This window comes from Lissotriton vulgaris, chromosome 12, assembly GCF_964263255.1.
Source record: "Lissotriton vulgaris chromosome 12, aLisVul1.2, whole genome shotgun sequence".
In the NCBI taxonomy this organism is placed as follows: Eukaryota; Metazoa; Chordata; class Amphibia; order Caudata; family Salamandridae; genus Lissotriton; species Lissotriton vulgaris.
In genome coordinates, this window is record NC_141700.1 from 452,697,507 (window position 1) to 452,841,685 (window position 144,179).

Below are 144,179 nucleotides of genomic sequence, written 5' to 3' on the forward strand. Positions count from 1 at the left end.
ATTCATAAAGGGAAAGGGGTCCCCAGGGTTCCTTTTCCTGTTTGCAAATGGATGACCACCTACTTGAAGTAGGCAGTAAAATGCAAATGTTTTGCAACCGCATTTCGGTTGCAAAACGTTCACACATACCACTGTGAGTGGCTATTAGGAAAGGACGCTTTTAACACACCCCTTCCTAATCCTGAATCGCGAGCCCTTTTTGCGATTCGGTAATTAGGTTACTGATTCGCAAAATAGGGTTGATACATAGAAAAAGTTATTTTTCTGGTGGCATACAGCCCAATTTGGGTAAACATCCCGTTTGTGACCTGAAAGAGAAAATCTATGTACTTATGACTAATGTCTATAGCCTGTTCTGTTGATTAAGATGTAGCAGTGTATAGATGCTGCCATAGGCCATGAGCCCTAAGCCATTGAGGATTTAAATTATAGCTTTAGTGCAGTGGACCTGGCAGAAGTGACTCTTCAATGTTCTTCTATAAAGACTTAAAATAGTTGAAAGTCAGCTGTCTCTAACAGTTTTGCCATATACATTAAATAAGATCTAGGCCTGAACTTTGCAAGATCAGTGTCTTCTTTAACACACAGGTGTAATTGTTCCCTTATTCACTGCGACAAGGACCTTACTGTAGGAAGCTGGCTCTGTATGTGATATTATCACTAGGTGGAAATGCCGTGCACAGAGTCCAGGGATTCCCCAAAGGTGTACAGGGCTCAATGAAAAACCCAAAGTGCTATATTAGTGGTAGTGTGGGTGAGCAGCCTTAGCCTAACACAGAGGAGTGTATGACATTTATTGAACACACATGATCAATAATGGAAACGCGACTCAAGAAGGAGATCCAGACCAATTTTAGAAAATTATACTTTGGTTTTACTTTATTTAAGACCCAGTTCAATATTATCTTGTGGAGGAAAACAATTGTGCTGTGTAACAGGTACATATACCACTTACAGTTCCAGTCCAGTCTTCGGCAGTCTCAGGCCAACACTACGGACACTGTCATTCCTGGAGGCCTGGGGGCACCAAGAGGTATGGGATTCAGTATCTGCCTGGAAGTGGTCGATACCGGCAATGAGATTTACCCTTGTGGTCTGCGGAGAGCAATGAAGCGGGTCTGTTTTCAGTAGACCGCCAATTCAGTTACCGTAGTGGTGGCCAGCGGCTGGTTGCCACCATTCGGATGGTGAATTTCCGCCGTCATCAGACAGTCTCAGAGACTTTGCGATTGTGCAGTCAGTGCAAGAGGGGCAGAAGGAGGCTGACAGGGCCACTTGCAGGAGTGTGCGGGCTCTCAGGCGTAGCTCAGGTTGTGGGCCCCAGAGGATCCCTCGAAGTTGTGGAGGCTTTTCTGTTGCGAGATGTTTTTCTGACCAGGTAGAGTCACGTCGGCATACGGGCCAGTCCTCTACCACTTGGAGTTCTTTGGTAGCAGTGATTTGCGTTGACACAAGGGTCCGTCTTCACCACTGTGGATTTTGTACCGGCAGGCACCGGAGACTAGAGCTTCTAGATCCAAAGGAGGTTTTCGCACTTTGGTGAAGGTTGATAAAGTCTCCGGTGGGTTCCTTGGAGGCCTTGCAGAGTTTCTGGAAGAAGTGCTGGTCAAGTGGTCGAACTAGTTGCAGGTGGCGGGGTTCTTGCCGGGGTTTGTCTGCAGCGGCTCAGTTCCTGGTCCAGCAGCAGTCGTCTTCAATCTTCCTCTTTGTTCTGTCGAATCTGAGGGAACCACCTAAATACTGAATTTAGGAGGTGTTTTTGGAGAGTAGCAGGTAGGGCCAATGGGCACCTCTCCTGGTGGTGACTACACCCTCTATTATGCCACCCGCCTGTGGGAGGGGGCATAGACCTAACCCTGATTGGAGCGGTCCCACCAACTCCAAGATGGCGGGGACTGAAAGTTGTGCTTCACCTCGCTCCCCCACCTTAGGTTTGGGGTTGGGTGGGTACACCTCCTAACTTTTGAATTTTCCTGCCGGTTTTCCCACCCATATTGGGAGTGTAAACCAGGGGCTGCCATCGGCTGCTAGCAGCAGAGGCTGTGGTTCGTATTACAAAGGCAATAGGCCTTTAAGCTTCCCTCTTTGAGCACTGGGCCATCCTGGGGGAGGAGATTTGACACCTCTGCCCAGGATGTGCATTGTTTTTGGCCCCAGAGCGCAGGGGCTCTCTACCCAGGGGTCCAGAAACATGTCTGCTGGTGGCTGGCTGCATTGAGCCTGTCAGAGACCTCACCAGTGTTAGTAGGCTTTCAGGGGGCTCCTCTAGGGTGCCTTCGAAGTACATGTTTTGATAAATCTCACACTGGCATCAGCCTGGATTTATTAAAAGTAGGTGGTTGGTACCAAACATTCTTGGGTTCAGTGAAGCCATCCTGGTGCTGGGGAACTCAAGTTTTCAAGTTCCCATATGGACAAGCCAGTGCAGGGACAATGACATGGTCCTATTGAGGGGGTCCCAAGGGACCCTCGTCAGCCTCCATGCCCTATGTTCCCTGTGTCCACTTACTAGGGATTTGCAGGGGGCAGAAGTTCCAATTGTGGACATGTTTTTAGGGAAAGAACACTGGTACTTGGGGAACGGGGCTACTGCAACAGAACCCCATTTTCTCACACTGACCAAAATAAAGCAACAAAATAATGCCTTCAAGAAGGCTAGTCGGTGTAGTTGGATAGAGCACACCTTCTTTTATTAAAGTTAAATGAGGATATTCTGGTGAATCAGAAATTCTCTCTATTTTGATCAGCACCTTAAGTTGAGATCAAATTATTTGTGAATTAACAATCCTTAAAACAGCGATGTGCCCATGTAATGTCCTTAATCCTCTCCTCTAGGGACATACTGGCAAAATCCCAAGTCATTGCTTAGGTTTCATGACTGTAGTGCTCCAACCTTTTGCTAATGATCACCCAGAGTTCCTAATCTTTAGAGCAGTCATTCTCAAACACTGATCAAACCTTTCTTCAGTCTTCATCAAAGCCTCATTTATCACTGTTGAAAAATTCAAGTTGAGCTTTACAATCTTCTTGCTCATGTTGTTGCCACATGCTATATCCAGGTATATTTTGGTCTGCTTAGAGTGTGTCCCTGCTCTAGCCAACCACTTCTACATAACATATCTTTGAAACGACAGCGAACTTCAAGAAATGAACACATCTCCGGACTGTCCACTCACTTCTAAATGGTATGTTTCCTGATCTCGATAGCAAAATGATGTAATTCTTGTATGCAGCAAATCTGTGCAGGGACTTGGGGCTAACAAGGTCTAGCTCAGAAAAGAATTAGAGAGGAGACAGGAAGGGAGGCGTCACATCAACAATTGCTTTCAACGATGCAACACCATGAAATAAGACGTATTACATGTGTTAGCATTTACTCCATGCCCTTCATTGACTGCTCAAAAGCATTTAGCAAACTATTGCATTACTCATGGATCTAATCAAGTTCCAGATTCTCATGGTGGGTAAATGTCGTTTGGACTTAGCCGCTTGACCTATTGAAGCTCCATGAAGTCCGAAGCTGACTCTGCTGGTAGACAATGTGCACTGAGATGGAGGGATCTGCCCCTAACAACCGTGAGTATAGGGGTTCTGTGTTGTTGGAACTTCATTTATTGTCATAAACGTTAGAATGCTTCCTTGCTGTCTGCATGGACCCCTGAAACCTTTAAATCCAAATATATATATAATATATATATTTAAAATAAAAAAATCATATCTGTACAGCACGAAGTAAAGCCCTACACAATCTATAAATACAATGTTGCCTGATTTTTACGCTGTCCTAAAATAGCCCAGTCCCAAAACTTTATTGCTACGCCCTAAAAGTGAAAACTACCACCTAATGTCTACAAATTAAGAAAAACTCAACCTGACAGGCATAACATTTGGAGGGATGTAAAGCGTCTTGTCTAGAGGCTTTCTATCCCATGATGTCTTTTACTGGCAGCTCGAAGTCTGTTCTTTTTCATTTTGAAAGAGTGAGATCTTTTGTGTGTGTATGTGTGTGTGTGTGTACACCTTTGCTTTTTGTGAAGTACCCTCCATGTGGTAGGTAAACCATTTGATTGCACCTCCATCTAGTTTGTGGGTTGACACCCTACTTGTTATTTCACTATAGAGTGTGAAATATTCTTTAAAATGTCCAGAAGGAGCCTGTATGGCAGGGAAGGCATTAGGCTTATTGGAAAGCTTGAAGCCCTCAGAACAGTTAAAAAAAACAATGGGTCTATAGGGAAGGATGCATTTACACTGTGACTCAGCACAGAGAGAAAATCCAAGAGGTAAGCGAGAAAGAAACACAATTATTTTGTCACTTCAAATTTTACCTTTTCCATTTTACGTATTTCAATGTTTTCAACAGTTTTCATCAGGAGCAGGATTTCTCTTGATGTCAAAGGATCACCATTGCTCAACATCTGGGAAATCATTGGCTTTGAGGGGCTCGGTCTTAAATGTAAATTTCAGCATTTGTAAAGCGGACAGGTAGCTCCAGAGAGGTGTCCCGGCGCTGGGGGCCGTCGGGAAGATTAAGCAAGCTATTGCCCAGAGTCACATGGCGCTGGGCTAACCTGCCGTCTGAGCCGGGGACCAGAGCCGGGGATCAAACCGTGATCCCTGTGGTCCGGTTTCAGGCACCATGGCCTCTGCGCCACACCTCTTCCACACCCTGTATCTCCAACCAGTGGCAGCTGCTGCCACTAAACCTTGGTTGGGCAGCGTGGGGGGGGGCGGCTTTGAATAATAAGAATTAAAAAAATGAACTTACCTGCCGCTCCCGGACACTTCCCCGATTCTTCTTAGCTTCAGCCACCTCAGTGCTCCTCTGCTCCCCTTCCCAACCAATCCAGACGCTGTTCTCATGCAGTAGAGAAGTGCCAGGATTGGTCTGAGCGGGCTGAAGTGCCATTCAGGCAGGGACAGGGAGCCTGTGCCTTTTCGCCCACCCTGCTGTGCAAGACAGCTGAGTTGGAGAAATGCAAGTGCCACTCCAAGTCCCACTCCCTGGGCCTGGCTGCTGCTGGCGCAGAGCATGGTCCGTCCGCCCTAAACTTGGCTGAGTAAGTAAAAAATAAAATGCTTATAAAATAGTGTTATTCTAATTTATTTTTAATTTGCGGCTTTTAAGCAGTGGGGTGACACTCCTCCACCATAACGGAGTAGCCGCCCCTGTCTTCAACCTGTTCAATGTCGTGTTTCACTTGAAACTCCTAGCTAATGGCTATTGGTGAGTGCCAGACATGTTTTCAGTACTGCCAAATGGAGGTTTCGGCCAGATGTGGATTCTTTTCTCACTGTGACAATACAATACAATTGATTTTATGGAGTGCACAGCTACCTTAAAAGGTGTCCCAGTGCTAACTGTAAGAGTGCCCACTGAATTAAGGGCAGAAACCAGCATAGGGGGAGTTTATGGCAGAGTCGAAGAGAAGCGTTTTTGATTCTTTTCCTGAAGACTGTTTCAGATGGGCAACTTCTCAAGGCCCCAGGAAGGGCATTCTACAGTCTGGCTGTCAGATAGGAAAATGAACAACCACCCCTTCTGGATTTGACAATACAAGGGGTTTGAAAAAGCTTAAGATTATTAGAGCGAAGGGATCGCACCTGGGATGAAAGTTTGAACCAGCACCTAAGGTAGAGAGGGGCTCTGGAGTTAAAAATCTTGAATCCAATCAACAGCCAGTGAAGCTTACACAAGTGATTAGAGCTAGAACACCAGGGGGGGGGAGTTTCAGGATCAGACAGGCAACAACATGTTGAATAATCTGAAGACGATGTATAAGCTAGAAAGGGAGTCAGAAATATAGACTATTAGAATAGTCCAGTTTAGAAGTGATCAAGGTATGCACAATGGTTCTGATGGGTACATCTGCCTGTGGATTCCTCACTTTTTGAATTTTCTCCTGCACCAGCATTCCACAGAACCTTTTTTCTTAGCTTTCCCACATCGAAGAAGACGTCACAATTGCACGGCTCTGCTCGCGACTCCGTATAAAGTTACCGGAGTCATAAGAAGACCCCGTCGGGGTACTGACGTCAGTTTCCTTTTTCTGCGCTATCGACGCAGTATGTTTTTTTCTGGGACTCTCCCTTTCATAGATTTACATTGTTTGTTTCAGTAGCTGTGGTGTAGCAATGCGATGGCTATGCAAAAAAAGTCAGGGTTTAAGCCTTGTAGGGAATGTGGGGGGTACTATGTCCATCACAGACCCACCCCACGAAGATTGACTTTGGTGCCTGTTGTCGGATCACGATTTCGAGGGATGTTCATCTTGTCGAAGGATGAATCTGACTGCTCTTAAGGAGAGGGAGGCGAAGTTGTTCATGGGCCCGGCGTGGGAGGAGAAGAGGCCGCAAGAGATCAAAGTCAAAGTCGACGACCCCGCACACCTAACTGACCTCGAATAAGCACAAATAGAAGCGTCGTCAGGGGTCCCGGCATCATTCTTTGAAAGGCTAGTCTTCAAGTCGGCTTCTCCGGTCCAAAGGTGTCATGGTAAAGATGTAATCTCGCCTTCTCCCTCTCCTTCTCTGCAAGCAACTCTGGCCCATTCTCCGGCGCCAAGATATTCGCTGATGCCCAGGGAGGCTTCTCCAGCACCTCCAGTGTCACCTGCTCCGACTCCGGTGTTGCTGTCACAACCTGCCTCACGGCCTCGTTCGCATACAGACCAGGCGGCTCCGGATCCATACCCACCCTGTCCGGGTCCGGGTGCTGATCAGTAGCATTTTTTTAAATACAATGTTTTTCAATGCTGCTAACCCATCCTGCACGCTGGCTGGCCCCATGGCACCACTCTCTTATAATTTGGGCTTCCCCCAGCACTATGCCTAGGCACCTTTCATGCCCTTCATTTCGATGACTCTATCATGGCATTTTCCGGCGCATTCATTTTCGACGCTGATCCTGTAAGTGTCCTTACCGACTTTGTGCGCCATCGATGGCTGCTAACGACTGTATAATTATGTGGCACTGAGTGGTATGTGGAGTGTATGTTGCATTCAATAGAGTGTAAATATGTGGTGTATACTTATGTGGCACTGAGTGGTAATATTTGGAGTGTATGTTGCATTGAGAGCAGTGTAATTATGTAGCATATAAATATGTGGTATTTTTGTGGAGTGTATTTATGTTGCATTCAGTAGAGTGTAAATATGTGGTATATACTTATGTGGCACTGAGTGGTAATATTTGGAGTGTATGTTGCTTTGAGTGCAGTGTAATTATGTAGCATATAATTATGTGGCACTGAGTGGTATGTGGGTGTATTTATGTTGCATTGAGTAGAGTAATTGTGTGGCGTATAACTGTCACACTAAGTATTATTATGTGGAGTGTATTTATGTTGCATTGAGTACAGTGTAAGTACGTGGTGTGTAATTATGTGGTGTGTAATTATGTGGCACTGAGTGGTATTATGTGGAGTGTATTTATGTTGCATTGAGTACAGTGTAATTACGTGGTGTGTAATTATGCAGTACTGAGTGGTATTATGTGGAGTGTATTTATATTGCATTGATTAGAGTGTAATTATGTGGCACTGAGTGGTATTATGTGGCTTTGTGCGCCATCAATTGCTGCTAACGACTGTATAATTATGTGGCACTGAGTGGTATGTGAAGTGTATGTTGCATTCAGTAGAGTGTAATTATGTGGTATGTAATTATGTGGTAACGAGTGGTAACATTTGGAGTGTATGTTGCATTGAGTGCAGTGTAATTATGTAGCATATAATTATGTGGCACTGAGTGGTATTTTGTGGAGTGTATATATGTTGCATTGAATACCAGTGTAATTATGTGGTGTGTAACTGTCGCACGTGGTGGAATTTTTGTGGAGTGTATTTATGTTGTGTTGAGTAGAGTAATTATGTGGTACTGAATGGTATGTGGAGGGTTTTTATGTTGCATTGAGTAGAGTGTAATTGCCCGAGTATTGTAACTTTCATAGATTCCCATGCTTTGTATCATTCCCCCGTCGCCGGAATGGGAGCCTCGGTAAACAAAAAAAATACCATAGCAGTAGGCACAAAAGAGAAAGAAAGGCCTAGGCGTCATCTTATTTTGTAGCATATCCACCTCTTTTTGTAAAAGAGACCAAAAAATTGCAACAACCAATCAGAGTAGCCTCACCCCATAGAACCCTCCTGAGAGAGCCTCAGAGCCTTAAATTTTCTACCGCACGTTGTGCTAAGGGAGTCTCCTCTGAGCTCTGCTCAGTTTTCTTTCTACACTTTAATTTCAACTTTTTTCTTCAGAATGTCAGATAAACAAAATAAGGCTTTGTTCAAGGCTTGTGCTACCTGCTCAAAGAAGAGGCTTTATGTGGAAGACCAGCATAAAGATTGTATTTACTGCTTGTACCCAGACCACAAAGCCACTGATTGCAAGATCTGCAGGACCTTCTCCACTAAAACATTGAGGGACAGAGAGGGAAGACTTCTGACCTGGCTGCAGAAGATGAAGTCTAGGAAGGAGGTCGTTTCCGGGGACCGCGAGGATTCCTCTTCAGCTTCCTCTTCAAGAAGATCTAAAAAGAGGGGTAGTCTTCCCCTTCAACATCAGCTGAACCACCTTCTAAGGCCTCTCAAAAGACCTCTGATAGGTCTAGTAGGTCTAGTACCCGAAAATCTCCTAACCGAGGTGCAAATGAGAAAGAGGGATCGGCGTCTGAGGTGGTTTCTACTCAGAAGGGATCTCAAGGGCCTTCTGTTCTCTCTCCACCACCTGGGAAAACAAAAGGTTTCAAAAACCCGGTTTTCCTGCCTCAAGAATTTAAATCGGAGAAGAAGACCCGCTCGTCGATGGTGGCATCTTCAGGTACGTCGACGATGACTGCTAGAATCCATATAATGCCCATTTCTGCCTCGTTGACAGGACCGTCGACGACAGCCTCGGCGACGACTTCGCCGACGGCCGGAGTTTTTCTCTTTGTCGTCGACGACGATGACGCCAACAGTGGTGTCGACGACTACGAAGAAAACGTAGATGACGACGATAGCGGTGACGACCGCTCCTTTGTTAATGACGACGAGCATCGTCTGCGATTTCTCCTCCATCGACGATGACTCTCTCCGACGACGGTGCTATCGTCGACGACGACTCCATCTCCAGCGAAGTCGACGGTGACCTCGTCGACGGTACAAAAAGTTAAAATTGGTTCAATCGGACTGCTTCCTCTATGATTTCAAAGAACCATTCAGGAAATCCATCCGCTCTATTCCCATCATAGAGCATGTGTGGTCTGAGGGTGTGAAAGTCATGCAGTCTCCAGCTACTGTTATTCCGGTTCTACCGCGGCTGGAGAAGAAGCACAAGGCCCCTGATGGTAGTCCTGCTTGCCTGGTTGGCCAACCGAGGCCGGACTCTGTGATCTCCCAGGCGGCACAGAGGAAATCGAAGAATCCATCGGTGCCTCTGGCTTCTCCACCGTATAAGGAGGGTAGACGCCTTGACAATGTGGGTAAAAGATTCTCTTCAATGTCAAATCTCCTGGTTCATGCCTCCAATCCACTTGCAATTGTGGGACGATATGATCACCAAATGTGGTGCGAAATGTCTCTATTTGTTGACCAGCTACCAGAGAGCGCTAAGGCGGATGCATGGAAAATTTTAGAGGAAGGGGAGCGATCTTCTTCAGAAATAATTGACTTCGCTATGGACATCGCCACAACTGCTTTTCGTGCCTTGGCAGGTTCGGCTGTCCTAAGAAGGCAGTTTGGCTTCGGGCTACCTGGTTTCGCCCTGAGGTGCAGAATAAAATTCTGGATTTGCCCTTTGATGGGGATATGCTTTTTGAAAAGCATATAGATGACGCCTTACAAGATATCAAAAAGGACACTGAGATGGCCAAGTCCTTAGGCACTCTGCAATATCGTAAGGTACCTTTCCGGGGGGCAAAAGGCAAGAATTTTTCCTGCTACAGAGGAGGATAACAACAGCGCTACTCCTCATATTCTCAATTGTCACAAACCTACAAGCCACAATACTCTCAGAGACGGGGCCAATGAGCATCTCTCTCTCGTCCGCCAGCAAGAGGTTGACTGGGTCGCCAGGGGAGAGCTTCATCCAAACTGCAATAGCGGCCTCTTGGCTCTGTCTACTGTTCCTCCCCCTCCGGTAACATCAGTGGGGGGCAGGATTTCTCATTGTCTACGCAGCTGGAGGATCATAACATCAGATCGGTGGGTCCTAAATATCATTCGTTTTGGCCACACTTTGGAATTTCAGTAACTCCCACCTTCCAGAGCTCCTCGCGCCACAGAGCCAAAACATCTACGACTTCTACGTCTCGAAGCCCATCAACTATTCATCAAAGGAGCGATAGAACTTGTACCTCAGTCTCAAAGAGGACAGGGATTCTATTCCGGGTTTTTCCTAGTTCGCAAGACGGAGGAAAAGTGGCATCCAATATTAGACATAAGGGAGCTCAAAACCTATCTCATAAAGCTGTCATTCAGAATGATATCTCTTCAGGATATTTTACCTCTTCTCAATCCAGGGGACTACATGGCAACTCTGGATCTGGAGGACACATATTTCCATGTACCTATCCATCCAGCTCACAGACGATTCTTACGTTTCACAGTAGCCAAGAGCCACTTTCAATTCAAAGTCCTTCCCTTCGGGCTCAGATCCGCCCCACGGATGTTCACAAAACGTTTAGCCCCAGTGGCGGCGTTTCTCAGAAAGCAGTCTCTAGAGGTTTTTCCCTACCTAGACGATTGGTTAGTTAAGGCTCAATCTTTTCAAAGAGCTTCGACCGCTGCATTAGACTTTTCAATCAGCTAGGTCTACGACTCAACAGGGACAAATCTGTTCTTCAACCAGCAATGGTCAGCCAGGTTCCTAGGTTCAATTCTCGATACAAGTTGCTGCAAGACTTTCCCTTCGGAAGTAAGACAGAAAAGACTTATTCTTTCGGCTTGTCTCCTACAAAAGAAACGGTCTCTATTGGTCCGTCTGTACAAGTCACTCCTAGGATCGATTTCATCTTGCATACACTGAATTCCGCACTGCAGACTTCGGATGGGTCCGCTGCAGGAGCAGCTAGAAAAATAATGGTGCCAGGCAGAAGGCACGTTCGACGACAAGATATCAGTGCCACCATTAATGAGGAAAGTGGCCAACTGGTCGACGGTGAAAAACAATATCTCAAAAGGTCTCACCTCCGTCTCCCATGGTTATAACCACGGACGCCTCTCTGGAAGGCTGGGGGGCAGTATTGCAGGATCTTTAAGTGAGCGGTCATTGGACGCCCGAGTAGCGCACTTCCCACATCAATCTTCTGGAACCCAAGGCCATTCAATTAGCTTTGCAAGCTTTCCTTCCAAGAATTCGGAATTCCACGGTGCTGGTCCGTACAGACAACATGACGGCCATGCACTATATAAACAAGCAAGGCGGAACAAGATCTCGACTTCTTTCAAGGGAAGCCCAAAGAATATGGAACTGGGCAATTCTCCACTGGGTTTCTCTTTCAGCAGAACACCTCCCAGGTACGCTCAACACAACAGCAGACTCATTAAGTCGTCTAAAATCAATCTGTCACGAGTGGGAGTTGGATCAAAACACTCTCGACAAGGTCTTCAACTACTGGGGCACTCCAACCATAGACCTGTTTGCGAGTCCAGAAAACAGAAAATGCCAATCCTACACAAGCAGGGATCACCATCGCAATTCTCTGGGGAATGCTCTTTCGATAGCCTGGTCAGGCGCATTTGTTTACGCTTTTCCTCCAATACCATTGATTCCGAGGCTAATCAGGAAACTTAAAGCGGAACCGTGCAGAATAATTTTGATTGCACCAGCGTGGCCCCGCCAGTTCTGGTTCACAGAGCTTTTCCTACTCTCTCAAGATCAGCCAATTCACCTTCGCCCCATCCAGTCTCTATTGACAATGTCTCAGGGCCAAGTGCTGCATCCAGACCGAGCTCTCTCCAATTAACGGCGTGGCTCCTGAGTACCGAGAATTCCAGGATTTGAATATCCCTCAGGAGTGTAAGGACGCACTGTCTCAAGCCCAGGCTCCAAGTACAAATAAGACTTATTGTGCTAAATGGAAACGTTTCTGCCTATGGTGCCAACGAGAGAATCTCCATCCGTACACTTCTGCTCCTCACCAGGTTTTACCTTACATTCTTTCTTTGGCTAAGTCAAGCCTGGCGCATTCCTTCATTTAAGTGCACTTGGCAGCTATCTCCAGATTCAGACGAACAGCTTCAGGTCCTTCTCTTTGGTCTGCAAGGATTATCAAACAATTCCTAAAGGGTCTCTTCAGAGTTTTTCCTCCAGTCCGGCCTTCACCTCCAGTTTGGCAACTCAATTTGGTTCTGGCTCATCTCATGAGACCCCCATTTGAGCCTATTTCCAGAGCGGATCTTAAGTTCTTTTCATGGAAGGTGGCTCTTCTCTTAGCCCTAACGTCGGCTAGACGGATAGGTGAGCTTCAAGCGCTTACTATTATGGAACCATTTTTACAGTTCAAGAAGGACACTCTAATCCTGAGAACAAATCCAAAATTCATTCCGAAGGTCCCTTCGGATTTCCATTTGATCGAACCGGTGGTTTTGAGATCTTTTTTTCCTTCGACCATCGTCTCCAGCAGAAAGGTCTCTACATTCCGTAGTTGTCCAAAGATGTTTGAAATTTTATCTGGAACGAACAAGAAGTTTCAGGAAGTCTTCACAGTTCTTCGTTGCTTACAGTGCACCACGGAAGGGGTTTCCGCTTTCAAAACAGAGCATTTCACGGTGGATTTCCAATGCAATTCACTTTTGTCACCAGGAAGCGGGCAAGCCGCTAGACAGACCTGTTCGAGCTCATTCAACGAGATCAGACTCATCCTCTGCTGGGGTCCCTATCAGAGACATTTGTAGGGCGGCTACGTGGAGTAGTACCCGCACGTTCACAAAGCATTACTGCTTGGACTCTTCCACAAGGAACAAAGATGTAGTCGGACAAGCAGTCCTGAGAAATCTTTTCCAATGAGAGGTGAGCTTTCCCTACTATCCCTCCTTCCTGTGATTGCACATTTTGTATTAGATAATGTTTCCTATTTGTTATAACAAGATATAGTTGCTTCCTATGAAAATAAGTTTACTAAGTTGTGTTGATACTCTTACAACAAAATGTGCTCTTATTGCTTACTGCTAGCTACTCTGATACAAAGCATGGGAATCTATGAAAGTTCCAATACTGGGGCAAGAAAACAAGTTACTTACCTGTAACTTTGGTTCCTCAGTATTATTAACTTTAATAGATCCCCATGCGCCCACCCTCCTCCCCTGGGAAAGCTCAGCCTCTTGCAAATGTGGTTCAGTTACACAACGGCTACGAAAATCTGAGGCTCTCTCAGGAGGGTTCTATGGGGTGAGGCTATTCTGATTGGTTGTTGCAATTTACTGGCCATGTAACGCGGTGCCTCCCGCGTCACCTCCCGCACCCGAGAATTGCAACATGGCGCCCGCGATCGGACACCAGCAAAAGGAGATCGGCGGTCTAGCCGCAAAACACACTGCATTGCCGGATCAGGAAGAGGGGGGGTGAGAGGGAGGAGAAAAGAACGCCACAGAGACGATTGCGTCTCTACACTGGTTGGAGAAGGAGAAAACCGAAGGATTGGAGCTGCGGAGAGAATGAGTCCAGGAGGAGGAGAAACCCGGGGAGCCCATTAAAACACAACCAACCCCCCCCCCCCCCCCCCCCCCCCCCCCCCCAGGTCACGGCACTCTGACTTCTTATACCCTTACATATTTAAACAACGTCTGTCTTTTCCTCCGAGGGCTCGGCCTATTGGCCCCCTTCCCCTACATTCAGTGGGGCAGGAAGAAGAAAACACAAGGACGTCTCCTAGTAAAACAGAGGGAGGCAGAGACTGACCCAAGAATCTAGAGACTAAGGACAAGGAGTCCTCCAATTTATTTGGTTTATTGACTTTCATGGACCGTTTGTTTAATTCATATATATGTTTTCCTTTTTATATCATTAAAAAACCTTATCTAGCCATCCCTGACTCGCTCTTCTATAGTACCACGCGACCACAGGTCTCTTTTACAAAAAGAGGTGGCTATGCTACAAAATGAGATAAGGCCTAGGCCTTTCTTTCTCCTTTGTACCTACTGCTATGGTTTTTTTTTTTGTTTACCGAGGCTCCCATTTCGACGACGGGGGAATGATACAAAGTATTGGAATCTATGAAAGCTACCAATACTGGGGAACCAAAGTTACAGGTAAGTAACTTGTTTTCTTATGTGGCGTGTAATTATGTGGCACTGAGTAGCATCATGTGGAGTGTCTTGTGTTGCATTGAGTAGAGTGTAATGATGTGGCGCGTAATTGTGTGGCACTGAGTGGTATTATGTGAAAACGCCATGGGATGGCGAATAAGAGGTATGCACGGTGCCTCCTTGCCTCGCATGCTGCCTGCGTTGAACGCTTCATGGCTGAGCTTTAACAACATGTGACTGTGAAAGTGAGTCTTAAGTAAACATAAAATTAATATGTGAAGAACGACCGCACAACCCACTGTGCTCACATGCAACTCACATCATAAAGAGCTCTGTAAAATCAAAACATGTTTTCCTCACCTGGTTTGCCTTGAGTGGTGGCAGAAAGTTGAAACAAGCACAAAACAAGTATGGATGCGAAAGTGACAGCGACCGCGCTTGTGATAAGTTGGCCTGATATATGATGTTTCCAATTCTGGAACCACCTTGTATCAGTCCAAATAATCCCTTATGGTGTCTGGTTGTAAGTCAACCTTATAGACACGTTATCCTAGGGGTAGCATGGACTAAGCAGCCTGAAAGGCTAAACTCAAGAGGTCGTGTTAAGCCAGCTGTTTTACCAAACACAATCCTGTAATATCAAATAAAAGGACACCACACAAGTATATTATATACAAATAAATGTATTTATTACTAGAATAATCCCCAGTACTCTTTATGAGCAAAGGGGCACAAGCGTTTAAACAAAAGCACAGTATAACATATGAAAGTTGCACAATTATGGATGAGGGCGGGTGGCAACTCAAACCATATATTAAGAAAGTGGTATAAGAGATACCAATTGAACAGTGGTTAGGCCTAGGGCCTAGGGAATCGCTGGGAGCAGTCGGGACTAGCAATGCTGAAGTCGGGAAAAGCAAGCAGGATTTGGGTGCAGCGCTTAAAGCACACGCATGCACCAATGCAAAGTCAATGGTGCGTAAAAGTTACAAAGTTATAGTTTAAGGATACTTCCGCTCAACCTAGAAGGATAAAACTTTAGACACAGACCCTAGAGGTGTGTACCAGTGTGGGAACACCGGCGTTGCTGAGTTACCTCACCCACAGGAAGCGGGTGCATAGGGTCGAAGTAGTGTCGGGTTTTGTCACGCAGGTTGATGGTGCTTGAAGCTGAAGAGGCTGCAGGGCCTGGGAAGGAGAAGTGTCCGGTGTGATCCAAGGGTGGATCAGAGTTGTAGAGTACCTGAAAGCAGAGGGGACAGAGTCTGGGTCACTCAGCAGTGACCAGGGTGGAACCAGGACGGAACCAGGCAATGTCGGGCGCAATCAGGTGGTTGTCGAGGAGCTTCTCTCCACTGCCACATGGGCTCTAGGGCATTGTGCGACGTCCAGGAGTGGATCACGAGCTGTCCCACGAAGGCTCTCGCCGTCGGCGCTGTCGGCTTCAGGATTGGAGCAAACAACACTTGGCAAGAGCAATCCACGCAGGACTGGAAGATTGCTTCTCACTCGGACCAGGAGGGTCAGAGCGGGTGCTCCTTTTCAGAGGAGCGGGTGCAAGTCTGGAGCAACCAGAATCACAAGTTAGATTTCGTAGTTCGTTGGCTCAGGGGCCACAAGCCAACGGGCAAGTGACCGGGCCAACGCGTTGAGCCAAAAGAAGCAGAAGAGCCCTACGCAGCACTCAGTGAGTGTAGAGGGGTGGGCTTCGGTGCAAAAGTGGCTCAGGGCTGGGGCTTCTCAAACCCCGATGTACAGCTTCGAGGGTCACTCGTGGGCTGCACGGTCAGCATCTCGTGGTCTTTCCAAGATGGCGGGCCCGACGCTTCCGGTCGCCTCCACGGGTCCCAGCTCTGCAGGGACTGTGGATCGGGCTGTTAGAAGGCAGGCTCACTTGGTCTTGTCGGGCTCCGTCGCTCGAGTTCCGTCGGGAACTGCAACAAAGCAAACGTCGAGGTGCTGGATGGTGCCTGTTTGCACAGGGTGGTCACTCCTTGACCACAAGGGAGATTCTTCAGTCTTCTACGTCGAGTAGGATGTCGAAGGGTCCATTTCGTTTCTTGTTTCATCAGGATAATCTGAGTGCGTTGGCACTGCTCCCATTCTTATACCAATCTAGGGGGCTGGATTACCTGCTAGGTCCCCTTCTATGGGTGGGACCCAGGAAGGGGGTGGATACACCCTTTCCCTTTGTCCAGAGTCGCGCTGGGACTGGGGCTGTTGAGCCCCAGAACCGGTTTGACCGGATTATGCAAGGGGAAGCCTTGTGCTCCCCAGGCAGTGTCTGGTTTCTTTCAAACCTCCCTGCTACAATCCACTATTTCCTGTCTGGGGTGGTGTGACACCTCCCTGCGACAGGAAAGCCTTTGTCCAGGCCTCCTCGGCTGAGTTGCGGTCAGCAGCAGGAGGTCAGACTCGTGTCTGTGGCAGAAGCATCCATTTTGTGGATCAGAGGCTCTTTTAAAAATCAACCGCGTTTCAGTAAAGTAGCATGTCTTCTCCCTCTAGAGGGGTGGAATGCTATCCCCGTCGACAGGACTGTCGAGGGGATAGTATTCCAAATCGTATGACACCTTACACAACATGTTTTGATAAAGCCAAACCAAAGTTAACATATAACTGCGAGGATTATAATGCACTTAATAGTATATGGTATGGCATTATCCCGGAACAACTTAGGGAATTGGTCCCGACAGCTGCAGACAGGCTCAGCTCATGCTAGAGCACCATCTCACATAAAACCATCACTCTGCCTCCAGAATTGTTAAGGCCTGCCATAGGAGTGACTTATAGGTTTATATATGTCCAGTTAGGTTTAGATATAGGCATACTATATCTAAGCAAGGGGTGATTACACCACCTTGCCCCAGCTGAGTGATCAGCCAGTTGTGTCAATTTTAGATAGCCAGCCAGGAGTGGCAAAAGATATGCTGCAGCCCCTGGTAGGCCTTCGATGCACCTATGCCCTGGGCACCTATAGTGCTCTGTACAGGGGCTGATAAGGTGACCCAAGCCAATCTAGTTATGCACCTAGGGTACATGGAATCCATTTTACAGAGAGAGCAGGTAGCCTGGGGCCCTGATTAGCAGGGAACCAGGCCAACTAAGTCAAAAACCAGCTAAACACAAGGCAAAAAAACTGGGGTAACCATAGTCAGGTAGCCACCTTCCTACACAACCCCCCCCCCCCCAAACGAAAGGAGATAAGGCTATCCTTGTCCAGGTAAGACTATATTGCCTGAGTGGCCATATAAGGAAGTACATGCACTAGCATGGGTACCCCCTGTCTCATGGTCCACTAAGCAGTCCCTCGCCCTTGGGGTATTAGAGGGTCTCCACCATAGGGAATCACTACCTTGGGTGTGTTTATGCAAAGTCAAAGGCTGGTTGGGATATGGAGTATTGAAGTGACACTCCACTAATTTAGGGCCTAGCTTCCTCCAATTATCTTCCACCATGTGTGCCTTTCTTTTTTCAACTGAGTTGCACTGTGCTCTCAGGGTCAACCTCTGGCTACCTAAAGCTGGAGGCTGGGTCCCTTGTTTTGGGTTACTGGAGGGACAGTTCAGGTTTGGGCCCTTTGGGTCCCAGGTTTGGCTGTGCCCAACAGAATCCATCTGTGGGAGGTCCCTCACTACTTTTAAGGGGGCTCCCTCAGGAGTTTTTAAAGTTTTCACCTTACTAGGGCTACTAGTTTCGGCGCCCCTAATCTGTTGATGGGGGTGCTTTATTTGACAAGGGGCCCTCTGGGTCTCACTGTCCTTCTTGTCCTCTGCAGCCCTGGGCTGACTAAGGCAAGGTAGAGAGGGGCAGGTTACCTGCTCCAGACTGGGTCCCACCTGAGAAGGGTCCACTGCCATCAGAGGCTCTGTCAGGCCAGGTCTAACAACCTCTGGAACAGCTCCTTCATCAGGGGTAAGATCAGTTCCCTCAGGAGGCTGATCCTTTCCTAATGTCTGGTGAGGGGGAGATTTCTCTTCCTCCTCCACGCTCTCTGTTTGTGTGGAGTGACCCATCATTTCAGGCTTCACAACACAGGTATCAGTCTGAGTTTGGGCTGTGGCCATCACAGCCCCACCAACGTTTTCAGGAGGAGACTCAGTGTGGGTATCTGCTGTTAACATAACAGCTTTGCTATTCTTTTCAGGAAGAGCTTCTGCTAAAGATGGGGCTGAGTCTTGCACAGCCCTACCAACCTTTTCAGGAAGGACATCTTGAATTGGGGCTGTAGCCATTACAGCCCCACTAACCTTTCCATTGGCATTTACCATTCTAGAATGGATTTTCTGTTCAACCTCAGCCCAGGCTGAGATTTCAAAATCATTACCAAGTAGGCAGTCTACAGGCAAGTTTGCTGACACTGCCACTCTCTTTGGGCCAGTGACACCTCCCCAGCTGAGACTTACTACTGCCATGGGATGATTGGTCTAGATTCCATCAATGTTTGTCACCTGGTATGTGGCACCAGGTAAAAGTTGCTTAGAGTGGACTATACAGTCAGCCACCATGGTGATGCTAGCCCCTGTGTCTCTAAAGGCCTCAACTTTCAAACCATTGATGATGGGTTCTTGTCTATATTTGCTCAAGGTATTTGGGCAATCAGAGAAATTGGCAAACCCCATGCCAGTCTCATAAACAAGATAATTTGGGGATGGGGACCTGGATAGGCCAGGGTCCACCTGTGCTCCTAAAGTAAACCCACCCAGGTTCCTGGGTGTGCTCCCTGTTCCTGGGGGATTACTGCTGACAGAAACAGGAGGTGTTGGAGCTGGTTTTGGAGGTATATTTTCTTTATTGCCATTCTTTGGACAACAGCTGTCTGATTTCCAATGGCCAGTCTGTTTACAGACATGACAGTATGGCTTTTTCTGGGTAGATGAAGTGTCTTGGGACCCACCCCCATCCTTGGAGTTTTGGGGCCCTGGGGAAGTCTTTTCTTTACTTTTATCCCCACCCTTATCTTGAGGCTTGGTAGACTCCTTCTTCTGGTCATTGCCCTGATTCTTAGGCCTAATCCTGGTTCTGACCCATTTATCTGCCCTCTTTCCTAATTCTTGGGGAGAGGTCAAATCTGAGTCCACCAGGTGCTGGTGTAAGAGCTGGTTCTGACAATTACTTAGGATCTGCTCCCTCATAATCAAATTATACAATCCTGTAAAGTCATGTACTTTGCTGCCATGTAGCCAACCCTCCAGAGCCTTAGTAGCACAATCTACAAAATCAGTCCAGTCCTGTGTATGTGTCTTCTGGGTATCTCTGAACCTTAACCTGTATTGTTCAGTGGTTAAGCCAAACCCATCTATTAGAGCACTCTTCAGGACTTTATAGTTTTTAGCATCCTCATGTATAACAGTGAGGAGCTTATCCCTCCTTTTCTCAGAAAAGGAGTACCGTAAGATTGCTGCCCACTGTTCTTCAGGAACCTGCTGTACCATGCAGGCTCTCTCAAGAGCAGTTATCCACTTGTGGATGTCATCCCCTTCCTTGTAGGGGGGCACAATCTTTGTCAGGTTTCTATTGTCATAGGCCCTGTCTTTCTCTCTAGGAATTATGCTGCCACCAGTGGCATCTAAGCCACACAATTGTTGTTCTCTTGCTAAAGCAAGTTTAGCTTGAGCCAGGGCTACCTCTTCCCTCTCTATCTGGAGTTGGACAGCCCTCATTCTGGCCCTATGCTCTTTTCTCTGGGGGGAAGTCATTCCCCTTTGGGATTCCCTTGAGGCACTAGAAATATGAGAGTGCCTTGAAGGTGATCTCACTCTCCTATTACCTGAGGGAACTAGGTTATAGGGTCTGGGGAGGTGCTGGCCCTCTCCATCCCTATGTAGGTCCAAGTTGGCTCGGCTAAGCCTCCCCACTGGGACCTGGTTATCTTCTTGATCATGATCTGACACATTATCATCTGATTCTGGGTCTACCTCATTATCTGGGGTGTTCTCATTCTCTGGGGGATCTATTCTATCTCCTGCATCTAAGGGAACTGCACTCGCCTTAGCTAAGTCATCCTTGTCCAGGATGGCTATCAGGGAAGGAATGGTGGGGTTGTGACCCCTTTTTAGCCCTCTTGCAATGCATAAGGCACTCAAGTCTTTATGGCTAAGTTTGTCATAGCTGGAAGTTGCCTGGGTAAGGTCAACTGTAACAGGGGCAGAGCCTGAAGCTCCTCCTGTGCCAGACATGACTGCTAGTGAGGTGCAAGTGGTGCACTTACCTACACTAAGTGTTTTCCTACTGTACCTTGCTAGTGAGTTGTAGGCAGGGTGTGCTAATCCCTTTGATCTGCAACTACTAAGATCAGTAGAACTTAAATATGCTAAGCTTTTGTTTATATGTACCTAAGGTACTTGATGTGATCTTTCAATTTGATAAAAAGATTGCAATGGTAAAACAACAGCAAGCTCAAATCCGCACCGCTGCACACCAATGTGAGAAGTTGGCCTGATATATGATGTTTCCAATTTTGGAACCACCTTGTATCAGTCCAAACAATCCCTTATGGTGTCTGGTTGTAAGTCAACCTTATAGACAAGCTATCCTAGGGGTAGCATGGACTACGCAGCCTGAAAGGCTAAACACAAGAGGTCGTGTTAAGCGAGCGGTTTTACCAATCTCAATCCTGTAATATCAAATGAAAGGACACCACACAAGTATATATTATAAAAATATATGTATTTATTACTAGAATAATCCCCAGTACTCTTTATGAGCAAAGGGGCACAAGCGTTTAAACAAAAGCACAGTATAACATATGAAAGTTGCATAATTATGGATGAGGGCGGGTGGCCACTCAAACCATATATTAAGAAAATGGTATAAGAGATACCAATCGAACAGTGGTTAGGCCTAGGGCCTAGGGAATCGCTATGAGCAGTTGGGACTAGCAATGCTGAAGTCGGGAAAAGCCCACGGGATTCGGGTGCAGCGCTTAAAGCACACGCATGCACCAATGCAAAGTCAATGGTGCGTAAATTTTACAAAGTTATAGTTTAAGGATACTTCCGCTCAACCTAGAAGGAAAAAACTTTAGACACAGACCCTAGAGGTGTGTACCAGTGTGGGAACACCGGCGTTGCTGAGTTACCTCACCCACAGGAAGCGGGTGCATAGGGTCGAAGTAGTGTTGGGTTTCGTCACGCAGGTTGATGGTGCTTGAAGCTGAAGAGGCTACAGGCGCTGTGAAGGAGAAGTGTCCAGTGTGATCCAAGGGTGGATCAGAGTTGTAGAGTACCTGAAAGCAGAGGGGACAGAGTCTGGGTCACTCAGCAGTGACCAGGGTGGAACCAGGACGGAACCAGGCAATTTTGGGCGCAATCAGGTGGTTGTCGAGGAGCTTCTCTCCGCTGCCACGTGGGCTCTAGGGCATCTGCGACGTCCAGGAGTGGACCACGAGCTGTCCCACGAAGGCTCTCGCCGTCGGCGCTGTCTGCTTCAGGATTGGAGCAAACAACACTTGGCAAGAGCAATCCACGCAGGACTGGAAGATTGCTTCTCACTCGGACCAGGAGGGCCAGAGCGGGTGCTCCTTTTCAGAGGAGTGGGTGCAAGTCTGGAGCAACCAGAATCGCAAGTTAGATTTCGTAGTTCGTCGGCACAGGGGCCACAAGCCAACGGGCAAGTGACCGGGCCAACGCGTTGAGCCAAAAGAAGCAGAAGGGCCCCACGCAGCACTCGGTGAGTGTAGAGGGCTGAGCTTCAGTGCAAAAGTGGCTCAGGGCTGGGGCTTCTCAAACCCCGATGTACAGCTTCGAGGGTCACTCGTGGGCTGCACGGTCAGCGTCTCGTGGTCTTTCCATGATGGCGAGCCCCACGCTTCTGGTCGCCTCCACTGGTCCCAGCTCTGCAGGGACTGTGGATCGGGCTGTTAGAAGGCAGGCTCACTTGGTCTTGTCGGACTCTGTCGCTCGAGTTCCGGCGGGAACTGCAACAAAGCAAACGTCGAGGTGCTGGATGGTGCCTGTTTGCACAGGGTGGTCACTCCTTGACCACAAGGGAGATTCTTCAGTCTTCTACGTCGAGTAGGATGTTGAAGGGTCCAGAGTTTCGTTTCTTGTGTTTCATCAGGATAATCTGAGTACGTTGGCACTGCTCCCATTCTTATACCAATCTAGGGGGCTGGATTACCTGCTAGGTCCCCTCCTCTGGGTGGGACCCAGGAAGGGGGTGGATACACCCCTTTCCCTTTGTCCAGGGTCGTGCTGGGACTGGGGTTGGTGAGCCCCAGAAGCGGTTTGACCGGATTATGCAAGGGGAAGCCTTATGCTCCCCAGGCAGTGTCTGGTTTCTTTCAAGCCTCCCTGCTACAATCCACTATCTCCTGTCTGGGGTGGTGTGACACCTCCCTGCGACAGGAAAGCCTTTGTCCAGGCCTCCTTGGCTGAGTTGCGGTCAGCAGCAGGAGGTCAGACTCGTTTCTGTGGCAGAAGCATCCATTTTGTGGATCTGAGGTTTTTTTAAAAATCCACCTTGTTTCAGTAAAGTAACATGTCTTCTCCCTCTAGAGGGGTGGAATGCTATCCCCGTCGACAGGACTGTCGAGGGGATAGTATTCCAAATCGTATGACACCTTACACGACATGTTTTGATAAAGCCAAACCAAAGTTAACATATAACCGCGAGGATTATAATGCACTTAATAGTATATGGTATGGCATTATCCCGGAACAGCTTAGGGAATTGGTCCCCCCAGCTGCAGACAGGCTCAGCTCATGCTAGAGCACCATCTCACATAAAACCAAGCACTCTGCCTCCAGGACTGATAAGGCCTGCCATAGCAGTGACTTATATATAGGTTTATATATGTCCAGTTAGGTTTAGATATAGGCATACTATATCTAAGCAAGGGGTGATTACACCACCTTGCCCCAGCTGAGCGATCAGCCAGTTGTGTCAATTTTAGATAGCCAGCCAGGGGTGGCAAAAGATATGCTGCAGCCCCTGGTAGGCCTTGGATGCACCTATGCCCTGGGCACCTATAGTGCTCTGTACAGGGGCTGATAAGGTGACCCAAGCCAATCTAGTTATGCACCTAGGGTACATGGAATCCATTTTACAGAGAGAGCAGATAGCCTGGGGCCCAGATTAGCAGGGAACCAGGCCAACTAAGTCGAAAACCAGCTAAACACAAGTCAAAAAATCTGGGGTAACCATAGTCAGGTAGCCACCTTCCTACAGCGCTATAAATCAGTAACCTGATCCACGACCAGCTGCCAACCTGCATGCTGCTGCTTGCTCCCGAGACTCAAAGGCCATGGGAGTGAATGTTTAGAGGAAATGCCGGACATTTACCAGTCTTTGGCCATTTGCGTGCTTTCATTATTGAAAATTACTCCAGATAATGGCAGACGTAAACCTTCTTCCAGAGTTGGGGAAAAAAGTGGTTGGATGGAAAGTGAACTTGCAAACACTCATATTTTTGCATGAGCATGCTCAGGCACTTTATTATTGTTTTAATATGATGTTTGTTGCAATTACTGCACATTAGCAATTTAAAATGTAACTTGTGTAAGAAATGTACAATAGAAATTTCACTGTTTCAGTAATCTTTGATGCACTTAATCATTGTTTTAATATGATGGTCGTTGCTATTATTACACGGTAGCACTTTGAGATGTACCACGTGTGAATATTTCGCTGTAGAAATGAAAGCGGTATTCTCTTAGAGTATTTTTTCATTATGTATAGGGAAATAATACGTTGTGCGCGCTGTCACTTTAAAATGTAAAATGTGCAATATTATGTTGTAATTATCGATGTTCGGTGGTTTGATTTGATTGGTACATTTTTAAATAGTAAATATGGTACAGTTTTCATATTATGTGATGGGAAGATGCTTTGATTGCAATGATTTTGTTATTAATTAATCCAGTTTTTAACATTGAGATGTGAAGATGCTGTGATTGCAATGATCTTTATTAATCAAGCAATAAAGGTTTTATATATATATATATATATATATATATATATATATATATATATATATATCCTACTGGCGGTCGCCAGTAGGTAGTTATAGTTAGGATTTTTTTCAATGTTAAATCTCAAAATTCTATTTGGAATAACTTTGGCACCAGTTGACGAATCTGCCTGAAAATTTCCTCAAAATGGCCTCGTCGAGTTCCGGTCTTTCCCTGAAAGGTTGGGGGGGATTTGTCAAGAGGGGGGTCCCAAAACGCGTTTTCCCCATGTTAATTTCCATAGGGCGGTCGATTTCACTTTTAGCTTGAACGGCTGAATGGATTTACACCAAACGTGGTAAAATTGTAGGGACTAGTAGCCCGATGTGCCTTTGCTATGTCTCAAGATATGTGCTCCAGTGGATTTTGAGTAATTTAGGTTAAAAAAAATATATATATCTATAGGCGCGCCCCGATACGCGCTCCGGGGAGCGCACCGTGCACGCCACACGACTTGCGCGCAGAAAGCTGATTGGCTCTTGGGTGTCTGTAAACATTCTAAACAGTCTGGAGCGGCCGCCATCTTGTGTCTCGGTAAAATCGAGACACAAGAGGTGGCAAAAACAAAGGGGCAAATGACCATAAGGGGGCAGAGTAGACCCCCTCTGACCCCCTAGGATTGATGTGGGGGCTAAAATAGGGTCCTGTGGAGCATTTAAAAAAAAAAATCGATTTGCGCGTGGGGAGCGCCCGGTACGCGCACCGGGAAGCGCACCGGGGAGCGAAGCACGGGGAAAATCCAGGACCATATTTATGAAGGCCTTGTGCTGCCAGTTTTGCGCCGCCTGTGCGTCACTTTTTGTGACGCACCAGCGGTGTAAAAAAATGGACCTTGTTACGCTATATTTAAAAAGTGACGCATCTACCTAGATGCGTCACTTTTTAAATATAGCGCTATGAGGCGCATTTTTTTACACCGCTGGTGCGATGCGTCACTTTTCTGTGCGCACTCCTTATGACATTCCAGATGTGTCATATTTAATGTATGACGAATCATGTCGCAAGGAGTTACAGATACGTCAGTATTTCTGACATATCTGTAAACATAAAAGTGACGCGAGGCAGGCGCAAGATTTTGACGCAACAGCATCCTAAAAGTGACGCAGTGAAATCTCATAGATTTCACTCATCGGTATTACCAAGCTTTTTGCGGGGGAATGCCCCCTCTGCATACATTATACCTGACGCAGATATAATGTGGCGCAGGGTTTTAAAAAGTGACCCATGTACCTAGATGCGTCACTTTTTAAAAATAGCGTAACGAGGCGCATTTTTTTACACCGCTGGTGCGATGCGTCACTTTTCTGTGCGCACTCCTTACGAAATTCCAGATGTGACATATTTAATGTATGACGAATCATGTCGCAAGGAGTTACAGATACGTCAGTATTTCTGACATAAAAGTAAACATAAAAGTGACGCATTGCTGGAGTGCGTCACAAAAGTGACGCAACTCCAGTAATGCGTCCTTTCACAAGGGGAAAGCACCATCGCACCAGCGGTGTAAAAAAATGCGCCTCGTTGCGCTATATTTAAAAAGTGACGCATCTAGGTAGATGGGTCACTTTTTAAAACCCTACGCCACATTATATCTACGTCAGGTATAATGTATGCAGAGGGGGCGTTCCCCCGCAAAAAGCTTGGTAATAGCGACGCAGTGAAATATATGAGATTTCACTGCGTCACTTTTAGGATGCTGTTGCGTCAAAATCTTGCGCCTGCCTCACAGCAGGTGTAAGACTGACGCAAGACCTTTCACATGGTGCTTTCCCCATGTGAAAGGACGCATTACTGGAGCTGCGTCACTTTTGTGACTCACTCCAGCAATGCATCACTTTTGTGTTTACAGATACGTCAGAAATACGGACGTATCTGTAACTCCTTGCGACATGATTCCTCATACATTAAATATGACACATCTGGAATGTCGTAAGGAGTGCGCACAGAAAAGTGACGCATCGCACCAGCGGTGTAAAAAAATGCGCCTCGTTGCGCTATATTTAAAAAGTGACGCATCTAGGTAGATTGGTCACTTTTTAAAATCCTGCGCCACATTATATCTGCGTCAGGTATAATGTATGCAGAGGGGGTGTTCCCCCGCAAAAAGCTTTGTAATAGCGACGCAGTGAAATCTATGAGATTTCACTGCGTCACTTTTAGGATGCTGTTGCGTCAAAATCTTGCGCCTGCTTCACAGCAGGTGTAAGACTGACACAAGACATTTCACATGGTGCTTTTCCCATGTGAAAGGACGCATTACTGGAGTTGCGTCACTTTTGTGACACACTCCAGCAATGCGTTACTTTTGTGTTTACAGATACGTCAGAAATACTGACGTATCTGTAACTCCTTGCGAATTGATTAGTCATAAATTAAATATGACATATCTGGAATGTCATAAGGAGTGCGCCCAGAAAAGTGACGCATTGCTGTTTTCACGTAGCGATGCGTCACTTTTCAGAAATGAGGCCTCCAGTTTATTCACTGTGTCACCTCTACGACCCTTTCTTGCGTCAATACGTCCCTTTTGCATACATTACACCTGACGTAGGAATAATGTGGCACAGGGGTTTATAAAGTGATGTTTTTACCAAGAAACACCACTTTGTAAATATGAATAAATAAGGTGCATTTTTTATTGGAATGTTGTGTCACAAAAAGTGATGCTTTGGTGGCGTTAAAGTGACGCATGGCTTCATAAATGAGGCCTTCTACCTTCAACTCCAGCAATGCATCTTTTCTTATCCTTCAACACTCCTGTTCTTTTTCAACATTTTCATTGAATATCAACATTCAATCAATCAATCAATCAGTGATACTTATATAGCGCGCTAACTACCCGTAGGGTCTCAAGGCGCTGGGGGGGGGGGGTGCCGCTACTGCTCGAACAGCCAGGTCTTCAGCTTCTTCCTGAAGGCGAGGTGGTCTTGGGTCAGGCACAGGTCGGGAGGGAGGGAGTTCCAGGTCTTGGCGGCCAGGTAGGAGAAGGACCTTCCTCCCGTAGTCGCTCTTCGGATGCGGGGGACGGCGGCGAGGGCGTGGTTGGCTGATCGGAGGTGGCGATTGGGAGCGTAGAAGTTGATTCGGCTGTTGAGGTAGCTCGGACCCTGGTTGTGTAGGGCTTTGTGTGCGTGGGTGAGGAGGCGAAAGGTGATTCTTTTGTTGACGGGGAGCCAGTGGAGGTCTCTCAGATGTCCGGTGATGTGGCTGGTTCGTGGGATGTCGAGGATGAGTCTGGCTGAGGCGTTCTGGATCCGCTGGAGTCTCTTCTGGAGCTTGGCGGTGGTACCGGCGTACAGGGCGTTGCCGTAGTCCAGTCGGCTGGTGACGAGGGCCTGGGTGACGGTCTTCCTGGTCTCGGAGGGGATCCACCAGAAGATCTTTCGTAGCATGCGTAGGATGTTGAAGCACGCCGAGGAGACGTTGTTGACTTGCCTGGTCATGGAGAGGGAGGAGTCCAGGATGAAGCCCAGGTTGCGTGCATGGTCTGTTGGTTTGGGTGCGGTGCCCAGGGCGGGAGGCCACCAGGAGTCGTCCCAGGCGGAGGGTGAAGAGCCCAGGATGAGGACCTCCGTCTTGTCAGAGTTCAGTTTCACTCGGCTACCTCTTTCATCCCTTCGTGCAGGTTGGCTCTGGCGGAGGCGGGGTCGTTGGTCAGGGAGAGGATCAGCTGGGTGTCGTCGGCGTAGGAGATTATGCTGAGGTTGTGTTTGCGTACGATGGCCGCGAGGGGGCTCATGTAGACGTTGAAGAGGGTGGGGCTCAGAGATGACCCTTGAGGGACGCCGCAGATGACTTCGGAGGCCTCTGACTTGTACGGTGGTAGGCGGACTCTCTGTGTTCTTCCGTCGAGGAAGGAGATGATCCATTCCAGCGCCTTGTCCTGGATTCCGACGTTGCTGAGGCGCTGTACTAGGGTGCGGTGGCAGACAGTGTCGAATGCCGCGGAGAGGTCTAGGAGGATGAGGGCCGCTGTTTCTCCATTGTCCATCAGAGCTCGGATGTCATCGGTGGTGGCGATGAGGGCGGTCTCAGTGCTGTGATTGGCTCGGAAGCCTGACTGTGAGGGGTCGAGGGATCCGTTCGTCTCGAGGAAGGCGGCCATCTGCTTGTTGACGGTCTTCTCGATGACTTTGGCTGGAAACGGGAGGAGCGAGATGGGGCGGTAGTTCTTGAGTTCGGTGGGGTCCGCTGTTGGTTTCTTGAGGAGAGCGCTGAGTTCGGCGTGTTTCCAGCTCTCAGGGAATGGCGGTGTCGAAGGAGGTGTTGATGATGTCCCGCAGGTGGGGTGCGATGACAGCGTCGGCCTTGTCGGCGTCGGCCTTGTTGAACATTCCCCATATTCACTCTTCTTCTCATAACTTTCTTTCCTAGCACTCACCTTCTTTCAGTCCTCCTACTTCACTTCTTTTTTCCTCTCATATCTTTCTGTTCTTTCTTACTCATTCTCCTTTCAATTATCAATGCACTCTATTTCACTTACTCTTTTTAATTTTTTTAAGAATATAGCTCTTTGATGAGAATTGGAGGTAGTTCTGAAAAGAACTTTTGGTTTTCTTCTTTTTTCAAAACAGGAACAAAAACAGGGAATGGAAACTGCTCAACAGGAGCAAAATAAAACAAAAAAAATTAGGGGTGGGAAGGGCAGCGATGGTTCTCCAATGCTCGAACCATGAGCTGGACACTTTTCTCCCCATAGGTGAGGAGTTGATTGCAGTATCTGCATCTGAGGACACCATGGTTAAATGCAGGTTGAATGTTTGGCACCTGTTCCTGTGATTTCCCCCTCCCAGAAGAAGTTGCTCCTCCGGTTGACATAGAGGCCCCATCACTGGGAACCTCTTGTGCCAGAGCCCTGACACTTTCCCGGGCAAAATTCTGGGGATGCTTCCTCTCCACATGCCGGATCATTGTGAAGTTCCCAAAAGAGTACTTTTTCAAAGGGTTTCCTCTTGACAGCTCTTCTTTGCAGATCTTGCACTGCACTTTTGGAGCATTTACCTTTTTTAGTCCAGGTGGGATTATAAAAATCAAATGAAATGTTCCTTAACTTTTCGTTGAGGAGGCTGTTCATCGATGAATTCTGGTTCATCCTCACTGCTGGATTGTCTGCTAGCCATTGTAAAACCAACAATTATCCAGGAGCAAAAAGGCAGGTCTTTCAGTCACAAAAGTGAAAGAAGAAGTGAAGGAAATGGGTGGGGATTTCATTCTTTGTAAAAAAAAAACTGTTAGCAACCAATGAAAAGTGTTATTTTAGGGTCACATGACCCGACGCGCTTACGCTGCGCGCTCCGGAGCGCTTCCGGGTGCGTAAACGTGGCGCGAACGTAGGCGCTTCCGGGGCGCATACGTGGCGCGAACGTAGGCGCTTCCGGGTGCGTTTACGCGGCGCGAACGTAGGCGCTTCCGAGGGCGCTTACGTTGCGTGCCGAAGTGACGTCATCAAACTTTTACGGAAATGCATAATCATTTTCCTTATTAAAAAAAACTGATTTTATTTGTATGGTACGAAATGTTTTGCATTATTATTAACTTTTCATTCCTATTTTTTTTCACGAACGAAAGTAGCGCTCTGGGTGCGCTTTCCGGTGAGCTTACCGGTTAGCTTACCGGAAAGCTTACCGGAGCGCGCACCCAGAGCGCAAAAGAAAAAAATTATATAAAAAAAAAAAGAATACTTACACAAAACAGCAAATTGAAAAAAATAAATAAAAAGGTTAGAAACTCGATATAGTTAGGAATTAGCATTTAAAAAACCTTTGAAATTCACTGAAAAAAACATAGGTTTCACATCAGTTATAGTTAGGAATTAGCATTTAAAAAACCTATTAAATTCACTGAAAAAACCATAGGTTTCACACCAGTTATAGTTACCTGGAAATTTTACTGACATAAAACCATTGAAATTCCACGTTATTGTTAGTTGGACTCACTATAACTTGCGCGCCTGCAATGCACTGCTGATGACGTCACATATTACATCACTCATGACATGGTCAGTGACATCACTCATGACATCACTGATAACACCATCCTTGTAACAGAGTGACAGACCTCCTTTCAGTGTAATGTAACTCCTGAAACACATATTCAAAAATAGAAACTAACATTTACAAAAAAGTGGCGATACCTATACCAGTTACAACAACCAATTCAGTAATTCAACCATTTATATACACATCTACTCATTCACCAACAGTTCTATATAGTCATTCATACATATACTCACTTATCATATGTAGTGAGACACCTTTACATCCGTTAACACACCGACAGTCTTCCAAAAGTTACTCACACATATACTCACACATGCAAAAAAACTATTGAACATCCATTTATTTGCATATACAGCTATACACACACTACCACCTTACTTCTAAGGAAACTTACACATACTTACTCTCTTAAACAATCACTTATAGAATCACATACTTATTTAAACAGGAACTCTTACAATCTCTCACTCTCACATTTACTCACTTATATACATCAATATTCCATATACTAGAATAAAACATATGTATACACACTCGTATATAAAACATATTTATTTTTTCAGAAAGACACACATTCACTGGATGGTGTCATCAGTGATGTCATGAGTGATGTCACTGACCATGTCATGAGTGATGTAATATGTGACGTCATCAGCAGTGCATTGCAGGCGCGCAAGTTATAGTGAGTCCAACTAACTATAACGTGGAATTTCAATGGTTTTATGTCAGTAAAATTTCCAGGTAACTATAACTGGTGTGAAACCTATGGTTTTTTCAGTGCATTTAATAGGTTTTTTAAATGCTAATTCCTAACTATAACTGGTGTGAAACCTATGGTTTTTTCAGTGAATATATATATATATATATATATATATATATATATATATATATATATATATATATATCTCTTAGCAAAGGTGTTACTACTGCCAACTTCCAACTGTCTGGGACTGAAGCTGTAGCCAACGACTGACAGCAGATGGTGTAAAGCGGAGGAAACAGCTCTGCCTGGCATGACTTCCAGATCTTATGTGGCATTGGGTCAAGTGGTGAACCCGAGGAGACGCCATTGGCCAGTACGCAAAATTCCTCCAAAGAGGGGATGGGAAAACAGGACAGCTGAGGTCGCCCTTCCTTGTCGTCGGCCCACTCAGAATCCGAAGAATAGAAAGATTCTGAGGAGAAAGGCAGTAACGGGCCAGGCTGACCGGAAGCCAAAAGTCCATTCAAAATTGTCCTGATTTTCTTCTCAAACGCAGAGGCCAGAGAATCGCACAGTTCCTGAGAGGCCGGAATAGCTGGTACTGCGCAGGCTGGGTTAGCTAGATTATTAACCAGCTTAAAAAGAGTCTGCGAGGGGGAGGAGCTTCGCGGGCGACCAAGATGGCCGCGTAAGCCCGGAGCTCCGTGGACCGTCCGATCCACCGCAAATATCCTGCCTGAAATCCTGGTCCACGTTGGTGGCACTGTAATGCTGACGGCCTACTGAGGCGGGGAAGGCAATCGGCTTCCAAATCGGTGACTCCTGAGCAAAGTTACGTCGGGCTGAACTCCGCTCCGTGACGGTGCCATTGTCCATCCGGACTTCGTCACTCCGCCACTTCGCTCGACCTGACTACACGGACCCTGCCTGCCATCTCCTTGGTGCAGACACTGTGCGCTTGCCTTGCCCTCGTCGACCTGATTGTGACTTTTTGATCCGATCGCCTCTCGGCTGTGGACCCTAACCTGCTGCCGCCTGTCCTTTGTTCTTGGGAACCCATCATGGCGGGCAGGGGCGATCCGGACAGGGCATCAAATAAAGGTGGTCGGGGCAAACCGCAGACACAGAACAACCGCATGGAGCGGTATGTGAATCTTAAGTCGCCACCTATGTCGGGAGCCATCTCTAAAGGGGCCCCAGTGTCTGGCCCGCCGGACGGCTCGGATCCTACCCTCGTGGACATCATGGGCGCCATCACCAGCCTCCGTGCCGATGTACAGCAGCAGCATGAGACTCTGTCCCGTAAAGTGGACTCCATGGCCATTGATATTTCCCTAATCAGGACCGACTTGGGCAAGACGAATGACCGTGTGAGAGCGCTTGACATTAAGACCACTAGTCTGACCTCGGATGTCTCTGAATTGCAAACTGAGGTCCGGAACTTGCGATCGACTGCCGATCTTTTCTCAAAGCGGCTGGAGGACTTTGAGGGGCGAGCCAGGCGGCAGAACGTTCGTATAGTGGGGGTTCCGGAAGGGTCCGAGAATGGCGCAGCGGACCTGTTTGTGGAAGAATTGGTCAAAACACATCTGGCGCCCTCTGGACTGAGCAACTTCTTTTCAGTGGAACGTGCCCACCGTGTGCCAGGGGGTCCACCTAAAACGGGGGCGACGCCGCGGCCAATTGTGGCGCGCCTTCTCAATTTCAGAGATCGTGATGCGATCCTCCAGGCGTCCAGGTCCCACGGGCCACTACACTATCAGAATGCGGAGGTGCATTTCTACCCGGATTTCACCAGGCTGGTGCAACGCCAACGGTTGAGCTACGCGGGAGTCAAGAGACGCCTCAGGGACATGGGTCTCAAGTACTCGATGCAATTCCCAGCGAAGCTCCGTGTGGAATTCAAAGGCCGTGCCTACTTTTTTGACTATCCGGAGAATGTGAGCGAGTGGTTGGACACTGTGACACCAGAGCGGGCTGAGCATGAGGAAGATGTCGGAAGCGCCTCGGGCGGAGCGGAGCGGCAAGAATGAACTGGGAGCCGGAGCTACCCCTGCCTCGAATGACCGCCGAGATGGTGTTTTTGGTGTGATTAATCTCTCCTTTGTTTTCATGGTGGGTGGCGGGACGATTTCACGGGGATTCCTTACTCCTCTGGGTCTTCGGTAGAGTAGTTTATGGGGCGACAGGCACACTGCTGGTTGGGGGGGCTTTTTAGTCTAATGCAGGGGTGCAGGGTGGGGGGTTGGTTGGGTACAGTTCTGTTTTGTTTTGTGTTTCTTTTCCCTTCTCTTTTGTGGCAAATGGACAATGGCGATCCTGGACTTTTATTGATGCAAGTGTCTTTGGGGGATGGGTGGGGCGGGCAGTGGAGGGATGAGGGGTAGGGGGTTGAAGATTCTTAGTTGGAATGTTAACGGGTTGGGTGATCGCATCAAGAGAGGGGTGGTTATACAACTGGTTAAACGACATATGCCAGACGTTGTACTTCTTCAGGAGACGCACTTGGTGGGCAACGCCTGTAAAGCCCTGAATCGCAAAGGATACAAAATGGTGGCGCATTCGGGGTTCTCTTCCGGCTCCAGGGGGGCGGGAATTCTTGTGCGTGCATCCCTTCCCCTAGAGATAGCAACCACCGTGATTGATGATAGGGGGAGGTACGCCGCCGTGGCTGGGAGATGGGAAGGGCGTTCCCTTACGTTATTGTCTGTGTACGTCCCCCCAGGGCTTCAGTCTAGTACTTTTCAGGACCTTGGTGGTGCCATTTTGTCTATGCCGGCTGGTCGTTTGATTGTGGGGGGTGACTTTAACTCAGTTTGCTCTGGTCTCCTTGATCGTCAACCACCTCGCGACCTACGTGGGCCCCAATTGTGGCTGCCGTCCTTCCTTGAGTCTACTGGGCTGGTGGATGTGTGGCGGCTTTTGCACCCCACGCTCCGTCAATTTTCCTTTCTGTCGGGCGCGCACGGGAGCCTCTCGCGTATCGATTATGTCCTTACGCTGGCTTCGGACGCGCTTGCCGTATCCGAGGCCCGCTTTCTTGCTCGGGGCGTCTCAGACCACTCCCCGCTATGGGTCTCCTTTGACTTTGGAGTGACTCTGCCGGAGCGCCCGGCTGCAGTCAATCCATGGTATTTCCGCGATTTCAAGACCCGCTCCCTTCTGGCCAAATCTATTGACCTATACTTCGCTGAGAATGTGGGCTCGGTGGAGTCGGCCGTTACACTGTGGGAAGCTTTTAAGACGGTGCTCCGTGGTGAGGCCCAGGCACTAATTGCTGCTACCCGTCGTGACAGAGACTCAGCTATGCTGACTATTGAGCAGGCAGTGCTACGCCTCGAGGCCCAATTGGGATCCGATCCGGACCCCTTGGTCCTCCACAATCTCTCGCTGAAACAAGCGGAGTACCACGCCCTGGCCACTAATGCCGCTCTTGTCCTGGCCAAGGAACAGCAAGGTCGCATCTACGATGTGGGCGACAAGGCCGGGAAGCTGTTGGCTTGGCTCGACAGAAGAGATATGGCCAGTCGGGTGGTGCCGGAGCTTCTTGGTGACGACGGTGCGATCCTCACGGATCCCAGCACCATTGTGGATTCTTTCGCAGACTACTTTCGGGGGGTCTATGAGTCTGCCTCGGACTGCTCGGAGGCGGACTCGACGGCCTTCCTTTCTGATATCGACCTGCCCAGTCTTTCCGTGGAAGAAAGGGAGGACCTGGATAGGGACATCACCGCGGACGAGGTTGATCTGGCGATCCGTTCACTTAATTCCGGCAAGGCCTCCGGGCCTAACGGCATACCAGTAGAACTATATAAAATCCGCTCGGACGCCGTCTCCCCGCATCTCCGTAAGATGTTTCTGGAATCCTTTGAGAGGGGCTCTCTCCCCCTGGACCAACGATTGGCCACCATCGTGGTCATCCACAAGGAGGGCAAACCACGGGACGTTTGTCGTTCTTACCGTCCCATTTCCCTCCTTAATGCGGAGCCCAAGGTCCTTGCCAAACTCTTGGCTAATCGTTTGATTGGGGTCATTGGTGATCTCGTACACCCCGATCAGTCTGGGTTCATCCCCCACCGTAACACTGCCCTGAACTTGCGCCGCCTTCATGGGGTTATGGCCCGGGCCCACACTCTTGAAGAGCCGGCTGTGTTGGCGTCCCTGGATGCCACTATGGCCTTTGACTCGCTTGAATGGCCTTACTTGTGGGCGGTTCTGGCCAAACTCGGGTTTGGACCGGTTTTCGTTAGCTGGGTGAAGCTCCTGTATGCTGACCCGATGGCCAATGTTACAGTCAATGGCCGCCTATCGGCGCCTTTCCCCCTACGACGCGGTACCAGACAGGGTTGCCCCCTGTCCCCCCTATTGTTTGCCTTGGCCCTCGAACCCCTTGCAGCGCTGTTGCGTTCACATCCCGACTTGAAGGGTATCGAATGGGCCCCTGGCTTTGAGGACAGGGTCTCCTTATACGCTGACGACATATTGCTGTACATGTCTTCGCCTTGCAGGTCCCTTATTGTGGCCTGTGACGCCATCAAACTCTTCGGGCGGTACTCTGGCCTGGTTATCAACTGGGCCAAGTCCTCTCTGTATGTCCTCAAAGGAGATACCCCGCGCCTCCCTAGGGGCTGCGGTATTCAGATTGCTTCGCGCGGTTTCAAATACTTGGGTATCTACATATCCGGTAATGCCAAGCTCCGGTATGACCACAACCTGCTCCCTCCTCTTCAGCGATTGCGACGTGATGTTGACAGTTGGCGCCATTTACCACTCTCCCTCCTTGGCCGTGCCGCCCTTTTCAAGATGATGGCTCTGCCCAGATTCCTGTACGCACTACAAAACACGCAAGACCCTGTCCCGGCCCGCTACTTCCGTGAGATCGAAGGCCTTCTTCGTAATCTCCTCTGGGAGGGTCGCCCCCGCGTCGCCCTCCACAAGCTCACGCTCCCTTGGTATGATGGGGGCATTGCCCTCCCCGATGTGCGCCGTTATTATTGGTCGTCGCAGCTAGCTGCCCTGAACCAGGGGTTTTACGGCCCAGTGGTGAACCCCGGATACGCCATGGATAGGTGGTTGACGGGCGGCGGTAATTACTACCGTGCCCTGTATTCCAAATCCTTCGACCGCAAGTTAACGGGTCCCACCCGTACGGCAGTCCGCACCTGGAAGGCGGTTACCAAGGCGCAGGGATGGCAGAATAGGCTCACGAGGCTCACTCCCCTCTTTGACTCCGACATCCTGGGTAGGCTGTGGCACACCAAGGGTTTTGATAAGTGGGACCTCATTGGCATTAGCAGGGTTGAGGACATGCTCTCTAGGGGTTTGATTAAGACCTTCCCCCAGCTACAAGCTGAATACCAGCTGGGCGCGACGGAGTTCTTCCGTTATGCGCAGCTGAGACATGCGCTGCTTTCGGCCTCTCCGCCGGACGGCGTCATTCCCGAAAGTTCCCCGCTGGAAGATAGAGTCCTGGATGGGCATATGCCAGACAGTGCAATTTCCCTCTCGTACAAGAAGTTGATTAATACACGCACAGACCTCCTCCTGGGCTTGAGAGATCAGTGGGGGGCGGATGGCCTTGAATTGGACGACGAGGATTGGCAGAGTGCGGTTTCCTCTCCTAAGGAGGTTGCCATTTCTTCCCGTCTTCGCCTCGTACAGTTTAAGGTCCTGCACCGGGTGTACGTGACAGGGCCCCGATTGATGCGTATGGGTTTCTCACCTGACGGTCTCTGCCGCAGGGGCTGTGGGGCTCCTGCCACTTTCCTACATATCCTCTGGGAATGCCCGGTGATCACCTCCTACTGGAGAAGGGTTCACCGAGTGATGGCGGAGGTTACTGGCGTGGCATCCCAGGCGGAGGCCCGTCGATGCCTCTTGAATGTATGGGAGCCGTCTGACCACAACGTTGCACAGACTAGGTGGGTCACCCTTGGGAACATGGTGGCGAAGAGGGACATAGCCCAGAGATGGGGTGCGACTGAGGCCCCTCTATTGGTGCAGTGGAAGGCCAACATGGACTGGTGTATGTTTAGGGAAAAGACAGTCTATGTGGCCAGAGGAAAACCCCGGACTTGGACGAAAATTTGGGGAGCATGGAACGAATATAGGGGAAATGTGTGTCAACCGCCCGAACCAATTGATCAACATGATATCGCTTTTCCCTGACCTGTGACGCCAACTGAGCATTGATGTTACTTCTATCTCCTGATACCTCCCCCGCCCCCCTCCTTCCCATCCTGCAATCTGCCTTTCTGTAGTGTTTTCTGCCTTATTCCCTACCCATCCCTGACACCCAGCGTCACACTTTCTACACTGCCACTTTCGCGCCCGCGGGCGCCTGTTGTTGTTTTTATATCATAAAATTAACCTTTGATGTTTCTGTCTCGATTGTTTGACACTACTGGTCTCCTCTATTTTTGCTGCCTTGCCTCCGGGATGTCAGGCTGAATAGCTGTGTGTTCTGGTCTCAATAAAGGTTTTCAAAAATTTAAAAAAAAAAAAAAAAGTCTGCGACTTATTAGCAGCCTTACCCAAGATGTCTTCCAGAAACTTTGCTTTGGCCATCCTTAGATGGGCTTTATATTCCTGCAGGACCTATTTATAGGCCACTCTATCTGATTCCCTGTATCCTCTCCTCCAAGCACGCTCTGCCTATTTACAGGGAAGTTTCTGCTGGCTAAGATCGCTAGTAAACCAGGCATTGGCTCTCGTGGGTGTGTCCCTCACCCTCCGTAAGGGGACCAATTCATCTAGTGATGTCAAGATCTGCTGGCAAAGGGCGGCATAGCTCTTATCCACACTGTCCCCCACGGAAAAAGCTCCTGGCAGTAATGTGGGTAGATTCGACCCCCTTAGTAGGCGGGACCATTGCCTGCTGAGTTTCAACCTGCCCAGACCATTTATGCTTAACGGTCCTCCAGGCAAGGAGATGGACATGAGAATCAGTGCGTGATCGGTCCAACATTGATCTATGACCTCATTAACTACAACCAGCTGTTTGTCAGCATATACCAAATCCAGAGTGTGCCCCATAGCGTGAGTAGGTGACAGCACAAGCTGCTCTAGTTGTACATTGCTACACGCTTGGCAAAGTTCTCTATAAGCCAGATCTTGAGGGCCGGTGGGCTATAAATGAAAATCGCTCAACACTATGAATCTAGCATGGAAGTTTGATAGGTCATATATCAAGTCGACCAATTGCTGGGAGGCCAAGGCAGTCAGGGAAGGCGGTCTATAGCAAAGAAGACCTGCTACCAAAGTACCACCCTGGGCCGTTAAAGAGAAGCCGATAAGCTTAAACCCCAACACTTCTTTTACTGCGAGCTGCGAGAGGGAGAGCGAGTCTCTGTAGATAAATCCCACTCCACCACCCCTCCCAGAAGCTCGGGGAGTGTGCCTTATGAGGTAACCCGGTGTCCACTTTAGTCCAGGTCTCGGTTAGAAATAATATATCCAAATTAGAGGATTCGATTAAAAAGGCAATCTCAGCGTGATGCTTAACGAGTGAACATTAAGCAAACCACAGGAAAGAGCACCATGAGAAGATAAAAGCATAGTACGCTGCTTACCTAAATCAGTGTGACAGTTCAAAGCACACAATTCCAGAGAGTATACCAAATGAGGAGAGGCCACCACGGTCGCACCGGGAACAACCGGGACGCACCCACGAGAGCCAATGCCTGGTTTACTAGCGATCTTAGCCAGCAGAAACTTCCCTGTAAACAGGCAGAGCGTGCTTGGAGGAGAGGATACAGGGAATCAGATAGAGTGGCCTATAAATAGGTCCTGCAGGAATATAAAGCCCATCTAAGGATGGCCAAAGCAAAGTTTCTGGAAGACATCTTGGGTAAGGCTGCTAATAAGTCGCAGACTCTTTTTAAGCTGGTTAATAATCTAGCTAACCCAGCCTGCGCAGTACCAGCTATTCCGGCCTCTCAGGAACTGTGCGATTCTCTGGCCGCTGCGCGCACACGCTGCGCGCCTGCTCACCCATTCCTATTAATAGTATGACGCCAAGCTGGGGTCCGTCTAGTAGAGCCTCTGGACCTGAACAAATATGGCGCCTGAAAGTGGCCCAAGCCTCAGTCACCCACCCAAGATGGCAGTCGGAGCGCCACAAGCAGGAACCCCAAATGCGGGTGAAATAACGATTATAGTGCAGGTAAGCCTGACTATACCCCGATTATAGTTGGTTGCAAGCGCCTGATAAGTAGGCAAAGATTAAAGCAGCGCGATCAGAGGCAGCACGATTTTAAAAACAGAGTGCCCAAGTAAACAAAATACAACAATTTAAAATAAGCACAGCAATGCGTGTGATAGCAGAGTAAGGAATATGTATGTTTTAACCTTCATATTAATTGTTACTGTTTGGAAAGGGAGAGGTTGTACCTCTATGGCCTTCATAAAGTTATTCAGTCACCCTTGTTTGCGCAGCACAACTTTCACACTTGCTGGTTCTATTGTGACGCGCAATGGAGCCCTCTGTTTGTATATAGGTGGCGTCATCGAATGCCTGACATTCTTTCCCTGTCAACTGCTCAACTGGCAGTCGCGCTCCTTGCCGGCTGCTGGTTGGCCTTTTGGTAATTTAATAAATACATTTTAATACAATTTAAACCTTTCAGAGTTTTATTCATGACCCTCCGATACTTCAATCTTCATCACTACAGTTGGCAGTTTGTAATCCGAGCATATCTAACAGGCTTCCTTTATTTATCTCACAAATATACACACACATTCCAGTAAAGGAATTATTTGTTTCTGGTTGGAGTAGTCGAGACAACACACTGTGCCACCGAAAAGGACCTCCAGCAAAAAATGACCTGTAGCAGGGCAACAGAAAGTACAGCGTCAGAGTGTTGACGTTTTCTGCCCTGGCACTCGTTCATTGCCTCATTTGTGGTCGAGGACAGAGGATGAGCAAAAGCAGTGTCTTTGGCATGTGTGGCCATCCGCCAGATCAGAACCAATGCTGCGCAGTGAGCTTTAGTGTAAAGATCTGAACGCCTGTGCACGTTGGGGCCCCTCTTCTGTGCAGATGCATGCATCTGCAAGGGTGTGTTCCTGGGTATTGCACTGTACTAACAAGGTCTTGATATGATTTGCGAGGTAGCCCAGTCTCCACTGTACTCACTACAGGGTTTGTCTCTCCACCCTCCAGCCACAAGGAGGCAAGCAATTTATTTATTTTTTATTTATTTATTTATAAAGTTTTATATAGCGCGAACTTGACCCAAGAGGGTATCAGAGCGCCTCACTTTTAGGATCGTTGTGTTACAAGTTACATCAGATACAAGAGCATAGTAAGTTACAGTACACATAAACAAAGTTTCAATAATACATAGGAGGGAGGGAGGAAGGAAGGAGTAATAGCGGGGAGACGAGGAGGAACAATGCCCAATGTCCGACTGGGTAGGTGACGGTTAAGGGGGAAACCAGGGCCAATCTCCTCATTAGCTGTCAAGCAGCTCCACCGGTAATCAGCCATGTTGCTCAGGTCTCAGTGTTCAGGAAAAACAGTTTTTAGTTTATTTGATTTGCAAAGGTTATATAGCGCTATCTTGATCCGGAGGGGAACGTTGCACTAGAAGGTACATCAAAAGGATTATAAAGCGCTGGCTAGACCCGTAGGTATCAGAGCACTATAACAGAGGAACATTGCGTTAAAAATTAAATCAGTTACAATAGCGTAGTAAGGAGCCATAGCAGGGAGACCAGGAAGAACTGTGTCCAATATCCAGAGAGACAAATAGAGAGGGAAAGGGGAGAGGTGAAGTGGGAAGGGAGAGGATGAGGGGGAAGATGGAAAAGAGATAAAGGGAAAGTCAGTCCAAAGACCGAGTGGGTAGGTGACTGCCAGAGAGATAATCCAAAGCCAGTCTCCTCTATAGCTCTCTATGAAGCTCCAACGGGCATCGGTCCGAAAGCTGGGAAGAAAGGCGATGAGGAGAAAGCAGAGCGCCAGAAAGACGATTGGGGGGGGGGGGGGGGGGGGGAGCGAGACAGGGAGAAGGGGAGAAACTGTGGCCAAGGTCCGGCTGGGCAGGTGACGGTCAGGGGATGAACCAAGAACGATCTCATTAGCTGAACAGAGCAGCTCCACCGGGAGTCGGACAAGATGCTCGGACTCCGCTGTCAGGGTAGAGACGAGCAGAGGGAAGGAGGAGAAGGGGAGTGAGAAGGGAGTGGACGAGAGAGAAGATGGAATAAGAGATAAAGGGAAAGTCTACCCGAAGATCAGAAGGGTAGGTGACGGCAAGGGAGGAAATCCAAAGCCAGTCTTCCCTATAGCTAGCTAGGAAGCTCCAACGGGCATCGGTCAGAAAGATGGAAAGAAAGTAGACAAGGAAAAGGCAGAGCAGCATAAATACGCAGAGCGGGGAGGGCGAGACAGGGTGAAGGGGAGAAACTGTGTCCAGTGTCCGGCTGGGCAGGTGACGGTCATGGGATGAACCAAGGCCAAACTCCCCAATTAGCTGAACAGAGCAGCTCCACCGGGCGTTGGACAAAATGCTCGAACTCCGCTGTCCAGATAAGGGTCAAGTGTACTCAGGGAAATGTCCGTATAGTGCGGGGTGGGGGGGTGAGGGGGGAGCCATGGTCCGAGAGAATTCCAGATGTCCTCTTGATGTCAGGCACAGTCCTGGCAGGGTTTTGTAAGTATAAGTAAAAGATCAGCAAGGGGGGAAAAAGTCACCACTGTTGGCCATGTTGGGACCCTTTTCCACTCTGTGAGTGTGCCGAGAATGACAAAGGTTAACAGGGAAGGAAGGGCCCAACTTCCAATAGTTCTTAAGAAGGACACAAGATCTCACCATTGCCCTCCACGGGGGGTGGAAGGGGGTCTGACGAGGTTTCCCCGCACCCATTTGAGTTGTGGTCTGATTTTGAAAACAACAGGCAGTTGTCCGAGATCGGTTTTCAATTGAGCCATGGAGGCCTGCAGGTCTCCTTTAAGTTCAGCGCGGAGTTCTGCTTTTAAGTCCTTCAAAGAGCTGAGCAGGTCTTCCTTGGTCAGCAATACAATTCCACTATCTGGGGAAGCATCCCTCACCCTCCATCTTGTGCCATGCTTTAACAAAGGCATCCAGAAAGGACCCCACTGGCTTAAGCCCTCAAGCTTATACACACAGTCCTAATACCACAGGAGCATTGAGACGCACTATGTTTGCATATGCACTCAACACGCAAACACTATGCCAGCACAGGGTTCTGAGTTTCACATAAGAGCAGAACTTCACCCAAGAATGGCCTAAAGGCCACACTCCGTAGATGAAAAAAAAAGTCTGGTCACACTATGGATTCAGAAAACACGGTACGCTACCACCAACGTGTTGTATGTGCCTAAACTAGAATAGGGATAATAATCCTCTGCCCACTATGAGGGTAAAAGTGCTGCAATCCTCTAAGTGACAGGACAGGCACTGGACCTCCCATTGTTGGGGGCAGACCTCTGCACGTTAGATTTGTGTGACACTAAGACCAAAGTAAGTCAGGGTACCAGAGTCACCAACAGTTGAGCACTCAGGGCAAGGATGCAAGTTCATTCACCAAGAGGACATTCTCATCTCAATTGTGGCCGTAAGGGGATACCTGACACTGTACAGTAGTTTTGTGCTTTAAAATGTCCCTATACACTAAGACAATACTAACACTTGTGGAAGAGTAATTACAGTGAATTTTCTGCCTTTTTCTGCTGTGTTATCAAAATAGGATCAGAACACCATTCTTGAAAATTCCCGGTCTGGGTGCTGAAACACCTTGCTTTGTTTTACTAGACTTCTGTCTTACTTTTTTTGTTGTGGGTTCAGGGCCTGCTTCAAACTGGATTTTAGTGTTAGACGTGGGAGGACACTATTAAATTCCATAGTGCACTTCCTTACACACCCTCAGCTCTCAAAATCCAAATTTATTGTGGCTGAAGCCCTTGGCTATCTTGGAGTAAGTCTGACATCTTTTCTAACACCATCCAGCAGCGGTTGTGACACGGTTGAGTTACGGCATTATATGCGAACAGGTTTCTGTGGTATATCAGCATATATCAATAAACATTTAGAAGTCGGAACATTAAGGGATTTGAATATTGGCCATTTTGAAGGTATACATATTGGAGTACTGTTCCGGTCTTACAACATTGGATGCCTGTGCCACTTAGCAGACGTATCTACATAGAAATACTGTGACTGACTTCTTGACTGTGTGGTGGATACATTTATATTCTACATGGCTGAAATTAGGGAGCTGTGGGTACTATGATGATACCTCAAGCACACTCACCTCAAAATAAATAAAAGGGTGGTCCTAATGAAGGTGGATATAAATTACATATTCCAACGAAACGTCCCTTGACCTGGTTGTGCATTTCCCAACCCACAACACCACAATGGAGAGTTTGTAGTCATATTTTCACCGTTCATACCAGCAGTGTGTGTGTTTGGTTGGGCAGGTTATGCATGAGATGAAAGCATGATAGTGGGTTAGTGTGCATGAGGTGAAAAGGACAGGTGTGGTTGAGTATACAGGGGGTAGGTTTTGTATTCATAGATACATGTTTTTTTACTGTTGTTCTCTTATCCATTGCTTTCTTTTTGTCAGTCTGTTATATTTGTTTCACTATATAAGTCAGAAGGTGAAGACATTGCATGACAGATTCTCTAGTACATACGAGATTTAATACCATGTTTTTAACTATACAATTTTGTAATATCAAATGAAATATGAAAAAAAATTACTTTTGCAAAAGTATATTTACATGTTTTAATAAATAAATAAAAGATATACAAAAGTATGTACCTGCTTAGTATTTTGTTTTTGGTTAGCCCAAGGAGCCTTAGTAGACTCACATAGAAGCAATACAGGTTGTGTGGGAGTTTCTTTAATAATTTCTTTAATTATTTACTGTAGCACTGACACATTCCACATAGGGCCCATTTGCAGTAAAAAATAGGACAGCCAGGGCTTGGAACATTTACCATATTGGTTAAGGAGTGCCCAGGAGTAACCCTCACCCACTAGCTATTGACAACAATAAATGGGGCACCCCAAGGAACCCTCTGAAGAGCAGTTACTGCACCGCAGAAAATCTGAAGACCACTAGACCTGCTGTTGTTACCCCATAGGAGCCCTGAAGGCTAGACCAGTTCCTCTCATACCCAGGACAAGGAAGTGGGCTCCACCGGCCAGTTGGCTAACCTATTGTGTGGCTACAGGGAAACAAGGAGCTGCAGAAGTCCTTTCCCTGATAGGCCTAATTACCAATGGACTCGACTTCGCTGTTGCATCTGCCTGACCGCCTGAGAGCCTCCAAGTACCCTCCCCTGAGGTCCGGGGGCCCTAGAAGTGTACTCCTATGGTTGTTTGTGCACCAGAAGCAAGTTTGGACAATTTTGAAAACTTTTCCACCAGAACTTCAGCTAGACCCACTCGGAAAAGTATCTCCACACCTCCTAAACAACAACAAAGTTAGGCTTGTGAGGAGGTCTGTGCCTAATGATCAATAATAATGTTCCTCAAAATAATTCCCCAAATCCAAACATCTTTTCAGGGCATAATGCGCCATTTTAATTCTTAATCCAGAAATACATTTCAAAAGAAAATCAGCTGGCACGTGTTTCGCTCGGTGGCCAAAAAGTTGCATTCTGCATTAGGACTTAGATAATCCCCCGACCGCTTGGGATCCCTCAGGCGTGCCTGGCCTGAAGGCATAGGCAACATTGATGATGAAGAATGGATAGAAGCAAGTCAAGTCAATAGCACTTTATTTCGATTTAATAAAAATCATAAAAGCGGTCACAGAAGTACACTACACACAAAAACACCAAAAACATTAAAATATTATCATGATTGATACACAGTAAATATACATATAACATATATAAAATACATAAAAGCAAATGTTGTTAATGAGCATATCCAAAAGTTAAAAATGTCAAAATTCATTGGCAGAGGGATATAATCAATTCATTGGCAGGGGGATATAATCAATTCTCCAAGGCTCTAAGTGCCACTCTCTTATTCTTATTGCGTACAGCAGCCACCAGGAAGCTAGCAACCCCAAACATCACTTTCGGAGTGCTTAGCAGTTGTAAAAACATCAGTGCTGGTTTAACTTGAGTAAATCCTGCTTCTCTTAATAGTGGTACTAGATGTTGCTTCCTGATATCAGAAAAATGCTGACAAAACATGATAAAATGCAAAAGGGTTTGGGGAGAGACATTATCACAACTACAGGGAGGTGTAAGGTCTGGTTTCCCCCACACACATGAAATGCCCAAAGTATACTGAACAATATTTAATCTAAATCTAATTAAGAGATGTCGGTGATGTGGTATTGATACAATTCTGAGGTATGGTTCTAGATGTGGAGTAGTTTTTAGAACATAATTGGATCTAACAAGAGGTTTATTAATTTCCACATATTCCCGCTCTTGCTCAACCATCCTCATAAAATTCATCTTTATCCACTTCAGATCACTTTTTTGCAACAGATGCGGGGAATAAAAAAGCTCTGGACGCCCCAGTTTAGCAAAGACATCTCTAATATAGGATAGCCAGGGTATTTTATGTGCTTTTTTAAGTGCCATTACATCTTTTAAAATAGCATGGTTCAATGAAATCTCCTTATTAATCCAAGTTTTAGCCCAACACGTTATAGGGGCTAAGCGTATGAGATCGGAGATATAGCTCAGTCCCAACTCAGTATGTATTGTAAACACAGGCGTGGATTGATGGACAGCTAACAGGATCCTTAAAAACTTGTTCTCTATTTTTTGTAATTTATCCTGTTGCAAATAGCCCCATAGTGAGGCCCCGTACAGCGCTATAGATAGGCATTTGGATTTATAAATAGATAAAAGTGCCTCCATAGGCCTGGATCCCAACCGCCTTGCAAAGTCCATTAGGGCAGAGGATTATCTAGCGACCGCTAGGCATTTCACATTAATTTGAGTGGCCCAGCTTCCCTTTAGATCAAAAATGACACCAAGATACGTAAATACAGGGACAGTGGATAAAGCTACACCATTGCAAGAAAAGGGCAGTGTTTTATATGTTTTTGGGTGTTTTCCAACCACCATGCCATGGGATTTCTTACTATTCACCCTCAGATCTAATGATTCCATAAAGCCACCAAAGGAATCTAAAAGTCTCTGCAGCCCCAGTCCTGTGCGGGCCAACAGTACCGCATCATCAGCATAAAGGAGGACCGGAACTGCAGAGTTGCCCACATGGGCAGTATCCTGGATGGCCATTTCCAGATGTTTATCTAGGGAATTTAATTAGAGGGTAAAAAGCAGAGAGGCCAGGATACACCCCTGCCTTACCCCCCGCTTAGAGTCAAAGTAGCGAGTACACCCCCCTTCCCTATTAACACAGATGCTTGCCTTCAGTCCACAGTGAAGCGTATCTAAAAAATTCACCAAGGATGTATCAATTCCCAGATTCTTCAGAATTTCCCACAGTTTTCCCCTATTTACCAGGTCGAAGGCCGATGACTGTTCCATGAACCCCATATAGAGCATGCCATCCTTCGCCTGAGTATACTTACTGATGAGCATCTGCAAATTGAGGCATTGGTCTAATGTGCCTCTTTTTGCTCGAAACCCATACTGAAGGTTAGAGAGGACCCCTCCATCTTTCAGACAATCCTCCAATTTTGAGAGAATCACTCTGCCCAGGATCTTAACGGCAGAGTCGATCAAGGAAATTGGTCTGTAACAGGAGGGGTCACATCTCAGGCCTTTGAACACCGGTATTATAGTTGATGTTGACCAGGATGGGGGAAACCATTAGTGCTAACTGAGTTAAAGACATTAGTAAGGACCTTAGCCCATAAAGTGGGTTGAGTCCTGTATAAGTCCGCTGGAACCCCATCAGGGCCCCGGGCTTTATTTTTGGATGTATCCACAATTGCCCTTTCAACATCTGCCAATTCAAAATGTAACGGTTGGGAACTATGCATGGGTATGGGATCGGATAGTGTAGTTGTAGTAACGTCCTCGTTGTCATAAATCTTACTAAAGTGAGCTACCCATAGATCATCTGCAATCACACAGTCCAGGGCAGCATTCTCTGTACTGTAGAAGTACGGATGATTAATTATACCCCAGAATTTACCGCTATCCTTCTGGGTATCTATTGAACTTAGATCATTCCATGCTTCAATTTTAATGGCCTTCTTTCTCGCTGCTACAGCTTGTTTATAAGCGCTCCTCAGGGTAATTACAACCTCCCTGTTCCTTGGTTTCTGTTTCAGGGCATGTAATAGTGCTTTATGTGCTTTGGAGCAATTGCCATCAAACCAACGTGGGTGGTTGGATGCTGGAAATTTGGATTTGGTTTTTAAGTCTTGATTAACCTTATTACAGATGGAAATAGAGGCTTCAATGATATTGGTTCCACAAGCCGTAATATCAAGACAGACCGAAAAATCTGCATCTGCCTCGGTAAGTAAGTCTGACATAAATGAGTCAGGAACTATCTTTGCCCAGTTAAGCCTCCTGGACTGATCTTTCAATTTCAGGGTGTTTTTAGTTATACCAGTGATGTTTCGTCTGATTATTACTATCCCTAAATCTAACTCCAGGATAAGGGGGTTATGATCACAATATACTGAGTCCTCAACTTTATATGAGGTAACTACAAGGATCAGGCCTACTGAAACAAATATGTAGTCAATAATTGTACCAGACTCTCTCCCTTTAAATGTTGCTATCCTCTCCTCGCCCTAAACCCATCTACCTCAAAGAGGTTAAAGCTGGCTAGCAGAACCTCCAGGGCTTCCCCCTGATGAGTGTGTTCAAAATGTACGGCGGAGGATCCAACAGGGCCCATCTGCTGGTCCGCCAGACAATCCCATCTGCAAGGGTGAATAATAAAATCTCCCATTAACAGAATTTCGAATGAAGTGCTATGCAGACTTTTATATTCCTCTAAAATACGCTCTACAACGCTGAGATGTTACGTATATCTCTCTCTATGACATTGTAAAAATTGATTAACAAAATGGTGGTATGGTTTGGACCACCCCATTCCACAATCAATAGGTTGTCAGAGGCAAAGTCAAGCTTTTTAAATGATCCTACCAGATCCAATGAGATCAGTAAAAGCAATCTTCCCTTGGGCCGGCCTCCCAAGCCTGGAACAGCCTTCACAAAAAAGGAGGAAAAGCCATCTAAGCAGAAGCTATTATCTAAGTCCCAGGTTTCTTGAAAGGCTATTATATCATGGCCTTGAATGAAATTAATCCATGATGCATCATTACGTTTATTTTTTATACCTGCAGTGTTCCAACTTAAAATCTTTCGTGCGCATCTGCTACCTGGCCTCGATCTGCTGTCCTCATTAGTTAAATCATAATTACTTAGTCAATCATTTGTTTCCATATTTGTCAATGGAGTAAATCTGTTTTCTAGGGGTATGAGTGTCATGCTGACATTGACAGGGGATGATTTTTTACTGTGAGGAACTTTATTCCAACCCCCCTTTCTTAGATCAGTCTGTCTAGCCTGGTAGGAATAGTTGGTTATATGAGGCTTCCCTATAGTACAACCACTAGTGGGACGGAGGGCCAGCCTATTGTGCTGAATTTCGGTTTGGGGTGGATAGAAATAACCCAGTGGTAAAGGTCTAATGCAAGTACCCGTGAGTTCAGACCCATCCCAAAACAATCTATTAGCAACATTGGGGTAGTTAAAGTTAATAACCACACAGTCCCCTGGTAAGCATTTTCGCCGCCTACCTACCCACTCAGCCCGCCTTGCTGAGATGATATTCTTAGAAATATCATCTCCGTCACTACAAAATTGAGAGCACCATGTTTGTGCCCTAGTCAATAGATCATAATCAGTTTCTTTCGTGCCAGGTTTCAGGGGGGGGGAATTCCAGTTAGAACAGCTACTAAGGGTGCCGCATCTGGTGGGAGATGCAGAAAACGGCTCCTATTCTGGGTAGGTTTGCTGAAAGTAGTCGGTAGGAAACTGGTCTTCTGGTCCCCTATGTGAGGTTGTACAATTACAGGCGTACCCGACTGCCCACCTACGATTACCTGTGGCTCTCTGGGCCCAATGTTATCATCACAAATTTGCCCCCCAGGTATTTCATTTGCTACACATGGCCTAGAAAATGTTTTAGGTTTTGCCCCCCCCCGTCCTTCAGGATCGTTGTCCTACAGGGATCTGCTTTGTACTCCTTTATAAAATTGTCAATGTTTTTACATTTGTCCAATAGTTTATGTACACAGGAGTTAAGAGTGTCCACAATATCCTTGGCAATGGCTATGAGAGCCGTCTCCAGACGAGACTCAAACATCCCCTCCACTATATCAGCCAGGTAATTCATGGACCTTGTGTCATTAGTATTCAGTTCAGCTCTGTCAGGCAAATCCGGATCCAGAGTAGATTTATTATTTCTACTGCCCTTCTTTACATGCCTAAGTTTTCCCTTTACCCCCTTGCGATCTTGGGTAGAAGCACTACAGAGTCCCCGAGATGTAGCGGTTCAAGTCAGATTCTGGCTAATGCAACTTAGTCTTGTATCGTTCTTACTACACACGCACGCTGCTACATAAACTGGGGGCAGTAGAGACATCACAAATCGCAAGAGGTTGTGCCAAGAGGCATCCTTTTATCACATCCTTTTGGAATGTTTTGTGATCTACAAATATTGGCAGAAGGGAACAACTGGGGTCCTGGCAGTGAGGGTGCCTATGGATGCTAAATGGTTGCTTTTGATGGTTCAGGGCGAGGAAGGCTGGCCCTGACATATTAAGCTTTGGCTGGCTTTGGCTGGCTTTGGCAGTAGTAGTTGCAACGCCAGCGATTCGGATATAACGCAGCTGTGGGGGGCCTCTCTTCCCCCATCTGTGGCAGAATCTGTGGACTGGTGCCAGAGGGATTAGGAAGTGTTCTACAAAAGCAGAGGGTGCCTTAGAAATTGGGACAAGATATGGACCCCTTGGCAGGATTATAGGGGTACATCGTTAGGGTCATCACTCACCTGTGTGCTGTAACGATTACCATGTACTGTGATGTTGTAGAAAATGGGCGCCTCACACCCCACACTGAATGTATTGCTAGACAGTCCCATAGCCATTCAGGAATTGTGTCTCAACCGCTTTACAGTGTAATACACATGTTGAATTGTGATTTTGTGCTTGCAAAGACGTTTCAGACTTGTATTGTATGATGAGCTTGTTCAAGAAATAGAATTCAATAAAAGAATCTCTGGAGCACCAGTGGGATCAACGGCTTCAGGAATCTGGCCTTCAGTTTCACAATGGTTGCTACAATTTTAGTGACATTGTGCGTGTGGAGATTTTTCTTCTCTACCCCCCCCTCACTTCAAAATAAGGTTCAGCTTACTTTTCTTCAAAAAAAGTTACAAAGTCCTTTCTGAAGTGAATGAATGAATAAATATATTGGTCAGTTACATTTACTGGTCGGTTAATTAAAACTTTTACAATTAAAATCACATACACCATCCCAATCAGCAAAAACCACATTCAAATTCATCAATCCTTAAAAGACTGCTACAACAATCTCATTATCCATATCCACAGTAGTCCTAGTAGGCGATTACAGTACTGTTACTACCTCAAGTGTTAGCAAGTACCCACAAAATCTTAATTTCGAATTGAAAAAAGTAAAAGAGCCATAATTTGCTGCGTGACGTGTGCCTTGAACCAGCTTGAACCATATGCGGTTCAGCACAATAAGGTGCAAGTGAGTCTGATTATAAACATGATCTGTGCAAATGGTCCATTAATCATTATTTGATGGCTTTATAACCATGTTCTGGACATTTCCTAATTAATTGATATTACTGAAAGGCTCACAGATTTAAAGTGCCTGGCAGGTGAACAAAGTGCTAGATTGTAAACTGTAAAGGATCACAGTGTTAAAGTGCTTAATAGGCACCTTTCTGAAGTGGGACTTAATTTTTATTTTTCTCAAAAGCTTTTTGACTTCCACCGGGTCTAATCCACTCTGTATATCCGATCCGGTCTTCATGGCAGTTTGCCTCAAATCACACCCAGTTCCTGATCTATCGACCATCATTGGTCCTTAGTCATTTTTGGCTCCAATTCTACATAAAATGTTAGACATTCTTATCTCAAGTTCCTCTTTTTCCCTTTTTGATTTTTGTCATTTTGCTGTATTTTTCTTTATTACATGTTATGCTATTTTTCTAATCCAGTTTGGGATTCTATGTCAGGACCGGAGGCTTCGGATTATGCAAACACTTTCCATGCTTTATTTGCACAGCAGCCATTTTATAAGCCAAACTTGGACCACTTATCCTAAACACCCTCGGGAGAAAGTGGTCAAACAAAACAAAGAAAGGACAACATATCCCTCAGTCCACAACAACCAATCACAGTCCGGGATCCTCTTCTGGTCCCTCTGCACTGTCAAGTTCCTCCTCTTTCTTTGCTGCTCAGCAGCCCGAGATAAGTGTTTTCTGTTGCTCTTATGTGATTGTCTGTTTTACTTGATATTGGAGGTCGTGGGACTGACATTCGCATCCCATGCCCGTTACTGTCTTCTTTGTGTTTATTTTGTGGCGCTTTGCTTGTTTTGGGCAGTGTTTATTGAACCTTTCAGCGTTAGTGTGCATTGGAATTCTCCTCTGGTTGCTGGCACAGTCCGGGCCGTGGGAGGACGCCGCAGTGCGCTCCCTCTGCTTCTCACTGTGGTTGCTGCGTTGAGTCTGAGCGTAGGCTCCTTGCTAGTAGTGTGAGCGACCCGCGGGTCCAGTTTGCGGGCCTGCTCAGGTCCGCGATTCAGTTATTCGGTGAGGGGCGGTGGGACCCCCGACTGCTAGGGGCACTGCAGCGTCTTTCAGACGCGACGGGTTCCTCTCGCTGGTAGTGTGTCGCGCAGAGTTTTTCAAATTCCATTCCTCGCTTTCCGCTGCCGCCGCCAGCCTGCTTCGCGCCCCTGGAGACAGATGCTCGCTGTTAGGGTCTGTAGCGATTTGCTCACGCCTGCCAGAGTCGGTGTGTTTATGTGTTTGTTGACGCCCGCTGGGTGTATTCTAGTGCTGAGAGCATGGAGGCAAGTTCTACAAGGTGAATTGGGCCTGGAGGGGACACATCCCAGGGTGTTGTTGTGCCATTCTCCCTCACGCTGTTGGTGTCCCTCAGGTCGTGCACTGGCTTGCATTAAATCTATGTTCTACCCTTTGAATTCTCGCTGGTCCTCAGCTTATTGACCTCAGTCAAGCAGACGGCTAGGGGGTGTACACTGGCTGTTCTTCTTCTGGGTTCCTGTCCATCCAGTGTCAGTTGGGTTTCAATATGTCCCAGCAGGGAGATAGTAACTGGGGTGAGGATCCCCTCAATCAGATACCGTTGGATGAAGAGTTCTATGACGCGGTTGATGCTTCTATCTACCGCGCCGTAGAGGAGGCTATGGGCCCTATGGAGGAGCACCTGTGTAGGTGTTTGGAGCAGTTTTGTGCTCGATAGGCGCCTCTTCCGTCATCCGGTCAGCAAGCGGTCCCTTCGGGCGACCCGGTTCCTGCAAAGTGTCCCAAGGTGGACGGCGTGAATCAGGATGCTTTTGAAAGGCTGCGGGATGCGTTTATGGCCTAAAATGCTCTGCAGCGTCCTCCTGTTAACCCCTCTCCGCCGACGCAGCCCACTGATCCACCCAGCCCGGCGCATGACACAGGTGATGATGCCACTGGGGATACGGATGAAGAGCCGTGGCCTTCTAGGCCATGGCGTCCCGCCTCTTCTCCGCCCCCAGCGGACCCTCAGGCTCCCTCAGATATGTTAGACCCGGAACTGGTAGTGCATCCTCGTTCCTCGGAGTGGGCGCCTTCATGCAAGGAGGCCGCTTACGTGGCCAGTAGGATTCTCACCCCTATGGGGAAGGAGGCGCATAGCCGACTTGGCTTCATTCGGAGTTTCCCCGCCCCTCCCTTGACAGGAAAGTCGCACAGACCCCTGAGCTCGACCCCCGGATGGTGACTTTTCTCGCTAAATTTATTAAGGATCCCAAAAAGGGGATAGATTGTTCCTGGAGGGCGTGCCAGGGTAAACTCTTGGACGCCCTTGGGCCCATGACCATGGTTTTGGATATGGCAGAGGACGCTAAGTCGTCAAGTGCCTTGATTTTGCCAGAGGCCCTCTCGGGATGGGCACAGAGGGCGATAGTCTTTTTAGGAAATGCGAACTGCGCGCTTTCAACATAGGTCCGCCGTTCTTTCCTTATAAAGGTGGATCCGAAATTGAGTGACTTAGCAGACTCGGAGGCTGGAGCTGTAGCCCAGGGAGGTTTATTTGGGGAACCCTTCATAAAAGAGCTAGGGAAATCCGTGAACATGTTCACCTCCTTAGATAGGGCCCAGTTGTCCATCAAGTAAGTTTTTCCCTCACGGGTTTTCCGAGACGCCGGTAGAGGCAGGGGCCGCTCGACCGGCTAGGTCCCAATCCAGGCAAGGGCAGTACCAAACGCAGGCGCGGTACTCCAATTTCTACCCGTTCCGCGGCAGGCCTTCCAGAGGCAGAGTTTTCCTCATAGGAGACAACGCCGCTAACACCGGTGAGTGTTGCTTGTTCATTTCTGGTGGGAGTGAGAGGACGTTTGGCCCGCTTTCTGGGGGTGTGGAGGACGATTACTTCCGATGCATCGGTCCTTTAGACGGTAAAGGGTTTTCGAATAGAATTCTACGGAGAGCCTCAGCAGGTCCTTCAGCCCAATCCCCTTCGGTTTTTGCTGTCAGAAGAGGCCTTGATAGGCGTGGAAGTCTCCACTCTCTTAGAGAAGGGCGCTAATTCCCGCACGGTCTTGGATCCTCTCAGTTTTATCAGCAACATGTTTGTGGTCAACAAGGCGGACGGGGGGGCAACGTCCGAATCAAAATCTGCGGAACTTAAACGTTTGGTTGGTTTACCGCCATTTCAAAATGGAGGGGATTCACCTCCTCCGGAACGTGCTCCAGCCAGCGGATTGGATGGTCCGGTTGGATTTAAAGGATGCTTACTTGTCCATCCCTATTTTCGTGCCTCACAGGAAGTTTCTTCAATTCCTTTGGAGGGATCAGGTTTATCATTTCACTACTCTTCCGTTCGGGCTGGCATCCGCCCCGTGGTGCTTCACAAAGGTTCTCAAACCGGTCGTGGAGTACCTCAGGGCATGGGGCACGTCTCTCATCGTGTACCTGGACGATATGCTTTTCTGGCCCAAGACCTGGTTTCTCTTCGGGATCAGTTGCAACAGGCTGTGAATCTGTGAGAGGGATTGTCATCAATGTAAAGAAAAAACCTTTTGGTTCCGGCCCAGCGCATAGCATTCTTGGGTTTCGTGGTCGACTCCACAATGGCAACTCTCAGTCTTCCATCCGGAAAATTGCGAAGATCCGCCACGAGCTCAGACGGACGCTGGCCAAGGGCACGGTCCCCCTGCATCAGATAGCCCGCATCGTGGGCTTACTGTCAGCCTCGATCCAGGCTATCTTTCCTGGGCCCCTTCATTATCAGGCGCTGCAGCGAATCAAGGCCAAGTTCTTGCAGAAAGGTCTCCCATATTCCCATCCGGTGACCCTGTCAGGGGAGGCGGTAGAAGAGATTCGCTGGTGGCTCTCCCACATGGAAGCATGGAACAGGTTGGCGATCTTTGGCTCCGCCCCGGACCTGGTCATAGAGTCCGACGCAAGCAGATCAGGATGGGGCGCTCGATGTGGAGATTTCTCCACAGGGGGTTCGTTGTCTCAACAGGAACAGGTGCTTCACATCAACTGCCCGGAGCTGTTGGCGTGCTCCTTCACTATGCGTTGCTGGACCAAAGACAAGGTTCAGTCTTGCGTCCTCTTGAAGATGGACAACGTTTCAGCGGTCCAGTATATAAATCACATTGGCGGTACTCGTTCAAAGGTGCTTTCAGACCTGGCAGGGAATTTGTGGCAGTTCTGTCTCGACTATCACGTCTCATTGACGGCGGACTATCTTCCGGGTCGTCAGAATTTGGTGGCTGACTGGCACTCACGCATTTCAGAGATTCCAGTCTGTGGAAACTGCATCCGGACGTGTTTTGTCGGGTGCAAGATTTTTGGGGTCCTTTTTTCCGTGGATCTTTTCGCCTCCAGGTTGGACCACCAGCTGCCTCGTTTCTTCAGCTGGAGGCCAGACGCTCTGGCGGCGGCCACGGATGCGTTCTTGCAGGATTGGTCACGGGAGGCGGCTTACGCTTTCTCGCATTTCGCCATGATCACTTGGGTGTCCACCCAGATTCGGCAACAGAAGGCCAGCGTGGTTCTCATTACCCCCAATTTGGAGATCTCAAGTGTGGTTTCCAGTTCTTCTGGAACTTTATTGGGATTTTCCAATCCCACTCCCCCACTTTTCGGAACATATCCTCAATCCGTACGGAGTTCTCCATCAAATGGTTCTCGAAGGGCTCTCTCCACCTCATGACGTGGAGGATTATAGGGGAAGATGGTCGCTCCTGGGCCTTTCACAGTTCGCTGCAAACCTCTTGGCCAAGGCTTGGTCAGACAGCACGGTCAAGCGTTATCGGTCCGCCTGGGCAAGGTGGTCTCGTTGGTGTGTGCGACGGGGTTGTGATCCTGCGGTCGCGGACGCAGTCTAGCTCTTGAACATTTTGGCTCGCCTCACACAGCAAGGGTTGGCTTATCGATCGGTCAACACCTTCCGTTCGGTGATTTCTGCTGGTCATTCCCCGCGGTGGGGCAAGCCGGTGGGGGAGCATCCCTTTGTTTGCAGGCTCTTAAGGGGTTTTCGTCTCTCGCTTCCTCCGGAGCCTAGATACTCGAAACTTTGGGATGTTAATAGAGTGCTTAATCTTTTTCTGTCATGGCAGAACAACGAGCTTCTCTCCCGCAAGGAATTGTCGGCGAAGCTTGCAATGCTTCTTTGTTTGATTTCCTGTCGCAGGATTTCGGACGTACGAGCTATTGACGTCATGGGCAGACTTTTTTCTCCCTCTGGCATGTCTGTTACTATCCGTAGATGGACCAAGTCTCATACTCGGACTACTGAGTACCCAGCGTTCCCGGATTCTCCTAAGCTTTGTGTAGTTCGTTGTTTGAAAGCCTATGAGGAGATGTCCGAGGAACTCCGTCCACCTGGAGAGCGGCAGCTTCTAGTTGCACTCAGGAAGCCCCACAAAGAGGTGTCCTCCCCTACTATTGCACGTTGGGTCATGCAGGAGGCAGGCATTAGCCTGCGGCAGTTTGGGGCTCACTCGACATGGGGTGCGATGGCTTCCAAGGCTTTTTCTCTGGGTGCTCGCTTAGGGGACATAATGAATGCGGCTGACTGGTCCTCGGATTCAACTTTTAAGAGGTTTTACTTTAAACCGGTCATTGATAATGGCCCATTTGGTGGTAAGTAAGCTTTGAACAAGCATAATCATAAGCCTCCGGTCCTGACAATGAAGAAAACATTTCCTAGCTAACGTAACAGAAAGTTTCAATTCTATTAAGGACTCGTAGGCGAGGATTATCCCACCGCAGATCGTCTCAACGATTCCCGCCCTTCGTTGGGAGTAAGTATGAGTTTGATTTCTTGATCTTCTGTTCTTATGGGACGATGTTTGCTTTTATTGTGTTTTATAACGTCTTGAGCAAGTCACAGTCTTGATTGCATTGTTTATGCTGATTTCGCACTGGTTTGCTTTGTATTTTGTGATGCACATGTCTTCCTCCGTACACTGGGTCCTGATGTTTTTCCTTTGATTCCAGGGTCGGATTCCGGAAAGCAGGACACTTGTTTGGGACTATGACGCTTCCCAGCAAAGAAAGAGGAGGAACGGGACAGTGCAGAGGGACTAGAAGAGGATCCCGGACTGTGATTGGTTGTTGTGGACTGAAGGATATGTTGTCCCTTCTTTGTTTTGGTTGACCACTTTCTCCCAAGGGTGTTTGGGATAAGTGGTCCAAGTTTGACTTTTAAGATGGCTGCTGTGCAAATAAAGCATGGAAAGTGGTAGCATAATCCTCGCCTCCGAGTCCTTAATAGAATTGAAACTTTCCGTTACGTTAGCTAGGAAATTTTTCATTATTATTGATTGGTATTTTGATTTCATCACCGTTTTGGTGACATATTGCCCTAAGTTAAGTCCCTCTGCTCTGTGCCATAGCTACCAGGGGATTGAACTAATGTCAATTTAGCGACTTTGAGGGTTCATGCTGACAAGAAGTTTTGTTTTGTTCCCTGACGTCGACAGTTGCTCATCCCAAAAAATAATCCAATTTCTTAAACTCGGTACATACAGAAGCAGTTTTTGTAATGTTATTTGCTTTGTATGTCTTGTTAGCTGGAATGAAGAGTACACCTCCCTTCAGCAGAGTAACTTTGGCTGGCTTTGTGGTTCAGGGAGAGCACCTGACACTATAAAGTTTCCCCTCATTGACCATCATAATTTACCAACCGACATTGTTCATATTCTTCATAAATCCGTTTTTAAAGTACAATAGTGAAGACAAAAATTATCTCATTGTGTCTTTTATTTTCTCAATACACTTATCTTTCTATTTTTCTTTTTTCGTTATTTCATGTTTATCAAAAGACAATTTTCTTTTTTCTCACATTATTTCATATAATTTCTAAAAAATACATACATGGAAAACAATTCATAATCATGAATGCATTTCTATAAAGTTAATACAAAAGTCAGCTAAAGAAAATTTCAAAACCAGTATATACAACAAAGCACCCCTGGATACCATTCAATATCCACATTCATACATCAATCATTCCATATCATCCAATCTCACTCACACTATCTGTACACAGTTGAGTTTTATGGGACAGAAAAGAATCTCTGCCTATAATCCAGTCTCAGTGACTACGCACTACGTCGACGAGGATTTCGGTGGGTTTGAAGTTGTAAAAAACCACCTTCCTCAGGACCTTTTCAAATGTGACCTTTCATTTCCCAGGGGACCTACAAATATATAAAAAATGTCACCACCATTGTACTCAACAAATAAGATTACAAAGACTAAATACTACTTCATTATAGACCTCAGCACGGACATTCATATGTGACTGTAAACCATGTATCCTTGCTCAAAACACAATCATTCTTAAAAAGAACTTATGGAAAATTTAGGTATAGAAAAATAATCCAAACATAACAGTCCAAGTTAGCAATCTATAGAGATCAGTCAAAAGAGGGAAAGAAAATATTATATTGTAACTATCCAGGGTCAGCCGACCTCAATAGTTTAGACACCATCACCAACACCGTGAGAAATAAGTAGCACGTGATACTTAAATGGGCACCTTCTACCCCCTAGGTATTACTACCTTTATATCTACTTACATCCTGTCAAGGGGGAAATTTTATCTCAACTAGTTTCCTTGTCGTAGGGTAGCCTCAAGGTGCCATTTCGAATATCATCCGATATCCGGAAAAAACTTGTCTAAAATGCCTGTAACCATAAATTTTAAATTGTCTATAAGTCTATGGCCATCTAATATAGTACGACCATAGACTAGCTTGGCAATAGTATCTTACCCAATTGGCAGTAGAAATACGCTCTCCCTAATAGTAATTCCTCTCATGTATAGTTATGGATGGCCGAAACATCGAATATAGACTAGGGAAGGAATGAGACAAAGCCCATAGTTAACCGACTAGTAACAGTGTATTTTATAGGAATAAAAAGTCACATTCTAACAGTTACTGACCTTGTTTGTAGTTTCGCATAGTGTTTTGCTATATGTCTTTTCGTTCTCACATGTGGCTCGGCAATAACTCAAAGCCTATAGGAAATATCAACAGAAATTACTATAAGCGTAGCATTCCTAATACTGAGCAAAAGTAACATCCCCTACTCCTTGAAAGTGTATTATTTTTTTATTTATCAACAAAGAAGAGACTTGTCTGACTAACTATATTGAGTACCCGGAGAAACTAGGTTGCCTAAAGTCCTGCAAGTCAACGACCTATAGGACTTAAAAGTGTCCCTAAAGGCAAAAGTAAACTCTCATTTTGATTTAAAAGACAACCTTCTCTCGCACATCTGAACTACCCAACTGCCTAGCAGCGGTATTGTCTTACCCAAAATTCCTTATATATGGTTTTCCAAGGTGGACGAATGTTTCCTCAAGGCACAGAAAATATTATGTTAAGAAAATCTTTCTCCTATGTATCAAGCGTAAGCTGCTCTTTTACTAGTACGATCTTGCAAACATCATGATCCTAGGACAGTATAAACAAGTGCTGATTTTAAAATCTTAGGCAAAAGACAACCTTCTACCGTCTCCCCTCAATTCTGCATCAATTCCGTAATATGTTGCCACAGACAACCGGATACCATCGATAACTCCCTCGTCGTCTTACCTTGAGTAACGATCCTCGCTGCTGTTGTGTCAGTCGCCCAATGACACGCAAACAATTGACGTTGAAAGTAATCGGCACTCGAACGTTATTTAAATAGTGCCGCGGCCGATTAAAGGGCACGCGAAAAAGTACGCTAACAGGTGCTCTAGTAGTCGTGATAAAAAGGGGACTAACTTAAGTCGCCATATTAGAGCTGCAAACTATGTGGTTCTCCACGTGAGTCAAAAACGCTCACATTGCTAACACTAGTAGTCTCCATAGAAAGAGGACTCTCACTAACAAATGCTCTAGTAGTCTCCATAGAAAGGGGACTAACTTAAGTCGCCATATTAGAGCTGTAAACTATGTAGTTCCCCATGTGTAGGCCTGTATAAGTGTCAAAACGCTAACTATGGTAACACTAATAGTCTCCACAGAAAAACTTTAGACGCCATAATAGGCTATCCATTCCATAGTGTCCCACATATATTTCTATGAATCTTAAGCACTCACCCAAAGATAAGTCGGGAGAGGCCGATCCACAGTAAAATCTATCTCAGGCATCAGGGCCACAAACAGCGCCCCCATCATCAGTGAGCAACGCAAAGCACCCTAGCAACACTGGCTATTGTGACTCAATGTAATCGCCTTCTAGTGATTATGCGCAAAGCTCCAAATCCTCTGTTGCAACCTACACCCCTGACCTTACTATAAAACGATGTTCCCTGTCTCATGTCATACATGGTATAACCTTAGCCCACATGTATCTAATGATAGCCCAATGACTCCTTCACAATCAGTATACATGATTCATATATCTGATGTATCAATTGGAAACTCCCATTCTCAACTGAAGAACTCACTGAGTTTTGGTCACATACCACGAGATTTCCTCATTCAGGCCTTTCCGGACACTGTCAAGATGAAAAATCCAGAAGGTTTCGCGCTTCTTGCGCGTCACCTCTATGGATTGTCCCATTCTGTATTGGACTTTCTCTAAAATAGACCATTTCAATTTTGCCTCTGTGTGATTAAGCTCAAAGAAGTGTTGCACCAGTGGGACAGTCATCTTCTTGGTCCTGATAGCTGATTTATGTTCACTAAAGCGTAAACTAAATTCCCTGCCTGTTTCCCCCACATATGCAAGACCGCAGGGGAAAAAAAGTATATACACAATATTGCTACTCCTGCAATTAGTGAGTTGACGTAATTCGATCTTAATATTGTTATAGCTCAACTCTTCAGTTACTAGAGCCGCCTCGCAGGCGTGACAGGAGCCTCATCTGCGGTTGCCCAAAATCCTTGGTAAACCAGTGATGGACTTTTGTGTATCAGGGTTTTGTACTTTGTTGCGTGTATGCACCAATAGGTTTCTGAGGTTCCGATTCCTCTGGTAGGCCACCAAAGGAAGTGGCATTTGCGATACATTTTCGTCCGTATTAAGAATCCTCCAATTCTTATTGATCAGATTTTTAATCTTAAAATTAAGGGTTGAATGGTTAATAACACATGTTATACGATTATGTGGTACGTGTTTGGTTCCCTGCTATAACGCCTCCCTGTCGTAATACTTTGCTCTCTTATAAGCATGGCGTATTAAGCGATGTGGGTACCCTCTACTCAGTAAGCTTTTTCTCAAAGCATCTCCATGTACATGGAAGGATTGTATATCTGTACAAATACGCCGAATGTGTAAAAATTCCCCAAAGGGGATTGAGTCTTTCTGACAATTGGGGTGGTAACTGTCAAATTGTAAAATAGTGTTCTTGGCAGTCGGCTTTTTATAAAGACTTACCTGTAAGTGGCCACTTGTACCATCAATAGTAATGTCTAGAAGTTTCACCCTGCAAGAGCTCCAATTTGCAGTAAACTTGAGATTGTCATTACTGGCATTAAGCCATAGGATAAATTCCGGCAAAATCTCGACTTCACCTCTCCATATAAAGAAAATATCATCGATGAAGCGTCTCCATAAAAACATATTTTCAAAAAACGGAGCCGCTTCATTATAGATGTTTTTCAATTCCCACTCCCCCATATAGGCATTAGCCACACTGAGGGCACAAGAAGCGCCCATCGATGTACCTTTTTTTGTTTATATAGGCAACCGTTAAAGTCAAAAAAATTGTTAAGGAGGACAACCTCAAGACATTGTAATATAAAGTTGTCCGGTCTGCCATCAGGAAAACTATGTAAAAGGGCAGCAACCGAGTGTAACGCCTGACATTGAGGAATGTTAGTGTACAACGCCTCAATGTCAAGCGTTACCAAGGTGTCCCTCTCTGCATCAAACGGAACCCCCTCAATCTTAATAATAATCTCTCCAGTGTCACGTATAAATGATTCATATTTCTCTGTCAGGGGACCTAAAAAAACATCAACGTACTTAGAGAGTGGTTCAGTACTAGACCCTATTGTAGATATAATTGGACGCATAGGAGGGTTGGTCTCACTTTTGTGCCTTTTTGGAAGGCCATATAGAGCAGAGGTAGTGGGACATGCTTTATTTAAAAATGTATATTCTTCCTCACAAATATGGCCCTCCACTAAGGCCTCATGAGACATTTCCTGTATGTGTGTATTAAGTCTAACCAGTTCTCTAGGTTGCTCTGTTCTGTAGTGTTCTTTAACTGATAACATATCTAACATTTTCTGATCATACTGGTCCTTGTTAAAAATGTCAATCACCCCGCCCTTATCGCAGGGTTTTATTACCAAGTTAGTGTCATTATTGATCTCTCCCAAAGCCATATTTTCTATTTTGGATAAATTAAAATGTGGTTTATTCGGATACTTAACAATCCGAGCAATGTCTTTTAAGACATTTTGTTCGAATATATTGACTTCGGGTCCTACCATTTCTAACGTAGGAGTAAACGTAGAAGGGGGTTTACAATGTGACATGTTATTATCAACTTCTTGGGGGGGTCTTTCCATGAAAAATTTGTTAAGTCTAACCTTTCTAAAAAAGGTAAATAAATCCTCATGTAACTTAAACTTATTCAGTTGGGTGCAAGGCACAAAAGACAAACCACGACTCAGTATTGTTGTTTCCTCTGACTTAAGAACCCTTGTAGGCAAATTGTAAATGGGCAGAGCCACTTTCTCTTTTACCTGAGTGGCGATATTAACATTATCTACCACCAATATTGCTGGTTGTGAGTTTTCACATATTGTTGAGGTTGAGGGCTCATCTGATGTTGCCCACCTCTGTCTTGCTGCCACCGAACACTCCTGCCCCTGTATTGGCCCGTGGTATAAAAAATAATGTCTGTGAAACGGTTGTTGTGTTGATTTTCCTCTAAATGGTCTAGAGTTATATTGACCATTACCTAGTTCTTAGTGATTTTCACCCTCAGACTCTGAGGAACCAGTGTCCGAAAAATTTGTAAAATGCCTCTGTTGGTATTTGTTATAATTCGGGGCATAGCTGTTATAGCTGTTATAACCACCCTCCTGATAGTAATTAGGGTTGAGGTAAGGATACAATTTTTCCTTTGTAAACCATCTTATATCCTTCCTTAATTTTTCAGATTTTTTATTTGTCAATTATGTCTCAAAATCTTTCATTTCTGCCTGAGTTTTTTCTAGTTTAATCCTTGCCTCTTCTACTTAAGGGAGAGCACCTGGCCACATATGACGACATTGTAGCTTGATCAATATTAGGAGGATAGGTTTATCAATACAACTCCTACCAACACTCCACCGAAGCAGTTGGATAGTTTTCAGTACTGGTACATTTGTTTTTTTTAAAGATGTTCAATACGTGTTGCAGTCTAATGTCGTGTTTCCATGTGCATATAAAAAGCAAACTGTACAGGGATGTCTTGTCAATGTGTCAATTCTGCAGGGAGCACAATTTACTAGTACAATATAATATACAAGGAAACCGAGAGATGGATGCAAAGTGAAATGAATTTCATCACCATTTAGAACGTTGTTTTTTTAAGAAATATATTTTTACTGAAACAAGGCATCAAAAACAAAATAAAGGCACAACAGTGGGGAGACACTTCCCCATAATGCATATCATCTCATCAGGAGAAAACGGAGAAAAGGGGGGGGGAGGGGAGAGAAAGCGGAAAACATAATACACCAATAAAAACAATCAAGGAGAGGTAGGAAAATCAATGGGAGAAGCAACAGGAGGCACACATATGTCTCCCCTGTATCGATTCCACAGCCCCCGCACGGATGCCCACCTACGGGGGCGGCCCTGAGCCACATGAACAGTTCTTTCGCGGAACATACACCAATCCATATTCTCTTTCCATTCTTCGATGGCCGTTGACCCCTCTGACCCCCACCGCTGTGCTATATTCCTTTTTGCTATCATATTATCTAAAGTTACCAAGGCAATCTGCGCCACATTAAGATCAGTGGGCTCCCAAATATTAAGGAGGCACCTCCTTGCCTCCGTTAGAACAGCCATCCCCAACACCTCTAGCATGACATCGTGAATCCCCCTCCAGTATTCAGCTACAGAGCAACACTCCCAAATAATATGGAGGAACGTACCCACAAGACCACACCCCCGTCTACACAAATCCGTGTCCGACATTCCCATCCGAACCAGGCGGGGTCCAGTGACATAAACCCTATGCAATATTTTCAACTGAACAAGTCGAAGGCGTGCTGGGATTGCGTCAACCTTCGGCGATGATACAGCCGCTTGTCAGTCCTCATCATCCAATTCAACTCCATCTTGCAACCATTTATCATTTAATGCAACCAGGAGATCCGCCCTATGATTGATCAATTTCTTATAAATAAGAGAAATTGTTTTTTCGGGCAGACGGCCATCTAAAATCCTATCTTCCAGAGGTGACGCCTCGGACAAGTCCGATGCCTCCAGTAGGGCCGTCGTCAATGCATGTCTGACCTGCGCATTGTGGTAAATATTTGATTTACCGTCCTAATTTCTATGCAGGTAAGTACTTAATCAATAATAACTCAATCGGAAAGAAAGAGGCAGAGTCCGTGGTGTTAGAGTTCTTAGGGGTTTTATTCCTTAAAAAGGAATGGTACCAGACCGGATATCATGTTCCTACCACCACTGGGGTGTAGGAAGGGATAGAGCAATATTTTATTGACAATACATAGCTTATATACTTAAGTCACATTATAGAAACCAATACAGTAGGCGTAACAGCTGAGAGAAATAAGATAAAACACACACGTGGTAGTGATACGTAATTAGAAGGCGTGAACATAGAGGTGTGCGCTAGAAACGTCACAGGTAGGTGTCACAAGGGGGTGGCAATAAAGCAGAATCTTGTAATGTCAGCAGGAATCTGAGGCCTGGATGCGCGCGCAGCTGCATGACGTGTGATTGACGTGAAACCGGAGGGTGCAGGGGACTTGACATTTACACTGGTGGAAAGAGACAGAAGTCTGGCATGTCAGATCAACTCGTACTCTATCATATCTGGTATCTGATGTTTAGGAACTATATTATCTAAAAGGAAAAGGTCTCTGGGGCAGAAGCTATTCTATACTGACTGTGAGTGTGTGTATAAGCGTCTAAGTGTCTGCATGAGAGGCGAGGGGCATGGGCCTACCATGGTAACAGAGGCTATGAATTACTTGCACGGAGACAGTGAGGCCGGGCCCTTTGCTCTGCAGCTGGGGGGATGTTTACTTAAACTAGTAGGCAGGAATGCATTTTCGAGGAGCGGAACAGATAATTCGAAGGTTGAATTCAGTCTTTGAAGGCAGCAGGCTGAGCTAAGCGCCGTTAGCCGCACAGGGAGTAAGGCAGAGGTCACGAGTACAGAGACAGCCTGGGCTGAGGCTTTCGGAGTCAGAAGGCAGGAAAAAGGCTCGATGGCAGAATTCAGAGCCTACTTCGCCAGAGCTGAAAAACGTGTAAAGTACACCACAAAAAGACGTCGGCATAGCATACTTGGAAACTGAATATTCAACCCATTCAGGGTGGGTCTGAAAGAGGACATGTTAACGTTGGACGCAAATGTATTTGCGTCTTCATAGCTGGCACAGGAGGGAAGTTACATGCACTTTAAGCTAGTACATGGAGACGGTGGGGTACACGTTAGGGAACATTACTTGACCATAACATTTATATTTCCTCATTCCCTCCTTGTTCCCTACGGACCCTTCATGATATATCGATCCTCATGAATCGATCAGTCTGTTCTTGTAACATCATTTGCTCTTCTTTCTTCCTTTCACGTTTTGAGAGAAAACTGGAATGTTCAATGCACGATGTGGCACACAGTCCACAAATCGCTGGCCCACACTGTAGGCACAGGCAGCAACTGAATACTATGACAAGGGCAATGCCTAGGAAGGATAGGATCTTCCATCCCCAAGCGGTCAACGTTGTCCAGAACCAACCGGACCAAGTCCAGGTGCCTGGATTCTGATGTATAAAACTTGCAATTTTATGAAGACGTGTAATAGCTTGGTATACCGTCGGCGCGTTTTCTGGAATGAAAACACAGCAACTTGACCCGATGACCTTACAAGCTCCGCCTCTATCTGCCAAGATGACGTCAATAACAAGACGATTCTGAAGAACAACAACCCGCATGGCGGACTGCTCCTCTGTTAAGTTACCTAGGGCGGAGGCCGTTTCATTCACTACTGCTTCGAGTGTTCTAGTTAATCTACGTATTAGTTTACTATTTTGGACAGGGCCGGTGAAGAAAAAGAATCCTTTATTGAAATCTGTGTATTGCTCCCATACCGTTTCAGTATAGTCGACAATCGGGAGATCTCTTCTGAGTCTATTCTTCACTAGATTCATATTTCTGTGATAATCAGGAGGGGCTAGGAAAACAGGTGGCAGAAGGAATGCAATGTAACAGGTACCATCCCAATCTGGAGGTAAGCATATGTATGCGGTATGGCCACAAACAAAGTAGGAATGACGGGTAGCTCTAAAGGAAGACTTGCCTAGATCACTGAATTCGACCACAGTAGTACATTTACTATGACCTAAGTGTACTGAACCCTTCTTACTGACGCATAATTCACCAGTGACTGGTAATACTGACATAGCAGGGAGAACTGGTGCAGCTTCGGATTCGACAGTAAGAATCATAAGGTTAATTGTATAATTACCTAATCCGTAAACTTCATTTTCTAGATCAGTTCCTATTCTAATGGGAAGTCCCTTCTTGTCAGGGTAACAGGCATTAAGTTCAAGTTTCCCCAAACCCAGCTCCCTTTAAAAACCGCGACATCAGGATCTAAGGAATTAATTATTCTAAACCATGCCCCACAGGAGCCATTGTGAGTGAACGGGTACGGAAAGAGAGGCAGAACTCCCTTGTATTTCTGATAGGGAGGGAGTCGGCCACATATCCAGCAATTTGTAGCATTGTTAGTCTGATGGGAGTGATTTAACATACTAATGAATGTGTTGTTGCGCAGCGCGAGTCTGTAAGGTAGTTCGTGGGGAGGTAATTCACTAAAAGAATGTTCGGCAGTGACATTGTAAGCAGATTGTTCACGCTTGAAGATAGGGTAATATATGGGAAGCAATATACTCGCTACAATAATCAGAAGACTTAGAAAAAACATAATCAATAATGTCACTATACAGTGACTGCGGAGTGATTTACAATATGTACGTTTCTTCAGTTGTCTCTCTCTCTCTCTATCTCGATCTAGGGGATACATGTCAGAAAACTATTTAACCGATTCACCTAGGGGAGGACTTAAACAATTAAACTGTCTGACTTGCTAGATCGAAGTTTCATTCGATACTTCTCTTGGGGAGTTTTCTCTTGTTTGGTAACTTTAAAGTCTTTAGTATCGAGGCAGTCCTTTGAGGGGGTGGACGAGTCAGTTTCTGGCAACAGTTCATTACATTTTTTAATATGACTCGTGTGGATCCACCCCTTTCGGCCTTCCACCTTGATTGCGGTCCTCGTGGTAAGAAGGACGATCTTCGGCTCCTTCCAGCGGGGCTCCAGCGGGCTTTTCCTGTCGAAGTTACGGATTAGGACTGTGTCCCCGGGACGGACATCGTGTGGCTTTACATCAGTGTTGTCGGGAAAGGCTGCAGCAACCTGTGAACGACATGATTGGAGTGCAGACATCAAGGAGGCAAGGTAATCTGTCAGCATATTAGAATCAACATCGGTTATTTTCTTAGGCATGGGCGTCCCCCACATATTCGGTGGTCTGCCAAAGACCACTTCATACGGGGATAGTCCTGATCTCGAATGGGGGACCATTCTCATATAGAACAGTGCAACTGGCAGGGCGACTATCCAGTCGACCCCTTTCTCTTTACAGATCTTTGCAAGGCGTGTTTTCAGTGTCTGGTTATGCCTCTCTACAAGGCCAGCGGCTTCGGGATGTCGGACGCAGTGGAATTTCCACTGATATCCCAGCAGAAGGGAAACCTGTTTCATGAGCTCGGATGAGAATGGCTGTCCGTTATCTGAGTACACGACACGAGGCAAGCCGTACCGTGGGAAGAATTCTCGAACCAGCTGCCTGGCAGTGGTCGGAGCAGTGTAATCTGGGACTGGATATGCTTCGGTCCAACGGGAAAGTGCACAAACAACTACGAGGACGTACTTAAATCCTCGACAACGGTCCATCTGTATATAATCCATCTGGAGGACTTCAAAAGGGTGATCAGGAGGATGGAATCCACCTTGCTCTACAGGGACGCTTTTACCTGGATTGAACTGACAACAGATCATGCAAGTACGCACTTTCTGTTTTGCTGCTGCTCGTAAGTGTTTGTTGTACCAGAGATTCTGTAAACTGTCTAACATAGCTTTTTCTCCTAGATGTGCTGGACTATGTGCTGTATTTATTATGACTTGAACCATAGAGTCGGGGAGAAACCATGTAGAGTTTCCCTTCGTCATCCAACCTTGATCTGTCTGGATCCCTCCTAGTTCAGTCCATTTCTTAATTTCATCTGGAGTAGCATGTGTCTGAATAACGATTACATCTAGTGTGGGATCCCTGACTGTCATACAATGTGTCGGTACTATTGTCTTTGTCATATCAGTTGTCTGGGTGTGAGTCAATGCTGTATGTTTTGCTGTTTGATCTGCCAGGTCGTTACCCTGGGAAATGGAATCTGTAACTTTAGTAAGTGCTTTGCACTTCATGATGGATATGCCTGAAGGCAGATGTATTGCCTCTAATAGTGCTTGAATGAGGGGACCGTGTTGGATCTTGGCACCGTGAGAGGTCAGGAAACCTCGTTCTTGCCATAACACTCCGAAGTCGTGTACAACTCCGAAAGCATAACGTGAATCTGTGTATATGTTAACATTTCTGTTCTTGGCTAGTATACAGGCTCGAGTCAGAGCGATGAGCTCTGCTGCTTGAGCGGACAGTGTATCAATACGATATGTTTCTTTAACTTCAGTTTCAGTGGTCACTGCATAGGCGGCCACTAATTCTCCTGTGTTTGTTCTCATACATGAACCATCCACATAAAGTGTCAGGTCTGGATTTGTCAGTGGAACATCTGTTAAGTCTCGTCGGGGCTTTGTTACTGCATTAATGATCTCTATACAATCATGCGGGGCTGAATTAGTCATAATCGAAGGTAACAATGTTGCGGGATTCAGGATGTTACAGCGTCTGATTTCTATGTGTGGTTGGAATAGTGTCAGTTCATAACCTGTCAGTCGTGCTATAGTCAAGTGTTGGGTCTGAGTTCGGTTTAGAAGAACCTCTACAGAATGTGGAACTTGTACTGTTAATTGATGTCCTAAAACAATTGAGTCGCTCTGTCTAATTGCTAGGGCTGTTGCTGCTACTGACTTTAAGCACGCAGGGAGCGCCTGGGCTACTGAATCCAATGTACTTGAAAAATAAGCGCAAGGCTTATGTGAACCTGCTTGATCTTGAGTGAGGACAGACAACGCTGTACCATCATGTTCTGTAACAAAAAGTGTAAAAGGTTTACTGTAACATGGTGTCGCTAAAACTGGTGCTTGGCATAAAGCTTTCTTTAATTCTTCAAAGGCCTGTGTATGTTCCTGAGTCCAAGGAAGGACAGTCGAAGTCGCTGCCTCCTGTGTTGTCAACTGAATGAGTGGTTTAGCTAGAAATGCATACTGAGGAATCCATTGTCTGCAGTACGAGGTGAGGCCTATAAAGGCCCGCACTTCCTTTTGTGTCTGGGGTTGTGGCATATTTACAATTAACTGGATACGGTCAGGAGTGAGCTGTCTCCCCACTTTGGACAGCAAGTGACCCAAGTACACAACTTGCTGAACACAGAATTGTAGCTCCGAAGGAGACACCTTGTGTCCCTTGTCGGCCAGAAAATGTAAAACTGTCAGTGATGCTTGTTCACATTCGGGTTCACTTCGTGCGGTGATCCACAGATCATCGACGTATTGCATTAAGGCGGTGTTAACTGGCATTTGAATACAATCAAGTTGTCTTTTCAGTGCTTGGCTATAGATGCTGGGGCTTTCTGTGAATCCTTGAGGTGCGCGTGAAAATTTGAAACTTCGTCCATTTAAACTGAATCCGAAGAGATATCGGCTCTCTGGGTCAATAGGCACACTGAAGAAGGCGTTCTTGAGGTCAATTACAGTAAAGAACGTTGCTTCTGAATCAATAGCAGTCAATAGGGATGAGATGTCGGGAACCACAGGGTACTGTGGTACAATGCATTTATTCAGTTCTCGCAAATCAATCACCAGCCGATATACTGGCGGTGCATTGGGATCAGTACGTTTAAGAATCGGAATGATAGGGGAATTACAGATATTGGAGTCGGTCTCTACGACCACTCCTTGGGCAATGAGCTCTTCAATGATTTCCAGTAAAGCCACTACAGCATCGGGTGGTAACTTGTATTGTCTGATTCGGGGTAAAACAACACCTGGTTTGAGTGTAACACGATATGGTGTAATGTGCAAGCAGCCTACATCGGTTGGGCCTCGTGCCCACAAGTGATCCGGTACATTTTTTAATCTGGCATCAAACTCTCGTAATACATAGTGACCCTTAAAGTCACGTAGGAAAAGTCTAACTCCTTCCGGAGAACAACATATCACAGCTCCTAGAGCCTTCAATGTTTTGATGCCTAACAGATTTTCTGGACATGATTTCGTAAGTAACAAGTCTGTAACACGTGAAAATGGACCCACAGCCAGGGGGACTGGTTTCGATACCTCATTTACGATAGGTTGTCCTGAAAAACCAAGGGAAACATTCTGTGAGCCTGAGAGGGGTGCCCCTGGGACTTCATCATGGCTGATTGTTGTGCGACTTGCCCCTGTGTCAATTAAAAACTTTCTGTCTTTTCCCAATACTTGACTGTGTACATAAGGACCCTCTTGATCTACAGGAATCTCAATAAGAGGCAAGCCACCCTCCCTCTCTAGGCTGTTTCATGTGTATCGTGGATAATCGGGGTAATCAGATTGGGCATACTGGTACATCTGTTGTGAGACTTGCTGAGTCGCGGCAATGGGCTGTGGCTGTGACGGTGGTACCGCTACTGTCTGTGCTGTATGTGGTGAAACATGCATAGGCTGTGTATTCTGCATGGGCTGTATATTCTGTGAAGTCTGCTGCTGGACCTGGTCTTGTCTAGGCGGACGCGGTCTTTCTTTAGTGTTACCTGTTGATATATTATGTTTCAGGACTGGGCATTCATGTACGTAGTGACCTGGCTGCTTGCAATAGTTGCATGTCCCCTTAACGGGAGCTGCTGAATTCTGGGTCTGGGTCGTACCCTTTCTCTGGCCGTCGGCTGGAACTGCAGCATTCTATCGTCTTTGCCGGGTACTGGATCGTATCTGCAAACTGGAAGCTGTTCTTTGAGTATGTCGAGACGGGGTGATTGGAGCGTAGGGTGGTTCTGCATGTCCCTAAGGTGTAATCTGTGTGTTGCTGGCGGGGTCTGGTAACCCCCGGTTGCACCTCCTGAGGCAGAGGCTTGGGCATTATCCCTCTGTGGAGTCTGTATATGTACTTGAACCTGTCTCTTAGTAGGATCAGGCAGAAACGGATTTGGTATCTTAACCTTAGGTGTGAGAAGCGGTGGTGGGGGTGGAGGGACGACAGGCTGTCGGACGGGGGAACTTTGTTGCGGTAATGGCGGGATATGGTCTGGAGGCGGGTTGCCACCTCCGTCCCCGTCACCGTCAGTAGGCGGGGCGTGTGAGTTGGTGTAAGCGGGTGCTACATCGTCTAGATAGGAATTCAGAAATATGTCTTTAGTAGTTCTGTGATTTACTTTAGTTAGAACCAATGGTGGCGGCAGATTTTTCGGTATTTCTGAAGTGGTTTCAGGCGAACCCTCGGCCACAAGATACATGCCATTTACAAGATTGTTTCGTGCGCGGTCTACTTGTTCTGCTTTTACTCGGATTCCTTCATTAACTAATTTGTTCTCTCGGGCTTTATCTGACTCTTCTCTATGTCTATCTTCTCTACGGAGTGCTTTTTCAGCACGTTTATGTTATTCTTTACGCCAAAATTCTATGGCGTCCTTCTGATATTGTCTGGCTTTCTTTTTCCATAGTGCTTCTTCTACCTTCCTGATGCACTCGGCATCCCATGTTCCGGTAACAGGCCATCTGTGTGTCTCGTCTAGATGCTTATTATAATCGGCCCATAAATCTAGATACAATATGGCATCTAAGCCATGCTTATGATACATGAAATTTCCAGGAGTGTCCCTAGGGGGGATAGGAATTTCTTCCTCTAGTATCCCTTTCCTAGTTCCTATCTGCTTTAACTTATTGAAAAACGGCATCTTGTTTACTTTAATACTGTATACTCAATCCTTGCTATTTAATTCTGAACACCGCTAGTTACACAAGAACACAATAATGCACATTGAAAACAGTCACTCATACCACGACATTTATCACATGAAAGACATTTGAAACATATATGACTACCCCCTCTATACTGGATGTACTGCTAAACAGCACAGATACACTGTGTAAAAACAGTGCAAGAGCTGGAATAACGGATATACTGCTAAACAGTACAGATACACTGTCTAAAACAGTGCAGACCGCGTTTGTGTACCCAAACCCGTCTTTACCGGATACATGCTAATGCACCCGTCTAGATACGTTCCAGCAATGGTACTCACCGGGAAGCACGGAATCGGAAGGCCTCGGAAAACTCGACTGGACTGGACCGGACTGGACTCGACTCGACACGTGGATACTTCGGAAACTGGTGGGCCTCTTGACACCTCGGACCTTGCTTCTTTCGGCTAGGCTCTGGTCGGGATCCTCCGCACTCCTCACCGCCTCGTCTGGGTGCTGATCGCAGTCTTCGTCACCTCCGTGGGCCAGAGGGAGATACAGGAAATCCTGCCAGTACGCGTAGTTCCGTCTAACTGATGGCAGGGGACAGAGCTTGCAACGCACCAACCGGCGCGTGGGGTGGGGGAGGGGTCCCTGTTCGGGCGCCAAAATAATGTGGTAAATATTTGATTTACCGTCCTAATTTCTATGCAGGTAAGTACTTAATCAATAATAACTCAATCGGAAAGAAAGAGGCAGAGTCCGTGGTGTTAGAGTTCTTAGGGGTTTTATTCCTTAAAAAGGAATGGTACCAGACCGGATATCATGTTCCTACCACCACTGGGGTGTAGGAAGGGATAGAGCAATATTTTATTGACAATACATAGCTTATATACTTAAGTCACATTATAGAAACCAATACAGTAGGCGTAACAGCTGAGAGAAACAAGATAAAACACACACGTGGTAGTGATACGTAATTAGAAGGCGTGAACATAGAGGTGTGTGCTAGAAACGTCACAGGTAGGTGTCACAAGGGGGTGGCAATAAAGCAGAATCTTGTAATGTCAGCAGAAATCTGAGGCCTGGATGCGCGCGCAGCTGCATGACGTGTGATTGACGTGAAACCGGAGGGTGCAGGGGACTTGACATTTACACTGGTGGAAAGAGACAGAAGTCTGGCATGTCAGATCAACTCGTACTCTATCATATCTGGTATCTGATGTTTAGGAACTATATTATCTAAAAGGAAAAGGTCTCTGGGGCAGAAGCTATTCTATACTGACTGTGAGTGTGTGTATAAGCGTCTAAGTGTCTGCATGAGAGGCGAGGGGCATGGGCCTACCATGGTAACAGAGGCTATGAATTACTTGCACGGAGACAGTGAGGCCGGGCCCTTTGCTCTGCAGCTGGGGGGATGTTTACTTAAACTAGTAGGCAGGAATGCATTTTCGAGGAGCGGAACAGATAATTCGAAGGTTGAATTCAGTCTTGGCAGGCAGCAGGCTGAGCTAAGCGCCGTTAGCCGCACAGGGAGTAAGGCAGAGGTCACGAGTACAGAGACAGCCTGGGCTGAGGCTTTCGGAGTCAGAAGGCAGGAAAAAGGCTTGATGGCAGAATTCAGGGCCTACTTCGCCAGAGCTGAAAAATGTGTAAAGTACACCACAAAAAGACGTTGGCATAGCCTACTTAGAAACGGAATATTCAACCCATTCAGGGTGGGTCTGAAAGAGGACATGTTAACGTTGGACGCAAATGTATTTGCGTCTTCATAGCTGGCACAGGAGGGAAGTTACATGCACTTTAAGCTAGTACATGGAGACGGTGGGGTACACGTTAGGGAACATTACTTGACCATAAAATTTATATTTCCTCAGCATAGCGAAAGTACTCAGTACTACCCAATTTGAATTCAGTTTGCAATTCCGGAAACGCTTTGAGCCTACCCATAGCCCAGACATCGCCGATAGTCGAGAGCCCAATCAAGTCCCACCTGTCAAAACCCTTCGGATTCCAGAGTTTGCATAACATGTCAGAATCAAACAGGGGGGGGTAGCCTGCGTCAAACGACCCTTCCATCCCAAATAGCTAGTAGCGTCACGCCAGATCTGCACCGCATGCTTAGTCAGCCCGTTAGCACTTTTCCGTCCTTCCTAGTATACAATGCTCTGTTATAATTGCCTCCAGGAAGAAGCCATCTATCCATAGCATACCCAGGGTCAGAAGGGGGCCCATAAGTGCCAAGGTCAATTGCTGCCAATTGAGAGGCCCAATAGTAGCGCCGTATATCAGGGAGCGCAATCCCGCCGTCATACCACGGAAGTGTCAATTTGGCTAATGCGATCCGGGGTCTACCTTTCCACAATAGACTGCGTTGTAACCCTTCCACTTCCCGAAAATAACTAGCGGGTACTACATCTAAAGTGTTTTGTAGAGCGTATAGAAAACGAGGCAGAGACATCATTTTAAAGAGGGTTGCACGCCCCAACAAAGAGAGAGGAAGCTTCTTCCAGCCCGCGACAAGGGGGGAGGAGATTCCTTTCGTAATGAGCCATAGGGTCCAATGAAACAAATATCCCTAAATATTTGAAACCATCAGTAGCTATTTGAATCGGACAATTTCGTGGGGGGAGCGGAGCATCCCCACTAAGAACGAACACAAGCGATTTGCCCCAATTTATAGATAGTCCCAAATTCCGGCCCAAGGAGGTCAACACATCGCAAACCGCATCCAGGGATTTCATAGGTGAAGCCAAATAAAGTAAAATATCGTCCGCATACAGAGAGATCCTGTCTTCCCACTGCGGTGAACACCGGAGACCTCGAGCCGAGGGCTCCCAGCGGATCCATGCAGCCAGCGGCTCCAGAGCCAAGGAGAACAAAAGGGGAGAGAGGGGACACCCCTGCCTGGTGCCACGGCCAAGACTAAGTGGAAATGATACTATTCACTACCACCTGGGCAAGGGGTTCCGTATACGGCAATTGGACCCAACGGACAACATCTGGGCCAAAACCAAATTTTGCTAAAACAGCCCACAAATAAGGCCACTCTACAGTATCAAAGGCCATCGTTTCATCGAGCGATGCAATGACGGTGGCTCCCATCAGGGTATGGGCTCTAGCAATCACACCATGCAATCTACGCAAATTGAGGGCCATGTTCCTGTGACGGATGAAACCCGATTGGTCAGGATGGATCAGCCCGCTGATCACCTTTGTCAATCTAATAGAAAGAATCTTTGCAAGGATCTTGGGTTCCGCATTCAATAGTGAAATAGGCCTATAGGAAGCGCAACTCGATTTTGGTTTGCCGTCTGTATAACTACTATAGAAGCTACTCTCTGATCGTAGGGCAATGTCCCCCTTTCCCGGGCTTCAATAAACATGCGCCTCAAGTAGGGGGCAATCTTATCAGGCCGAAGCTTGTACAATTCGATTGGGATCCCATTAGGTCCCAACGCCTTACCAGAATTCAGGGAGCGCACCGCTTGTGCTACTTCATCCACAGTGAAGTCGCTGTCCATATACTCACGGTCCTCTGCGGCCAAACACGGAAGCTGCAAATCTCGCACATCAATTGTGAGTCTTTCTCCGGAAGATCCGAAACCGAGGTGTATACCGTGCGAAAATAATCTGCAAAACTATCCACAATATTCTGGGGGTCTGTGAGGCATGTTGCGTCCTCTGTCACAATCTCTGTGACCACACGATCCGCCCTATCCTTCTTGTCTAGCCAAGCAATAAGTTTCCCTGTTTTAACACCGACGTCATACAACTGGCCCTGCTGTTCTCTACTCAAGGCTTTCGCGCTGCCTGTGACCAGCGTTCTATATTCGTGCTGCTTGAGATTGAGGACATGCAGTCACCTCCCGCTCCAGCTCCACCTCCTGGCCACCTATCTCAGCCTCCAACTCTACCACTTCATTATTGCGGTCTCTTTTAGCTCCTGCGATCAATGAAAGAGCCTGACCCCGTAGAACCGTCTTAAAAGCTTCCCAGAGTGTAATCGCCGAGGACACCGATCGTTCATTTTCTAGGAAATAGTGGTCTAATGCCTTAATCAGGTCTCCCCTAATTTTGAGATTGCGCAGATGCCAGGGATTATTTGGGGCCCCCCTACCCTTAGACCCCGAGGAAACACCGATGCGGAACCAGAGCCGCGAATGATCCGATATACCTCTAGCAAGATGTGTCGCCTCCACCACGGAAGAAGCATGAGCCGCAGGAACAAGACAGTAATCCAATCTGGACAAACTACCATGTGCCCCAAAATGAAAGGTATACTGCTTTTGGTCTGGATGGAGCAACCTCCAGCTGTCAACCAAACCCATCACCTCAAGGAAATCGGCCAGCCATCTCTGAGTGCGTCCCATCTCCCGCGGATGATGCCTATCCATAACTCCTGAGACCACTGCGTTAAGGTCCCCCCCAGTATCAATAGACCACGCGGGAGAGCCAGCAAAGCTTTTCTCAGATCAGCAAGCGTAAGAGTGGGAACACAAACCGACAACAAGGAGAGAACATGACCCTCCCATCGGCCCGTCACGCCAACATACCTGCCCCTGTCATCCTCCAGTACGGAATCAATAACCAAAGGAAGCGCCTTCCGGGCTAGGATTCCCACCCTTCTGGAGCCTGAAGTAAAGCCCGCATGTGCCACCAATCTGTATCCCATTCTATGCAGTGCCTTACATGTGTTCCCAATTAGATGAGTTTCTTGTAAGAGAGCCACGTCGGGGGCGTGATGTTTCATATATTGAAGAACCACACTACGCTTGATTTTATCCCCTAACCCATTCACATTCCAACTCAACACTTTCAGGTCCCTACCCCCCATCAGTCAGTCAAAACTCTTTATTTCGATTAATTAAAATCATAAAAGAAGCAGCAATACATACATTCATTTGTGCATAAAACCTGTAAAATATATACAGATAAATAAATATATATACATTTGCGGACAGTCATATATGTACACTATTTACAATTCATGATTTATGCAAAACAGTACATGACCTATTGGACGACATTGTGCACTATGGTAAAAAAGAGTACACAAAACATAATTTCATTTTACAGAATAAAAAGAACAAAAGGTGCCCCCCCCCCCTCTCAGACTGCTGTACTTAATGCATATCGATACCTTTTTTATTATTTACTCTAGCTGCGGCCACTAAAAAACTGGCTACGCTAAAAATAATACGCACGCTACTCAGCTGTTGCAGATGTGAAAGTGCAGGTCTGACCTGCAGAAACTCCGCTTCACGTAGTATTGGACAAAAGAATCTTTTACGTGCTGTAGAAAATTTTTCGCAAAACATAATTAGGTGGAGGGTGTCCTGTATGGATAAATTATCACAGGAACATGGTGGGGAGTCCTCTGGTTTACCCTATTGTGGGAAAGTTCCTAAGGTAAAGTGAATTAAATTGAACCTAAATCTTGTCAGCAAAAAGCGATGGAAAGGCTTGGTGACAATCTTCAGGTAGGGTTCAATGGCTGGGGAGGTCTGTACGACATAAATACTTCTAATTCCTAATTTTTTAAGCTCTGTGTCTTCCCTATCTGCCTCCAACATGGTCCGGAAATGATGTTTAATCCACACCAAGTCCTCTTTCCTTATTCTCTCCGGGGCTGTATATAGTTCAGGGCGTCCCAGTCTAACACACGCCGCTCTAACGTATGCCAGCCATGGGATACTATCTGCCCTATCGAGGGCCAAGCGATCTTTAAGGATAATGTGGTTGAGGGTGATTTCCTCATTGAGCCACGTCTTGACCCAACAGATCAGTGGGGCTGCTTTTAGGTGGTCTGCTATATAGCCCAAGCCTAATTCAGAATGTACAGACAAAGTCGGAGACGACTGCGGTACCGCCAGCAATGATCTAAGGAACCTGTTTTCAACTATTTGTATTTTGTCCACAGGCGCATAGCCCCAAATCGATGCCCCATAAGAGGCAATCGCACAGCACTTAGACTTGTATATTTTAAGCATAGCCTCCATGGGCCTAGATCCCAGCCTTTTGGCGAAGCTAAGGAGGTCTGCTGTTGATCTTGCTACAGCACTGCTTTTATGCTTCTGCTGAGGTCCCCAGTTACCCTTCTCATCGAAGAGTACTCCCAAGTAAGTGAACACCGGAACCCTAGAGACCTCCGCACCCAGGCATCTGAATGTTTTAACCTTGGGGATCCTCCTACGGGCCCCGACAATCATTACATGGGATTTATTGCTAATTACTTTTAGCTCTAGGGACTCCATGAATGTACCAAAGTTGTCCAGCATCCTCTGTAGGCCCAGACCTGTGCGTGCAATAAGTACAGCGTCATCCCCGTACAGGAGGACCGGGATACCCGATCCCCCTGCATGCGGAATATCCGCACTTGCCCCTGCTAGAGATTTTTCCAAGCCATTGATGTAGATCGTAAACAGTAGGGGGGGCAGAATGCAGCCTTGTCTGACCCTCCGCCTGGAACTGAATTTGTCCGTACATCTGCCTTCCTGAGTGACCCTAACGGCCACCACTAGATCTTGGTGGAGGTCGCTAAGGAAGTACACCAAGGGTGCATCTACTCCCATATCCAACAAAATACGGCATAGTTTAGAGCAGTTCACCAGATCGAAGGCTGATGATAGATCCATGAACACAAGGTATAAAAAGCCCTCTTTTGCTATGGTGTACTTATTAATCAAAAGATGTAAATTTAGGCATTGGTCCATGGTGCTTCTATGTTGCCTAAAGTCATACTGGAGGTTCGAGAGGACCCCCCTGCCATTCATCCAATCTCCCAGTTTCTGCAAAATGACTCTGCCCATGATCTTGACGGCAGAGTCCTGCAGGGATTTTGGCCTATAGCAGGCGGGGTCCCCTCTGCTCCCCTTTTTGAAAATGGGCACAATAATAGACGAGGCCCAAGAAGTAGGGAAACCCACTAAAGATGCAGCATTGAACACATTGGCTAAAATCTTTGCCCAGAAGTTAGGGTACATAATGTAAAGGTCCGCAGGAACCCCATCGGGTCCTGGGGTCTTATTTTTTGATGTGTCTCTAATGGCTCTTTCCACTTCAACCGGGTCAAATTTAATAGGGGTTATGGGACAGCCAGGAATGGCTATTCCCGGAGTTGTCTCCTGATGCTCCTTATCTCCATAAATGCTCTTAAAGTGCTTGAGCCAAATATCGTCTGGTATTACACATTCCGTATCCAAATTATCACCTTCTGAAAAGAATGGTTGATTTATTGTGGCCCAGAACTTTCGGCTATCCCTTAGTACATCAATAGACCGCAAATTATCCCAGGCCTCTTCTTTTATTTCATGTTTCCGCCTATTGATTGCTTCTTTATATTCTTTACGGAGGGAGGACACTATAGCCCTGTCCCTCGGGGTCCTCTTCAGAGCATTAAGAAGAGCCTCATGGGCCCTTGAGCATAAGGAATCAAACCATCTCTGTGCCTTCCTGGGATGGGGCCTACTCCCCTTATGTAGGTTTACAGCAACTTGCTTACAAATTGCAGTAAAGGAGGTTATTGTTCCTAGTCCCACAGCCTGCTCATCCAAACAGATGTCAATGTTCGTTTCTGCCTTAGTGACCAGATCATCAAAAAAGGCCTCCGGTACTACCGCCTCCCACTTTAGCCGTCTTGCTATCTCTATTCTTTGATCAGTGCTGGCAGTCTTAAGCCCCAGATCTACTTCCAATACAAGGGGGTTATGATCACTGAATATTGACGTCACCACTTTATAGATCAGGGTCTTGGTCAGAACTAAGGAGATAGGAAGATGTAGTCAATAATAGATTTAGCTCCTCGTCCTATAAAGGTAGGGATACTCTCACTACCACTTTCCTAGCCTGGTTCAAGTAAATTCAGATTGGAGAGTAGTTCCTCCAAATCCTCACCCTGTTTACCGTGTTCAAAATGGGGTATCCTCCCAAACATATGTCCATCAAGACCATCCCCGTAACAATTCCACGAGCAGGGGTGTATGTTAAAATCTCCCATTAAAAATATCTCTGACACAAGAGTTATTACACTTGTAGACTGACAGAAATTGTTCTAATACATTAAAATGCTCCTTCTGTATGGAGCCTTCCATGGCATTATATAGGTTAATCAACAAATAATACTTATCGGAGACACACCATTCTAATATGAGGAAATTATCCGACACCCCATTAAGTTTTCTGAATATTCCAGCTAGGTTTAAAGAGATAAGGAAGAGTAAACCCCCCTTTGGCCTCCCACAGTCCCACGAAACGCTGGGGTGGTGAAACTATGATAGCCGTCCAAGACAAAGCTAGACTCTGGATCCCAGGATTCCTGGAAAGCCAGGGTATCGAATTGTTTTATGAATTGCAACCAGATGGGTCAGTATTTTTGGGTTTAATTCCTGCCACATTCCAGCTTAGAATTTTACATGGGTCTGGCCGTTTTTTTTTCTATATGATTAACCCCACCTAACCAAGGTCCCTGGCTTGAAATTTCAGGTCCCAGTCAATCATTGCACTCCATTTGGAACAGGGGGGAAAATCGGTTACAAAGCTCTACCTCCCCCCTGGGTTGATGATGTACCGGGGATGCTGATGGAATAATTATAGGTACAGAATCCCCTCCATGTGCACATCCCTGTGCAATTCTTGTCTGTGCACTCATCATGGCCTGGTATGATGGTGTACGTTTATTATTGGGGCGGGTATGAGACCTAGTAGATGGCTGCGAGTTTCTATAGGCCCTCACTGGGGGTAAAAAATCCCCAAGGGGAGTGGTCTTATGCCTTGATTATCTAGATCTGAACCATCCCAAAATAGTCTATCAGCCATGTACCTATTATTAAAATTCACCACCACACAATCCCCCGGGATGTTCTTGGGGGGCGCCCAACCCAGCGGACCCTCCTTGCCATAATGACAGTACTTGCGACATCGCCTCCACCCGAGCTAGACTGCTCACACCACTATCTAGCTAGGTTCATCAGATCAGCGGTTGTTTCACTGCGGCCCCCTCTAACAGGGGGCACCCCAGTGAAAACCGCCACCAGAGGAGCTGCTTCAGGGGGTAACTCCAGGGTGTCGCTTGGCTCCTTATAACATTTACTTCAGGCGTGTCACTTCCGGCTTCGCCCCTTACGGTAGGCTGTCCTACAGTATCTGCAGACCCGCCAAGCCGCGAGGACGGCAAGATCTAGAATTGATGTTCCCACTATCAGCTCTTGGGCAGTTATCAGTTGGGACCGCTGGCTGACTAAAACCCTCATTTGACACCCTATGTTGTTTCATCAGTTCATCAATTTTCTCACATTTAGACAGAAGCCCTGCCACACAGGTATTCAAAATGTCTACAATGTCCTTAGCGACGGACACAAGTGCTGGTTCCAGACGTGAAACAAATAGGTCCTCTATTATTTTTCCAATTTGGCCCTTGAGTCGCTGGTCTATTCGATTAGTCTGTGTCGAGTCTTTTCTCAACCTGCTCGATGTGCTTAGGAACTTCCGCTTCTTATGTGGTTTCTGTTGAGTGACAGCGGGCGTTGTAGGCAAAGGGTGAGGTGAGGCCTCCTGGGGAGTAGTTAAAACGGTATGAGATGGGGTCGCTTCCCGATTAGTGATCACAATATCAGGTACCAACGGTATCACCCTACTATGCTCTAAAAGTGGGGACTGTATCAATCTCCCCAGAGTTCAAGCCCAGCTCTTTCTCCGCATTCGCAATCTCTTTTGTCAATACCCCCACTGCAGAGGTTAGATACGAAACGATGGATTCAGACTTTTTGGGGTGTTTCGCTTTGGACCCCCCGTCATCCCTGGCACATACCTGTTTCTTCTTGCCCATTGTAGATGTTAGTGAGGTGGCCCAGCCCTGCCTCCTCCTGCCCTGGACGGCCACAGACGGCCCGCCCTTTGCCTGCGCAGAGACCGGCGCCGCCCGCGCGCGTCCCGCGGGGCGGGATGCGTTCTGTGCAGTTATAGCGCCTACGGGCGCAGCAGGAGCGTCACGGGAGCGCCGGTGTGCCTGGCTGCTGGGGGATGTAGTCCGGTCTCTGGCCGTTCCCCTCACGGCGATGTGGCGTGGTCGCTGGCCGTTCCCCTCACGGCAGGTAAGGCTGCTGGCAAGTGCCCCCACTCCCGCTCGGCGCTCTGCGCATTTATAGCGCCTACGGGCGCAGCAGGAGCGTCACGGGAGCGCCGGTGTGCCGGGGCTGCTGGGGGATTTAGTCCGGTCGCTGGCTGTTCCCCTCTCGGCGATGTGGCGTGGTCGCTGGCCGTTCCCCTCACGGCAAGTAAGGCTGCTGGCAAGTACCCCCACTCCCGCTCGGCGATCTGCGCAGTTATAGCGCCTACGGGCGCAGTAGGAGCTTCACGGGTGTGCCGGGGCTGCTGGGGGATGTAGTCCGGTCGCTGGACGTTCCCCTCACGGCGATGTGGCGTGGCCGCTGGCCGTTCCCCTCACGGCAGGTAAGGCTGCTGGCAAGTGCCCCCCATCACATGAGATGCTAACGGAGAGGCTGTCACCCACCCACTGATACATAGTCATGCCGCCTTCCGATCCGATGCCCTGACAACAACAAATAAAATGAAAACACAACAAATAACCCCCCCCCCCTCAAACAAACCCGACTGATTACCCCCCTCCCTGCACCCCTGCTCACGGTGTACATCTGCCCCAAACTCGCAGTGTGCCTGTCGCCCCATGGTCTAACTACCTATCTATCGAAAAGAAAACTCTGATTCCCGCGTAACCCCTAAAATATCGTTGGAGCTATTAAAACCATTACTACAAATAACATTTCCACAAACACTTCTCAGCCTTGGCCCACCCCCCAAATCGGCCCAACCCCACCTTGAACAATGTCAATTTTCAGCACCACTCTGTCGTCGCTGCTCATCCCAGGAGGAAAGACTCTCAAGCCAGTCCGAGGCAATTACGGGATTATCGAAGAAAAACGCCTTACCCTCATGTTCAACATGCAACTTGGCCGGGTACATCATGGCGTACTTCAGTCCTTTATCACAGAGTTTCTTTTTGACACCCATAAAAGACTGCCGTTGTTTCTGTACCGCCTGCGTAAAATCCGGTAAGAAACTGAGGGTGGAGTTGTCATACTTCAAGGGGCCCCCAGCTCTGGAGGCCTGCAGGATAGCGTCTCTGTCCTGAAATTAAGCACCCTCGCAATCATCGGCCGGGGCGGTGCTCCAGGTCGCGGCCTACCTCCCGGAATCCTGTGTGCTCTTTCCACTGTAAAAAAGTTCCCCAGCCCTTTGGGTTTCAAGTGATTGAGCATGATGTCTTCAACGAAGAGGTCCGCAGCCTGTCCTTCGGCTTTCTCGGGTACCCCAATAATGCGCAGGTTGTTTCTACGCACCCATCCTTCATACTCATCCAACTTATGACCTGCAGCTGCGTTGGAGGCTTTGAGAGCACGCACGTCTTGCTGCAATTGCGCCACATCCTATGGAGGACTGGATGTCTTGATGTCCAGTGACTTTACCTTCTCACTAGTTTTAGTGAGGTCCGCCCGAATTAAGTTAACCTCTATAGTGACCGTGTCCAATTTATGATCTAGGGACTCCATCTTTCGACCAAGAGAGGTTTTCACTCCGTCGATCGCGATCATCACATCTTGCAGCGTGAGTTCCGATGAGGCAGCAGACGCGTCGATAATTCCATCTTGCGGCTTCCCAGTTCCGGAAGGCGACTCTCAGGGTTGCGAGTAGCGATCCAGTTTGTTGGCTTGCGTGTACCTAGCCCCTCTAGCCGTCTTTGACTGTTGTTTCTCCGGCTCAGTTCTAGTCACCATGTTGAAGATCAGGGAAGAGCTGTTCCAGTAGTGGCCGCAAGCCTGCGACCACGACAATAGCAACTAGCAGAGCCCTGTGGGCGACACCGCAATCACCCCCATCCGGTCAGTGCAGCAACCGACCCTCAAGCCGACCAGCGATCCAAGGGGACGGTCAGTCTCCAGGTCCTACTACACGCCCGATGACAATGATTATCTAACCGGCTCCAGTATAGTGGCAAGGAATTAGGCCTCTGCCTCACCAGTGATACTGCTGAGTCAACACTGTCGTCTGCAGCACAGGGGTCCCATGCCGATCGAATGCCCCTTCATTTCTGCTCGTGCTAGCCTTCTCCGGCACCACTTCCACCACTCCGGCCAGGGCGTCACACCTCAGGGCAGTCCAACTCGCCCCAAGCTCAGTCTAAACAAACCGGGGCCCCCCCGGCGCAGTGCAGCACTTCCCAGGGACCACTGCAGGATGGCACAGGCCTGCAAATATAGTGAACACGACCGTGTAGACCCTCTGTTAGCGCTGCAGCCCACCTCACAGTGCAGGGGTTCCCCGGTCCAATGCAGTGCACCTCAATCTGTGTGAAACCCCCCTACTTGGTGCTGCACCGATCTCAAAACTGGAGAAAATGTCATCAATGCCCCAAGGGTCTCCCTCACCAGGCCTATACTATCCCATTTAGTATATACAGTGGTTTTGTCGGGTATGTGAGCTGATTACTTCAAAAATGCATATCCATATATTTCAAAATCGTTTCTTAGTTAAACATAAATTATTTTCTGGTTACTTTGTGCAGTCATTAAATGACAGAACAAAAAGCAAATCCCATACCAAGGAAATCGGAGTAACAATAAACTTTTTAATCTCTGAATTCGTTTCATTCATGAATATTTTGTTTATAATACAGATAAATCAATCAAAACAATCCATCATTACTTAGTAACAAACGGCGCATATAAATAACGTGCGTGCAATGTGACCTATTGTGCACTCATGAAAAGGTGAATTATATAACAAGTGAGTGAAGGGAAGGGAGATATTGTGATATTTTCTATACACACACTTCACAGGTCAGTTTTCCTATTTAATTGTAAATCATTCAGTATGCCCTTTCACTTGGCCTTAGTAACTGAATGTTCTATACTGATCCGTTGATGGAGATGTCGTCGTTTCGACCCTGGGACGCCTTAATTCTGGGTCTAGGGCGGGTCGTTTTCAGGGCTAAGTGGGTGGCGGTAGACTGTTCAAATGCACGCCCAGCGGTGAAGACTACACAGGGATTCGCCTTTTTTAAACGTCGGGAATCAAACCTTTTAAGATGCCGGATGTCTCATGTTGAGGTGTGATTACTCCGAACACCCACTGGGTTCCTATTCAGGAAGGGCCCATAGGCGCTAACTCACCACTTACTTAGTCCTGAAGAAGACGATACCTCCATCAACGGATCAGTATAGAACATTCAGTTACTAAGGCCAAGTGAAAGGGCATATTGAATGATTTACAATTAAATAGAAAAATTGACCTGTGAAGTGTGTATAGAAAACATCACAATATCCCCCTTCCCCTTCCCTTCACTCACTTGTTATATAATTCACCTTTTCACAAGTGCACTATAGGTCACATTGCACGCACGTTATTTATATGCGCCGTTTGTTACTAAGTAATGATGGATTGTTTTGATTGATTTATCTGTATTATAAACAAAATATTCATGAATGAAACTAATTCAGAGATTAAAAAGTTTATTGTTACTCTGATTTCCTTGGTATGGGATTTGCTTTTTGTTCTGTCATTTAATGACTGCACAAAGTAACCTGAAAATAATTTATGTTTAACTAAGAAACTATTTTGAAATATATGGATATGCATTTTTGAAGTAATCCGCTCACATACCCGACAGAACCACTGTATCTACTAAATTGTTCTGCCCAGGTTCTGAGGGATACTGGGTTACCCCATAGCGATCAGACGAGACCAGACGATGTGGGGGCTGCCAGATACTTCCTGCAGACCTCCAGCGTTCCCTGCAGCAAGCCACGCGCGCCCTTCCACGGGCCACGCACCTCACACTACGGGGGTCAGCGGGGGGCACCTCTTGAAGTGCAATGCGAGAGGCCGGAGGGTCCGCGGGGCCGAGCCGGCGACTTCTGGTTTCGGCCCCGATGTTTTTAATTTCGGCCGGGGTCTACTGACAACTCGAGACCCCGGCTTCAGCACTAGCAGGCCGCAAACCGTCCGGCCCTCGATCTAAGGCGGTGCGCGGTCGTCTCGGACGCCGCTTCCGCTCCGCTGCCAGGATTAACGGTCCTGCAACAGGATCAATGACAGGATAGTGCCAAGGGGCGGCGAGGGTCACGGGAGCCCTCGGCTTACGCGCCCATATTGGACGCGTCCGTAGCTCCTCCTCCATTTAGAATGTTGTTGATCATCCCTGTCTGAAGCCTGACACGTGACAAAACTTGAGCTAATTTGGGCCTGTTTATTTTTGGGGGTCATCACACTCTGCACTTTTTGTACTTTATGTACCACACTGAGACCGAGCTCTTCGAAACATTCCATTACTGTTGGATAATTTACTAATGGTCAAGCAATAGCGGATTATAATTAGGGCTCCCGGTTTTCTGTTTCAACAGATTTTTACATATAAATACAGACAGAAAACAAGTTTTCCTTTATCTAGATTTATATATAAAAACGTGAAAATACTAATACATTTTGTCATTGACTATCTGGTGTCTCCCCTCCTTAGAGGGTTAAGAGGTGTCAGACCGGGCTGAGACAGCTTTCCGGGCACACACTTAGCCTCACCCTAATACTTCACAGGCCTTTGAAAGACCGTGTAGTTGTTAATTAAGCTTTGATGTTCGTTCACCCTTAGCCTCTGCCGATTGCACTAGCACCTGTCTTTTCCTCGCAGACTGGGTTTTACAAGGGCAGCTTGCGATGCGCGCACATGCAGGTGGTAGGTTAAAAAGGACTGGTGCAGTATATGAAACCAGCCAGTTTACAGTCCACACCCACGCAAGGTCTCGGTCTCTTGCTTCCTGCCCAGACAAGACAAGGAAGGTGTTCGCTTCTGCTCTGCCGCTGGCAGCTGCCCCCCTCTTTCTTACTCTTATTGCCTCTGTCTGTCTAACTCCTCCTCACTTAGCGAAAACCGTGACGCAAGAAATGGTTCTCACCCTCTTTTTCTTCCTGACGTTCATTGTTCCCCCGTGAAATGGATGCAAAAAAGAAAATCACTTTTGATGGAAATGCCGTTTTGACATTTTTCTATTCCAAAGTGCAGCCACGGAAATAAAAGGTTCAAAATATGAAAAATCAATAACTAAGTAAAGCAAGACGGAGTGTTCTTAAAGAGGCCAGATTGGTTTTATTCAAACCCCAAAAACATTAGTGTCACTTTGCCGAGTTTGCCAGTGAAGCGCTGTTTTTCCCCGGTGGGGAAGTGCGTCAAACCTGGAGGTACAGCAATAGCTGGTTGATTGGTGGATTGGAAAACAAAATGTTACGGCGGCTTTTTGTTCATGAATTTGGTCTTTTAAACAATACTGCTTACGTTTTGTAAGCATATAAGCAATGGACATTGAAATGGGTCCTTTCTGGGCCCTGTAGTTTTCTGGCATAAGCACTCACTGATTTCTGAAGAGTGAGTGTAAAAGCGTTAAGTTCACCATGTTGTTCCTGCTTATATTTCCTTATTTAATCCTTCATTCCCTATGAATGTTTGATTTTTCCGGGGTGTTGTTACTATTTCCTTTAGGGAGCATATTGCTCATGCCTAGTGCGTAATTTGAATTGAGTCGCATCCAGGTGTTTATAGCAGATCAAATTGGATTGTAGTTGAAGGTAGTGTGAATTTCTCTCAGTGGGGCAGTATGGTGTTCAGTGAGAGAGTGGATGTGGCACTCTACCTATGACAGAAACTGCAAGGCTCTGAGACAAATGGCTTGTGATAGCACTTTTAAGCATATTTGGCACATTCTGCAAATGGCAAAGTTTTCAGATGAATGTATAGTGTTGACCAATAAAAAAAAAAGCATGTGTGCATTGTCAATTTAAATAAATGTGGAAATATACTAGCTGTAGCGTTGTCTTTTTCTTGTGGCAAAAATAAATGTTGATAAATACAGAAAAAATGCCCAAAAGATAAATATGGATAAATACAGACGGAAATGGCAAAAAAATAAATGCCATAAAACCGGGAGCCCTAATTATAATGTGCAGTTGCTCCTATTTATGTTTGTGGACAATGTACAATATATCCTAGAAGAACCTGCTAGTACCTAAAACACAATTCACAGACTCTCAAATCTGATGTTTCCGTGATAAAAGATTTTAATTGGTGCTAACATCCCATATCTAGATCCGGAATAATGTGTAGAGGAGAGGTAATGTCATATTCCTCGATCCATTCACTTTAGCTCCAAACATTGGAGACTCTGTGAGGGAGGATGAGGGATTGAGAATATGGTCACTTGCACTGGAAACTTCAATCAACTAAAACAAGCATTTGTAATGCAATAGGTCTCGTATTACTGACATTTTAAGCTACTGGTGTTGCAAATGATCATGTGAAAAAATATACCATCAGTAGCATGAGAATAAAAATAAAATTCACGAAGCATGAAAAGGGTGCACTAACACAGACTGTTTACTAGATGTCCCTGTAGAGATGTAAAGGGACCTCTACTAGCAACATAAGGTACTGCGCCCTTAGTTTTTGTAAGTAATAATAAATAACTGCTGAACTTCGAGAGTGCTTATAAACAGTTTAAACTCCGGTTTTAAAATGACTGCAGAACTCCCTTCCCCCCCCCGCTACAACACGCATGATGCGAAGATCTTTTATTTTTTTTTAACAACAGTAAATATGCTGGGCTAGTGGGCTATAGTTTCCTTTCCATGGGTGTTGCCGTCTGATAATACAGAGTGGACTGAGAGTAACTGCCTCAACACAACAGGAACAGCTCACGACTGTGCACAAACAAACCTGCACATGTATGTAAAAAGTTTGGTGTGGCTCTCTTTGGGTTTCATTCTTGTAAGGTTCATATGCGTGAATTGGGTAGCTGTTATTGATAATAGTTCCAAGGCACGGAGTTGGTTAGTGCTCAGCATTGAATACAAATGTATTGTACACCTCTTACATCGTATGGAGCACAAAGAAATAAATGTACAGCATTTTCATGTGCAGCACAGATTGCCAAACATTACAAAACGATTAGTACATAGCACGATGCATGGTTGGTTCTTATCAAATACCACGTAGAACAGTGTCCCAAAGATGAACCACTGGACGTTGCATACAATGAAAATAACCACAAGGCATTAATCACTTAACACAGACGATATCAGAAAAACGGATCATGGCCTAGACCTCACTTAAGCCTTCCACACCACTCACATTCCTGGTTTTTAAGCACATCTAAGAACTCAAAGAAGCATCGCAGCACTCAATGGCATTGTGTTGCATATTTCGAAATCCTTGGTGCAAAGTGAGTGTTGTGAAGTGGGAATGGACCCCATTGTAGAAGTGAACGCAATCCCTCACCTGATAAAGCCATAACAAGTTGCCTTACCAAGGGTTTGTTGAATACAAACAGTGGCACACGTTGCGGTTGGCAAAATTGCTTGATTTTTCAATGCATAATACTGTCAATAACTGTAAAAATAGTCTTACGCTGATTTCAAAGGGTGATGCTCTCGCTACAGCTGAGAAGCAGCCACTTGTTTTTAGGACCTTGGCAGAAGGAGAGCGAGCCAGCTAGCAGCCACTGGTTGATAGTCATTGTGAAGAGTGGCACTGCCTGTCTGGGGCTCCCAGATCTATCCCTGAAAGAGGAGGTGTGAGAAGTGAGCCTGCATTTGATTCCTTCCCACAGCGCAGGGCTGTAAAAAAAAAAAGTCAGTTGTGTTTATTGTTGATTGGCAGAGTAGCTCTGTTTAGGTCGAGCCTAGCGCAGCGCGCATGCGCTGCCCTAGCAGAGGGCCTCTAGGAATCACTCCAGTCTTCCCAGAGATTTCTCCATGTGGGTTGGATTCTCCCCACACATTCTATTGGCCTATGACTTTCCCTCCAACCACACGAGCAAATCTACACATGCATATTTGTTTGTGCTAAAATGCTGTTCACAAATATTTTCTAGGAGTACTATTTCTTTCCCTACTGCTGTAAATTCTTGTGAATTCATGAGTAATTTGGCTGCACTTAATGCATTGTGGGAGTATGTGGTTTTTGAGACCCAAAACTAATTTTGCTTTTGCCAATGTTTGTTATAATGGTGAGAGACCAGCAGCTCCGACACCAATAAGGTTTTACAAAAACCAAGCCAAAATAAGTCACACATTGACAAAACTAAAAAGCTGACCACCAATTTCAGACCTACTGGCGTTGCCAATGCTTATTTATTTTTATATTTCCCATCTTATTGTAACTGGTTACACTGATTTTCCATTACGAATATTTTTGGGAAATACTAGCATGCATAAACACATTTTACTAAATGATGCTGCAAAGAAAAGGTACCTGAAATGTTAAAAGTAGTTTAGCAAAATGCTTTTTTCCTACTACTATGAGACTATGTATAATGCTCTCAGAATGCCCTCTGATTAGGTGCAAATATTTGCAGAAGCTTCAAAGCAAGATTGTCAATTCTTTGCTTTCAAAACAAAATACTCATAAAAAATGGCGTCTGTCTCTGAGTGCGGTTCTTTTTCCTGTGGTGCTGTCCGCCGATGCTTGAGCTGGATATTTCCTTCCCGGTCCGGATGGAATTGGGATTGAAAGTGTTAGGTGGGATCCTGGTTCAAATGTTTGGGGTTCCCCAAGTAGATCTGTTTGTGGTTCGGGGGTCACGTTGTGGACCCAATTTTGCATTGGGTCTGACGTGCATGGTTTGGGTGGTAGCTGCCCTGTCCTTTCTTGGGGAGGGGGGCGAGGGGGGCTTCATGTGTGCCTTTCCTCCAATTGTGTTGCTTTGTGGGTTCTGATTTGGTTTATCCGGGACAAAGCTTCTGTGGGTTTGGTAGTTCCAGGCTTTGGTGGGGGGCCTTGGTTCCCTGTGTTGTTGCGGTTAGCAGTGTTACCTTGTTGGAGGATTCCCCTGTGTCCATGTCCACTGTGATATCCCCGTCTGTCTCGCGGAGGTCTAGCCTGATTACACTTGGCGGGCTGGCTGTTGGGTGGCTGGACCTTGTGTTTTTGGTTTGTTATCCTGAGATTGCTCTCTTGATTCTGTATTTCTGGTCACCGCCTTGGAGATCTTCTTCTGCCGGGAGTTGAGTTTCTTTTCGGAAATGGTGTTCTGAGAAACGTCAGTTGGCTTTTCCTATGTACTGGATTGATTTCTTGAACTTTCTTCTAGACTGTTTTGTTGGGGCTTGGCAGTTTCCCTGTTGTTGCTCGGTGGGCTGCTCTTGGGCTTCCAGGGATCCTGAGTGTGTGGCATTCTGCCATTGGTGGCTGGTCTCTTGTGGAGTTGTTTTCCAAGAACCCAGTGGTGAGGTCACAGTCTTCTTGTTGGGATGTGCCATTGGGGTTGCTGCCCTTGCAATTGGCACCTTTGAGCCTTTAGTGGAGGTTTTTCTTCCATTTCTCCCCCTCATGGTGATTTTTTTGGTGGGTCGATGGAATGAGTACCATTGAGTTGGATCTCAATTCCCACCTGTTATTCTGTGCCAGAATACCCTTCTGGATGAACGTGCTCTTTAACACACCATATAAATATTGGCCTCCTTGCTGTGCTGTGAACTTTTGTTGTCACCCTGCCTGTATAGGGTGATTCTGGGGCTGGTTCCTCCTTTTCCTTAGGTGCATTCCACTTTCTTTGTTCTGTGGAGTTGGTTTTGATTAGATTTTGTTCTGGCCCTCTGCCTGAGGTTGAGGTTTTTATGCACAGTTTGGATGTGGGTTGTTGGGTGTCTGTCTTCAGCTCATCCTTTCGTGCTTTGGGTTCACTTGCTGTTCCTTTTGGTTTGGCTGGAAAGGGTCTGAGGCCTTCTGTGCCTACTCTCAGTTTATGGTTGTTGTGGGCTGTTGTTGCAGCTTTTAGTCCATAGGTGTGTATGTGCTTGACTCAATTCGGGGTGGTTCTATGTGTGGGATGCCTGCTTCTTGAGTGAGTTTGTGGGATGCTTCCACAGTAGGTATCAGCAGGACCCCGCTTGGAGTTCCCCACGCACCTTTCTGTCGCTTACAGGTTGAAGGAAGTGACCCACTTAGGGGCCACCCGGGTCACCACTGACCACCTCTCAGACTTCCGTTCCAAATGAAGAGTCGAAGAGACAGTGGAGAATATATACCAATAGCTGTTTATTCATATACGCTCAGAGCCGGTCCCTGTCTGCAGTCTCAAGAGAGAGTGCTACAGAGGGAACTAAAGAACAGTAAGCATAGAGATACATTATGTACATTTGATGGTTAGACAAGAACACGCTCACAGTGGAATTTTCCAGGCAGATGTAACCAGATAGTAAAAGACAAAAAAAAAGGTTTTCGGTCTCCTATCTTGCACAACCCAGCACAGTCCAAGATTGTTTCACCCTGGGCTGCGATCAAACCACCAGACAGGTGAGAGAGGACCTTTATCAAGTGGGAAAGCTATGCGCTAGAACTAACAGTCTTTTTTGCAGAAACAAAACTTAGCGAAGGGCATTTTTCAGAACTAAGAAAGATTAGTTTCAATCAGCATACAAAAATGGAGTCTAAGAAGAAAATGGTGCAGCAAATGCTAACTAAAACATGGCATTACGTGAGCATCCACAGGCCTAATCTAACAAGATTAGTGGTGGGCGGTGTGGTTTTCTGCATGTTTTGGTGCTGCTGTGCTGTGTTCTGTTCACCATTACTTCTGTGCATCTCTGTAGCGTTTGTGATGCTTTTCTGTTGTCTGTACCGGTATTGTATGAAGCCGGTTGTTGCTTGGTATATGCTCATTTATGTAAGGACTGTGATGGGGAGGTCGGACGAGGAGATAAAGACCGGTTACTTATCGGAAAAGTTAATAACTCCGAGTCTATGAATTCCCTGTCACAGTCCTGGTTCCCATCCCTCACTCCTGGTGTTCGGTTACAATGGATTTGGAGTTCAGGATTTCTGGTTGTGAGGTCAGAGGTTCTATATTCCACAGGAGGTGGATGTGTCCTAGAGGGAAGAGATGGGAACTGTATATGTTTTTTGGGTTTGCCTGACTAAGGCTGCAAGGAGGAGCTGACTCTCCTATACGTAAGGACTGTGACTGAGAGGTCATAGACCTAGAGTAATTAACTTTACTGGTAAGTAACCAGGCATTCTTGTTCACTCTCATTTTCTCTTACTCACTCACTGTCATGTATCCGTATTCACACTCACTGCCATTCACTCTCACGTACTCATGTTCACACAAACAGCCATCCATGCACACATGCAGAATTTCAGATTTTTTTTCTTTTGTCTTCAACTGCCTGCGCAGGTCCACTTCAGTTGCCTGTGCTAGGTAGACAATCAGGCAGGAACCAGATCATTTGTGCATTGAGCACTGATGTAGGAAAAGGAAAGCTGGAGTCCAGGCAATAATGCTTAGGCCCCAGCTATTTGTTTCTTCTCACCCTCTCTAACATGTCACTACAGGGTGGTGTGTGTTCAATGAGGCTCCTGTTTATCCCACCCCCTTGTAATGAGGTGGAAGAGGAGGAGGTCACAACGAGTGGCAATGAGTAGAGGAGGGCTCAGGTCTAAAACACACATGGCTACCTGTCCCTGTGACGCTGCTGCTTGACACTAATGGAACGGCCATGAGGCATGGTAGGTCCCTAAGGCAAGGGCTGGGATTTGCCAGCCTTCGACAGTCTGTCTGATGCGCCTGCACTAGCCACCAGGCAGACTGCCTCTGACTGAGGGGGTCAGACTTTTTTTATTTTTATAATAGGTTATTATTCACAATTGGTATAATAAAACAAAAATGCTGAAACAAGGTCAGCTGAACCTCGACGTCCATAAGGGTGAGCCCCCAATGATTCTGTAAACACATGATGAAGTCCTTAATGTTTAAAAATGGCTTCTGTCTTGAACTCCTATTTTCACTTTAGTATAACCCTGGATGGAGTATGTGGAGTGACACTCCGCGGAGTTCCACGGAGTAAAAGGTAAAAAAAACACTTACCTTGTGGAAATGTCCCTTTTTAGTGCAGGGTTCACCCCTACCTTTGCCCACGGGTCCTTCAGACCAACAAAATGGAGATTGACACTGAAGCTGAAATTCAAAATAACAAGTTTATTCACTCATGAGTGAGACCACGTCCATGCAACTCTCTCAAGTGTTTCAGGAGGTAGGGACTTGAATACACAGACCTTGGGCCTTTTATACTGAGTTTGTTGCGGAGTAAGCATGTAGACCCAAATAGAAGGTACAAGCATTACGTAGAATGAGCAATTACTGATGAGACCATAGAAGCAGCTATCAACACTTTGTAAAGGACTAGGAATGCGGAAATACCACTGAGACCAGAGAAGCAGCTGCAGCACTGTCCGAAGGGTTAAGAATGAGGAATTAGCAACGGAACCAGAGAAGGAGCTAACAGCACAGCCTAGACGACTTAGAATGGGGAAATACTGACGGGACCAGAAAAGCAGCTGCAGCACTGGTTTGAGGACGTAGAATGAAGAATTACCACTGGGATCAGAGAAGCAGCTAGCAGCACTGTCTTGAGGACTAAGACTGATAAATTACCACTGGGAACAGACACAGCTGCAGCACTTCCTTGAGGACTTAGAATGAGGAATTATCGCTGAGACCAGATAAGCAGGTAGCTGCACTGTTTAGAGGACTTAAAATGTGGGAATTACCGACGGGATCAAAAAAGCAGCTGCAGCACTGTCTAGATGACATAGAATGAGGAATTACGAATAAGACTAGAGAAGCAGCTAGCAGTACTCTATAGAGGACTTAGAATGAGGAATTACCGACGGGACCGAGAAGCAGCTAGCGTCACTGCCTAGAGGACTAAGAATGAGGAATTGCCACTGGGACCAGAGAGGCATCTGCAGCACTGCCTAGAGGTCTACGAATGACAAATTGCGCACCGAAGGCCGTGGACAACCTTACTACAAATCCATCGTACCTTGCTGCTCTACCACATTGCTGAGAAAGTAAGCAACCCTGAAAATAGGGATGACCTTTCCAGACTGATGCAGCAAGAACATACCATGCATCTACACAAAACACATGCAGCAAAGTAAGTGCAGCATACTGTTAATGTAGACTGCATGTTCTGAGCCATTCCTGCGCTTCTCTAATGCAAAGATGGCCTTTGAACCTGAAGCATAAAAATTGAAATCCGATCCATACATAAATTATCTTCAGATATGCAGCAATCAATTACTGAGTTTCCTGTGAAATAGAGACACTTTTTAGGTCGAGCCTATAACAGCGCATGCGCCGCTTGCTCGACTTTTAGTAAAGGGGTAAAAAAAAGTACTACTTACCTGAGGCTTTTGCTGGCCTGAAGCTTGCGTGCACGCAGGCAGCCGCCATCTGTCTCCTCCGTCACGGGTCATTAAGTTGCTTGTTTTTATTTCCCGTGCTTTCCCCTTTGCCTCAGTCCGATCACTTTTACTTTCGCTTTCGTGGCTTGGCTTGTTTTTTTTTCTTTTGTTTTCAGCACTCAGCATCTCTCCCTTGATTTTTAGATTATCAGCATTATTCCAGCTGTCTCCCCGATGTTCTTCTCTTCCTCTCTGCGCTTCTAGTTGCTCTCTTTCACCCGTGTGCTTCTCCCCACCCCCTTTTGTGATGGTCTCGCTCTGATGTACTTCTTCTCCGAATCGTTTTCTCAAACAAATGCTTCTACTTCCAGCTCAGGTTTATCTCTCTCTCTCCTTTTTGCTTTTCTCCATCCTCCACCCATGCCCTCGCAGCAGAGCTGGGTACCAAGGCATTGCACCGCAGCTTCCCTGCTTTATTCAACCACGCTTCCAGGTACACCGATAGTGTACACCGATTATGAGGCAATGCGTACGGGTGGCAGAGAACAAAAGGCAGAGCCTCTAGGCCCTGTATGTACCACAAGCTTAGTGGTTTAATCTTTGATAGCCCAGGTGTGAAAAGATATGACCCAATGACTGGTCAAAATGTGGCAACAATAACCGCAGCTTCTTATCCTCCCTGCCAAGTTATGCCATGTCGCGTGATCCTGGGCGAATCAAACTGTGCACCCATGTGAAAGTTGCTTTGTCAGTCCAAAAAAACTGCAACATTTATGACCTGCTATTAAAGGCTGTGTGAGCGCTCTTTGTTATTCCAGTGCACGTCACAGACAGCCAAACGTGAACCTGCACGTTTTACACTTCTCCCAGCACGCGGCTGAACCTCCAGTGGTCACATCTCTATTAACTATCCACAATACAGCGCACAGACTTCTCTCTGATGGCACTCACCAGTTCCCTCACTTCAGTATCACCTCAAAGCCAAGATAGTACGCAAAGGCGGTATATTGAGACAACCCAATGCCGTTATTTTTCTGGTAATGTTCCCATGATATGGAACACACTCCCTACGGACCTCAGATGCAACCCCTCCTTCCCCTGCTTCAAAAAAGACCTGAAACTCCTTCTCCTCAACCAATACTTCTCTGACCAAGGCAACCAACCTGGGCATCAATAGACTAATGGACCCCCCTCACCTGCTGACTTTCAATGATGGGGGTTATCTGACTGTTGCAACCACCTATGTTTTCACTCCTTCACTGTATATTAAACTGTGATGTCTTTGCTTATATATTTATACATCCTCATGTCCTGTGATGTAGTGCAACTTTTTCTTTTGTGTTTGTAGAGCTCTCTTTTACCCACGGGTCTAGCTAGCTTTATATAAAACATCATAAATAAATAAAATTCACAGGAATAGCTACCGGCAAACATGGGCAGATGGATATCACTTAGTCAGCAGAGTGGAAGGGGAAACAGAACTTCTTACATCAGTAGGAAAGGGTAGACAGTTACATTCTCAAACAGGTGCATTCTACTAGCTACAGGCCTTTCCGAGGTCATACATTGCTCTGGCTCAGCACTGAAGGAGTTAGCTAAAGCTGATGACACAAGCAAAATTGAAAGGCAAGCAGCAGTGAAGACGGAAGAATTACATAGCTGATGCTAACAAATTATTTTTGATTTCCACAGATGGCCCTTTTATCTTTAGCTGAAGACATTTCTATGATTTGGAAGGAACATGGAAGATATCATGGACATCAATCATCATTAATTCACTAATTTCTTGGTCTGTTACTAGTCGAGCTTTTACATTTTGGACATTTATTTTAGATGGTAGACAAGTAGTATAAGTAGAAATACAGAGAGAACAAAACATCTGTCTGGTCAACTACAGAGACATCAGTTGCACGTTTTCCCTTACTACCAGCATAATGATTGAACAATTACAAATCTTGATGGTAGGTTGGGGGAGCTAAAAACACAGGTGGTAGAAGGAAGACTATGTAACAGGTAACATACCAGCCTGGATGTAGGAAGTAGTGTGCCTTAGTTCCACAAAAAAAGTGTGACGTAATGCAAGGAAGCTGCTTCTGCCTCTTGTAGACTTCTGCAACACTGCAGTACAGTTCTTGTGGCCCACTGGCACATCGCCTGTTCTTTGTACACAAAGAGGGCCTGTGGTCATGGCAACAGAGATAACAAGGGGTCCATTTCCTTTAGCCAACCTAGAATTTGAATACACATAGTGTGTTGCTACACTTCTTTTACTATATTCTTCTATTTCTAAAGCAGTCCCTTTTGCTTGTGGGTCCCCATCTTCGTTGGGGTAACAGATTTTGTTGATAAGAGGCATGTAGAAGTTTGAACCAAGCTGGGCATGAGCCATTGTGAGAGAATGGCCGCGGTGACAAAGGAATTCTTTTTATGTTATGATGTAGAGGAATCGTGCCACAAACCCAACAGTTAGTTGCATTGCTTAGCTGGTGTGTCTGATGCAACATTTGAAGAACTTAATTGTTTCTCATATTTTGCCGGTATCCCTGTTCATGTTGCGGCAAATCAAAATGATGATGCTCTTTTGCAGCAAGTGATGTAACAGTAATGTTGGGTAAGGAGGCTTCAGGCATTACTTCCTCCACTTCCCACATTACAGTAGCAATGATGCCAACAGTCAAAGTTAGACCAAAAATGCAGATTGTTCAGCCGTTGCACAATGTCGCAGCGATCTCCTCCTTCTTCTTAGGCGAGCTCATTTTCATCGGCAAACAACAAAACAGATGGTGCCCTAAGGTCCTTGGCAGGCGTTGGTTTCTTCACTAACTTCACTAACATTGAGACGAGTAGTCACTAAAAGGCTACCCCCTTTGAAGTACGTCTTTAACTACCCAGGACAGTGGCTCAAACTGTCTTTTTCTGCGATGAAATGCCTTTCTTCCTGGATCGAAGCAGATATCTAGATGTACCAGGGATCGTGTGGTCGGGGAAGACTTCCTCAGGTCCTTCAGGTGACTTGGCTTGTCCTTTCTCTGTTGCCAAAATGTCTCAGCGATCTGTCAACGCAGCTGGGCTCATGAAGGAATGCTGCATGGAATCGCCAGGCCGCAGATCGCGGCCTTCACCCTGTACCTGTCTGGAAAAACATCTGATAGAGACTACTAGCTGCAGATTCCTTACTGTAGAATGATCCCCAGGCGTGAGACTGGACCCAGAAAACTCTTTGCCACAGCATCCCCGTGTGCCGGCATCACGCGACACCGCCCAGGCGGCGTCCGCGTATGTGACGTCAGCGAGGTCACATAAGTCCCACCCCGGCGCGCCTACATCAGTTTTTTTCCTTTTCCACATGCAACATGGATCCGGTCTCTGTTTGGGCCTTTTTTCTTCCTCATTGTGATATATTTTGGTGGAAGAGTGTGCGAATGCCTTCGGGCTTCACGCCTTGCACATCGTGTGGGAGTCTTATGTCGGCGACGGACCCTCACCTCATCTGCATGCGGTGTTAGGGGAAGGTCACTGCATCACTGATTGTGAGGCGTGCCAACAGTTAAAACCGAAGTCGCAGCGGGAGCGCCGGATGAAACTGCTCTTGGCACATCTCTCAAGGTCGGCTTCATCCCCTCGATCAGCCTCAGCAGACTGTTTCAGAAGCGGTTGTCGTCTGCGCCCTCATCCCTCTCCGATGTCGCGAGAGCGTCACTCCCCGCTTGGTAATTGTTGCAGCTTGTCCCCGGGGGCTGGTGTTGGGCCTGCCGGGAGCGTGGGCTCTCCGCGGGGGATGCGGCACCGTGTGTCGTCCTCCTATCCGCTGTTTCCCGGTTAAGGGGCGTCGAGACTCCAGATGGAGACATATGCGGCGGCTTTGCAGGCCTCACTGGCGTCTCCTCCTCCTTCCCCTCCTGGGACGTCAGCGGATCCCTTGCATTGCGCGGGGCCCTCCGCGGCGTCGCCAGCGGCTCCGGTTTTAGCTCCGACTGGCTCGGCTCCAGGCTTGGAGGATGTGGTGCTGTTGGGGTGCGGCCCTTTGGGGGTCCCTCCTTCGGACCACTGCGCCTCTGCCTTGCCGCAAACTCCAGCGGGAGTCCCAGTGGTGTCGCTGGAGGTCGAAAGGGCTCGGGTCGCATCCCTGAGCCCCACTTTGCCCTCTGGACAGGCGGCGGCCTTGTCCCCGGCTGAGCTGACGCCGCCACAGCACCTGCGCCTCCTAGCCTGGGGAGCGCCACAGGGGTCGGTGGACCCCCCTCGTCCCGCTCTGGGTCGAGGCTGGACAGGGACCCCTCATCCCCCTCCAGGCCCCTCTTGTCCCTCCACGCAGGCGGCTGCCTCGTCGGAGGGCGAGTCGGAGGTTAAATCGGCCCTGGCGGCGCTGCATGGGTCGGCGTGCCACCTCCGTCACATTCTGGGCCGTGGCTGGCGAAGGGCTTCGTGTCACTCCCCTGGTCCATCTTGTCCCTCCACGCAGGCGGTTACCTCATTGGAGGTCGAGTCTGTGTCGTTCCGGTGCCGCCCCTTGGCCTCTTCCCCGGCGCTGTGTGACTTGGTGGAGCCCTATCTGGTGTCTCCTTCGGCGCCGGATGGTGATGACGTCCTGCCTCAGGTGGCAGACTCTACGGCGCCAGACAGGCATTGAGTCATGGATTCGTCTTCGGACGCTCCCTCTTTTCCAGAGGTTGGGTGCCTACTGGTGTCATCCTCCCTGGAGACAGGCCGCCGTGTGGTGAGTTTTTCACCAGCGTCATTGAAGGGCGGCTCCCGCCATTCCAGAGGCCGAGGTGTTTGCCGAAGGAGCAACAGGTCTCCTTCGGTTCCTTTGCCCACCCCCCCTTGGCTTCGAGGACGGCCGCCTTAGTTTACAGCCGTCGCCCACGGAGGAGCTGCTTTCTCCACTGCGGGGCCCTACGGAGGCGGGTGCGGCCTTCGCTCACGCAGTATCCATGGCTGTGGGTATTCTGCGCATGGGTGACCCGGTAGCTAATTTTCTGGCAGACCATCTTTTGGAGGTTCTCCACCAGGGCACTGGTGGGAGGGAACTATTGCTCCCCTTTGAGGGTTTGCTCCTTTCTTCTCTGATGGGAGCTTGGAGGCGCGCCCGCCTTAGGGGATCCGGTGCCTCATAACTGGCATCTTCCGGCGCCACTTGCCCCGGCGTGTCTTTCCCCCACCCCTCTGCCTCCAGTCCACTTTTAAGGACTGCTTTTCCCTCCCTGCCTCCGCTGTTGTCTACACCGTCCCGGGAGGCCCGCTGGCTGGACTCTTAGGGGCGCAACATGTTCGCCTCGACCAGCGCTGCTCTGCAGGCCCTTAACACCTTGTGTGTTGGCTAGGGCCACCTCTTGTTTGTGGGACTCGTCTTGAGTCCTTGGGATCCGCTGCCTCACAAGAGTCTGTTCAGGTGGACTTATGGAATCATGCTTTGGATGGCTAAGAGATAGCGACGTTTATGCTCCGCTCTGGACATCTCGGAGGTGCTAGGCCGGGCCATGGCTTCGGGACTGCGTGTTACCTGCGAATGTTCAGTAGCAACTGCTTGATTTTCCACACAATGGCACCCTATTATTCCATGTCCCGGCGGACTCTGCCATCCAGAGGTTCTTGGAAGGGCCTCCTCCTCCTCCTCCTCCTCCTCCTCCCCCCCCCATCTCCTCCTCCCCCCCCCCCCTCCTCAGTGACTGCTGAGTTGATCTGGTTCTGGACCTTCTTTTGGGCCGGTTGCCCTTGCTGTGAGGCGTGTTTTATGGTCACTCGAGTCCTCTTTGCTGGGACTGTGGCCTTGTTGGCTGCTGGATGGCCCTTTGTTGACTGTATGTTTCTGCTTGAGTTATCTGCACAGAATTGGCCCTGAGATTAGGCCTTCTGTTTTTCTCTTGAGCTGCTTGACCAGCCTTCTACAGGGTTTTCCCCGTGGCTCTTTAGTTTTTTCCTCTCTTGCGGAAGTTCCTTTCAAAGAGTTGCCATGTCTTGGGAGTTAACTTACCCTCTGTGGGGTAGTGGTAGCTGTTATATAGCTTTCGCTCTTCTAGGGAGTTCTGGTCGCCTTCGGGCCTCTGCTCTCCATGGCGTTTATTTATGTTGCTGATGCTTCTATAGGTCGTGAGCGCGGACCCCTCATGGTAGTGTGTCGGGGCATTTCCTCGCCTTCATCCTCCTGTCCTGGAGGCTGGGGTGGTTCTGTGTTTCTCCCTTTGTCTGGCGTAGCCTGCCCGGTCTTCCTGGGGCCCCGGGATGTTATTCCTGCTTCCGGCGGATTATTGCTGCGGGCGCCGCTCTGTCTGGTCGGTTGCCTTCCGTCTATGTTGGGCTCGCCTTCTTTTCCCTCATTTCCTTGGGCCCTCTAGGCTTTTCTTCTTCCTCTTCCTTGTCCTCGAATTGGATGGGAGCTCTGTTGCCTTATAGGGGCGTGGGGTGCTTCGGCCTCCCTGGCCTTGCTTTGGTTTCTTATGAGGGTGAACTTGCTTCTTCTGAATTCTTCTAAATTCTCTCTCTTCTTCCCACATCCCTCTTGGGTTCGGTGGTGTTCTGCCTGGGAGGACGGGGTTCCTCGCCCTGTCCATGGGACTAGTCCCCTGTGGGGCTTTCTGTTGTGTTCAGGCTGCTGGGGTCCTTCTGCAGACCCTCCTTCCCCGTGGGTATGGCTAGGTTATCTATTCTACGTTAAGGAATCTGCGGCTCGTAGTCTCTATCAGATGTATGAGTTATTTACCTTCGGTAATGATGTATCTGGTAGAGTCGATTCTAGCTGCAGATTCCTTAACGTCTCGCCCTTCCTCCCCGTTCTGCGAGGACCCTTTGGCTTGCCCTTCTGCCCTCGTCTCCCGGTGGATGACTATGATGAGTGAGTGCATTCTTTCACTCTTTGACTAGACGTTGGCTTGCTTTTTGTTCCTTTTTGTTCCTTCCTCTTCTTGGCTCTGTAGAGGCTGGATCTATATGTACTCCTGTGCTCCTCTGCTCTGGTTGCTCCAGGATTGAGGCTGGCCTTCCTCCGTCCCTCCTTTCCTTCCCTCTTCTTTCTGAATGTCCTGGCCCCTCTGCTACCCTCGGGGTTCGGTCATTTGGCAGTGCTCTGCTCTGGCTCCCTTGAGGAAGGTTGTCTCACTCTGTGCTGGGGTTGCCTTGGCGTTCTGTCGTCCTCTGTTTGTCTTGGAACTGGCTCCCCTTCATGGGTCTTAGTCGGGGTTGTAGTCCTGCTACATGTTGTCAGGCCATTTTGCATATGTTCCTTGTCTTAAGGGGGTACTGTTTTCATGACTGGCAGGGTGGCTGATCGGGGCTGTGCTCTGTTATTTCTTCTTTCCCAGCTTTTGGGTACTGCAGTGTTGGCACTGCTCCTTATGGTTTTCTTCGTCACCATTCCCTTTTCTTTTCCATTTTTCTGCTGTTTCCCACAATGTTCCCATGCTTCCACAGTTTCTCTGCTGGCTCCGTGTTGTGGCGCGGAAAAGTTCTCCGAAGAAAACTGACGTAGGTGCGCCGGGGTGGGACTTATGTGACCTCGCTGAAGTCACGTACGCGGACGACGCCTGGGCTTAGTCACATGATGCCTTCCCCACAGTGCGCGGGGATGCTGTGGCAAAGAGTTTTCTGGGTCCAGTCTCACGCCTGGGGATAATTCTACTTTAAGGAATCTGCGGCTAGAATCGTCTCTACCAGATACATCATTACCGACTAAGGTAAGTAACTCGTACTTCCGAACCTGTTGATAAATAGAAGACAAACTGTCAGTCAACTGTGACAAATAGTCATTATCAATGCATAGGGTACATCATGTATAGGGCGTGGCTTAGGAATCCCCCAAATATTCATTGGCTTTCCAAAAACCACCTCATACGGTGTAAGAACAGGTCGTGTATGTGGTATCAATCTAATTAATAGCAATGCCAAGGGCAGTGCATTAGGCAATTTTTAAAGATGTGGAACCCTGTATCTTGGCCAATTTTAAGGTAGACTTGTAGCGTTCTACTAGCCCTGCTGATTGTGGGTAAAAAGCAGCATGAAACTTCTGCTTAATTCCTAACCCTTTCACGAGATACTCCACAACTTGCCCAATGAAATGAGGTCTGTTGTTCATTTGCAGGGCCTCAAAAGGTGCAGTTGGTGTCGCAATCCCCCCTATTGGAGTTTGCGTTCACTTTCCAGGATTATACTGGAGACAAATCAGACAGGACTGGACTAGTTTCTTAGCTGTACCGACAATCTCTGGATGATCCCAAACTTGCATAAGTTGCTTTGCTATTGAGGATGCTCCAACATGTGCCGGCCCATGTGCCAAGTGAATCATATGGTGTAAATAGGCTGCGGGTAACTTCCATTTTGTCATTTCTTTATTCCTCCAACATCCCTCATCATCCAATACTCCCTCCTAATTCATAAACAGAGGCAGATTGTTGCATGTCCAGGACCTCTTGCCTGCCATCATGCCAACGTTCAGCCTGTGATGTAACTACATACATAGATGTGGCACTTCTTTGCATTGCAGTCTCACGAGCTGTGTAGTCTGCAATGGCATTGCCTGCTCCTATTTTGTAAGTCACTTTCTAATATGCACTACACTTAACAATTGCCACTTTCTTAGGATATGTCAAGGCAGTAAGGAGATTAATTTCCCATGCACTATTTGTGTCCCATGTGAAGTGAGAAAGGCTCTTTCTTTCTAAAGCTGAGCAAAGCTATGTACCACACCGAAGGCGTCCTTAGTGTAGTCTGGAGTTACTAATATTGGTGCAGAACAAAAAGTGAGACATAACTGTTGAAAAGCATTCTGACATTCAGTAGTACATGGGAAAGGCATCGGAGTGTCTTTAGTCAAAAAGGGCAACAAAAGTTTAATAATGTGTGAAAAACTAGAGATCCACTGCCTACAAAAAAAGGTAAGACCAATCAGTGCACAGACATCTTTCTGAGTCTGGGGTACAGGAGTGTCTAAAATGATCTGAATGCGGCCTGGTGTGAGTGCATGTCCCCCCTTAGACAGGAGGTGACCTAAATTGGTAACCTGCTATCTACAAAATTGTAATTTCTTTCTAGAGACTTTGTGATGATGGGAGACAAGAAATAGGCACAATAACAGTGTTCCTTCTTCACACTAGGTAAGGACGCCAGAGCGGCATCCTCCTTGATAAGACAGGATCTCTCAACCATTGAATAATTGTTATTTAAAATAACACGCGCACCTTCCGGAGAACAATGTATTGTGGCACAAAAATATTTAAGTATATTGATACCCACAATATTGTCAGGTATGGTAGGGGAAAACAAAAAATGGACATGCTGCAGTGAATTTGTCAAGTCTGAATTCAAGTGGCTCTGAAAGTGGGCTAGGTGTAGGTGTCCCATCGAATCCTATCAATGTTATCATTGTGCCAGACAGGAGAGCCCTAAGAACCAATTTTTTAGACAGAGCTTTACGAGTAGCTCCGGTATCAACCAGAAACCGATCAGTAGAGCCCAAAATATTTGCATTAGCATAAGGACCTTTCTGATCTACTGGGACCTAAACCGGTTCCTTACCCCATCCTAGGCATCACTATGCATAATCTGAATCTGCTAGAGCATCCGCAGAATAATCAGACATTTGATATTGATTTAGTTTATCAAAAGTATTAGAATAATTTGGTCCTTGTTCAACTGCTTCAAATCTGGGTGAGCTCCTGTACCTCCCCTGTTTCCTGAATTCCCTGGGCGTTTTCTCTCACTACCCCTTCCCCGGTGGTGTGCTAATTTTGCAAAAGAGGGCACTCAGAACGCCAATGGCCAGTCTCTTTACAATAAGCACACTGATCAGGGGACAAATTTGCTCAAGAGAAATGGGGTACACCAGGGGTATATACTGCACGTCCGCCTCTACCACTACCTCTGAATGGTGGACCATAGACTTCAGCCAACATAACGTTCGTCTTTAAATCCTTAACCTTCTTATCCTCTTTGCCGTTTGCTTCCAATTCCTGATGCTCATAAAGCAGGACAATAGTCAAAAGGGAGATTGGGGCAGACGTAGTCCATGAACTCTTGCTGGACTTTAGGCGACTAGCTATTTCTGGCAACTTGTTGGCGACAAATTTGTCGACAAACAGATTCTTATCCTTGTCGTCTGTCAATAACTGCCCACTAAAATCATGGAATGTCTCTTCAAATCGGGTAAGGAAATCAGAAACGGACTCATCCGTTTTCTGTTGACAAGACGCTAACGTTGTCCAATCTATTTTCTTAGGGGGCATAAGAGTTTTTAACTTGGTTACAATAGCTTTGGAAAGATCTAATCTGTTGTGGTTTCTGCGCAGGCTCTCTAGCCACATCTATTTCCTCTAAATGCACCCAAGTATCACCATAAGCTGCAATATCACCTACCGTCCGAATTGTTCTCCACATATCAGGGGTAATAAAAAGTCCAAAAAACGTATCGATATCTGGCAGGGTCATATTGCAGGAGCTAATAGCTCCTTGCACTTCTTCATAAAAAGCGGCCACATTTTTCCTCGGATCGGGCAAAGCTGCTTTAAGAGCCATAACATCTGCTCTACTCCAAGGGGTTTAGACCCAATTATAAATAAAATATCCCTGTGCATCATTTGAAGTTTTATCGTCATCTGTGCCTGCACCCTTCGGCGGGACATACAGAGGTGCAGCTTCTTGCATTGGTTTCATAACAGCTTCACTTATTCTATATTTGTTCGCATCTACAGAAGCATTTACTTCCCTTGTTTGAGATGTTTCTACAGTGTTATTTTTTCTAGCTAACTCTTTCTCTTTTTGTAAACGCAATGTTTCCTCTCGTAATTTGACCACTCGCCTAATCATATCAGGTAAGTTTGAAAAAAGGAAAGTCCCATCTACTTCCTGTTTATAATCAATACTGATATCATCTGGTTCTGTTTCATTAGAATGAGGCCGCCAACCATATATTACCTCCCAAGAGAATTTTTCACAAAAATATAACTGTTGACGTTTTCCCAAGTCTGAACTGTAACTGTGAGGACCGTCGATGTAGTAGTCCGACACGCTTCCTCTCTGGCAACGCCCCGTAATTTATCTTTGTCTTCCTTGGTCAAAGTAGAGCGAGTGCTTATCTATATCCTTCTCATCTGAGGACAAATGCTCCTTGTCAGAAACCTCAGTCTCAGGGGCACTAGGGAATGTATACAGGGGTGGAGGTCTATCTAACGAGATGGAATATCTTAAGGTGTATTAAGTATAGGATAAATAGGGCGCCTAATAGGGTACTGGCCAGTTACCTCTAAACGACTCTCCCTATCTTCTTTTTCGTTTATTTCCTTCATCTCCTTATTTTTCAATTCCAATGCTTTTTGATAGATTGTTTTACGCTGCTCTTTTTCTGCTATAGCTTCTTCTTTCCTCACTCTTTCTCCCACATTCGTACGCAAACACATCTTGTTGAGTTTTCTTCTTAAATAAACACTGCTCTAAATATTGAATCTTTTTAAAGTCAAATAACCCATTAACAAGCCATCGTAAATCAGGATCCTTTTTCGTGTATTTGCTCCACAGTGTACTGGACAATATAGAAGAAATACCGTATTTAACCCCTTGGCTGCTGGCCTGATTCCCCTGCTGAGCTGGGGGAGTGGGGGGCGCGCACAGCGCCCCGGTGCTCATGACGAGCTCAGCTAGTCATGACCCACGGTTCTCGTGTGCTCATGACAAGCTGAGCTCGTCATGGCCACACCCGTTTCAATAGAATGCTCAGCACAGCAGGGGAATTATCCCCGCACCTGAGCGTTCTAACGGCCGTGACGAGCTCAGCTCGTCATGAGCACACGAGAACCGTGGCTCATGACGAGCTGAGCTCGTCATGAGCATGGGAGGGGTTAATGTACATATGCCTATTAGATCTCCCCTCTGGGGGAGCCGGCTGACTTCTTTCTAAATCCATTTTGGTACCTCCAAGACCGCAACACAACCGCCGAAGTGCGCTAGGAGCAGGCATGCTACCAAATTATAGTAAAATATTACTTATCCCAGATTTATCAAAGTAGAGCAAAATCTCCACATTACCTGCCTTTAACCCCTTCACTGCGGCAGCTATTCCGCCGCAGTGCTAAGGGGGTGGGGGGCCGCGCGACGGTCCCGTGCTCGTGACGGAACCGCTCCGTCACGGCACGCGGGTGAGCTGTGCTTGTGACGGAACGGTTCTGTCACGGTCCCGCCCGCTCAATAGACCGCGCTGCGCAGGCGCGGAATTCGCGCCGTGCAGGCGCGGCGAGCGTGCCGTGCTTGAACCGTTCTGTCACCAGCACAGCACACCAGAGGCTCGTGACGGAACGGTTCCGTCACGAGCATGGGAGGGGTTTACTATTGCAATAGGTAAACAAACAAACAAAACCAGAATCTTAGCCAAGCAAATCAAGAGTGCCGCTTCAACGACCTTACCAAACAAAAGCCTTCAACCTCCAACTGCCAATCTGGAAATCTGGAGATTTCCTTTGGCGCACTTCAAAACGTGCGCCAAAGGAAATCTCAGTTGAAACCGGCCACCACCTGGAGGGTCAAATCAAGAAAAACGGAAAAACACTTCGGTCTGCAAAGACAAGGGTCTCCTCATGTAGGACTTCTCATCAGCAAGATTCCATTCTTCCATCAAAAGCTCTCCTTTCGGGCGACCGTGTCTTCGATGAGCCCCGCGAGTCGGGCGCCAAACTGTGGAAATGGCCTTTTTAGGGGCACACCGGTGCAGGGTTCACCCTTATCTTTGTCCACGGGTCCTTCAGACCAACAAAATAGAGATTGACACTGAAGCTGAAATTCAAAATAACAAGTTTATTCACTCATGCAGACCACGTCCATGCAACACTCTCAAGTGTTCCAGGAGGTAGTGACTTGAATACACAGACCATGGGCCTTTTATACTGAGTTTGTTGCAGAGTAAGCATGTAGACTCAAATAGAAGGTACAAGCATTCGCAGGAATAGCTACCGATAAATATGGGCATATGGATATCACTTAGTCAGCAGAGTAAGAGGGGAAACAGAACTGCTTACATCAGTAGGAAATGGTAGATAGTTTCTCAAACAGGTGCATTCTAGCAGCTACATGCCTTTCTGAGCTCATACATTGCTCTGGCTTGGTACTGAAGGAGTTAACTAAAGCTGATGACACAAGCAGAATTGAAAGGCAAGCAGCAGTGAAGACAGAAGAATTAAATAGCTGACAAAATGGATGCCACAAACAAGATGGCTTCAGCTCATGGTAACAGAAATAATTTTTGATTTCCACAACCTTGTCTTCTGTCTGCGGGCTGTCCTTCTCCTCACTGCGGTGTCTCTCTTACTCTGTGGCGCAGATTAATCAATAAACTGCTGGTGCAGGGATCACCACTTTGCCACGGGTTCGTATCAAGTAAGGAGGAAACACTGGAGCGGAGTAAAACCATGGGTAGTTTATTCAGTCATTCATGAATGGGTCTCCATCCGACCGGTACCATCAAGATACCGAGGATAACACACTGAACTATGATTACATGGGTTTATATAGTGAAAACCACAGACAAGAAACGTCCAGAGGTAAATAAGGCTCTGGGAAGAACACACAAATTAGACAATCAGTAATAATCAACAACCTTGGTGCCTTGTGTAACTGTTGCATCTTGAGGCTGCATAACAAGATAGGCTTATCTGAACAAACTTTATCTAAGGCTTTACTATTGTTTCAAATACACACAAAACCCACAGTGCATAAATCAGATGTTCTTTTGTGCTGAATTTGCATGTTTACGCAGCCTACAATGTCTCAACTTAGAATTGTGACCTAATGTTTATATAGGTGTGGTGTAAAGGATAGATTCAGGCTGAAAACAGGTCAAAGATGAGCATGGATGAAGCACAGCTAAATTAGAAAATGAGAGATTCAGTTTTTAAGGTTTCACAGTTCTTCCTTTTTCAGCTGTGCTGAATACACTTTAAGGGGTACATATATTAATTGTGTACATTAATATTCATTAGTTCATGAATTTCGGTGTGAAGAATCATTTGTCTATTCAATTCATGAACATTGGCTGGGGAGGGTTTAATACTACTACAGATACTACTACAGATATTTATACAAGTGGTGCATATCATAGGGGCACATTGTATGCAGCAGCAACAGGTGAGAAAGCTGGCTCCTATGATTACTATTTCCATTAATAAATTCCTACCCCAGGTGGAGATAAGTCCCTGTAACAATTCAGACCTGGACCAGGTTCCTTGGTCTTAATGTATTTCTGCAGCTATTTTGTGTAATTTTGAAATGGCGTTATAGACAGAAGGGGCGTGGTCCTGTATGAACACACAGGAGTTACTACTGATGATGCGGTATGCTCCACCACGATCGGCGGGCACTACATCAAGCACCATTCTATTCTGAAGAGTTACTATCCATGTAATTTGGAGCTCTTCTGTAATATTTCCTAGAGTCATTGCTGTCTGATTAGTTATGCTTCTACTACCCGTGTTAGGCGTCTAATCGTTCTACTATTTAGGGCTGCACCAACAAAGAAAAAGAGTCCTAAATTAAAACCAATGTATTGCTGTAAAGCTGTATCAGTCTGATCTACTTCATCACTATTTATGGTTCTTTTGAATCTATTTAAAGAGATGTTATTAAACAATGTCTGGTCTTTGTGATAGGAGGCAGGTGCTAAGAACACAGGGGGAAGCAAAAAGAACACATAGCAAATCCCAAAACAACTGACTGGTAATTGGTAGTTACCCTTATTTCCACAAATAAAGTAATTATTGTGGAAAAAAAGAAAATTTGCAGTTGTTTGTCCCACTAATATTTAAAACAGTGGTACAGTCACTTTTCCCACAGGAATACTGCCAATACTGCTCAGATCTGCTTGGGCTCTGCTTACAGGATAACAGGAGGCCCATTACCATTAGCTGTTCGGGTGTTGGGGAAGACATAGCTGGTGGAGGAATTTCCTCTGCGATATTCCTCCATTTCCCATACAGTTCCTTTGGCTTGGGGATCTCCTTCTTCATCCCCTGTTGAGCTGGGCATTGAGTCTACCCACATCAGCAAAAACCTTGTGACTTATTTCAGTGGCCCACAATAATGCGAACTAGGCTGTACAGGAACCATTATGTTAGAATGGCAAGGGAATCAAAGGCGTTCCTCCCTTCTTCTGGTGATCTGCCATCATTCCACACACCCAGCAGTTGGTAGTGTTCGTAGCATTGTGGGAATGATGTAATAAAAGTGTTCCGTGGGGAGTAGTAGCGGGTTATAAGTTTCGGTCCGGAATCACTTTCTCCATTGTCCAAAATACTGCTGCCAAGATTATCAAGAGTATAATCAATCAATCAAAGTACTTTATTCGGTTAAAATTAATAACCATAAAAGCATACAGCATAAAATTTCATATACGACATAATTTTACACATAATTTCCTATCCAAATCAGGTTTCCTTGTGAACAAGCAATAAGAAGCCGATCCAACAAAAGTGATTTAATGATTTAAAAACAATAAAAAGTATAAAAAGCATGTAAAGCTTTGTTTAGTCTATAAAGAAAAGAACACTTGGCAACATCAGTTAAAATTCGAGTTCATTGGATTTGGCATCACCATAAAGTACTTCATACGGGAAAAGGTGTCTGTGCTTTATGGACGGTGATTGGGACGATATCCTTATCCTATCAGTTCAACATGTGTAAGCCATAGAGTAAGTTATAACGGTTAAAGGTAGGTATCCTATAACTGCTCGGTACGGGACCTCTCCCACCCTTTAAGTAATTTTCCTCTACACTCCATCTTGAGGGTGGTGGATAAGCGATTCTGGGATAAAAATCGCACAGTTCCCTTGTTGCTATTGGCCCGTCTCCTGTTTGTGGCTGCCACCTACGAAGAAATGGGACGACCTGGTTATCCCTGAAATTCTTGGGACGGGATCCTACCCACTCCCGAAAGGACACACACAAAAGGTGCGGCCTCTGGAGGTAGGTTTATACAATTAATTTTCCTTTGCATGTTACCCTGATTAGCAAAAGACCCCTCAGAAAACGTGGCTACGTCAGTCAGACCTGCTCTAGGCGCAGAACTCAGTACTTTTGGTGATTCTTTGGGTACTTCCTTGGCTTTTGAAGCTAATAATCTAGTAGCGACTGGTCGGTATTGGGCCATTTTGCTAGGCATATTGGAAGCAGCTAAGTTTTGAGTTTGCTTGTGCCCAGACATTCTATTTGTAAGCATGTTTGCCTTGATGGATTCTTCTATCATCGTGACCTTTTCCCCTATTCTATCCATCCTTACTATCAACGGAGATATTAAGGTTTTAACCAGTTCTTCAAGCTGGGCCAATAGTTTGGATGGTAAAATAGATACAGGAGTCTCCAATGTTGGACATGGCTTAGATATTTCTGGAGTGGTGGCAATGACCAATGGGGGACTTGAGTTTATTTTCTGTTGTTTCGCTAGCCTCCCTATGTCTTCCGCACCTTTACGCTTTCTGTTGGCAAGAGGGACCTGAGGGAGTACTATCGGTTGATTTGTTAACTTTATCTGTTATTGGGAGGTGGGTTTTCAGAGGACTTTTATTTAATTGAGGTGATGCACTAAGCTGGGGGCTTCTATTCTCCATGGGGCTTGCCGGAGCACCAGATTGCACCTTTTCCTGTTCTATTGAGGTGTACCTGCTGTTACAGATTTCATTTAGTTCCCTCATTAAGGAGGAGTTAGCTAAATCTGTTGACATCATGGGGGATCGTATATTGGGTGAAATTTCTGTGGCAAGACTATGTTCTACTCTCTATTGCCGATGATACCCTGGTTAGATAGTGGTCCAAAGTCCCCTTAATTGAACCGTTCTGAGACAAAATTTGTTTGGCGGCCCCTTTAGAAGACATGGTGCAGCTGACTATGAAGCAATACACAGTGAAATAGTCAGGTGGGTATCTTAATTACCAGTATTTTGTCCCTTTACATAGACCAAAAGAGTTCGTAAGTAGTCTCTAGGTGCGTATACCTTGGGTCTTATCCTCTGTTCCGCAAAACCAAGAGAGGTTGCCCGACCCGACGTCCTCTGACCTCTGATGGCCGCAGATGGCCCGCCTTTTGCCCGGGCTTAGCCCGGCGCCGCCCGCGTGGCTGGAAGAGCTGGTCAATTGTATCTGCTCCCGGTGAGTGATTCCAGGTGAGGGTGGGAGGGGCGGCAGTCCGTGGCGGCCCCCGCAGCAACCTTGGAGCAATGGGCGCTCTCTCCTGCCCAGCGATGCTTCTCCTGCGGAGCGGGAGACGCGAGAAGTCTTTAAACCCCCCAGCAAGTGATTCCAGGTGAGGGTGGTAGGGGCGGCAGTCCGTGCGAAGCCCCCGCAGCAACATTGGAGCAATGGGCGCTCTCTCCTGCCCAGCGATGCGTCTCCCGCGGAGCGGGAGATGCGAGAAGTGTTTAAACCCCCCATCATGTGATTCCAGGTGAGGGTGGGAGGGGAGGCAGTCCGTGTGCGGCCCCCGCAGCAACCTTGGAGCAATGGGCGCTCTCTCCTGCCCAGCGATGCGTCTCCCACGGAGCGGGAGATGCGAGAAGTCTTTAAACCCCCCAGCAAGTGAATCCAGGTGAGGGTGGGAGGGTCGGCAGTCCGTGCGCGGCCCCCTCAGCAACTTTGGTGCAATGGGCGCTCTCTCCTGCCCATGATGCGTCTCCCGCGGAGCGGGAAATGCGAGAAGTCTTTAAACCCCCCCAGCAAGTGATTCCAGGTGAGGGTGGGAGGGGCGGCAGTCCGTGCGCGGCCCCCGCAGCAACCTTGGAGCAATGGGCGCTCTCTCCTGCCCAGTATCATCAAAATCACCATACATAGAGATTTGTCTTTGTTTTGAAACTGCAACTTGGATCCCAGTCTCTGCATGTCTCCTTCTCGGTATCGATACACCACAGGTCGGAAAGAGATCCAGGTAACACTGAGCACGTATCACAACCCCCTCTGAACCTAGTTCAGCCGATTCTGTGATCCCACCATGTCGCAGCTGAACCGTTCCACTAATTGAAATCAGCCCTCCGGTATCTCCATCTGCTCCTTCCCTTCCTTGGTCGTAGTTTGTACCTTTTTTTTAACTTTATTTTCAAGTTTATAAAGTACAATACAAAGAACCCCCCCCAAAAAGGCATCATAAATACATTTGTATACAGATCGACTGACTCATTATGGCACATCTCGGACAAGATCCACAGCTCGAGATAGACGTTCATGAGATACAGTGAAACAGACCGGGCTTACCTCCGTGTACCATTTGAGCGACCCCTCAATTGTCCCTTCACCCCCTCCTCCTCAGGCCCTGAATCTTGCGCTGAAAATAGTTCTCCGCTAGTCCCCTCGGAGTCGCTATGTGACAACTGTCCCTCCGTAGCCAATCCTGTCATGCACATGGTGCGCCATGCCAGCAAGTCCTCCTGCAGCTCCTCATGCCTCCTAGTGTTCTGCATGTGTGTTTCCTCTGCAAGGGTCCATTCCTTTACATCCTTAAGCCATGCGCCAATCTCTGGTGCCCTCTGTCCCATCCACGTGATAGCAACCCTGCGCCTAGCCAGCACTAACATCAGTTGCAGTAATTTACATGAAAGTTTCAGTTTCCTAGGCTTAGGGACCAAGGCCAGCAAACAATGCAAGGGTGTTAGCCGGATCCGAAGGCCAGTGGTGGCAGTTATGACACACCACCCCACTCAGAAGCCCCCCACTAACGGGCACTCCCAGGCCAGATGCAGGAATCCCGCCCCCTCCGCCCTACATCTGAGGCAGTTGTCCCTTCTATCTTCCGAGTAGCGGCACACCATCTTCGGAGTGAGGTAAGAGCGGTGAAGGAAGTTAAAATGGATGAGCTTAAAGCGTGCATTACAAGACACCCGCCGAGTCAAGGCCCCTATGCTCTTCCGCTGTTTCTGGTCCAGTGGCGATCCCAGGTCCGCTTCTCATGCCGCCCACGTCGGCGGTACCGGCGGGGCGGAGTCACGCTTCATAGCCGCGTAGAGCAAGAATATCAGCCTGCTGCCCCTACCGCAGGACAGAAGGATATGTAAGGTATGTGTCATCGGGGGTATCTCCGGACACTGAGGCCATACCGAGCGCACCATGTCACGCAATCCCTGGTAATGTATGTACTGTTCCCCACTAAGGCCAAAGGTCTCTTCCGCCTGCTCGTACGTCAAGAAGCTCTCCGAGGGGTACAGACCAGCCAGGACCTCACAGCCCCCCTCTCTCCATTCACAGAAGGACATATATTGTTCTATTTCTACCATAGGTGCCAGTATCCAGATCAGTAGATCTCTGTGGAATGGCGCCGAGCGTAGGATTCTTTCTACGAAGCGTTGCCATACTGACACTGTGTGCCTCACCACGTAGGGTAACGCGGCTCCGGCCCCCTTCCCGCGCATTAACGGCCTCTGAAGCTCCTGCACCGTCACTCTCCCTGCTAATAATCACATTTCCCAAACATCCGCATCTGCAAACCATCTGGTAGCTGGTACTAGCTGCGCTGCATAGTAATATAGATCGAAACGCGGGGCATCTAATCCCCCTCCTCGAAGTAGCGCACGACGGTGCTGAGTGCCACTCTACTGCGCCGACCCGCCCAGAGCAGGGATGTGAGCAGTGTGTTAAGGGTCTGAAAAATCCTAGGCGGAAGAGGCCACAACGTGTTCTGAAGAACATACAGCGTCCTTGGCAACATCACCATGTTAGCGACGGCCAGTCGCCCCATTAGGGACAGTGGCAGGGTGTTCCAAAAAGACACGGATTGCTGGAGGGGCTTAACCACCTGGTCTATGTTTCGGGCCAGTGATTGCGCCTCTGTAAAGGCCACATGAATGCCTAAATATCGAAAACTGTCCTGTTCCCAACGCAGCCCGAGCTCCGGCAAGTCCTCAAGGGGCACTTAGTCAAAACCCGATAGTGGGAAAATCAGGTACTTACTACGGTTAAGCCGTAAGCCCATATACCTTGCCAAAGCGATCCAGGTGGTGCAGCATTAACGGGAGAGCCTCCCTTGGGGCTTTCAAGTAAAACAAGGCGTTGTTCGCATAAAGCGACAGAACATTGCACGTGTCTCCAACCTGGATGCCCCAGGGCTTCAACTCAGATCGAATCTTGACGGCAATAGGCTCAATCGCTAGGGCAAAAAGAAGTAGCGAGAGAGGGCACCCTTGACTCGTGCCCCATCCTAGCTGCCACTCCTCTGATCTTGCGGCTCCCAAACGCACCTGGCGCAAGGGGAACTGTATGAAATACGAATCCAAAGGTAGAAGTTGTCCTCAAGCCCATCGCCCGGAAGACCTCCTGCAAGTAGCCCCAGTCGACCGTGTCAAATGCCTTGGCAAGATCTATGGAGACCAAGACCGTCCGTTCTTCCCTACCCGTACCTCATGTTGGATGTGATTCAAGCGTCTCAGGTTCATGGCCGTGTTGCGCCCGGGAATGAATCCGCACTGGCCTTGGTGTACCAGATGCCCCATATGGGTTGCTAACCGGGTGGCCAATAGTTTAGTCAAAATGTTTCCGTCTGTGTTTATCATGGTAATGGGACGATACGATGAAGGGTCATGTTCGTCCCCCCCTGGTTTGAAGATCATGCAGATTTCCCCCCGAGCCATGCTCCGAGTAAACCATGTCCCCGTTCAGGTCCCGCAGGGCTACGATATGCTCAGGGTTCTGTTCCCTCCGAAGAATCCAAGCCAGGAGCCGCCCTGACTTATCGCCCTCCCTGTGGAGCCGCTGTCTATATTGGCCCACGGTATATTTGTCGAGTCTATCAAGGATGTCATGTAGCCGAGCTCTGGCAGCCTGTTCCTCCGCCCTCTGTAGAGCACTAGGGTCCGCCAAGTGTTGGACATGCAGGAGAATATCCTCCGCCATCTTAAGGTCCTGGGGGAGCTGTTTCCGGACTCCATAGGTGAGTCCCATACAAGCGCCCCTCACCCCCACCTTCAGGGCCTCCCACTTGTTGGCCAAGGATATACCTCCCTCTCCCCAATTGAGGTCCATGTAGTCCCCAAGGGCCTTTTCCACATGCGCTTTCCCCACCTGGTCTCGGAGGATATCCACCGGAAGCCTTCATGTCCGAGGATGGACAACCGGGGATCCCCACTGAACCATGCAAGCTTCTGGAGAATGGTCTGATAAGAAACGAGCCTTGTGTGCAACAACCACAGACATGTTAAGCTCCACATTCGCCACCAAGACCCTATCTAGGCGACTGTATGTGTTGTGGGTGGGGGAGAAGCAGGTATATACTTTCTGTGTTGGGTTCTTCAAACGCCAACTATCCACCGCCCCTCTGTTTTCAATGACCTCCCTGAGCTGTACAGTCATACGGGGCTTTGTGCCCTTAAGGTGTGGAGACCTATCCAGGTCTGGGTCGAGAACGCAGTTAAAGTCCCCAAACCAAAGGACCGGAGTCCCCAGGTCATGGATCAAGACATCCTGTAAGGCCTGAAAGCAGGTCGGGTCATCAGTATTGGGTGCAAAAGAATTTAAAATGACAATCTTCCTGCCATCCAGTTTAGCCCTGAGAAGTAGGTATCTACCATGAATGTCCGCCTCCACGTACTGAATACCGAACGGTACCCCAGGTGCCTCCCAGATCAGAACCCCTCTGGCATATGTAGAGAAGGATGCATGGAATAGCTGACCCCGCCACTTCTTTCCCAACTTCTGTGCCCCCTCATCTACAAGGTGGGTCGCCTGGAGACACGCAATGGAGACTTCATGTCTCCGAAGAAAGGAAAGGACTCTATACCTCTTAGAACACATGCCTAGCCCCCTCACATTCTAACTCATAAACTTATACCCCATGCTTTCCAATGTGATCTACTCCGCCATATCGTTCTGTTCACAGCGTAGTTCCCCTCCAGTGCCCGAAATGTAATACAAACAATGCCTGAAACATTCCCTGTCAACATCCCCTTCCAACAGTCCCCCCTCCCCAACCCATGAGCAATATACTAGCAACAACAAAACCTGCCAATATGCCCTTCCACCGCTGGTGCCAGGACGTGCACAGCCTCCCCATTCGCCCAACAAGGCTAACCCACTCAAAACAAGAGAACCCCCCCCACCCTGACTCCCCGCAAGGCCCACTATCACAATATTAATACAGGGCTCCAACCGTCCTTCCCAAATACACTGAGAGAAGAAGGCTCCTCCATATATTATTCAGCACTTACACTCCCCACTAGGGAAGATCCATCCAGGCCAAAAAGCATGTCATACATCATACAGGCAAATACACGCAGCCACTCAGACTCTTCAAGATGGAACCGCCGACTCAGGAGTCCCGGTCCCCGCTGTCTCAGGGAGTAGGCAAAATGTCCTCCACCGTGACCTGCAGGGTGTCCGGAACCAATATTCCATTAGACACGGGAGGCTTCGATGACGCCGACAAATCCCCATTATCCGGCGGTTCCAGGCGTAAAGCCCCATTTTCCCCCAGTGTAACACAGCGTCTCTCCTCACTCTCAGCTGAATCGGAGGGGCGTCTCCGTCTGCTGGCACATTTCCTCGGTGGTCGGGATCCCCAAGTCTTGCGGGGCCCCCCTCGTTTGCCCGGCGGGAGGGCATCCCCCCGATCTCCAACCACTCCAAGACATCTTCCGGGGAATCAAAGAAATGCACCTTCCCCTGTGACAGTACCTTAAGTTTGGCTGGGTAGAGCAGCATATATTGTAGGTGCATCTCCCGGAGTTTCTGTTTGACTTCCGCTGCTCCTGGACCTGCTGGGTGTAGTCTGGGTAGATGGAGATCCTGCTATTCTCAAAGGTGAGGTTCGCCGACTCCCTCGCGGCCCTGTCCCTGTCGCGGTAGTTGAGGATTTTGGAGATGAGGGCTTGCGGAGGAGCCTCCGGCCTCAGCGGCAAAATCAGCGCCCTGTGAGCCCGCTCAATCACGAAGACCTCCGATAGACCCCTCGGGCATAGTTCTGTACGAATCCAGTTCTCCAGGAAGCGCTCTGCGTTTCCGGCCTCCGCCCGTTCCGGGACGCCAAGGACCCTGATGTTACTGCGGCGCGCCCTTCCTTCCGCGTCCTCTGCTCTCCGCTCCAGGGCCCCCGTCGTGGCCGTGAGTTGTGAGACTGTCTTTTTGAGGGACGCCACTTCTCCCTGCAACTGTACTATGTTCCCCTCTGCATCGGAGACATTATCTGCCACTTTACGTAGGTTTTACGTAGGTCGGTCCGCAGCAAATTCACATCAATAGACACTGTTTCTATTTGTCGTTCCAATGCTGAGTGTGAGCCTTGGATCGCCTTCAACAGCTCCGCTCGGGAGGGTTCCCCGGTAGCTTCTGACCCGACTGGCGCGTTATCCGCTGCGAGGGTAGCCGTTGGGTGGTATATTGCGTTATTGTATTTGGCTGGGAGGAACGGGACATCCTATCTTTACGCATTGTAGGTGCCCCCTGCGCTCTCCCTCAGGGGCAGTGGGGTCTCCGATGTTTATTATCCGGTCTTCTCTCAGACTACCTCCCAGCACAAGTCCCAGTGAGGCTCTCCGCGAACCTGACCCAAAACAAGTCACTGCGACCCTCCTAGGGGTCTGTAGTCGTCAGAAGCTGCTCAGTATCCTAGGGGTGCCTCCCCCTGTCTCACCAGCAGGCCACCGCTCCCGCACTAGAGGACCGAGATATATGTCCCCACTGGTTCTCCGACCTTCGATCACATCACTCCCTGTGGGCAGACGCGCCTTCAGGCCCTAGATGGGATGCAGGATTCCCACCAATCTTCTGGGTCTCGCAGTGTATCCCCACCGTGACGGGCCTTTCCGGCAGCAGGAGAGCCCCCTCAGCTTGTAGTGTAGTTCCTATATTCCCAATAGGCTCTGTGCATTGGAATAACATAAACAATAGTTTAGACGTAGGACTGAAGTCGACTAGGTCTCTATTGAATATGTTAGACTTAATTGTGAATGCCAGCTAGCTCAGAGGACACTAGAAACTTTCTTGAATACACAAGAATGGATTAGTTTCTGACAACCATATAACATGACAACTTTGTTCCCCAAGAATATGGAATATATCTCCAGAGTCGCGGAAACAATAGATGGCTATTTCACTCAGTCAATTGTGCTGCTTTGTTTCACTAGAAGTGCAGAGAAATAGAGAGATGGGCGTTTTCAATGAAAAGGTTATTTATTGAGCAGTCTTCTTTCTCATGCAAGAGAAGTGAATTGCTACAATCGTAATACTTGCTATGAAGTAAAGTGCGTACAGTAAAAAGAGTATTACGTTACACACTCCAGAAGTTCTGGGACAAATCAATACTGAAGCAGGGGGAATTCCCATACTGCTGAAGGCTGGTTGTCTTCAAGAACTCGTTTTACTCTGGGAGCTTAGTGGAAGTAGCCATGCCGTATTTGGACTGCATTGGCTGTGTCTAAATATGGTTATGATTCGTATGCCTATATAAGGATATGATAAGTTATATCTATATAAGGGCATGAATCGGGGAAAATTACACTAGAGCCCTAGATACGTTACAACAAGCTAAGGTCCTCCGAAGCGCCCTCAGCGCAGCACGTAGGCGGTGATCCAGAGCCAGCCCTGCACCATCCGCTTCTGTACTGCGCCTGGACCAATCGTGTTTTCAGTTATTGCAGCCCAGAGAAAACACACCTGACTTGCTTGGGCTCCCTGGTCCCCGGATCGTCATCCTCCATACAGGCCGTCACTCCCTCCTGTCTTAAGGCCTCATGAGCTCCAGGTTAGAGACCGGGTCCAGGGGCACAGTCGCTCCGCTTACCGCCTTAGCGCTGGCGGGGCAACAGTCAGTGCGGGCCTCCGGAGCCCCAACCAGGCTCTCCCGCAGTTCTACGCAAACTGGGGCCCTGGCTGACAGAGGGCCCCGCTTTCGAAGTGGCGCTTTCCTGGACCCAAGGCCCCAGATGTATGTAGGGCCTCCAATCACTGGGCTCCGTCGCCTCCCGCAAGCAGGCCCGAGACCCCGGCCTCTCGTAGATGCGGGTCCGCTCTCCCTCAGCTCAGGCCAGCAGCTCTGCTCCCCTCGTAGCTGCCCGTCATAAGTCCCCTCCGGACGTGTCCCCAGTCATCAGGGGGTCGTGTAGTGCTCGATTGTAAAGGGAAGAAGCCTGTGAAGGATAAAGAAACAGGATTTCTGGGCCAAACTAACGGGAGCCAGAGGAGCTCACGTCCTGTCGGCCATGCTGCTTGGCCACGCCCCCTAGATCGTACCTTGATGCCGATGGCACAGTTTGATCTGGGAAAAGAGTGTCTTTGTTCAGAGGAGCAACGCTTTTCTGAGTCTGCAAAATGTCCTTTAGATCATTCCTGCCTTCTGGCTGGATAACAGTTTTTGGGATCCTTTTGCAGTGCCATGCAAGGATCCAGTGACGTCTGTTGGTGACACTGACAGCAGTTTGGGTTGCCAGCAGTACTTGCTCGACGTTCTTCCAGCGAGGCTCTAGATTCTTAGAACGCTGGAAGTTCTTGAGGAGGACAAAGTTGCCGGGTTGGAGACCATGAGCCGAACCCTCTGATTTGTCTGGAATAGCTTCACGCACCTGCTGATGAATCAGAAACCGTTTTTCAGTCAAGTTTCTAAAATAATTACTCAAAACAGGGTACTGTATTTCTTTAATCATATTTGGTCTTCGGGGTCCCCATATATTCATAGGTCAACCAAAGGCGATCTCATAGGGAGAAAGTCCAATCTTTATCTGTGGGATGGAACAAACAGATAGCAAAGCAAGTGGCAAAGCATCTGGCCATTTAAGGCCTGTTGCTGTTTGAATTTTTACCAACTTGATTTTCAGGGTGGCATTATATCTTTCTACCAAACCAGCTGCATGGGGATAATTCATAGCATGAAACTTCTGCTTCACCCCTAAACCCTTTATCAGGTATTCGATTATCTGGCCACTGAAGTGGGACCTTTCTTGTGGGCACTACATTTGACAATGACTACACTCTTTGGCAATGTCAAGTCAGTAGGAAGACTATTTACCAATTCACCATGTTGTATTTTAGAGCCATGGGAGGTTAGGAATCCCTGTTCCTTCCAGAGTTTGCCAAAATTGTGTGCCACGCCAAATGCATACTGACAATCTGTATAAATATGCTCTCTTAATCCTTCACTAAGTTCACAAGCCCTCAAAAGTGCAACAAATTCAGTGGCTTGGGTAGATTTTTGTGTGATACGGGCTGTTTCCACCACAGTCTGTAATGTAGTAATAGCATAGGATGCAGAGGTAGTGCCATCAGATAATCCCTTAGTCGGTTTTTCTGTTAGGAAAATGCAATCATGCAAATCATGCAAATCATGCGCTTGTTCAGCTGGCAAAGGTAGCAATGTAGCTGGGTTCAATGTTAAGCATCTCTTGAGTGTAATGTGAGGTGCCAAAAGCGTATGTTCGAATCCTGTATGTGCTGAGTCTTAGTCTGATTCAGGAGTGCATCCACAGAATGGGGTACCACCATAACCATAAGCATGCTGCTCAACACTATCCCCTCAGATTGGCGTATAGAAATCGGTGTGGCATCAACTTCTCTGAGACAACCTGGAAGTCCTCTGGCCACTGGGTCTAATACTGCTGAGAAATAAGCACAGGGACGATGCTTATTACCAAATGGCTGTGTCAAAACTGACAAAGCACGTACTTCTCTCTTGTGTACATATAATATGAAAGGCTTTGCACAATTGGATGTGCCTAACACTGGAGCAGAACAAAGGGATGCGCGAAGCTGCTAATATGTTTCCTGACATTCAGATGTCCATGGTAGAGGAGAGGGAGTCTTTGGTAACAAGGGAGAAAAGAGGTTTAATAATAAGGGAGAAGTTCGGGATCCAATGTCTACAGTAGGAAGTAATACCAATAAGTGCCCTGACTTCTTTTTGTGTACTTGGAAAAGGAATTTTTAGGATAGTTTGAATCATGTCTTTATTCAGAGTGCAACCTTCCTTAGGCAAGAGGTGACCTAAATAAGTGACGTCAGGTCGACAATATTGCAAGTTATTCTTAGAGACTTTGTCCCTTGACAGCAAGATGCTGTAAAAGAGAGAGAGTGGCCTCTTTACCATGCTCAACTGTGTCTGCAGCTAGCAAAATGTCACATACTCCAGATAGGTAACAATGTATAGTAGCATGGAAATATTTCAAAAGATCAAGTCCCATCAGATTATCTGGAGCATGTGGGGGTAGTAAAAAGGGGGCTGTAGTGATGAAATACTCAACCTGCAAGGGTAGTTTTTGGGACACTGGGCTAGGAATTAGGGTTCCATCAAACCCCATGATGTGATCACTTGGCCTGACAAGGGTGTCCCAGGGACCAGTTTCTGAGATATTGCACTACATGTTGACCCTGTATCCACTAAAAACTTCTGTTCCTGCCCAAGTATGGTTGCTGTTACATAGGGCCCTGACTGATCTACAGGTATCTCAACTGGGTCCTCCTTGTCCTACGCTGTCCTAGGCAAAATGGGTTTCCACAGCTTCCTCGGATTCCCAATCCTCCATAGAATATTGATTATTTTGCTGATCAAAATAATTTCCTGTCCTATTCCTTTCTGGAGCTTGACTGTTGTCGGGGAGCTGAAGTCCCTTGATTATTATTCACCTGTCCCCTTCCTCTTCCACCAGCAGCTAAAACAGGGCATTTAAAATGCCAATGTCCTTTATCTTTGCAATAAGCACATTGATCTAGCCCTAGTGGAGTTTGTATACGCTGTGCCCCCGTCTGGAGGCATTTGTCTATAATATTGACCATAATTTTGGCCATGGCCTTGACCTTCGGGTCTATAAACCTGAATCATCATCGCCTTAGCTTTCAATTCTTTTCATTTTCCTTCTTTTCGTTCTTGCTCAGTGTTAACCTGATTCTGGTAATACTGAGTCATATCTAATATAGCTTTTGGCGTCACTGAAGCCAATGTGCTCTCAGAGTTCTTTAGGCAAACTGATATTTCAGGAAGCAAATTTCCCACAAATCTATGTACAAATAAATGTGCACCTATAGGTGTAGATGTATCTTGTCCACTAAAATCATTGAACACTTCCTCAAAGTGAGTAAAGAAATCCGGGACGGTTTCTCCATGTTTTTGTTTACAAGCAGTAAGGAGTGCCCAATCTATTTTCCTAGCTGGAACCATCGTTTTTATATAAGTAAGTATGTTACCAGGAAGATCCAGTATAAGCTGACTAGGTTTCTGACCAGTTTTCCTATCCCTATCAGCTGCTATAATGGAAGTCCAATCTCCTCCCAAATCAACAGCACAAGCCTTTTTTTCTGAGTAAGTTGCCACATATCAGGTGGTAGGATCATACCAAAAAACATATTGATATCCGCTAAAGTCAATACAAGAATCAATAGCTGCCTGTACATCATCATAAAATCCTCTAGTACTTTTCCGTATGTCTGGTAAAGTGGCTTTTAAAGTGAGTACATCTGTCGTTTTCCAGGGCGTATATATTCAATTATACAAAAAATGGGCTCTAGCATTAGCACTAATTGGGTCACCTTCGTCTGCATTCTCTTTTCCAGGAAGGAACTGTGGCGCAGCTTCCCTCATAGGTCTTATTCAGGGAGAGGAAGAGAGTTCATTACGGTATCCAATTATCGTTGCTATGGCAGTATTAATTCAATCTACAGGGAAGGCCACTATCTGACACTGTCTATTAATTGCTCTAACATCATCCGGGCCATTTCGTCCTGTAGTTATCTCCCGTTGAACCATAAGTTGATGAGAAAGCTTATTTATAAGGCAAAGAAGCTCACCTTCAGAAAAATTCAGAATCTGGTTTATCTTGTCTTTTACTTCCATTTCTAAATCATAAATCACTTAACCTATTTAATACCATCAATCTTATCGCATCCTGATGAAACTGAGGTACAGTAGAGCGAAGAACTCGAGGGGTTAGAACAGATGCAAGTACAGAATCGTTAGACATTTCAAATGCAGTGGCCTGAGGCAGAGGTGCAGAGGCTTGGGATTTGGGAGCAGTAGTCTGGGTTGGAGGGGGTAAGGACTGTACCGGTACTGGTTGGAAAATAGGGGGCTGAACAACCGCAGGCAAAGGAGATGGAACCAGTGGTACAAGGGGGGCGATATTTAGGGGTCCAGAGGGAAGAGGTGTTAAAGGTACATATGGGGGTGGGGGTCATTCTATCAACAACCCACCAATATCTGAATCTACATCTTCTTGGTGGACCTGAACTGCTACAGTTGGCCTAACTATATATTCATTAGATATTAATAATTTATGCTCCCTATATAAACATAATTTTTTCTCCTGAACTTCCTTATCCTTCAATTCCTTATACTTCTGATACTCTGTTTTTCTTTCCCGTTTCCTTTGTACCTTCTGCCTTATGCTGCCGCTCCCTTACTTCTTTCCTCCACATACGCAAATTGTCCAACAAGGCCGGCCTAACTTTCTTCAAAAACAATTGTTTCTCTAAATACTCGAGTTTGTGAGGGTCCATAGTTCCTTCTAATGGCCATCTCAGCTGGGGATCCCCTTTTGTATATTTGTTCCACAATGTATTATACATGATGGGAAAAATACCATATTTAATGTACATCTCAAAATTTGGCGTGCCTTCTGGTGGCGCCGGCTGACTTGCTTCCAAAATGCTCTGCTTATCCCAGCAGCAACAACAACAAAACTTCCAAACGGTGCTAAACACGGGCATGTTATATAAGAAAAAAAAACCTAATAAACAGAGAGAAATAAAAAATATTCTCACATTTACCTGTAAGAAAAAATGTTAATCAAAACAAATAGCAAGTCTCAAAACAAAACTAAGATCTCAAAATACCAAACAGGACATAGGTTTCAAAATTCAAAACAGAGTCCGAACGGATTACCGAATTCCAAACAGATTACAAATCAAATACCAAGTCAAGACGAATACCAAGTCAAGCAAAGATCAAACAGATTCAAACCAAATGAACAAATGAACCGGTTCTACATAGTTTTACCTCATGTGTAGTCTTTGCCTCCCACCTGTCGATCCTCCCTGATCCAAAAATGACCGTCCCAAGGCCCCAGTCAAGGCTAGCAGCTGCCAGGAAGATCAGAGTTGGAGAGATGAAAAATCACCTTGGACCACGAGCAACACTAATCTAATCAGGTGGTGTGCTCCTCAGCGAAGTTCGTCTTACCAACCTGATCTCCACCCCTGGTCCCACTGCAAGCCCTTGATGGTGACCCACGTACGGGTGCCAATTTGTGGAGCAGAGCAATCTATAACCTGCTGGTGCAGGGATCACCAATTCGCCACGGGTTCTTATCAAGTAAGGAGAAAACCACACTGGAGTGGAATCAAACCATGGGTATTTTATTCAATCATTCATGAATGGGTCTCCATCCGACCAGTACCATCAAGATACCAAGGATAGAACACACTGAACTATGATTTCATGGGTTTATATAGTGAAAACCACAGACAAGAAACGCCTAGAGGTAAATAAGGCACTGGGAAGAACACACAAATGAGACCATTGGTAAGAATCAACAACCTTGGTGCCTTGTGTAACTGTTGCGTCTTGAGGCTGCATAACAAGCTAGGCTTATCTGAACAAACTTTATCTAAGGCTTTACTATTGTATAAAATACAAACGAAACCCACAGTGCAGACATCAGCTGTTCTTTTGTGCTGACTTTGCATGTTTACGCAGCCTACAATGTCTCAACTTAGATTTGTGACCTAATGTTTATTCCGGTGTGGTGTCAAGGATAGATTCAGGCTGAAAACAGGTCAAAGGTGACCATGGATAAAGCACAGCTATATTAGAAAACGAGAGATTCTGTTTTTAAGGTTTCCCAGCTCTCCTCCTCGCAGTCTTCCTTCTCCCAAAATGTTTTGCGTGTTGCATGAAATGTGCTGCTTTTGCCTCAACTTCGCGTTCCCAGCGGAGCGCGGAGTTGGTAATACTCCGCCAACTCAGCTGGTGGGGCGTAGTATGCCGCCTGGGGTTACTTTAGTACCCTAGATTGAATCACTACGTTGACATCTGCTAAATCGATTTTATACACAGACTTTTTCCCATCCCTGACGCCCAGCAACACTGCCATGGAAGAACCAAGTGGTATCAGTCTATCATGTGTCTGGAATGCATAGCTAATGGGTATTTAATGAGACCCATGTTGATTGCTGCTCAATTTTCACCTAGACACAGCAAAAAAAATCCCATCTTTTTATATTTCATGCACTGCAAAGTCATGCGTGTCATGGTTTTTGCCTTTTAAAACTGCCTTAGGGAGGGATCAATGAAATGCGTGGGTTGATTGCCTAGACTCTGGTTTGGCTCACCAGTTGCCCAGCCCGTACCAGCGAGACCCGTTGCTTGCCCTCCTAGTCTACTGCCTGTGTCCCAATGACAGTCATGTATAATAGTGCAGTGGTAGGGAAAGCTCACACAATGAACCCAAAGCTTTTCACATTGTGGCTCAAATGTGAGATGACCATCTACTATCTTGATATGGAAACCCGTGCTGAACACTCACTCTGAAGTTACAGGCACCATCTCCACCCTCGTAAGAATTTTAAGAATGTATTTGATTATCTTTTTTCTTTTTAAACTTTGGATAACAGAGCGCTTTTCACTGAACAAACAAGCATTGGCAAAGTCAGTAGGTCAAAGTGCTTGTTAATGCTTTGAAATGCGTTAATTAAGAAGTGGAATTTATGTTTGAATTAGTGTAGCTTAAAGAAGTAGAAGCTAGTACAACCTGCCATTTAAGTATGTGAAATAGTACTACTTGCCATACTCTCAAACGCCTTTGTGAATTTGCTCAAAATGTAAAAATTCCAATTATTAAAAGGGCAAGGGGCCATGTTCTAGTTCTAACTAAATGAGTATTCATATTAGAGTTGTTTGTGGACCAATTCACAAAGGCATTTAACAGTTTGACTAAGTTCTACAAGAATACTACTTCCTGTAGTATAAATGGATTTAGTCGGTTTTCACAAAAAAACATAAAAGCTCAATCACTTTCACAGACATGTACAATAATTTACTATCATTCTCAGTAACATATAAAAAACCTGTGGGTTAAGATCAAAACAATTTGAGAAATGGACTAGTCCTGACACATCTCCTCTGGATAAGATCCACAGTAATTAGCCAGTTAATATCGTATACACTAATATTTGGTCAATAAATTGGTGCAACATTAACCATTCCTAACACTGTGGAATCATATTGGTTAGCCCATTCTGTTAAAATTGTTAATGCTATATAAAACATTTTAAATCTAATATTTCATTGAGTAGGTGAAATATAAAATTGCGCACATTTTATTACAAGAGAAAGTCATTTTCATTATTTTATGGTGAGTTTAATCTTCCTGATTCTTAATCTCCAGGCATACAGCAGATACTTAGGGTGAAGATTAGCCACTCTGAGCGATCACTTCTGAGGATTCGAATTTATTTTAAACGATTCATTGATAAAATATGGCATATTTGAATTGGCCAACTCTTTCTGATCTCAGTCTACTCGAGGCAGAAAAACAAAAAGTGTTCTACGTTTTCATGATTAGCCATGTATATAGAGCAAGTTGATGAAATATTGCAGGCCTTCCATTTAATACAAAATCCATTTACTGGCAAAATACCATATCTGAATTTTAAAAACAAGGATTTCGCTAACGGGGGTTCTAAGTTATTCCTCTTGATACATGTTGTCTTTAAAATCCAACCTCTTGTTAAGTCCCCGATGTTACCCCCTTTTGAACCATAACTCATGAATATAATTCCCATATCTCTTTTTTAGATTAGTCAAGGATTTTATCTTAATGCTCTCAGGATTGGTCCAGAGCTCACTCATGCCCAGTCTGTGCATCCAGGTCTTTATATACTTTAACCACAGGATATTCCCTTTGGTATCTAATGCCATCACATCAAGCAGTGATTGTCTATGGGGAAGTAGTGAGTTTTTTTTACCATGCTCGGACCCAGAAGGCAAGGGGCCTAAGGCAATCACATGTGCTAGATTATTTAGCCCCAAATCCAAGCGAATGGGAATCAAGGGGGCATTTCCGTGAAGTTCCAGAGCTGATCTCATAAAAACATTCTTCGCTTTTTCGGTGGTCCCTACATTGCTTTGACCCAATAGCTCCACGCTATAGACTGCGGCACCAACGCCCTTCGCTTGATAAACTTTGATAGCTTGGGCAACTGGCCTATAAATTGACAGTTTTTTTTATTTTTTATTAATGCTGAACTTGCATGTTGAAGAGATAATTGGCGCTTTGCAACTTGTGTCCAATGATAGTTAGTTTGTCAGCCTTACCCCCAAATATTCAAACTGTTTCACCTGCTCTAATGGGGTAGCATCCATTTTGACCGTGCCCCTAAATGTCTTGTGTGGATTAAATGCCATGAATGTAGTCTTCATGACGTTACTTTCCAACCCATAATCCCTGCAAAATGCTAGAAAACAGCTAGCTGGGGGTGGGGGGGGGGGGGGGGGGGCAGATTGCCTCTGTTGTCAAGTAGTGTTTCAATTCATCCGTTTCTGAACTCATTATTACCTTTGGGAATTGTCCCTATAAACAAGAATGATGAAAAAACAAAGTATAAGCAATGGAACTTACGGAAATCACTGGCAAAGTGAATTATTAGTCTGTCAGCCTCAATCAATCAATCAATCAAAGACATTTATAGAGCGCACTACTTACCCATAGGGTCTCAAGGCGCTTGGTGGGGGGGGGGCGCTACTGCTCGAATAGCCAGGTCTTCAGCTTCTTCCTGAAGGAGAGGTGGTCTTGGGTCAGGCGCAGGTCGGGAGGGAGGGAGTTCCAGGTCTTGGCGGCCAGGTAGGAGAAGGACCTTCCTCCTGTTGTCGCTCTTCGGATGCGGGGGACGGCGGCAAAGGCGTTGCTGGCTGATCGGAGGTGGCGTTTCGGATCGTAGAAGTTGATACGGTTGTTGAGGTAGCTCGGGCCTTGCTCGTGTAAGGCTTTGTGTGCGTGGGTGAGGAGACGGAAGGTGATTCTTTTGTTGACGGGGAGCCAGTGCAGGTCTCTCAGATGTCCGGAGATGTGGCTGTAGCGTGGGATGTCGAGGATGAGTCTGGCTGAGGCGTTCTGGATCCGCTGGAGTCTCTTCTGGAGCTTGGCGGTGGTTCCGGCGTAGAGGGCGTTGCCGTAGTCCAGTCGGCTGGTGACGAGGGCCTGGGTGACGGTTTTCCTGGTCTCGGTGGGGATCCACCGGAAGATCTTCCGTAGCATGCGCAGGATGTTGAAGCACGACGAGGAGACGGCGTTGACTTGTCTGGTCATGGAGAGCGAGGAGTCCAGGATGAAGCCCAGGTTGCGTGCGTGGTCTGTCGGTTTGGGTGCGGTGCCCAGGGCGGGGGGCCACCAGGAGTCGTCCCAGGCGGAGGGCGAGGAGCCTTAGTAGTTTAGTACTTTTAAAGCAGAAGTGCACATGTGATCAGGCAAAATGCCTTCACTTGCAATTCACGGGGGCAAGCAATCAAGTAATTCCAGTGGGGTTGGTGGATAGGAATGAAAGTTGATGTGTAAGTATGTATGGTGGATATGTTTGCCAGGTATTCTAGGGCGGTTAGGTATGGTAGGATAGGTAGGCACTGTAGGATAGATAATGTATGCTATCTTATGCATTGTTGGTATTGGAGGCAGTAAGACTGGTGGATTAGGTAAAGTAGATTACATTTGATAGGTAGGTTTGGTAGGTAGCTATGGTATGATTGGCAGCAAATACATTTGTGTCTGTTATTTAAAGGTTTGTACTAATAAAGCATTTTCTATAGTACTTGCTTAAGAATCTTAGTATTTCTAATTAAAATCACAATCACCTACTATTAATTCAATTCAATTCAAAGAAGTCTTTATTTCGATAAACATATCATAAAAGACTATACATGTTAAAAAAACTATACATATTAAAAAAGTCATAAACAATACATTATCAGTGACAGGGCATCGCTCCCAGAGAGTTAAGCCTTCAAGTTAATCCATACAATGATTAATAAGTTATTGGTAAAACAAGATATAAAATCCTATCCAATAAGTTAAGTATATAAAAAGATCCTGAGGTCAGGAAACGATTGGCATCACAGAATTAATTATACACAGAAGTTAGATAAAACAGTTTTAGTTCTGGCGTAGCTTTCTCCTCCGGATTTCCCACATCCAGTGTAAATATTTTGCGACCGCAATTACAGTACATTCTGAGCAGTCAGTTTGGAGAATCCTTAATGCCTCTGCCCCAGTGGTAATACCCTTCAGCAAACAAATGGGCTTCAGCCACTTGTGCCGGGGATGTTTATACTCTGGGCAGATAAACAAGATATGGGCTATACTTTCCGGCTGAGACAGACAAAATGGACAGGATATATTATTCTTAGCTTGCCATTTGCCGGTAAAGGAATTGACAGGAAGGGTGCCCACCCTATATTGGTGGTACCGTTTTCAGTCTTCGGGAAGTGTAATAATGTCCCAATAGCCCTCATAGACAGATTCTTGTTTAATCTCAAGGAAGTTTCTTGTGAGTGATGGGCCAATACAAGTTCTAAAATTTCGCATTTACACCATTGACCAATATAACTCCCTGAAAGCCTTTCCAGGCGGAAAAGAATTAACAATAGGGTTCTCCCACAATAAGCTCAGACCCATGGCGGTGTGAACAGCCTTAACCTCTTTCAGCCATGAAATTCTATTGGCCGGATCTGCGTCTCGGACTTCGAGGAGTGCCTGCGCGTACTGGGAGAGTTCCTACTATTATTAATAAGGCACAAACATTTTGATGTGTACATGAGTGGTTTATTATATTTGATGTTCTACGTTTGTGCTTGATGTTTTTTGTTCACAGTATGAAATATAAAAAAAATCCAGTCTTGCAGCAGAAGAAAAAAAATGGTATATTAGAATTGCTTGAAATTTCTTTCCAGTAATAATAGTTATTAAAAAGGACCTCTTTGCTAAACAGAGTGCATTGGCAGATTAAAGATGTATCCTCAGAGCAGAGTATTATGAAATGGAGACAGAAGATCAAGTTTGTATTGAAAGTGCTGGTCTTAAAAGGCATACAAGCAAAATATTGCATAGAAGACAATTCTAACACGGGCACGTATTTTTGTTGCATATTTAATAAAGACTACACGCACATCGTTGTTTAGTGGACAAAAAACCTGTACGTTTAGCATGTTGTCATGACAAAAAGTAAATCAAATACATGTTCACAGAGGATCATTGAATAACAAACAATGTGCCTTTATTTTATGACCGGCTTTGTCAGCCAAACAGGAAGCAGCAAAGCAAAAAAATGGCCATTAAAATGTTATGGTACTAGAAATATAATTCTTCTAGGAATGCAAGCTGGCTCCAATTAAAAGCTACATGTCATGTGGCATTTGTCGTTTAACGATAGGACAACTTGAGCCCATTACCAAAAACCTGATGGAATACAAATGGTGCAATGTAACCATCTCAGAATGCTATGGCCTTGGCGTACAGCCCATACAAGCAATGGCAAACACATGAAGACCTATAGCTGAAAGGGCTGACCCAAAGGCTGCCCTCTCTGTACGTCTTACTCACAGAGCCCTCTACAGCAAGACCCTTGCCTACTTAGCTAACATATGATATCTGGTGTTCAGCGCCAGGCGAGGAGCTTTGGCATCACCAGATTAGAGGCTAAGCACTGCAGGAAAGAGTACAACCATAAAATAAGCTTTCTCAGCCCATGCTGTAAGGATCTGAAACAACATCCCTCTATTATCAAAACAGCACCAACCCATCTACAGTTCAAGAAGAAATTGACCGCTCACCCTTCAATGAACACTTCCTCAGATAGGGACAATTCTCACATGTTTCCCTAGCTCTACCTCGGTGCTGTCCCTTGTACAGCACTTTGTTGCTAGCCAGCTAGGTTTGACATTTTAGAAATACCGGTGCATACATGTATTTGTTTGATGTATTGACAAGACCTCTCACAAAAGGCAGCAAAAGATGTAAAGATCCACATGTTTAGTTGGAGTTGTCAGACAATAGAAAGCAGCAAACCCTAACAACACGATGAGATGAAGATGCAGCCTTGAAACTAAGCACACACCAGCTATCAGCAGCCAGAACAAACAAAACAGTAAAAAGAACATTTGCTGCTAAACAAAGAAGCTACAGTTGTGCCAGGGCAATATTTGTGAGTTTAAAAAATCTAAATATTATAAATTGCATGTGCATTTCCTGTTCTGTAGTCCTGCAGGACGTTCTCCCTCAGATTCTAGTTGGGTTGTTACGGGGTATTGCAGTTTGTTATTTTGCTCTTGACAGGGCATATAATGTTCTGTTGAAGACTTTTTAAGCTCACACTGCCTAGAATTCTAAGTGCCATATAAAAACTAAAGCAGCTTTAGTGACGACGCATCCTGTCTTTCAGCAAACGGGCATGTTGCAGATATGACCACATAAATATGCATCTTAGATAGAAAACATGCAAGTCTCTACTTCAACACATCTGCTTTACATGAACATAGGTAGTAAATCTGACCAGTTTTCAGAACTATTTGCAGCTGGGCATTGCAGGATAAAGTAAGGCGAGAAAGAATTGTCCTTTCAGTCAAGTATGACACAAGGCTCTTCAGTTAGATGTGTTTATGGTATGGCTTGACAGCGCCGCTGTCAACATACAATTATGTGAAAATCACCAGGAGTGGGGCTTTTGCTCCAACCACGTTTGGAGCCAGGCGTACATGTTTTGACTTGGCAGAAGCTTATGAAGACATTCATTTTACATCTGTTTAACTCTATCTTCTCCAACGAGTAGCTCGTGAGCTACTGGTAGTTCTCCAGCTACCTGCGAGTAGCTGTCCTATGTGCAGTCCAGCGTACTAAGTTAGATGCTGTTGCATGAATGAATTAACATATGTTTACCAAAATTGAAAAGGGTGTATTGAAGATGAAATGGCCTGTGTATGGAGAAACAGGGTTGAACTTCCATAGTATATTTAAAGATGAATCGCATCGCCGAAGGTGTCAGGGGGCACTTGCAAGGGCCACAGTGACCAGAAGGAAGCCCACCCGCAGCCCCTCCTCTTCCTGCTTTGGGGCCATTAACAACTCCTCGCGCCTCCCGCTCCGCGTGAGACGCTTCGCCGAAGATGTCAGGGAGCACTTGCAAGGACCACAGTGACCAGAAGGAAGCTGGCCAGGAATCCCACCCGCAGCCCCTCCTCTTCCTGCTCCGGGGTATATATTCATCACCCATAGCCCGCTCCACGGGATGCGCGCAGGCGAAGCCCGGGCAAAGGGCGAGCTGTCTGTGGCCGTCAGGGGCCGAGGGAGGCCGGGCTTGGCCCCACCTCGTGGTTTTGGTAACTGGCATTAGAGTAAGTGGACTAACGGCGACCAAGAAAGAAGAAAGAACAGAGGGGAGGCAGACTGTACCGTGACATTGGGACCTGTAAAACGCAAGTTGACTGAGAGGGACGGTGTTGGGGGGTTGGTTTGTGTTTTCTTTCTATTCTGTTGGATTGTATTCTGGTAAGGGGAGGAGAATCTATTTGAGAATTTGGGTTTTGCAAAATCAGGCTCATCCTGGGTATATTGTATTGATTTCTCCCAGTATGGCCAGTAAAGTGAAAACCCGCTCTACCAAAGCAAAGCTGAATTCCCCTCCCACTCCCCGGGTGGTTTCACATGACAAAAGTATACCCCCCTTTTTATCGCACAGCCTACAGCAATTGATCCTATGTTGCGGAAAGCCATTGGGGCAGTATCGAGCGAAATCGAGCGCACTGAAAGACGCTTGTCACTAACGCCAATAACCGACCTACCCACTCTGCCCCGGGAATTAGAGAATGAGGTTATGGTCATCTCCCCACTCATCTCTTTAGAGTCTTCTGATCAGGACATCCCTTGTGTGCAGCTGGGTACCAGTGTAGATAGGGTGCAATCTTTGCCCGGCAAAAAAGCTGTAATTAGCAGGAAAAGAAGAGTTTGCCCAAGGAAGCCAGGATTTAAGAAAACTAAAATAAGCTTCCCCTCAACTGAACCAGGAAGTTTGCTGAGAGAGGCTAGGGCCGAGCAGGTGCCTCAGTTGTTAGCCGCCCGAGCTGGATGGCTCAAATAGTTTTAGACTTACAAAATCATTTAGAATCATTCATCGCAAGTCAGATAAAGCCATTAGCTAGTAGGCTGGATAAAATTATAAATGAACTAAAGAATAGTGGGTAGGGCGCAGGGTATATCCTTGGATACAGGTACCACAAATAACCCGACCATTATTGATCCAGCCAAGATCAACAGACGGTTATGCAATCCAGCAGGATGTCCAGTGAGCATCCCATGGTTATACAGGTCCCTAGTCTATCAGGCATTCCCCTGCACTCGGATAGGGGCATGGTTTCTGGAGAGGGGGTTTTACGGGCAGGGGCAGGACTTTCCGTGCCATCAACAGAACGGCAAAGTAATCATCCCTCCACACCTGAAGTATTAGCGGTAAATCAGACTGGTCTTGTGTCCAATATATTAACTACTGAAACTCTACCCATCATAAATTTACCACCTGAGGCGTGCCCCTACGTAGTAGTACTCGCGGGGGTTCCAGATTTAAAGATAGAGCAGAGAGTCACACACTGAATTGAGAAATAAGACCACACGTTGGCTGAATCAGAACAGGCCTCTCGCAGGTAACAAAAACAGGGAAATTCTCCACGTTAGTAGGGTGAGCTGGATAGGCACCAGGTGTAAAGATATAGTGGGGAATTGAATAATTGTGAATTTCAGGGATGTAAGTGTAGTGCAGCACATTTTAACCTGTGGGACGGGTAATCAGGCTAGTAGTATAAGATCCTTGCCATTAGGATACTTCTATCCTAGACAAACTGTCCCCTATGATTCGGCCAACCTCTTTGGGAGATCTAGGGAAGGACCAAATATAAATAAGGCTCGAAGCCACACTTTGTGTGGCCCTGTGGCAAGAGATTGGGAATTATCTAAATGGACCAACAGATTTAGTCCTTTGACGTCCCTAGAGGAAAATGATTGACTGATAAGGTTCCCCCTCATAGCTGAGAAGCCAGCAATAAGAGAAGGTGGGAACATGAACCCGCAGGGACTGCGAGGTGCGGGGCTGCGGGTTCCCCAAAAGGTTGCCCTCATAAATCCTTCTCTATAGAAGAGGTTCATACACTAATAGGACCTAATGGGGTGAAATCGGTCCGTACGCTAGAATATAAGATTGGGCCTGCATCGGGAGGCACCAGCTGTGAGGAGGAGTTAAGGGATGATTTATCCCTGCTCTCACTACAGTGTCGAGGTGCTCAAGTAATGCCTTTAAGAGTTGCCGACGGGTCTGTCACTGAAAGCCTAAGTGCCCATGGACCAGCCTGTGATCAGTCACTAGAAGGGGGGCTAAAAATAATCTCGTGGAACATAGCCGGTTTAGCGAGTAAATTTGATAATATTGAATGGTGGCAATACATAATCAAGTTCCAGATAATTAGTCTACAAGAGACCTGGGTGGTTGATAGTAGTCTCTTCCATATGATAGGGTACAAATGTTTTTTTGTGCCCGCCCAGAAATCGAGATCAGGAAGAGCAATGGGAGGACTATCTGTATATGTAGATTTAAATCTGAAAGGAACATGGACCTGTCCATCCTGGATATCTCATAATCTTCAGGCATTGGGGTTTAGGGGTAGCGGGCTAAGGCTGATCCTGTTCAATGTATACAATGCATGAGCCCTCAGAGAAAATAATCCTACATTCCAGGAATTAGACCATAGACTTAACCAGGAGATAGCCGAAAAAAAGGGGCCTTGGAACCAACTGTTCTAGTCATGGGTGATCTTAGCTGCCACTTATGTCCAACGTTGTTCCCCCTGAATGCAGAATAGTCCCGCTGTCCAGTTGAGAAAGGCCCTCATTTTGAACACACAACTGAGGGAATGGCCTTTAGTGAACTCCTAAAAACCCATGTCCTTGAACATACCATTGATATGGTAAGACTGGAGCAAGACGGAACCCTCGTCCCAACTTTTAAAGGGAGAGGGTGTTTGTCATTTATTGACTATACCTTAGCGTCCAGGTTATTAAAAACCTGGATTAGATCGGTGGGGATTGATTGGAGCCCATTTAGTGACCACAACCCTCTGGTTTTAGAGCTCATGCACTTGGGTCGACCTAAGATAAGTCCCGTGGCTGGTACCTCTGTGAGGGTAACGGACCAGGGAAGACGGCTCAGGTGGTCAAAAATTGATAGTGAGGCATTCTATAAATCACTAATGGTCACTGGGAAAGTACCTATTCTCGAGTGCCTAGATCTCGCGGTTGAGGGGCCATTGTTGGTTAGGGTGTTTGGGCTAGTAACTAGTTTGGTAGAGAGGCTTATGAAGTCAAGTGTCCCTATGAGAAATATTACCCACCCGAGATGGTTTGACAGGGAATGTTCGCGTGCCCTGAAGGAGTTAAAAATGTGTTTAAAAAACCATCCTAGGGACAAACAAAGAGTAGTGCAGTGCAGACAGGCATATAAGAGTGCAGTAAAGAAGAGGAAATTATCACTCCAAGTAGACTCATGGGCTGAATTAAGGGAGGCCGCAGATAGATGGGACATGACAGAATTCTGGAGAATATTTAGCAAACCGTGTTTCCAGGACAGTAATGCCCCTGAGATTGGTGCAAATATCCTCCCGGAACAATGGCTCACACACTTTAAGGGCTTGTATAAGTACAGACAGGACACTGCCCTGGAGGGGGATGGGTCGGCCAGCAGGGCCAAGTAGTAGAATTCTCCTTAGAGGAAATTACTGTGGGAATTCAGGGCTTGACAAGAAACAAAGCCCCCGGCCCTGACGGCACACCACCCGACCTGTACTTGAGTAATGTAGATCTATGGGCCCCAATCCTCACTAGAGTGTTAAATGCGGCTATTAGGTGGGGACTACCCCGCTCTTGGTCCTCGGCAACAATTGCCCCCTAGTGCTATCGGCCTATCTCATTGATAGATGTTTCCGCCAAAGTTCTGGGTCGGGCAATTCTTAATCGTCTTACTGAGTGGACCGAAGAACATAACATCATCTCGGACATTCATTATGGCTTCAGGACAGGGAGGTCCACAAGTGATCAATGCCTGAACCTTTATTTGCTGGTGGCAAAATACACCAAAACCAGCAATGAAGCGATCTATCTTGGGTTTATGGACCTGGCAGCCGCTTTTGACCATGTCAATAGGGAAAGCTCTGGTCCTTGATGAGTAATCTGGGAATCGACCCGGGCCTTATCAACATTCTTAGAGAATTACATCGGGATACCACCGCCACGGTCCGCTATAACACGGAGGGGGAGAATACAGAACCCTTTCCGTGTACTAGCGGGGTGAGGCAGGGTTGTATTCTTGCCCCCTTTTTGTTCTCGCTCTACATTAACAATTTAGAGCAGGCTTTGATTGCTCTGAAGACAGATTGCCCGAAAGTAGGAACGCGTCATATTCCGGTGCTCTTGTACGCGGATGATGCGGTCCTACTGGCCCGTACCCCCGAAGAGTTTACAAAGCCTAATTGACGGATTCGTCAAATTTATGGAAACACTAGATCTCTCTGTGAACCTAAGTAAGTCCTATGTAATGTTGGCTGGCACAAAACCATGCAAAAGGGTCTCTTATAGAATAGGGAACCACATATTAGAAAGGTGCAGTCTTTTTCCTATGTTGGCTTGTTTTTTGATGGGTTATTAAAGTTTGATTTCCTGGTGGAGGAACGATGTAGCAAATTGGTATCTTCAAATGGTGCTATAGCAGGCTATGGGCGTAGGCTGGGTCGCTGGTCCCCTGAACAAGTTATGAACTTGTACAGTTCTATATGCTGCTCCAAAGCTACGTATGGTTCTGAAGTGTGGGGTTTTGCAAATGTTGACCAATTGCAGCGGGAGGAAAACAAATATTTGCGATCGATCCTAAAAATACCTCAGAGTACCCCAGCTGTAATTGCTCACAGGGAACTAGGGAGGCCATACATTGAGGACCTGGTTAAGCTCAGACCGATCATGGCATGGATAAAAATCTGGGCAAATCCTGAGGCAGTCTTGAGCAGACAAATTTTAAGAGACTGCTTGGATAGGGACAAAGGCCTGGAAATACCGTGGTTGAAATATGTGAAGATTACCTTGGAAGACCTAGATCAGAAGGATCTTTTCATAAACCCCACAGCAATCTCACTACAGGACAAACCTAAAATAAAGTGATCATTCTTGGATTGGAGAACCACACGTAGAGCAGCAATTGAAGGGACCAAACACTCAGTAAGTGCCCATGGCCTTGTTAAGAGTACTGAGGGTATGGAACCGTACCTTTACCTCATGTATAATGCCCAGGGTAGGTTTTTAATGTCCCGTTTTAGGCTTAATCTTTTCCCTAATTTACTGGCTGGTCCACCAGGTTTTTCATTATCAGTTGTGCAGAAGGGTGCCTGCGGCTGCGACAATAGGTCTCCGCAGGACACCCTTCATTTTGTACTTTTGTGTTCTTTTTATGCAACCCCTAGGCGTAGATTTTTGGTAGACCTTTTAAAACAGCCAAGTTGACACATGCTAAAGCCGCTTTATTCTTCTTAGAAAGGGAGAATGATTCCCGCACATTGTGCTGTATAATAAATTTTATTAACGTTTCTTTAAGATTAAGGAAAACAAGAGGGTAGGCCTGACTGTGGATTTTGTAAAGTTTTTTAAATTATTTGTGTAAATATCAGTCGGGGTCCAGATGAACATTTAATCTTATTTTAAATTGTATATATATGTGCTTTTATGGTGTTTTTTAATCACCTAATAAAGACCTTCTGAATTTGAGTGATAAATCATGTAGAACAGAGGAGGCTTAATTACTTGTATTATAACCTTAGAGCCAGGGGCATTGCAGCTAGGGCTGGTATGTATTACCCATGTAGAGGCATTCCAAGTTGATAAACTTCTTTTGCATTACTACTGGCTTCCAGGGCTGGACTCCCAGGCATTTCCCCGGTGGGCTGGAGGGGTTGGGGCGGTTCTGTGGCTGTGGGGGCTGCTTTTCTTACAGGGGGAGGGTTTGCAGTATCCCCCCCACCACCACCATGGGGAGGGCCGGTCGAGCAGCAGCCAGGGCTGGTTGCTGTTCCCGTGTCTGTCCCTGCTGGCAACCCTGCCCAATGCAGTGACACGAAAACTGCTTACAATCTAACATGAGGTGGCCACTAATGTAATCTTCTTTTATGGAGTCACTACAAAACACAAATAATAGTAGTAGATCAGCATGACTTTTATTGAACATAAGTAGCTCTTATTACAGAAAAGGATGGAGCCCCCTGGTCTGATTGCATTTAAGCACCCTGTCGCTCTATTTTGAATCCACGATATAGGTCCTCAAAATGTAATTGACCATAAAGACACCATAATGAAAGCAATGTCTAATTTAAATACGCTTGCAGTCTCTCCTCCATGTCCCACTTATGCCTGTCACTACTTCCTTACAGTGACTTTGATGGTACGTTAAAACCTGTTGCATTCCCCGCATATTAGCCTTATTATTGAAAAGAAGACATTCATTCAAACACACCAGGCCACCTCCACATAGGACGGCACATGAATGCCTCTGTCTGAGCATAGCATGAGAAAACAACGGAAAAGTCTCTTCAAAGCAGAACTTTGCATCACTGTTGCTCTTTCCGGTGCAGACCCGGCAAAACACCAAATAGCTGTCGGGTAGGATGATACTAATACGACCGACAGTGGCTAAAGCGGCCTGCCCAGTATGCTAACCTGGGGCAGAACGAAAGCATGAGTGGCAACTACACACATGTTATTCATTTTCCGAGACTTGCAATTGGCGGACAAGACAGCTAAAGTGGTCTCGGCTGTAGGCCATAGGTGAACAAAAAATATTGTAGCTGCTCCGCAGCTGCAATGTGAGCACAAATGAAGATCTTTATATGATCGCTGTGATCTGAGTGGAGCATACCCGGTGGGCAGATAGCTGCGCGCGAGGGGATGAGGCGCCAGGGTATGACACGAGCGGATTGGGTGAGGCCAGTACATTACACGGGGACTGTGAGGAGGGGGCAGAAAAACGTATGAGTAGGGACCTCAAAGGGGAGAAGCATGGGGGAGGGAAGCATGATGGCTTGCAGGGAACAGAAGAGTTGGTGAAAAATGATATTAACGGGTGTCCCTGCTCACCTGTATTTGAGTCTTGCTGTTGCCACTGCGGGGGAGCCTTTCATTGCTGGAGTCGACGAACTGCTGGAGGGCTGTTGTGCGGGGCCATCAAACATCGGCTTTTACCCTGAACTGTCCTGCCGCAAAGAACAAAGCCTACAGGTCCCAGGGTGCACTTGTCTAAGCGCAGCTGTCGCGAGTGAGGGGAAGGCGTGGTGATCGGACTTAAAGTGCTGCCTCTCCCCTCACGGTGAGGGAGTCCCTTTTCACCTGCACTTGAGTCTTGCTGTCGCCACTGCGGGGGAGCCTTTCATCGTTTAAAGCGCTGCCTCTCCACCACGGGGCGGGACGAAGCATTGACGAAACCCGGACCAAGGGCAGGCCCGTCTGAGCTCATCTGAGACTGTCTGAGACTGGGCTGGGCCACCCCCCTTTCATCTGCGTGTAGTGAGTACTAGTCTATGGACTTTTGCCCTTGTGGGATAATTTTGAACTGGGTGTTTCGGAGAATAATTATTTTATTGTTAATTTAAGTTATCAGGGATTTCACACTGTTGTAGTACAGTAATTATTAATAACTGTTCCCATAGCTATAGGCTTTGCTTTGTTCAAGAAAGGAAACAGCTATGGGGAAGACTACTCCCCCCGTCTTAGGCCCAACACTAGACAGAAACCCCCCAACCAAACTCCCATTATCCAGCCGACTGCGATTTATTTAAAGAGTTTTATATAGCGCTGGCTAGACCCGAAGGTATTAGAGCGCTTTACATGAGAATCAACAATATTACAGAAAAAGATCAACAATTACACAATGCATCACAAAATAGTCAATACAATTAGGAGAGGAGAGAGAAAAGTAATGGAGGGGCCAGGGGAGCTGAGAAAGGGAGGATAAGGGAAGAGTCAAACAAGGAGAGATTAAAAGGAAGTCTGTCTAAAGACCGACTGGGTAGGTGACGACCAAGGCGGGAATCCACGGTCCATCTCCCCTATAGCTAAACCAGGTAGGTCCATCGGGCATCAGACAAAATAGTTCAGTCTCCATACATTGAGAGAAGAGAGAAGGAGAGACATAAATAGAGGGAGGATGTGGGAAGAGACGAAAGGAAGTCTGTCTAAAGACCGACTGGGTAGGTGACGTCCAAGGAGGGAATCCCCGGCCTGTCTCCCCTATAGCTAAACCAGGTAGCTCCATCGGGCATCAGACAAAATAGCTAGATCTCAATTGACGCAGGAAAATTCACAGATAAACAGGGTGGGGACTAAGGGCCAGGAAAGGTGAGGGCAAAGGTCAGTAGTAGGAAAGTGGAGTAAAGTAGAGAGGGGTAGGGGGAGGAGGGAGAAAAGGTTAGGAGAGACGCAGGAAGGTTTGTTGCGGCCGTCATTTTAGGCGGGTACAGGCAGGTTTCCAGCTAAATTGAACTCACAGAGAGGCATCTTTCTCTAACACCAAGAATGACCAGCATAATCCAGTCTGTGGAGTTAGATTCCCCTGTCGCATCCCAATCATTAGCTCCTTCCACTTCCCGAGAATTACCCCCTGCTCAATTAAATCCAGTCTCAATGAGAACTGGCAAGGTGGGCATGGGAGGGAGGGGGAAAGGGAAAGGAGCTCCTTGGAAGAAGAGCGTTTACAGGGGAAGAAATCAAAAGGAGCATTCTCTAGGGACAATGCCCACTAACACTACAGGGGGCGGACATCTGGATGCTAGCGAATATAAAAACTCTGAGCCCCCGGGTTGGGCCTTATCATTAAAACTGGAGCTTAAATCTTTTATAGATCAGCTCAAAAAATTTGAATTGAGAGATGTAATGAATAGTATTGCCAATTTAAAAACATCTCTAGACGCATGGGGAAACCAAATTGATGCAGTCTTGAATACTCTTGATACTCCTAATTCTATGAATAGGGCTACTATCCCCCAAGGAATGCAGGCTATTCTGCCTCCTGGTGACCGGCATGCCCTACCCGTAGGCCCAGAACTCGTTCAACAACAGAATTTGCCCATTTTGACTAACTGCCCCTCCTAATCGAATCAACCGCTAAGCAGCCCCCATTGCAGGGCACCCCTACCTTCTGTCAATGCAAATAATTCCAGGGCAGCGGCACATAGTACAGTTATAGCTGATGACCACCAGACACAAACAATAGTGTCGAACTCCGAAAGGAATTCAACCCTACCTAAGTCAAGACTGACCAACTCATTTTACCCCTGTATCGATCTGCCCCTAGAATCAACCCCTTATGTGGTAATTTTAGCCGCAGTTCCACTCTTGGAAGCCGGTCGGGGGGAAACTCACCTTGAGTTAAAAAACAAAACCATTCATTGGCTGAACAAACATAGACTACTCTCCCACCAACTACAGATCGAAATTCTATTTACCCGAAGGGTGAGCTGGCTTGGGCAGAGACAAAAAGATATTCATGGAGATTGTGTTTTGATCAATTTCAGAGATAGAAGGGCGGTTCAACATATTCTTAAATGGGAACAAACAATAGCGACTGGAGGTCTTCAGGCACTTCCCTTGGGCTACTTTTATCCCCCAAGCCCTCTTTTAGAAAGAGTGGGTAGTGTGTATAAAAAATGGGAACTGCGTGCCCAGAGTAATGTCCCGTCACACATAGGACAGGTTTGGGGTAATAGGGAGCAATTTAACATCCCTGTAAGTAATCGCTTCAGCACCTAGGATTTGGTTGACTGACTAGCCCCCAGGTATGAAAACCTTAATTTGGTCCTAAATTCTCCCACTAAATACCATCACTTAGAAGGTTCCAATAATAGCATCCAACCGCCAGTAAAACCCCCTAAGACTACCCTTTTGGCTGGAGCCTTGGGAGTACCCAAGACCCTCCTAGGTAATCTAGTTAACTCTACACAGGATGACATAGGGCAACAAGAGCAGGCCAAAATTACCCTTATGGATGGTACAGCAGTGTGGGCTTCCTACACAGAACATTTTTGGTAGCACCTGGATTCACAGCAGTGTGGGATTTCTATACAGAATACTAAGATCTTATCCTGGAATGTAGCAGGCCTTGGCTCAAAAATGGACCTCCCAGATAAGGGGAGCCTATATAAACGCCCATGAGCTATGCCTCTTTCAGGAAACCTGGTCAAGGAAGCTCCTAGAGCGGGGTATTTCGCATATTTTACCCCAGCTGTACATGGGCCCAAGGGGAGACCATCTGGTGGCCTCTGCATCTGGGTTAGGATACATATGTGCTGCAGAATTAAAGTGATAGATACATCATCCCCTGACATCCTGTGTATTCTCCTGACCTTTTTTAATAATATGAAAATTGCTGTTATAAGCATTTATTCACGGCCAGTGAAACAGGGGCTGACATCACAGGTTTTAGACTGCCTGGCAACATTCATACACACACTGCCCGAGACCTCGCACATAATAATCGGGGGGGATTTTAACTGCCATTTTGAACCATTAAACATCTTAAATACCGCCATTACCAATGAGGAGGACTCAGCATGGTCAATCCCTGATTGTAACACGTATCCGGTCAGGGGTTGGACCCCCTTGGTCCTGCAGATGCATTCCCTTACCCTCACAAACTTTCTAAGGGCATGTAATGGCTCTCTCCCCTCTGATAGTCTGGGCATTTCTACCTATAACAAGCTGGGCCAAACAACCATCATTGATTATATATTGGTAGATGTGGAGTTATGGCACAGAGCAGTAGATTTTGTAGTTAATCCTCGCTGTGAAAGTGACCACAACCCGTTGGTGTTAGAAAGGATTCTGCCTAAACTTGAGCAAGACCAGAATCTAACTGCTCAAGATACCCCAAATTTGGTAGCAGTGGAAGGAGGCAGAAGAGTTTGTTTGGGAACATTTGTACAGTCAACTCACAAAAAGGTTACTCTTTATGAACAAATTATTCCCCATGTGGAATTTGCTTTTCAAACGCCAGCA